This window comes from Miniopterus natalensis, chromosome 19, assembly GCF_054644295.1.
Source record: "Miniopterus natalensis isolate mMinNat1 chromosome 19, mMinNat1.hap1, whole genome shotgun sequence".
Classification (NCBI taxonomy): domain Eukaryota; kingdom Metazoa; phylum Chordata; class Mammalia; order Chiroptera; family Miniopteridae; genus Miniopterus; species Miniopterus natalensis.
This window is the reverse complement of record NC_142099.1, coordinates 33,641,376-33,781,421: the sequence shown is the minus strand read 5'-3', so window position 1 is coordinate 33,781,421 and position 140,046 is coordinate 33,641,376. Positions and strand designations below refer to the sequence as shown.

The 140,046-nt window shown below is 50.1% G+C and overlaps 6 protein-coding genes across 7 annotated transcripts in view; 1 reads left to right on the top strand and 5 right to left on the bottom strand.

Annotated features, from left to right (window-relative positions):
- Positions 1 to 5,191, top strand: part of SLAMF8 (SLAM family member 8) — an 8,367-nt gene extending 3,176 nt beyond the window's left edge. The window contains exons 2-5 of one of the 2 annotated variants that reach the window (XM_016215584.2): positions 1 to 198; positions 2,892 to 3,194; positions 3,272 to 3,388; positions 5,130 to 5,191. The exon at positions 1 to 198 is cut by the window's left edge and continues 129 nt beyond it. In XM_016215584.2, coding sequence (XP_016071070.1) covers positions 1 to 198; positions 2,892 to 3,194; positions 3,272 to 3,388; positions 5,130 to 5,191 — 680 coding nt within the window. Of the gene's footprint in view, positions 199 to 2,891; positions 3,198 to 3,271; positions 3,389 to 5,129 lie in introns of both variants that reach the window. The other variant, XM_087827886.1, reaches the window with a different exon arrangement.
- A 26,481-nt stretch (positions 5,192 to 31,672) lies between these two features.
- On the bottom strand, positions 31,673 to 38,947 carry VSIG8 (V-set and immunoglobulin domain containing 8). Its single transcript, XM_087828204.1, has 7 exons — positions 38,899 to 38,947; positions 35,337 to 35,512; positions 34,549 to 34,750; positions 34,207 to 34,428; positions 33,317 to 33,445; positions 32,837 to 33,032; positions 31,673 to 31,973 (listed from the first exon to the last, which is right to left on the bottom strand). The coding sequence occupies exons 1-7, from the start codon at positions 38,945 to 38,947 to the stop codon at positions 31,673 to 31,675; spliced, it is 1,275 nt and encodes a 424-aa protein (XP_087684330.1).
- Positions 38,948 to 48,793: 9,846 nt separating this feature from the next.
- Positions 48,794 to 68,377, bottom strand: CFAP45 (cilia and flagella associated protein 45). Its single transcript, XM_016215367.2, has 11 exons — positions 68,198 to 68,377; positions 66,136 to 66,272; positions 64,047 to 64,191; positions 63,546 to 63,716; positions 61,966 to 62,144; positions 60,098 to 60,227; positions 56,514 to 56,660; positions 53,798 to 53,911; positions 53,026 to 53,219; positions 49,302 to 49,526; positions 48,794 to 48,977 (listed from the first exon to the last, which is right to left on the bottom strand). The coding sequence occupies exons 1-11, from the start codon at positions 68,351 to 68,353 to the stop codon at positions 48,899 to 48,901; spliced, it is 1,677 nt and encodes a 558-aa protein (XP_016070853.2). The 5' UTR covers positions 68,354 to 68,377; the 3' UTR covers positions 48,794 to 48,898.
- A 20,411-nt stretch (positions 68,378 to 88,788) lies between these two features.
- TAGLN2 (transgelin 2) lies at positions 88,789 to 95,842 on the bottom strand. Its single transcript, XM_016215602.2, has 5 exons — positions 95,824 to 95,842; positions 90,754 to 90,961; positions 90,151 to 90,325; positions 89,740 to 89,842; positions 88,789 to 89,541 (listed from the first exon to the last, which is right to left on the bottom strand). Exons 2-5 carry the CDS (start codon positions 90,931 to 90,933, stop codon positions 89,400 to 89,402), a joined length of 600 nt encoding a protein of 199 aa, XP_016071088.1. The 5' UTR covers positions 90,934 to 90,961; positions 95,824 to 95,842; the 3' UTR covers positions 88,789 to 89,399.
- Positions 95,843 to 97,600: 1,758 nt separating this feature from the next.
- Positions 97,601 to 114,911, bottom strand: IGSF9 (immunoglobulin superfamily member 9). The gene is made up of 21 exons (XM_016214666.2): positions 114,822 to 114,911; positions 112,330 to 112,580; positions 111,942 to 112,127; positions 107,265 to 107,417; positions 106,416 to 106,570; positions 106,097 to 106,214; positions 104,566 to 104,707; positions 104,319 to 104,464; positions 104,084 to 104,226; positions 102,645 to 102,785; positions 102,149 to 102,265; positions 101,790 to 101,940; positions 101,467 to 101,590; positions 101,065 to 101,240; positions 100,575 to 100,825; positions 100,283 to 100,367; positions 100,013 to 100,189; positions 99,789 to 99,831; positions 98,618 to 99,478; positions 98,271 to 98,398; positions 97,601 to 98,062 (listed from the first exon to the last, which is right to left on the bottom strand). The coding sequence occupies exons 2-21, from the start codon at positions 112,385 to 112,387 to the stop codon at positions 97,881 to 97,883; spliced, it is 3,537 nt and encodes a 1,178-aa protein (XP_016070152.2). The 5' UTR covers positions 112,388 to 112,580; positions 114,822 to 114,911; the 3' UTR covers positions 97,601 to 97,880.
- Positions 114,912 to 120,748: 5,837 nt separating this feature from the next.
- Positions 120,749 to 123,210, bottom strand: SLAMF9 (SLAM family member 9). Its single transcript, XM_087827866.1, is given in 5 exon segments — positions 120,749 to 120,954; positions 121,331 to 121,603; positions 122,396 to 122,705; positions 122,707 to 122,741; positions 123,165 to 123,210. Coding segments are annotated over 5 exon segments (870 nt in total).
- Positions 123,211 to 140,046: the final 16,836 nt, after the last annotated feature.

Sequence of the window (140,046 nt, the reverse complement as noted above, 5' to 3'; positions counted from 1 at the left end):
AGGAACTCTTGGCCACGTTTTTCCGGGGCTCCCTGGAGACTCTGTACCACTCCCGCTTCCTGGGCCGAACCCATCTGCACAGCAACCTAAGCCTGGAGCTCGGGCCACTAGAGTCTGGAGACAGTGGCAACTTCTCTGTGTTGCTAGTGGACACCGAAGGTCGGGCCTGGACCCAGATCCTGCAGCTCAAGGTCTACGGTGAGTGTGCCTGACACTGGCTCTCTGCCCCACCTTCCCTCACAAAGTCCTGCAAAGGCATCTTGAGTCCTGGGAGCTGTAGAACTGGTGGTTCCAGAAACCTTGGGCCTCTAACTTCATGGCTGATTCAGAAACCAGCTGTTCTCCTGCAGCCACATCTGAGAAAACTCCCCAGGTTCTCCCAGGTGAACTCCTGTCTGGAGCAGCCCAGTTCTGTCCCCAGTAGTCCTAGTCTGAGCTCCAACTTGGTATTTCCTTGACTCAGTGGCCTTGGACACAATGCTACTCCGACACTCGCCTTCTCGTTAGTAAAGCAGATGCTGTGATATTACCATGTAGATGCTCGTAACAGTGAAACACAATGGTGCTGGGAAAGCATCTAGGACAGAAATTGGCCTATTCTTCATCAGTTCAACAGTATCAGATTATGACATGTCATTATTTTATGTACCACTAAAAAGGAAAACATATTGCCAATTAAACTGCACAATATTTTTATTAAAAATTAAATTATAATTCAACTGTAGTTAAAAGTATAGAATTTTTATTTTATGTTTTTAGTTCTTTCAGATACATTGAGAAATTTTAACTGTGTAATAATATTCCTGGGTTCTTTTAGTCATTCGTGGTTGAAAGACATAGCATCCCAAACCTTAATGGCTTAGAACAGCTATTTTTATTTCTCACAGTTCTGTAGATCAGCCTGGCTCAGCCAGGCAGCCTCCACTCCTCCTGGGTTTGCCAGGGTCATTCATGCACTGGCATTCACACCTCACTGGGGTGTCTGAATTCACTGGGGACAGGAAGGGTCTTTCATTCCAGCAACTTCACCTCCACCTCCATCACAGCCACCTCTGCCGTAACCTCTACCACCATCACCACCTCCACATGTGCCTCCACCCTCACCGCCCCCACCTCCACCACCTTCCTTCATCACCCTACCACTATCAACGCCACCCCTACCTCCACCCTCACATCTCCACCTCCACCTCCACCATCACCCTACCACTATCACTGCCTCTACCTCCCCCTTCCCCCCCCACCATCACCTCCACCTCCACCTCCACCACCTTTACTATACTTCTGCTGGTCAAGAGAAAGATGGCCTTCTAGCTCTCATTTATCTACCTAGTGGCTTGGAAATGATGTGTCAATGACCCTGAAGCACAATTTTAGTAAAACCTCAGAAATCTGGCAGAGAGAAATTTAAGAATGGAGAGTAGAGGAGACAGACACCCCTCCCCACCTCGACGTAGCTAACTGGCTGTCTTGGGGTATGCCACTCAGGGTGCCTATAAGCAATTAGATGCATGCAGCCCTGAACCAGGTGTACAGGTTGGCACACAGAGGGCCGGCTGGATTTCAGCACCCCCCCCTTTATCTGTGACCCCCTCGCCAACGCCCTGTGCGGTGAATAACCTGAGTCACAGGCGGCCCTGGAACTCTCCCTTGTTCTGAGTCTCAGCTGCCGCACATGTGAAATGAGGACACTGAATGTGATAATACATGTGGCACCCACTCCACTAAGCTCTAAAATGCCTTGTTCTCAGCATCTGAATTACACATTTTAAGGAAATTGCTGTTTTATTGCTTCCGAATACATAGCGTGATTGGAACTAATTGCGCAAAGCTGCCAAACAGCCGTCGTTAGGAGCTCTGGGCTGACAATAGATAAAGAAGCATTTGCATTAGCTGATCAGCTACTGGAAATGTCAATGGTGTTTCTACTGTGCTCATCAGGTTGGGAGGCAGCTTGACCTCGTAAATAGTGTAAATATCTCCCCCTGTAATCTTTGTCTATATTATTAGTGTGCCCAGCAAATTTTTTCTTTTTTCATATCACAAATCCCAGCATATTGAGCTGACATTAGTGGGGTTTTACTCTGCTTGACTTTGGAACGCTGTCAGACACTGAGCCCTCTCATTGTCACCAGGATGCTCTGCCACTGGCCCCCACTGCCAGGGAGACTCAGGATTTACTCATCAACTTATATAAGACAGGGGAGACGCGACCTAGGATGCCAGGACACCAATTTGGTCAGTGGCCCAGGTAGCTGAGAACCTAGAGAGTGAAGGTTATGGAGATAACAAGACAGAGCCCCTTCATAGCATTTCGCACCATTGTAATTATTTTCTTAATTATTTATAATCACTTGTCAGTATTTGTTTTCCTCTCCAAACTAAGCTCTCAAAGTCCAGGAATGTGAATGTTGTTTTGCCTGACTTAGTAAATGCTCACCATCTCTCTGACTGATATATCATGAGAAAAGTGCTATGAGAAGGGACAGACAGAAGGCTTGGAAAGCTCAGAGTATACCTGGAGTATGAGGGAAGGCTTCACAACCAGGGCAGCAGGCAGTGTGTCCACGCTGGGCCCGGGAGTTTTCTGGGAGGACAAGAAGAGAAAGGTACATGTGCACAGCCGAGACATTCAGAAGCATGGAAGAACTGGCATGTTTGAGAGAACTGGAAATTACTTAGGGTTGGTGGAGACGACCAGCAGGAGGGATAGCTGGAGAGATTGACATCAACCATTTTATGGAGGATTTTGAATCCCACACTAAGGAATTCAGCTTTTGTCCTGTGGTCAACGGGAAGCCAGACAAGGTTTTGAAGCAACAGTGGACTAGCCAGAGCTCTGGGCCCTGCCCAGCATCCCAGTAACCCATACCTGCTCTACTCTTCTTGCCCAGATGCAGTACCCAGGCCCACGGTACAAGTATTCACCTCTGTATCTGGAGATGCTCGGCCCCCCAAGACCTGCCAGGCATTCCTGTCCTGTTGGATCCCCAACATCAGTGACATAACCTATAGCTGGAGACAGGAGGGGACCATTGACTTTGGTATCAAGCCACATGGCCTCTTCACGGATGGACAGGTGTTGAGGGTTTCACTGGGACCAGGAGATGAGGGCGTGGCCTATTCCTGCATTGTCTCCAACCCTGTCAGCTGGAACTCGACCGTAGTCACCCCCTGGGAGAGCTGCCATCCTGAAGCAGGTATGCCACAGGCCAAGGGTCAGTGTGGGATGGGGAAGCATCAAGTCCACTTCTGACCCTGCCCCCTCCGTGTCCTGCACCAGGAAAGGCCTCCTACAAAGATGTGCTGCTGGTGGTGGTGCCTGTCTCGCTGCTTCTGGTCCTGGCTGGTGTCCTCTCTGCCTGGCACTGGGGCCCCTGCTCAGGTGGGAGTCCTGAGTGTGGAGGTGGGTGGAGGAGCTGAACCTGCTGGAGAGGAGGGCAGAGTCTGGACCTCCTCCTGTTTGTCTTCAGGTTGTCTGCCCCCCTTACCTCTCCCACCCCTTCCCTTGGCCCGCTCCATCTTGTATTCTGGCCTCCACTCAGACTTGAAGTTTCTTTTGTAGCCTTTCAAATGAACTATTCTCTTCCATATATCTTCAGGCTTTTGCACCTTCCATTTTCCCTGTCTGGAACACACTTGCCATGATTTCCCACTCAACTCCTTCATTGGGTTATCTCCCACTCGATCTTCAAGGCGAACCTGCTCCAGGAAGCCTTCCTGACCTTCTTCCCCACCTCCAGGCTGGATTAGGATCCTGCCTTTAATGCCCACCCCACTCAGAGCACTGATGGCAGTTACTGTCCCACTAAATTCTCAGCCCTTAAAGGCAAAGGCTGGGTCACCGCTACGCATCTAGCAATGGTGTCTGTTACATAACTGGTATCGGTAAAGGTTTGTTGAGTGAAAATTTAGTTGAATCCCAACCCCTTGTTGCTTAGGAAATGCTCCCCGAGCAAAGTGCTTCTCTGGCCAGGAGCCGATAGTGCCTCTTTGCCAAGGAGAAAAGAAAAGGGGAACTCAGAGGTCGGCCGGGTCCTGAACTCTACACCCACCAGCCCTGCCTTTGCCCCAGAATGCCCTGTCCCTGAAAGAAACACCTCCACTGGCCTGGGCTTCATGGCCGTGTGCACCCCAGGCTGTATGGGCTTGCTGGCCCCAGGGTGGAGAGAGCGGACCAGCATGGAGGAAGAGGCGTGAGGCCTGAGCCACTCAGCATAGAGCTGGAGTAGAGGACTGGCTCTTGTCTATTCTTTCCCTGGGGATGGGGGCCAAAGCAGCCGAGGTCACACTCCACCCAAGGGCCCTGTCTGTCCCAGGCAGTCCCCAGGATTTGTGGTAAGAATGTAGAGGCCAGGAAAAGAGCAACTTTTTGTTTTAACAGCTCTATTGAAATATAATTCACATACGATACAATTCACCCATTTAAAGTGTATACAGTTCAGTGGCTTTTACTGTATTCACAGAGTTGTGTATCCATCACCACGATCAATTTTAGAACAATTTCATTACCCCAAAAGAACCCCCTAAACCTCTCAGCCATCACTCCCTAACCAATCCCTGCTTCCCTCCAGGCCTAGGCACCCACAAATCTGCTTTCTGTCTGTACACTGTCTGTTCTGGACAGTGCACTAGTGGTCTTTTGTGACTGGCTTCTTCCACTCAGCTTAATGTTGTTAAGGCTCAGAAAAGAGTGCCTTTGGTCACTGAGAAGGGACAGGAAGAACCCAATAGAAAGGTTCCTCACAGGGAGTCCTGAGGCTGTCTCTGGCTCTGCCACGTGGCTTCTGCCCATTTAACTGGGTCCATTCCAGCTCTAACTTTCTATACTTTTTAACAGCTAAATGTATGGCTAAATATTCCAAGGGAGGCTGGACATTAGGAAGAACAACCTGTCTTTGAAGTGTCTACTTTTCCAGAGTCCTGCAAAAGCAGGGGGGAAATGTGTGGTTTTGTTTTGGGGTTTGGGAGTTTTTTTGTGGGTTTTGTTTTGTTTTTTGTTTTGTTTTGTTTTGTTTTGTTTGAGGTGATCTTCTGCCAGGACAATTGGGATTAAGGGGCCTTGGGCCAAGCCAAGGATGCTAAGATTCTAAACATTGGGGAGGTAACCTTCTTTCTTATCTCCTTTCCAGGGAAAAAGAAGAATGTCTGTGCTGATGGAGTCGCTCTAGAGACGGAGAACCCCCTTGTGTAGGGTCCGCCATGAGTGAGGAGATAAACTGATGCTGGATCATGAGGAACCCCATTGCCCAGGCACACGATGGTCTGGGACATAGTTGGTGCCTGGGAACTACCATGGTACTCGTTCCTCCTGTGAAACTCCATCCCACTTTCCTAGAGCAGCCTGGGCAGCTGGCACACTGAGGACACAGAAAACATTGGCATGACTTTCCACACCCTACCCCTTCCCTCTCACCTTGTTGCATGCCTTGGCCTTGGTCTGGGCAAGATGGGCCTAAGAGGATATTCCCTAAAGGACACTGGACATTCTCCAGGACCCATGGGGACAGTGATTGTCCAGGGCATTCGCTTCCTACCACTGTATATGTTGAAGTCCTAACCCAAATGTCTCAAAATATGACTATTTGAGATAAGGTCTTTAAAGATATAATTAAGGTTAAATGAAGTCATTGGAGAGGGAGAAACATCAGAAATGCACAAAGAGAGAGAGAGAAAAGGCCGTGGGAGGACACAGAGAGAATGAAGCCAAAGAGTGAGGCCTCAGTAGAAATGAAACAGCTGACACGTTGTTCGTGGACTTTCAGTCTCCAGAACTGTGAGAAAATAACTGCCTGCTGTTTAAGTCACCCAGTCAGCGGTGCCTTGTTATCAGAGCCCTGACAGGCTAATTAACCAACTTGCACCAAAGGATTGTCTCCAGCCTGGGTTCCAGGCTTTAAAAGACATTAGACCTCTGAACTAACTACAAATCCCTGAATCACACACTTCCATCCCCTGTCCCAGCCCTACCCCAAGCTCCTACACTTTGAGACCCTGATGCTTCCTGATGACCAAGGCATTAGCATAAGAAAAGTTCTAGAAATAAGTGATGGTGGGAGATGAAAGACAAGGGTTTCTCTTTCTGGCTTGAAAGACTTTCAGGTCATCTGAGTTCATGGCCCTCAAAGATAATTTACAGTTATAGACCATCAATGGATGGTTCGTATCTCATGGTTGGGATGGGTGCCGTTTTACAGGTAACACCTTTTCAGTAGATAACCTCACCATCTCTGTTGACCATCATGACTCCTATAGAATCTGGTGATGGGATCTGAGGCTCTCTCCCCACTGCCTAGCACAGTGGCCAGGGGAAAAGATACTAAATTTGCCCCAGCCAACAGGAAGTTTTCGCACAACTTCAAGAAAACTAGCTCAGTTCGAGGTGAGTGTCTCTACTAGGGACTGAGGGAGGAGAGAGCCAGGAAAAGCTAAGCAGAAGAAAAATTATGAAGAGGATGGGCACTGAGGCATCCTGGCATCTGGCACACTAATTTTCAGAGGCAAGTGCAGAAGATCCACCCAAGTTTAAGGAGAGAGGGAAAACACCTCACAATTCAATGGGGAGATGGTCAAGGTCACTTTGAAAGAAGAGCTTGTTTGAACAATAATTGCGACCATCTTTGGAAAATACTATTTGCCACAGAGTGATTCTGTCTAGAAAAGCTCTGGGGTACTGCCACTGGAAAAAAACTTGATGAGCTAAATTTAGGGATTCATAGATGATAAAGCTCATAGTTACTCCTTCCCAGGTGTAATTGGATTTCTTTCCTGGGCCTCACTCAACTCCTGATAATTGAGAGGAAGGAGGAGTTGAATAAGCAGGGGTAGGTTTTGAAGTATTTCCCCAGGGTGGCTTTTATCACTCCACCCAGGCTGTTAGTCCAGGCCAAGGATCTTCCTTCTTTACCTCAATTTCTGGGTAGTCACTTCACCTTGGACAAATGGTCAGTAGAACTGGCCTCCAGATTCATATTACCACTCCATTTGACTAGTCCTGGAGTTTCCCTGCCTGTTGGCTCTGCTCAGAGGTCCCTTGCTGGTCACCTGGCTTCAACTAGTCTTCATGTTTTTCCTGTACCCACTTCCCTCCCATCACCTCCCAAGTCCACCTGAACATGCACATGGCCACCCAACCTGGCAGTTTGTGTGGCCCCCACCTGCCAGCTATAAACATTCCCCATATCTGGTGAGTGAATCATACAAAACTGACCTCAGTTTCTAAAATTATGTGAAAGAGCAAGCCCAAGATCTAGCAAGAGGCCATGGTGGTTATATGAAGGAAACACACACACACCATGCTCCACCTTACTTTCCTTCATCCCCAGAGCCCCATCTCAGATCAGAGCAGTTCTGGATGGGGTAGGGCCTACATTTCTTCCTTCACAAGGTAACTCTTAGTGACCTCGCACAAATGACCTCATTTAGACAGTGACTTTGTAGGGTGGTGCACCAGGACCTTTTTGAACAGACCCACTCTGCTTAAATAAATTGATGTTCCCATCCCCAGTGACTCACTTGTCAACTAGTGGACTAAATAACCCTCCAATAAAAACTCAAAGTGGATGGAACTGGAGAGTATTATGCTAAGTGAAATAAGCCAGACAGAGAAAGACAAGTATCACATGGTCTCACTCATATGTGGAATATAATGAACAAAATAAACTGATGAACAAAATAGATCCAGACATAGAAGCATGGAACAGACTGACAAATCTCAGAGGGAAGGTGGGGGTGGGGGAGTGGGTGGGAAGAGATTAATCAAAGAACCTATGTGCATAACCCATGGACACAAACTATAGTAGGGGGAAGGCCTGGGGGTGGGGTGGATGGAAGGTAGAGGGGATCAATGGGGGTAAAGGGGACATCTGTAATACTTTCAACAATAAAGATAAATTTTTAAAAAAGAAAAAAAGTGCTTCTGTGAGGACAATATTTGTGTTAATAAGCATTGAGATTGATGCTTTAAAAGTCACACGAGAACAAATATTGATTAAGGGTCAAATGTGTGGTTTCCAAATGTGTGATTTCCAGGCACTACGAAGTCAGCAGTGAACAAAGCAATGTCCTTCCTTTACAGAGTTTATATTCTAGATAGTAAATAAGCAAGTAAGCATATGCCAGGTGTTGATAGGCTCTATTAAGAAAGATAAGCAGATAAGGCGGAAGATGGCTACAGTGTGACAAGAAGCAGAGCATCCTTGCTCCCAGCCATGGACTCAGTTTATTGCTAAAGTATTCTTTAACCAGCTAGGAAAAACCAGAAAAATACACCTGAGTGGACATATTTCAAGTAGGGAGCACTAAAGAAATGTCATAGAGTCTGGTAAGAGAGGGGGGCATAGAAAGGGTGAGTCCCCCCAAAGCCTGTGTTGGGCTCTGAGGCTCTAGGGCTAAAAGCTCCCTCCCCTTGGAAGTGTGGACTGGCATCCAAAAGCTGGGATCTCAAACCTGGAGCAGAGGAGAAGGGAAGGAGAGGCCCTCATAGAGGGCAGAGGGACCCAGGGGAGCAGTGTGGCTTCAAGGAGGGGGCCACCCCTTCCTAGTGAAACAAAGTTTCTAATGGCTGAAAGACAGGTGTTTTTCACTCAGGATGCTGACCATAGGAAAGGCTGTCCCACAGTGTGTGGCTCCCGAATAGAAAGAGGCCAGAAGGTTGCACTGAGCAGCCACCTACAGGGACCCTCTGCCTTCCTGTAGGGCATTGTGTAGAACCCCAGAAAGCATTTAATCTGTGTGGTGCTGGGAAGGGGAAGAGAATTCTCCCACTGACAGAGGGATTGGAGCTACGTGTGGGGCGGATGGGGTCTCCAGCCGCCTGAGCTCCTGGTGGGGCAAATCTGGGATTTTTGACCTGCCCTGAGGGGTGCCCAGCTTTACTGAGATCAGAGGGCCAGGGGAACTGTGTGTGGCTGACTTTGTGACCCCTCCCGCTGGGTGCCTTGGCGCAGGACCTTGCAGAGCAGATTCTCTGCTTGTGTGTTACTTTCTGCGTTTCTGAGTTTTTGATTGCTGAACTGGCTCCCACCTTCCTGGCTTGCATTGGGGAGACAGACTAGCAAAAGCCGGGATTTATGTCTGCATTGTGGAGAGTTTGAAATGAGCTCCCCATGCGATCAGTCAACCAGACCTGGGGAGGGGCAGAGCATGCCTACCTCTCCTACAGGCTAAAAGCACCACCCCAATAGGAAAGGGGCTGGTCCAGCTCACTGAAGCCCCAGATATTCCCTGCAGGGCACAGTCCTGAGGGGAAAGGGAGAACAGCTCACAAGAGGACATTACAAGAATAAGACTCTCAGGGACTGTTGTTGGGGAACTGGAGGAAAAGCTTAAAACCCCCGCTGGGGGCTGGGCAGGCAAAGGGTTCACTGGAATGTTTTTAAATCAAGCCCACTGAGCCCAAGCTGCTGAAACTGCCCACACAGAACAGGCAACAAGATTGCTGAAGTCAATCTGAAACTGCAGCCGGCCACTGTATGGGGAACTAGAATCAGAGGACAGGGTAGGGACTGAGGAGCTGGCTTTGAAGCAGAGACTAACTTCCCCACAGTGAGTGCCTGACCGCAAAACCTCTAAGTAAGAGAAGCGGTATCCTGAGCTACACTAGCCACCTTGCACCCTAAAGACTCTTCAGAAGACTCTGGAGCAAGACCAGGCAACCACAAGGTTGCAAAATAGCTGACCAGAGGAGGTGGTCCATGGAGAGCCTCAGATCAACCATCTACCTAAGGACACCAGAGCCAAACCTAGACGGCTCCTCACATTGGCTGATACACAAGCACCTCCCAGGAGAACAGAAATCAGCACACAAAACAGTGAGCCACAGGCAACATAAGCTGCCCAGATGAAACTCACATGATTGACTTTATTTTTTCCCCTTAGGAAAAAGAGAGAAAAGAAGAAAGTTTATTCCTTTTAAATTTTTAAATTTTTTAAATAATTTTTTTTTAATTTGTTTCACTTTGCTTGTTTTTTTTGTTTGTTTTTTGCTTTGCTTTGTTTTATCTTTTGTTCTCTTTATATTCTCTGCTTAATTGCTGGGACATTATCATTATAACCAATAAGTTTACTGCTTTTCTCTATCATTTCCCTCATATCTATTGTTGGATTCCCTCCCTGCCCTTGCTTTATCTCTCTCTCTCTTCTCGTTCCATTGGCATAACTTTTTTCTTTCTTTCTTTTCTTTTTCTCCCTTATGTCTTCCTGTCTTTTTGTTTAATTGTTAGTTTCTCTTTGTCTCTTTATTGTATTTTTATTTTTTCGTTTTCAGCTATTTTCCTATTTCTACACTCTACCCATAATTTTTTGCTTGCCCTTCTTTCAGAATCTTTTTTCTGCCTTTTTATCTCCTAGCAGTTTCTCTATTTTTTACTTTTTATTTTAGTTTTTTTTTGTTTTGTTTGTTACTATTAGCAATAATATCTTTGTCTCTCTCTATTTTTTTTCTCTTTTTTTTTTTGCTTTAACATTTGTGTTCTCCCTTCATTCTCCCAGTTCTACTTTCACTTAGGATGTTTTCATTGTGGTTGTCAAGATATTTTGTAAGATACCCTTTTTTTCCCAGGTAGTTTGGTTGCATATTGTCTGCCTTGCCAACACGCATACAACAGCTCACACAACATGGCTGGGGCAGAGACACAGTTAGCCAACCTGCGAGGAGGGTCCTCCCAAGGACAGGCCAACAACAATCTAGACCCAACCACAACAGGAGAGCCCAAAGAACCCACAAAAGGGACACATTAGAGCAAAGGGCTCAGAAATATAAGGAAAACACATCTCTGGGCTCCACTGGACATATACTACAAAATCCACTCACAAGACTGGGAGACAGCAAATATATCTAATATACAGATACAAATACTAAGAGCCACCAAAATAGGCAGACAAAGAAACAACCCCCAAATTAAAGAAAAGGAAAAATCACCAGAAAAAGACCTTGATGAGATGGAATTAAGCAAGTTATCAGAAATAGAGTTCAGAGTAATGGTTATAAAGATGCTCGAGGAAATTAATGAGAACAAGACACTTAATGGAAAGGTCAAGGAATTTAGTGAAAACACGAAAAAAAAAGCTAAATATTATAAATAAGAATCAGGCAGAAATGAAGAATACTATATCTGATATCATGAATACACTCGAAGAAATTGGAAGCAGGCTCAATGAATCAGAGGATAGAATAAGTGACTTAGAACATAAGGTAGAAAAAACTACTCAATCAGAGCAGCAAAAAGAAAAAACACTTGAAAAGCATGAGGACAGTCTAAGGGACTTTGGGGACAACATGAAGCGAAACAACATTCACATTATAGGAGTGTCAGAGGGGGAGGAAAGAGAGAAAGGGATAGAGAACTTGGTGGAGGAAATAATCACAGAAAAGTTCCCTACACTGGCAAGGGAAAAAGCCACACAAGTTCAGGAAGCACAGAGGGTTCCAAACAAGAGGGACCCAAAGAGACCCACTCCAAGACACATCATAATTTAAATGGCAAATGCTAAGGACAAAGAGAGAATATTAAGGGCTGCAAGAGAGACACAAGCAGTGACCTACAAGGGAACCCCTATAAGGCTGACATCAGATCTCTCAACAGAAGCTCTTCAGGCCAGAAGGGAGTGGCATGAAGTTCTCAAAATAATGACAAGCAAGAACATGCAACCAAGATTGCTGTATCCAGCAAGGCTATCATTTAAAACTGAAGGTGAAATAGAGAGCTTCCCAGACAAAAGAAGGCTAAAGGAGTTCAGTACCATCAAACCAGTATTGCAAGAAATGCTAAAAGGACTGCTCTAAGAAAAAGAAAGAATAGTGAGAGAAAGGTACATCAGCATAAAGGGGGGAAATGGCATTAAATAAGTATATATCAAGAGTAACCTTAGCCTGGGAGGGCGTGGCTCAGCGGTTGAGCGTTGACCTAGGACCCAGGCGATCGTGGTTCGATTCCCGGTCAGGGCACATGCCCGGGTTGCGGGCTCAATCAATGACTTTCTCATCATTGATGTTTCTATCTCTCTCTCCCTCTCCTTTCTTCTCTCTGAAATCAATAAAGATATATTTAAAAAAAAAAAAAAAAAGAGTAACCTTAAATGTAAGTGGAATAAATGCTCCAATCAAAAGACATAGGGTAGCTGAATGGATAAGAAGACAGGACCCAAATATATGCTGTCTACAAGAGACCCACCTGAGAGCAAAAGATTCACACAGGCTAAAAGTGAAGGGATAGAATAAAATAGTCCATGCAAATGGAAAGGAAAAAAGAGCTGGAGTAGCAATACTTATTTCTGACAAAATATACTTCAAAATAAAGACCATAACAAGAGACAAAAATAGTCACCACATAATACTAAATAGATAGATCCAACAGGAGGAAATAACCTTATTAATATATATTCACCCAGTATAGGAGCACCTAAATATATAAAAAATTTCTTGGTGGACTTTAAGAGGAAGATCGACAGCAGCACAATCATAGTGGGGGACTTTAACACCCCATTGTCATCATTGGACCAATCATCAAGACAAAAAATCAACAGAAACACAGACCTTAAATGACACACTAGATCTAAAGGATTTAATTGACATTCACAGAACATTTCATCCCAACGCAGCAAAATACACATTCTTCTCAAGTGCACATGGAACATTCTCAAAAATAGACCACATGTTATGGCACAGGGCAAGTCTCTACAAATTCAAGAAGATTGAAATCATATCAAGCATCTTCTCATATCACAATGCCATGAAACTAGAAATCAATCACTATAAAAAAATCTCAAAAATATTCAAACACATGGAGGCTAAATAGCATGTTATTAAACAATGAATGGGTTACCAATGTGATCAAGGAAGAAATCAAACACTTCCTGGAAAAAAAATGAAAATGAACAGAAAACAACCCAAATCAATGGGACACAGGGAAAGCAGTTCTGAGAGGAAAGTTCATAGCAGTACAGGCATACCTCAAGAAACAAGAAAAAGCTCTAATGAACCATCTAACACAACTAAAAGAACTAGAATGAGAGCAGCAAGAAAAGCCCCGAAGAAGTAGAAGGAAGTAAATAATGAAGATCAGAGCAGAATTTAATGACATAGAGACTAAAAAAACAAAACAAAAGATCAATGGAAGCAAGAGCTGGTTCTTTGAAAAGATAAATAAGACTGATGCACCTTTAGCCAGATTCACCAAGAAACAAAGAGAAAGGACCCAAATAAATAAAATCAGAAATGAAAGAGGTGATAAAACAACTGATCCAACAGAAATACAACCGATCATAAGAAAATACAGAATGAGGAACTATATGCCAACAAACTGGACAACAAAATGAGGAACTATATGTCAACAAACTGGACAACATGGATGAAATGGACAAATTCCTAAAAGCATGCAATCTTTCAAAGCTGAATCAGGAAGAGGCAGAAAACCCAAATAGGCCAAAAACAACTAATGAAATTGAAGCAGTAATAAAAAAAACTCCCAGTAAACAAAAGTCCTGGACCAGATGGATTTACAGGTGAGTTTTACCAAACAGTCAAAGAAGAATTAACAACTATTCTCCTCAAACTATTCCAGAAAATTCAAGAGGAGGGAAAACTTCCAAGTTCTTTTTATGAGGCTAGCATCATCCTAATCCCAAAACCAGATAAAGACACTACAAAGAAAGAAAATTACAGGCCAACATCCCTGATGAAAATAGATGCTAAAATCTTCAACAAAATACTAGCAGACCGGATCCAGCAATACATTAAAAAGTTTGTCTGGCCGGGCATGGCTCAACTGTTGAACGTTGACCTAGGACCCAGGAGATCGGGGTTTGATTCCTGGTCAGGGCACGTGCCTGAGATGCAGGCTCTGTCCCCAGTTGGGGGTGTGCAGGAGGCAGCTGATCAATGACTCTCTCATCATTGATGTTTCTGTCTCTCTCTCGCCCTCTCCTTTCCTCTCTCTGAAATCAATAAAGATATATTTTAAAAATACATAAATAAATAAATAAATAAATAAATAAATAAATCATACACCACAGCAAGTGGGATTTATTCCGGAGATGCCAGGCTGGTATAACATCCACAAACCAATAAATGTGATACATCACATAAACAAAATGAAGGACAAAAATCATATGATCATATCAATAGATGCAGAAAAAGCATTCGACAAAATCCAGCACCCATTTTTGATAAAAACTCTCAGCAAAGTGGGAATAGAGATCATACCTCAACATAGTGAAGGCCTTATATGACAAACTTCCAACCAACATCATACTCAATGGTCAAAAACTAAAACCTTTTTCCTTAAAAACAGGAACAAGACAGGGATGTTTGCTTTCACCACTCTTATTTAACATAGTACCGGAAGTCCTTGCCACAGCCATCAGACAGGAAGAAAACAAAAGGTATCCAAATTGGAAAGGAGGAAGTAAAACTGCCATTATTAGCAGGTGACATGATATTGTACATAGAAAACCCTAAAGACTCCTCCAAAGGACTATGAAATTTGATAAATGAATTCGGCAAGGTAGCTGGATATAAAATTAACACGCGGAAATTGATGGCATTTTAATACACCAACAATGAACTCTCAGAAAGAGAAACTGAAAAAAACATTACCATTTACCATTGTAACTGAAAAAATAAGATACCTAGGAATAAACTTAACCAAGGGTGTAAAAGACTTATACGTGGAAAACTACAGGACACTGAAAAAAGAAATAGAGGAAGGTATAAACAAGTGGAAGAATATACCATGTTCATGGATTGGAAGAATTAATATCATTAAAATGTCCATACTACTCAAAGCAATTTATAGATTCAATGCAATTCCTATTAAAATACCAACAGCAAATTTCACAGAGCTACAACAAGTATTCCAAAAATTTATATGGAACCAAAAAAGACCCCGAATAGTCACAGCCATCTTGAGAAAGAAGAACAGAGTGGGAAGGATCACTTTACTGGACATCAAACTGTACTACAAAGCCATTATAATCAAAACAGCCTGGTATTGGCACAACAACAGACATATAGATCAATGGGAAAGAACAGAGACCCGAGAAATAGACCCACCCCATTATAGTCATTTAGTATTTGACAAAGGAGACAAGAGCATACAATGGAGTCTAGACAGTCTCTTCAACAAATGGTGCTGAGAAAATTGGACAAGTATATGCAAAAAAAAAAAAATGAAACTAGACCACCAACTTACATCATACACCAAAACAAACTCAAAATGGATAAAAGACTTAAATGGAAGTCTCAAAATCATAAAAATCTTGGAAGAAAACATAGGTAGTAAAGTCACAGACATCTCACATAGTGCAATTTTTACTGATACATCTCCAAGGGCAAGAGAAACAAAAGAAAAAATAAACAAATGGGACTACATCAAACTAAGAAGCTTCTGCACAGCAAAAGAAAACAGCCTCAAAACACAAAGGAAACACACAGAATTAGAGAACATATTTGCAAAGGATGAATCTGATAAGGGGCTAATTTCCAAAGTGTACAAAGAATTTATACAACTCAACAAGAGGGAGAAAAACAATCGAATTAAAAAATGGACAAAGAACCTGAATAGACACTTCTCCAAAGAAGACATACAGACGGCCAAGAGACACATGAGAAAATGCTCAAAGTCGTCAATCATCTAAGAGATGCAAATTAAAACTACAATGAGGTGTCACTTCACACCTGGCAGAATGGCTACCATTGACAAATGACATGTGTTGGCGAGGGTGTGGAGAAAGGGGAACCCTAGTACACTGCTGATGGGAATGCAGACTGGTGTAGTCACTGTAGAAAACAGTGTGGAGTTTCCTCAAAAAATTAAAAATGGTGCTGCCTTTTGACCCAGTGATTCCACTCCTAGGAATATATCCTTAGAATCCTGAAACACTAATCAGAAAGAATATATGTACCTTTATGTTCATAGCACCTTTATTTACAACAGCTAAGATCTGGAAACAGCCCAAGTGCCCATCACTAGATGAGTGGATAAAAAAGCTGTGGGACATTTACACCACGGAATACTATGCAGCTCTAAAGAAGAAGGATCTCATACCCTTTGGGACAGTATGGGTGAACCTGGACAATATTATGCTAAGTGAAATAAGCCAGGCAGAGAAAGACAAATGTCACATAATCTCAGTTATATGTGGAAGCTAAAGAATTTAATAAACAGATGAACAGAATAGGTTCCTTGACAGGGAAGCATGGATCAGACTGACAAATCTCAGAGGGAAACACAGGGATGGGTGGGAGGAGGGGGAGAGATTAACTGAAGAGCTTATATGCATATATGCACAGCCCAAGGAAATGGACAATGGTGTGGAGAGGGACTGGGGAGGGGGGTGTAAAGGGTCAATGGGGAGAAAAAGGGACATCTGTAATATTTTGAACAATAAAAAAAATAATTTAAAAAAAAAGAAAGATAAGCACAGTTAAAGACTAGAGAATGATGTGCTGAGGGGAAGGGGTCTGTCTTTGACTAAGGCTACTAGAGAACACCTTCTGATGAGGTGATCTTGGAAGAGAAACCCAATGAAGCAGAGTGAGCCATGCAGTGTCTGGGCAAAGAACATTCCAGAGAGCAGAACATGGAAAGGCCCTGGAATGAGAGTATGGCTGGTGTTTATGAAAACTAGCATGGAGGCCAAGCTGGCTGGGTCAAAACAAGAGAGTGAGTTTGTTTTTGGTTTTTTTGTTTGTTTCTTACTTTTTTGTTTTCTATGCCACATATAAGTGACATCATGTGGCTTTTGGCCTTTTCTGTCTGACTTATTTCACTCAGCATAATACCCTCAAGATCCATCCATGTTGTTGCAAATGGCAATATTTTATCATTTTTATGGCTGAGTAGTATTCCATTGTACATATGCACCACGTCTTCTTTATGCATTTGTCTATCTGTGGACACAGGTTGTTTCCATATCTTGCCTATCGTGAATAATGCTGCAATGAACATAGGAGTGTATATATCTTTTCAAGATAGTGTTCTCACATTCTTGGGATAAATACCAGAAGTGGAATTGCTGGGTCATATGGTACTTATATTCTTAATTTTTTGAGGAACCTCCAAACTGTTTTCATAGTGGCTGCACCAATTTGCAATCTCACCAACAGTGCACAAGGTTTCCCTTTAGCTCACATCCTAGCCAACACTTGGTACTTTTTGTCCTATTGATGACAGCCATTCTAACAGATGTCACCGTAGTATCTCACCGTGGTTTTGATTTGCATTTTCCTAATAATTAGTGATGTTGTTCATCTTTTCACATGCCCATTGACCATCCATATGTCTTCCTTGGGAAAATGTCTATTCAGATTCTCTGCCCATTTTTTAATTGGGTTGTTTGGTATTTTTGTTGTTGTTGAGTTATATAAGTTCTTTATATATTTTAGATATTAACCCCTGAATAGGAATGTTATTTGCAAGTATTTTCTTCCATTCTGTTGGTTGCCTTTTTGTTTAAAACAAAATGTAACAAACAAAACAACAGAAAAACATACCCATAGATACAGATCACAGAGTGGTGGTTACCAGAGGGGAAGGTGGTAGGAAAGGGCAAAATGGGTAAAGGGAAGAAATGGAAACCAGAGTTTTATTGGCGAGCATGCAATAGAGTATACAGATATTGAATTATAATGTTGTACATCTGAAATTTATTTAATGTTATTAACCAATGTCACCTCAATTAAAATAAATTAATTAAATAAAAAAACAAGGAAGTGAGAGTGGAATGGGAGGTGTCAGAGTAATGGCATTGGGCCACAGGACATGGGACCTTGTGGTCTTCAGAATACCACTTCCCTCGGGTGAGGGTGGCCAGCAGAGCCCTTGCCTGTTTGGGTGTCAGATTCCTCCCATGACTCATGGTCAGACCAGGGTCCTCTCCAAATCTGCTTTTTCTTGTTTTTGTTATATTTTCCTTGAGCAAGACCCTCTGTGCCTGTCCTTCTGTGCATAGGACAAATATAAGAGCTGCTGGGGCACAAGTGTTGTGTGACATGATGTCGGAGAGAATGGAGAGGGAGTCTAGCAAGAGAAAAGGGTTAGAGAGACATTATTTTCATCAGTGGAGACAGGAACACCCAATGCCTTGCTTGAAAACAATGGGTACAAACATTAATGACATCTCTGGCAGACCTCCTTCCACCTGTGGTAGAAGAAGCACCTGTTCGGGTCATCAGCACTCGGTTACTTACTGGTCCTTGGAGAAGCGCCACCTCCCTCCAGCTCTGACGCGATGGCTCCCCGCATCTGTTCTGCATGCAGCCTGAGAGCCACAGCGCATCCCCCAATCCCGCACAGTCCCAGTGGGTGCCTCCCCTCGGGCTGTGCCCTGCTCACGTGGGTCCCATCTACCAGGAGGGCCAGACCGGGCACATGGGTGAGTAGAGGGGACACTCCCACTGCACAGCTGGCCTGGTACAGCTCTGGAAGCCACACTTACAGGAGACACTGAAAAACTCCAATGTCCAGATGAGAATGACCAGTGAAAAGTCTAGAAAGCTTATCATATGAGAAATGATTAAAGAAACCGGTCCTGTTTCACCTCGAACAAGCAGCCGAGAAGGCCATACGTTCTCAGATATTTAAAAGGCTCCCACGTAAACCAGGCTGTGTAGCTGAGGCCAGCGGAGCATGACACTGAAAGGCAGATGTTGACTCATATAGGTAACAGGATCTTAAAGCTGGAAGGAGACTTTGTGGTTACTCACTTCAAGTTTTTCATTTCTCAGGTGAAAAACTGAAGCCCAGATAAATTCTTACTCCCTGGAGTTACATAGTCAGTGGCAGAGTCAGAATTAACCTTGGGTTTTCTAAATCAGTCCAGCCCCTTACCAGGGAAGGACTTAATAACAAATGCAGAAATTCAAATACGAAATGAGCTGATTCAATGAATGTGTTCAAGCAGAAATCATCTCAGAACAATATTATATAAACCAGAGACTGTTCACATATTAGGTGGGAAGTTATATTCGATAAAGAATCTGCCCTCGAAGGCCATGTTGAATGCTGGTAATTAATTATGGCCCACTTTCCCACTGGGTCGGCGAGCAGCACAACACTCACGGAACTCCAACAATCAACTAAAGTGGGGAGCCAAGATGCAACCAACTTTCCACTCCCTCCCTAGACAACCCACAATATTCTCCTAACACTGAGAACGAGTTATAAATTAAAGAAAGAATGAATGCCTAGACAGTGGATCAAAAGACTCCAGTAGGAGAAAGGATCTGGCTAGGGTATCAGAAACAATCTGTGCTTCCTACAAAGTAGAGTTATTCTAACTTCCTTTGTTCCTACAAAGTAGAGTTATTCTAACTTCCTTTGTTCTGCCATTTTCCTCAGTGTATCACTCAGGAAATAGATCAGAACTGGAAACAAAGGAGAGCTGGATGGGGAGTAGTAATACCATTGCCAGGAAAGCGCAGCACAGCATAAAATCAGTCAAATGAATACAATCACATGGCCGCTTAAGAAACCGTGTTCTTTAGAGTATTTAAGAACAATGGGAGAACACTTGTATCAGTTAGAGTTCTTTGGATGCAAGCAAAGAAGCCAACTCTGGTTTTAACTAAAGCAAAGGAAGGACTTATTAGAAAGTTGTGGGTAGGTAAGTGTCTCAGTCAGCTTAGGCTGCTGTAAAAGAATACCGTAGTCTAGGAGGCTTATAATCGACAGATATTTACTTCTCTGCATTCTGGAGGCTGGAAGTCCAAGATCAAAGCACCAGAGGGTTCAGTGTCTGGTGAGAGCCCACTTCTTGGTTCATAGACAGCCATCTTCTTGCTGTGTCCTCATGTGGTGGAAAGGGTGAGGGAGGGCACTAATCCCATCCATGAGGGCTCCACCCTCATGACCTAATCACCTCCCAAAGATCTCACCTCCGAATACCATCATAGTGGGGAGCAGGTTCCAGCATATAAACTTTGGGAGCACACAAAATTCAGTCTATAGCACCCGGAGAAGCAACGAAAGTACTGGCCAACCAGGCCTCAAAACGGACAAAGCTAGGAGGCCTCAGGGGTGCAGGTCCCAGGACAACCTCCTCAAGGGCCACCGTGAAATAAATCTGTTCTGTTTTCTGTTCCCATGTTGCTCACTAAAGATTAGAATTTCCAACAAACAGATTAAGCTTGACTGGCCTAGCTGGGGTCAAGGGTCCTCCCTTTAGAGGCACAGGGAGGAGTTTCAGGACATCTTACCACAAGTGGCAGTTGGCTTAACAAAATAAAGTACAAAAAGAGGTTTGAACAGGAATCTGCAGAACAGGAAATGCATGTGAGCATTTCCTGACCACCTACTGGCCACTAGTACCAACTTTCATACAGAGATTTCTAAATAGTGGCATCACCAGCCCTGCCCTCGGAGAGATTACATCCTAGTGGGGAAGCCTGTCAATAAGTGATTCCAATGAGTAAACCACAGTACAGCCCCCAGCCTGCGCTCGGAGCTAGCTCCTGACCTGTGAGACCTCTGTCCCCGAGGAGCACCAATCAGGCCCACAGGGAAGTGGTGGAAGGGACAGAGGCTCTGGTGGGAGTAAACTTCAGTTGGTGGGCACTGAAGAAGGTATGGCACGGCAGTTCCCTGGGGAACATCTTCCCAGAGCAGCATCAAGGGCTTACTTGGTTGACTGTGTTCCCAAAATACCAAGACATCCCAGGCTGGCAGGTTGTCTTTAGATTTCCCTTTAGGTGGCACTAAAGAGGTACAGCAGTCTGCTCACAAGTTGGGGTGGGAGGTCTTGGATAACTGGAGACTCTGAAATGCTCAGTCCCACCCTCTGGCCCAGCCTTTTGGCCTCAGGCCTGCTTCCCCTCACTGGGGCTGCTCAGACCCTCAGGAGTCTTCCAAACTCTTGTTCAGAAATACACTGGGATCCCTTCTGCCCAAACTTGTAACATCCTTCCAGCCCAACACTCCCAGAAAATCCCTAACAATTCACACACACACTGGGGGGTTTGAACTCCTCCTGGGCATGGAGCACGGAGCCCACATCCCCAGGCACGGTGGTGGCACAGCATGAGGGTGTGAGAGGCGAAGATGGCAGCCAGACGCAAGCGGACAGCAGGCCTGGCCACTCCAGGAAGAGGGACAAGGGGTGCAGGGGTGGGGCTGAGCTCCTGGTTCACCTGGTGTCCTGAACACTCAGGAGAAGGTGAGGGTGTGGGGCTGTCCCCCATGTACTCCCGGGGGGGGGGTGTACACCAGAGGCCAGAGGCCAGCTAGAGCCTCAGTGAACTCCAGGCAGCAGTTAATGGAGAGTTTACTCTTCTGGAGGCTATGTCGAGAAAGGATGAGCACACAGGATGTCTGTCAGTCCATCTCCTACCCAGTTGCTCCCAGGAGGCCACAGGCCGCAGTACCAGCCTTCCCCCGAGGCGAGGGGCCCCTGCCCTGGGTCTGCCGTGCAGCGCTGCGCTGGCTCTCCTCCACAGCGAGGAGACCGGGCAAGGCCAGCCAGAGCTCACACCCCCCTTCTAGAGCGCCCTCCAAGAATCCAGAAGCATGGAGTTCCCTGTCCAGATGGGAATCTGGAACTTGTACAAGCCCCTTTCCTGGGTTCATCCTCCCACAGACGGACCAAACTACCTGTATGTGCAGCCCTAGGCCTGAGGGTAGCTAAAGGGCAGCTTTGGAGGTCTGTATGGAGCTCGGGCATGAAGCCTGGAATGTCCACACATGTGGGCACAAGGCCCTTCACAGTGTGGAGTAGATCTGTGGGTGAGAAGAGAAGGGGTCCTGCCTCAGTCCTGGGGCTGGGGGCCAGTTCTTCCTATGCTACCAAGCTCTGGTATGAAATCCAATGAGTCCAAGGCCTCTGAATCTAAATCTGATTTCCAGGTCACTTTGAAGGTATATTTGTCAAATCAGAGGACGTGTTTTCTGTAACAGACTGTTAGTTTGATTTATCAGTACAAATGCTAAGGGCAGGGCTAACTATGGGGACCTCTGCCCCTGGACTTTCTTCTATCATGATTCCCATCCACCTACTGAACCTGAGACGTCCCCTAATCCCTACACCGAAGAGCAAGCTCCTGGGAACAACAGCCCCTGATTTCCTGGAGGAGTGAGCGTCTCCAGTGTTCATCACTCAGCAAATCTCTCCGAAGCAGCTAATGCGTGCCAGAGACACTGGAGATGCAGCTGTGAGCAAGACCAGCACCCAGGAAGCTGGCAGTCTAGTTGGGAGAGACTGACAGTAAACAAATACACACGAATGTTTCATTAAAATTGTGCTAAGCTCTACAGAGGAAAAGAACTGAAAGTTGTGAGCAAAGATGGTGAGGGAGTAAAGTACAGCTGGTGCAGGAACAGCACCCTGGGCCTCTCTGAGAAGGGGCCTGCGGTGCTGAGGATGAGCACACTGAGAAGCCCTTCTGGAAAGATCCTGACATACATGGACATGTAAAGGAAGGTCCATGGCCAGAGGGTAATGAGCCAGGGACACTCTGGGAAGAGAGAACAGAGGCCAGATCCTGCAGAGTCCAATAGGACTTAAAATGGTAAGATTTAAAATTTAATTCTAAATGTTAAAGAAGGGCACTGAAGAGTGTTGAGGAAGATGACATGATCAGACCTGCATTTTTAAATGCCTGCTCTGGGGCTGTGTGGAGAATGGATTGAAGGGGGAGCGAGTGAAAGCAGGAAGATGAAGCGGTTGCAGGACCCTAGCAAGAGGCCACGGTAGCTTGGCGGGGAGGGAAGTGGGTACATTCAAGAAATACTTAGGAGCTAGAATAGACAGGACTCTGGTTATGAGGAGGGTGAGGGGTGACACAGGGCTGTCTGACCTGAGTAACTAGGCAGGCAGGGGTGCTGTTTATCAAACCTAGAAACACAGAAAGAAGAGCAAGTTCTAGGGTGAGGTCGAAAATTAATTGGCCCTTAATTATCAGGGAACAGGGCTTTAAAGGAACAAAACATGTTGAGGCTGAACAATGTATTGGGTTGAAACATGAAAACGGCCCTGTTTATAAATTAAAAATGGTCAAACTAAGTAATTTCATAAGATGCAGTCCAATAATTTAAATGTGAATCGGTTTGAGGAAGAAAAGCATAGTTTCCTCTGCCCCACTCCCCTCTCAGAACAGCCCGTTCGCACCTGTAACCAGGCAGGTTTTTACATTCCAGGTCCAGAATCGCATACCCGATCCTGAGGGCGGAGGGGCTACAGGGTATCTCTGGGGCAGAGGACCTCCCTTGGCACCCTCAGCCCAAACAGCCCGTCCTGGCTGGTTGGCTTCTCCACCAGCTGGCCCGAATCCTGCCTGCCCGGCCTCATAAAGGACTTGAGTTCAGTAATGAGGTGGAGTGCTGGAGCTGCCTCCGTGGCCACGAGGGGCTGTGCTTGGCCCCAGTACCTTCTGAATGCAGCCCACCTCGTGCCCACTCCTGCAGCATTGAGTCCCACAGAGATTGTCTAAGTGGAGCCCTCGATGCTGTCTTGGGAGAACCTTTCCAAGCAAAGGGACAGTGTCATGGTCAGACACAGAAGGGCAGCATATCAGCCACTCCACATGGAGATTGTCCGACATCAAGATGGTCCCGCAGAGGAAAGTCCCAGGAGCTGGGCCATAGAGCCTCTCTCCGGGGCATTCTTTTGTGGTGAGGACATGGAGAGGAGCTGCTCCTGGCTGGCTGGTGAAAGGATTGTGTGATGTGCCTTGCTGGACTGTAAGGCAGGCTCAGGTTTCTGGGATGGGCACCAGGGCCTGTGTGCAGGGGGTCTCCCAGCTGGAGCAGGGCTGAAGCAGACAATACCTCTGGCTTTGCAGCAGCTCTGGGCTAAAAATGTCCCATATTCAGTAAGTTGCCTAAGGAAGGGGAGGGTGGGCAGAGAGCTGGGCAGTGTGCTCAGAGCCTTGGGCTGGGGGTGTTCTTGGGCCAACAGAGGAGGGTGCTGGCAGTCTGCTGTGTCCCATTGCTGGAAGCTGTGGCCATCCAGCCATCACTGACCCCTGTGAACATCCCACCCCCTCACACACAACATCCAGTGAGATTATCCAACCACCCAGTTTGAGGGACACACAAGCATCCCATCACCAAGTCACGCCTGCCTCAGGCACCAGCATAGCCTCCCCGCTGCCATCAGAGAGTGGCCTCCTTCCTGGAGGGCTGAGTCAGCCTGGCCCTTCTGTCCTTTATGCTGAAGAGAAGAGAAGTGTTCCTGCACGGCCTGCTCAGGGAGTCAGGGAAGGTGGGGAGAAAGCTGGAGTGCTAGGGAATGAGGCTTCACTGGGCATTCTTTAGCAGAAGAAACAAGGGCCCTCAGCCTGGAGCATGGAGGTAGGGACACCCCCTTCACGCTCACCCATGGACCGGGGACCATTCCAGCTGACACACACACCTTCACTCCCTTCTCCCCCAGCCCCACCCTCGGGAGACCTCATGATGGGGATGACTCAGCAATTAGCAGCCCCATTCCAGCTCTTGTCTTTCCCCTGAACCTCACAAGCTCAGGCCCTTTGCCCCTTTGTCCAGGCTCTTCCCCTAATTCCCAGCCTAGACTATAGCCTTTTATCCAGCTTGTTCTCCAAGCAAAGTTTCAAAGCCTAGCCCTAGGTACTCCTCCCAGAAACGCTCCCTGTGTGATCACACAGCATCACCACTCCCAGCCTTGCGTGAAGTTGGATCAGCAGTCGTGCGCATCATTGTTTAATTTTTCCAGATGAGGTTAATGGTTTCCTTAGTGAGGCTGGGAGCTCCTGGAAGGGCCAGATTTCGTACTCCAGCCTTACACTGACATGCAGTAAGCATATCGTCAAACAAAGCGGCCAATGCAGAGTCGGGGAGGCATGCACATAGACAATAAGCCACGCTTCTTCAAGATGTGCCCTCCACTGGGGAAGCCAGGAGTCTCAGGTTGGGAGATTCTTTTATCTGGGTACCCTCTTCCAGGCAGCGTAATCAGTAGGCTGGGCTCAGACAACTTTCTGGGCCTCTTAGGAACCTCTTGGAGATAGGCCGCCCCTCACTAACCTCCTACCTCCTCAGGGCCCTGGGGCAGGAGTTAACTCCTCCTGCTACACTTTGTTTCTTCCATCCCCTTTAATTCTTTGAAGCAATATTTACTGAGTGCCTACTCTATACCTGGTGTATTTTGGAGCTTAGTTACACGAATGAGTAAAACCAAGATCGCTGCTCTTGTGGAGCTTGCAGCACAGGGGTGGGGAGATAGTTGAGCAAAGACCTGAAAGAGGTAAGGATCTAGTCACTCGGAAACCTGGGAGAAAGCTATTCTGGGCAAAGGAAGGGGCCACAGCAAATGCCCTACGAGGTTTAAGAAACAGGACCAGTGTGGCTCAAGTGGAAAGAGCCTGGGGAAGAAGGCCAGTAGGTGAGGTCCCTACGGTGACATGTAAGGCCTAGAGGACCAGTGTAAGGACCTGGGGGTGGCTCTGAGTAAAATGGGAAGCCATTTCAGGGTTTTGAACAGAAGAATGATTTGACTATCACTCTGGCTTATCCTTTGAGAATAAAGTGTAGGTGGGCAAGGGAGGAAGCAGAGAGAGCAGCTGAGACACTCTTGCTGTGACCCAGGCAAGAGATGACGGTGGCTGGGAACCAGAAAATAATCCTGGGGGAAGAGAGCAGGGTCGAATTCCAGATCTACTCTGAAGGTGGAACCGACGGAACTTGCTGACAGGCTGGATGTGGTGGAAGACATGGCAAGAGTAAGAAAGGGACTCAGAAGAACAGAGTCGCCAGCAACCAAAGCGGGGGAGACGTGGGTGGAACCATTTTAAGGAGGACCGGGGGCGGTGTTGGGGGCTTGCTAAGGTTGAGACGTCTATTGAACGTACTGAGTGACTGTGGAATGTAGGAGAGAGGCCTGGCCTGGGTGCATAAGTTTGAGTGTTGTTGACATACCGGTTTTAGGTTGATGGAGAGGCTGGGGATCCGGTGGGAGGCTCTCCTCACCCCTGTTCTTCACTTTCTCCAACTGTGCGCTACATTCCTGGAAAGGCTGATGGGTGTCAAAAGGAAAGAATCCAATTTCCCCCACGGAAACAATGTCATAACAATTATAACAATGTTATAATAGCAGATTAGGCTCCTGACCAAGAACCTGTTGCTCAATGTTTTAATGGTGATGACCACAAAGATGGCATTCCCTCAAGTCCTTAGTAAACTGAGTGAGAAGCCTACGTGCTGTGCAGAGAAGAGGTCCCTAAAGAGCCTGTTGTCAAAGGAAAAGGGCTCTGTGACCTGTTGAGCAGAGCCCTGCTGATGTGGCCTTCTCCCTGGGCCATCTTTTCCAGGCCTGACTGACTCTGTCCCCCGGCTGCCGGACCCTCTCAGGGAGGGTAATTTTCACACCACTTTTGAGAAGGGCTTGGAGGCCTATGTGTGCCTTTTTCCATCACGTGTTCCTGAAGTGATCACAAGCTTTGGTAACTGTCAGCAACCTGAGTTTGGGGAGGAGTCTGATTTGAGGGAAAGTCGGCTCAGGGAAATTTTCAGAGCTCTTTAAGAGGATAGCTGTTGAGAAAGAAAGTGTCACAGCCCCACCCTCAGTGGAAGTCCAGTCTCCTGGAGGCAGGAGTCTAACAAGACAGTCCAAGGACAGGGCAAAGATAGCAGAGTGACGGCCACTCCTCCTTATCCCGGAGCAGGGTAGAAACTGGGACAGCGGAAGGGCTGTGGCAAGTCTGCCTTTGTGAAGAACCTGTGCAGGCTGAGAAAGGGGATGACAGCGAGCGAGAGACCTGGACAGTCAGGATCAGAGACAGAGAGTCACAGGCAAGGCAAAAGCCCTGGCAAAGGGGCTGAGGCAGGCGGGGGCCGGGGCTGGAGCCGGGACTGGAGCCGAGTCCCAACATGCGGAGAGCCATGGAGCCAATTCCGAGAGCCACTGGCAGGAAGGAGCCACAAGGCTTAGGGTAGCATCCACTTCCCCCTCAGCTTTGGCAAAGCTGTGTGGAGACCCTTAGGCGGGACTAGACACCTGGGATGTGCTGTCAAGGTCAGTGATCCAGGGGACGGCACCGTGGGCACTGGGCCCAGGGGGCAGCGGCAGGGAGCCTTAGTGCCAGCGGCTGAGAGCAGGTAGATGAGAAAGGGCACAGAAGGCCAAGCCCTGGTTCAGGGAGGTGGCCCGTAGAATTCTGGCAGCTTGTTCCTAGCCAGCCCTGACTCAGGGACCCTGACAAACTTGTGTTTCTGGTGCATCCTGCTCTTACTAATATCACTATTAGTAATGAGGATTACTGTCAATATAACACATGCGTGTGGATTCCAGGACTCTAAGCAAGGCCTGGCTCTCCCTCTTCTCTACTTGCTGCTTCCTGGGCTCCTTGTCTCTTCCCCCAGACAGTGAGCCACCTCCAAGTTCAATCCCAAGGCTTTATTGTTCTTGCTCCATTCCCCTCTCTGTGGACTGTTGCCTCAGTCTCCACCCCAACCTCTGTGTGTTAGACCTTTGCTTCAATGCCTGCCATTTTGTCGGAGGTGAAATTACATTTTGAAGACTGGAGGCTTGGGGATCAAGCATTTCTGGAGTCCCTACTATGTCCCAGAGTCTATAACAAGCACTTCACACAAACAGTGCTATTACTATTCCATTTTTCAGATGAAAAAACCAAGGCTTTGGGAGCTTATGAAATAACTTACAAACTCAGGTCTTTCTGACTCCAAAACCGAGGACTTTTCATATGTAATCATGACTAACTCACAAATATTTATTACAAGTTTCTTCCTTCTTTCCTCTTTTCTCCCCAAGACATCCACATGAGCTCACCATCACCTCAAACTCAACCTCTATAAAATGAGCTTGGCAGTTTTTCCCCATTCTCCTCTGTTCAATTTCCTGCTTTGTCACCAGGTTTTGGTCTCCTCCAGTGCTCACTCAGTGTCCCATCCTTTCCGTCCTTCCAAAATGCATCCAAGACGGTTGCTGAGGGAGTGGCTAGTGTGGCTCAGTGGTTGAGCATCGCCCTATGAACCTGGAGATCACGGTTCGATTCCCAGTCAAGGCACATGCCCAGGTTGTGGGCTTGATCCCCAATAGAGGGCATACAGGAGGCAGCAGATCAATGACTTTCATCACTGATGTTTCTATCTCTCTCTCTTTCTCCCTTCCTCTTTCTGAAATCAAGAAAAACATTTAAAAAAAAAGATTGCCAAGGGCATTGGCCACAGAGGGATGGCAGGTTATTTCGTGCACTGCCCACTGGCAGGCACAATGACCACACCCAAGCTCTTCCAGATTTCCCAAAGCAGCCACTCGCCCCACCTTGCCTGCATGGATCCTACATCTCTCAACATGCTCTCCCTTCAGCGTTTTCTTCCTAATCTACCTACAAGGAACTGAATGGAATCAGCTTTGTTTCCATACACCAGAAAGAAATGAAACAATTACTCCAAGTGGGCTGGCTGGATGCAGTGTAAACTCCAGAGCAAGGGTGTCCCCGGCTCCTCTGGAAGGCACAGAGGACAGGGCTAAAGTGCAGATCCAGTTCCCTGCCTCCACACAGGCCACTGCCTCAAAACTCCTGTTTTCAGTGAGGCAAGAAAAAACCATTCATCATACTCCCCAGGCTGACTGAGCCTAGAGTAACTGAAATGTAGTTGAGCAGCGTGCATGCTAATACTTACTTTAATAGGAGCACATAGAAAGAAATTCACTGTGACTCCAGACCACGCATGGTCTTGAGAACTGGGGGCTTAAGAGAAGGTGACTAGAGGATGACTTCCTAAAACACAGGGAAGGGATCAGAGAAGGAACGGAGTCAAGAAGGACTCAGAATGCCTCTTGAATAGATTTCCCAGGGCTGGATGCTAAGTCAGGTTTCTGGTAGTTACCAAGGACATATAAATTATCTAAATAAGTTTTCAGTGACCAGAGCAACTAGAATTCAGCTCCTACAAGGCTGAAGAGAGACACAAAAGGCAAAACTGGGAAGGAGAATGGAGATGCCTGACTTCATGCTGTCTGTGTCTCCGGAAAAACAGAAAGGTCAGGACTGTACCTGAGATCACCTCTTCTGAGGCAGTGCGTGTGCATTGTCTTCTAGCCTGGTGACACGATTCACCTAAGTTTTGCAAGTCAGTCATTAAATGCAGCCATTATTGAAAATTAAATTATGTAAACTTACAATTAAATAAGTTATATGAAACAAAGGAGATCAGCACTCAAAACTCATTGCTTCCTAATTATTTTACTATAGTTCCCCTTGTCTCCACACTTGAGGTTATTGATGGCTACGGTATCTGCACAGTGGAAACACTCTACTGTGGGGTGTCACTGCTCACCCTCCCAACTTCACGCCAGGAACTCAGGTGGGTAGCCTGAAATCAGCCAGGGTGGGAGAACTTACATCACAGAAACGGTAAAAGCTATAAATCAAAGCTTCCCTGCCTCCTATGCACCCCCACCTGCGCCCCAAGGTCACTGTTAAACATTTACCACTACAAGTGTTTCATTCCAACTCTAATAGGCCTTCATGGAGGAGAAGTGGCAAATGACCAAGGTGTCCCTGAAGCAAAATCCTAGGAGCAGAAAGGCCCCTCCCTGCTCACCCAGCTGTGGTGATTGCCATCCAGCCCAGGATGGAAGAGCTTCCCGGGCTTCCCTGGTGAGTCACCCTAGCAGGAATCTGTCTCCAGAGTCTCTCTAAAATCTCTCTTACTGCTTATTAGTGAGCTTTTCTTGCCAGAGCCTCACTGTTCTCACCCTTTAAGTGAAGGCTAAGTCTGAGCATGATTCCCTGGTTCCTGGAATGGAGAAGGTGATGTCATTGATGTCATTCGACACAACGTGTACATGTGGCCAGCTGGCTGCCTCCTTCCCTCACCACCCTGCAAGAGACTGAGCTGGGGGGTCCTTAGACTGGGAGGGCCCTCCCCAAGTCATCGTAGTCAGTCCTCTGCCTTAGGGCAAAAGTGTGCCAGGCCCATTGCCCTGCCAATGATCTAACTCTCTATCTAACAAGTCATCTCATAGGTGCTAATAATGTGTGCAAATAAATGAAGGGGTGGATGGTTCCTGCATTTCTCCCCTCCCCTCACTGTTTAACACCCTCATGCCTTGTATCCCCATCTATCCCTAAGAACCTCAAGACATTTGTCCCTAGGTCCCTCTGTGCCACCATTGTCTCTCTCTCTTCTTCCACAGGTCTGCCAAGGCTGTGCCAGCAGTGCCACCACCCTTTTGCAAATACCCGAGCCAACCAGAAGGGCCTCCTAGTTGTCTATAACTAAGCAGGGCCTCTAGGCTTCCTCAGTTACGAAACTTGAAACCCAGATATTTTGAGGCCCATTGTACCCATACTTCATGTGGCCCCAGCGTAGGAGCAGGAAGAATTAGGAAGCCCAGTTGTACCTCAAGAGAAAAAGAGGCAAAGAGAGAGGGAAGTGCTTGGGCTCTCAACAGGCGGGTGGCTGGGCGGGGGTAGGAGGAACTGAGTGGCTATGAAGTGCCATGCCCTTCGGAAGACCCTCAAGCCCTGGACCCGACACAGGGGCCGCTGTGGGCCCGCGGGAGCCCCCTGGCATGCAGTACAACCACTGGCCCACTAGAGGCAGTGGAACTGGAAATGCGACGTTTAGGGCTCCCTAAGAGTAGACCTTGGACCAAGGGATAAATGCTCTGCGAGGACCAAAATTGTGTTCAATAGAAGAAACATATCTCTGATGGTGAGAGGCTGAAGGGACTGCACTGGGAGATAGATAGGATGATGCCAGTAAAGGTACTCAAGGAGAGGTTAGCACACCCTTTGGTAGGGATGCTGTAAAAAGAATTCAAAAATCAGAGAAACAGCCTGATGCCTTAGAGTCAAACATGCCTGGATCAAAACCCGAGTTAGTGCCTGCGTGGCCTTCGTCAACATACCTAATCCCTCTGAGCCTCAGTTTCCTCATCTGTGTAATGGGATAACGCACAACCTCGGGACTAAAGTAAGGATTAAATAAGACAAAATGCCAGAAACACCTGGCACTTAGTGGGTGCCCAATAAATGTCAATCCCTTTTCCATTAAGAGGGGGGCTAGGTTAGGCGACCTGGAAGGTCTTTCTACCCCAGAGCCTGACTCTGACACCCCTCCTCCTTGTTGAGAGAGAAGGCTACGTCTGGGGGAGATAAGAAAGTCGGGGTTGGGTAGATGACCGCAGCGGGAGGAAGGATGCTGAGAATGGTCTGGGAACATTCAGAGAGGTCACCCCTGCGAGCCCCTTGTTTCCCCTCTTCTGACCTTCCGGAATAAAAGAGAAAGGGGGGTGCTGGATTTTAAACCAGCCTGAGGGGGTCTCAGTTTCCCCGCCCGTGTGCTGAAGGAGCAGGTTAGCCAGCCCTCCCCGCGCTGCCCGCTGCCCATCCACAGGGGAAAGGGCACGGGAGGGACGCAGGGCGACGGGGAGCAGCGGCCCTCGGAGCGAAGCAGAGCCTCGGCCCACGCGGGCCAGCCCTCCGTGGAACCACAGCCTCTGTCGTACGGTTTATTTATTGTGCGAAAACTGCCGCCTCGGAGCTCAGGTCGCACGCAGCACAGTTCGGTCCGGAGCCCGCGCGCCCGCCCGGGCCCTCTGCTCGCGCGGGGGACCCGGGGCTCGGCCGCAGCCTCTCAGACGCGGCGCCTCCCGCCGTGGGCCCGGGGCTGCAGAGGCTCCAGGCAGCTCGCGTCTGCCCCCCCGCTCATTGCCCAGGGGAGCGCCTTCAGTCCGCAGCCCAGGGGCGCGCTCACACCTGCAGGCCGTCCCGGCCGGGCCGCGGGCCGGGCGCGCAGCCGGGGGCGGGGCCGGGGCCGGGGGCGGGGGCGGGCTCGGCGCAGGCGACCTTGACCTGCACGGGGGCGGGGCCTGCCTCGCAGGGGGCGGCGGCCGCGCGGGGCGCCAGCGCCACGTCCTCGGGGCCGCAGCTGGGCGGCGGCGCGTACTTGCGGCGCAGGGAGCGGCTGAAGGTCTGCGTCGGGTACCCCAGCAGGTGCGTGACGCGGCTGCCGCGCCCACTGGCCTTGCACCCCGGCGCCACGGCGTCCTCTCTGTGGAGACAACAGGCGGGCGGGTGAGCGGGCGGAGGGGCGGCTGTGGCCCCCTCCCGGCTCCGCGCCCCCCGCCCCCGCCCCCTGCCCCAGCCCCTCGCCCCCCTGCCCCAGCCCCTGGTCCCCCTGCCCCAGCCCCTCGCCTCCCCGCTCGGCCTCCACCTCCTCTCCTCTCCTCTCTGCCTAGGCGGGTGACCCCACGGCGGTCCTGGCCGTGCCTCCCTTCTGGACAGGGCTGTCCACACGTGTCCGGACAGCCCAGGGCAGGCAGCCCTGTCCAGGCGGTGCCCAGGCCCCTTCCCCAGAGCCACCGACTTGAGTAGGGTGGGAACCTTGGCGACGCAGAGCCAGCTGCTCTCCTGGCCCTTCTTTCCTTAACTGACCCTGGCCTTGCCCTCTCTCCCTTCTCACCTCCCGCCCCTCAATCTTCATCATCTTTTCCTCCATCCCCAGGACACTTCAATCATTAGCATTACAAGTCTTGTTCTATTTTTATTTCTAGTTTGTTTCTAATATAAATTATTAGCACTAGTCTTGACTCTTCTTAAATAAACACGTCCAGAGTTCTCACCAGCTCAATACAGGGGAAAAGTGGAAAAATACAGGCCCTGCCCTCCAGGAGCTTACAGTCTAGATAAGACAGACAGAGGTGCACAGAGGGAGATGGGGCCAGGAGAGCCGAACTGAAGCCGGGGCGTGAGGAGGGAGGGAGAGAAAAGCCATGCACGAGTGGCAGGCCGACATGCGGCGGTCCCAGCACTCCGTGGCGTTGGCAGGCAAGGTTGGAGTGGCAGGCAGGGGTTAGGAGGAGCAGGGTGCCGGTCTGCGTCGCACAGCCACATGCAGCATGCATCAGGTTTTACCTGATCTCATTAGCCAAGTCTCCGCAGGCCCCTCTGCCGCAGCCGCCGTTGCCATAGCCAAAGGCACCGCCGGAGCCACCAGCCCCGGCTCCACCAGAGCAGCAGCAGATGAGCCCCCAGATGCCCAGCAGCAGGCAGCCCAGCAGGAGCAAAGAGCCCAGCACTGAGCCGACGATCACGCCTACACGCCGGGAGTCTGTGGAGAGAAAGAGAGACTAGTCAGGCTCTCTGCAGCCTGGCAGGTGCCAGGGCAAAGGGTCTGTGGGAAAGAGGGGCTCAGGGCCCTGGGACACTCAGTGAGGAAGATCTGGGTAGATGCAAGTTAACCTCTATGTTTGCATATTTCTCCCAGAGCTTCCAGCCTGCCCTAGGCAGAGACCTGCACAGGATGCAATGGGCAGGCAGAGCCAGCTGAAGCTCCAAAACACAGCCTAGTTTCCTCCAGTCCAGCTACAGGACCCCCACAGCCACTGCACCTACCTGAGGACTTCACCTCCACCACACACACACTGTAGCCCACGTGGTTGGCCACGGTGCACTGATACAGCCCATCCTGCTCACTGGAGATGTCCTGCAACACCAGATCACCGTTGTTCATCAGACCTGAAACTGAAGTTGCCACACAGAGCTATAGTGAGGCGGAGCAGCCTGGTGTCTGAGAGCCTCACCCCAGCCTCAGGCCTGTGGGGTGGGGGGTGGAAGGAGGGACAGTGTGTGCACACACACTCAGGTCTATCTACTCCACACTCCAGGGGATTCACCTTCCCCCTGCTGGTACAGAGAAGCAAAGAAGAAGCCCTCTGCCAGCAACAGGACAGAGACATCATTAATTCACTCTGTGACCTTAGAGAAATATGTCCCTTCTCTGAGCCTTGTACAGTGAAGATAGTGTTAGACCAGAGGAATTCTACGGCTCGCTCCAGCTCTGATCATCTTGATTGGATTTTGAGTGCCAGCCAGCTTCTCTGTGTACCAGCAGCTTTGCACACTTCACCCATTTAATCCTCACAGGCCCCTAGAAGGCAGATGTTAGTATTCCCTTTTCATACATGATGAACCAAGGCACAGAGAGGTTAAGCCAGTTGCCTGAGCCTTGCAGCCAGTCAGTGGTCCAGCCAGGATTCAAGCCCACTGTCTATCTCAGAGGTGCTCTTTCCAAATGAACCACACCGCTTTCGGCTAACCCTCTCCCACCCCTTTGCCTCCTGACCTCTCAATAGCAGCTTCTCAATAGAAACAAGCTCAGAGGAGGCATCTCCCACAGGGGTCCTAGGTTTGACTTGGTGCCACTGATGGCCCGGGAAGCCCCAGCGGGTCTCAAAGTCCTGATCTTCCATTCATCCCCTCTCCCTCTTCCAGGGCCCCCTCACCTTGATTCATGGAGCTGTGGAAGGACTCCTGATAGGACAGCTCAGAGTGGAAACTGTGCTGGGAATGATAGGATCCTGCACGGTAGGGGTGGGTCTGCCCGCTGATCTTGGCCCACTTGTAGGAGAGAGGCGGGGTGCCCCCACTGGCATAGCATTTTAGCACCACATCGTTGCCATGTACCATGTGGCCCTCAGACCAGCACATGGGCACTGCGGGCCGAGCTGCAGGAAAGCAGGCAATTGTGAGCCAGGCTCAGCCACAAGGCAGAGTCAGGCTCAGAGCAGCCAGCCGGCCTTGGTCTGAAGTCTAGGGAAGGGGTGCCCAGAGGAGACTGGCCATACCTTGGACGGTGACAACGACCTTCCGGGTGGCCATGGTGGTCTTCTTCACCCGGCACTCATAAGTGGCTGTGTCTGATACCTGTAGGTTCATGAGGTTGATGGAGGCATCATACTGGCTGGGGTCTGGGGCTGCAAAGCGGACCCTCTGCTGCAAGTTGGGGAGGTTGCCATGATTGACTCTCTTGTCCTGGTAGCTAAGGAACTGTAAAGAAGAGAAGAAGACAGGTGGTGAGACAGGCAGAGCCAAGGAGGGCCATGTGGACTGGCTCCCTTCGGCAAGTCACTCAACTTTTCTGAGACTACTTTTCTCAGCTGAAAGGTGGGTGGGGTCAGATAAGAGCAAGTACTTTGGAAAGCATAGGACAGGCTGAGAACTTTTTTTTTTTATTCTCACTGGAAGATATGTTTATTGATTTTACAAAGAGAGGGAGGGAGGGAGAGAGAGAAACATCAATCTGTTGCCTCCCGAACATGCCCCAACTGGAGATCGAACCCGTAACCTAGGTATGTGCCCTGACCAGGAATTGAACCTGCAACCTTTTGGTGTATGGAATGATGCTCCAACCAACTGAGCCACCTGGCCAGAGCATGAGAACTTCTTGAAGGCAGGTACCACCCCTCTGGAGTGACTACAGAGCTCTCATCCCTGTTGCCTCATTCCACGGGAGGCCTTGGGGAAGTTCAAGGTCTTGGTTTAGAACCTGCCCTCTTCCTCCCCTCAGGGTGTTGGCTGCCCACCAGGAGACCATGGAGTGCAGGGTAAGGGGAACCATGTGCCCAGAACTCACCACATTCTCCCGATGTGAAGGGTCTGAATTGACCTGCATCCACTCGATGTCCAGCCCACTGGGACCATAATCCTCAGGGTCCAGGATGTAGGGGCAGCCTAGTCTTACACTGTCCCCTTCTGCTAGGTATAGGACCTCCTGGCCGTCCCCGTTGATCCGCACAGCAGACAGCAGTGCTAGGGGAAGAGCAGAACAGGTAGGCTGAGGGGAACAGCACCAGAACTTGGGTGGTCGGCTTCAGCCTCCCCTTCCACCATTCCCTGTCAGCAGCAACCCAGGCTCAGCGGGGGTTCCGCGGGGAGGGGCTGCTCTGAGTGTGTCTGTGTGTGCATGAAGCCACATATGCAAGTCTGTACACACTTGTGTATGCATGTTTATATTCTGTGTGTGGGATTGCATCTGAATCCTGCTCGTATGTATACAGCTGTTGGTCATGCTTGTATGTATGCATGATTGTGTATGCATGTATGCGTATGTGTACATGGCTGCTTATGTGTACTGTAAGGATACTCATGCCATGACCAGGTAGGTTGTCTGCTTTTATATTTACATGATGTGCGTGTGTGTGCAGTGTGCACATGGAGCACACAGAGCTGTTAAGTGCCGTGACAGAGGAGCCTGGCTGGTTAAAAGCTGCCTCTTACCTGGAGGCAGGAGGATGGGCACCACTGCCTCTGGGGTCCCTTCCCAGCCCAAGAAGCAGAACGGGGTGTAGTGTGTGTGCGTCTTGTATCTGACGGTGCATGCCTGTGGCTGTGTGCGTGTGTGTGACGGCAGGGGCCTGGTTATGTCAGTGCTCTGAGTGATAGCGCATGCCTGTGCATGACAGCTGTGTTCATATGTGACAGTGGGACTGTGGCCACGTGCATCTGTAGGACAATGTAAGCCTTGCGTGATGACGTGTAACAATTTGGACTTTGTGTCCTGCCCTCACGTGATTGTATGGCTCGGGTACAGCTGCCCCCACATGCTCACTCCAATTGGGTCCCTCCCAGCGCTGCCAGCCTGCTCCATTGAGTCAGCCTGGGTGAGGACCTACCGTCTGGAAATTCAGCACTAAGCTCCTCTCCTTTCCTATTCTGAAGCCCCAGGCAAGCACTAGCCCCAACCAGTTGGACCTAGAGAAGAATAGAAGGGGGGTGCCCAGGACCCCAACTTTGGCAGGCAGGGCAAGTAGGTTCTGCCTCCCAATCTCCTGCACCCCTGGTTTCCTAGGCCCCTTGCTCAGCCTGGACCACCCTCCTGCATTCTTTATTGGTAGGCAGCAAGTCCTTTGGAGTCTCAGCCCCTGGTCTCAGCAACTCATTCAGCTCTGCCCTTCTCTGGCTCTCTCCTGAGACCACCTTCACAGTTAGAGAGCATCTCATACACACAATTACACTCTGTCACAGCCAAAGACATAAACACATAGACACACTCTTATAAGCCTTCCAAATGCAGGTACGTACTTATGCAGTTCCACCTTCCTACACACAAACTATCAGATTCATACAGACACACATCTGCACACCAACACAAGTCCAGAATAATCCAGAAGACATGCCGACTGCACACTGTATAGTGCATGTGTGCTCGTTCAAAACCAAACATACCTGCAGAAACTTACCTGGTTCTAAAGAGCCAGCATGCACTCTTGCAACACCCCAGCAGCTTAGGCATCATTGAACTTGTGCCTCGGAACCCTGGCTGGACCACCAGCCATGCTTTAACCCCACTAGGCTCCAGGGGTACCCAGAGCAGGCAGGCTAGCTACTGGGGCTCTAACGGGACCTGGTGGTGCCTCCTCCAGCCCCAGGCCAGGAGAACATCAGCTCATTTCTGAGATAAGGATCCTGATGGCATCTGCCAGATCCTGGGGCAGCACAAGGCAAGCCAGGGATGAGCCAGAACTCAGCAGAGAACAGAGGCTCCACCCTAAGGAAGGGCTCCTGGAAGCAACCCACAAAGAGAGGACTCTTCCCTGCACCTGGGGCCGCTGACAGGAGGGTAAGTATTCAGGGAAGGGGGCTTGGGAAGGAGGGGCGAGCAGGGAGAGTTCCTTCACCCAGCACTAGGCGGGGTGTCTGCCATTGTCCCAGGCCAGGGAGCCTCACCCTAGCCTTTCAGTCTCCCTAAACGCTTTCTCAAGCTCTTCCTAAGGGCTCCGGCCTTTCTGCACTCCTTTACGCTCCTGGAGAAGTTCTTCCTGGTGTCTCACCCTGATTTCTCTGGCTGTGACATTGAGGGAATATGAGAGCAGACAGGGGTTGGAGAGAGGGAAGAGAGCCAGAGTGGAAGAGAGCCCTGGGCAGGGAGATTCAGAGGAAGGGAGGGAAATCACCATGGGCTCCAAGGAAGAGGGCTGGGGTAACTAATTGTGCCCCCACAAAAGCACCAGGGGTGGCACACCCTCTGGGGATGTCACCTCAATAGGAGTGTCTTTTCTCAACTTGTAAATTCTTTGTGAGTTTTCAAGCTGCTTCCAAAGCTCCTAACCCTCCCTCTGGAGGTGGGAAAGAGAAAGGAAGGGAGGGCAGAAAAGGTGGCCCCCACAAGAGGATATTGATGCATAGGTACATGCAGCACACACACAGGGCACACGCCACACACATGGAGATAGCCCAGGTTCCCATAGCACAGCTGGAGCTTCCTTCATGGGCTCTGCCAGCCCAACGCTCACCAAACAGAGGGCGTTGCAGACATTCTGCCGGAAACTCAATCATTCACACACACTCACACACACTAACACACACACACAGAAACCCACACACTAACACACAAAGGCTGAAAAGCCTTCCCCCTTCATAAGCTCTTTCCCTCACGCTCCCTCACCCCTAACCCAGACCCCAGGGCGGGTCTCAGAGCCATTTCCAGCAATGCTCACACCGGGTGGCCCTTGCTGAGACTTGCCCCAACCTGGGCAGGTAGCCATGACAACCAACCTGAGCCCTGCCCTCAGCGTGTGCCCCAGTGGGGTGAGGGGGCTCTGAGAGTTGCTGTCCCCACCCTCCTCAGGCCTCATCTGGAGGGGACACTACCCTGGAACTTCCACAACCCAAAGGCCTGGAGAGGAGGTCTCAGATCAGGGCTATAACTGGCAGTGCTGGGAGCAGCCACTCATGCCACATTAGCCTGAGGCTCTGCCCTCTGGAGGCAACTCCCGGCCCTGGGCTCTGGCCTGGGTGTGTTTGGGGGGGGGGCGCCTCCTGCTGGATAGCACACACACTGGTGAAAAGGGCTCCTTCCTAGGCTCCTCCTGAGCCCCCACTCAGCTTTGCTGCTCACCTGACCATCCACCGCACTCCCAGTTTGCACAGCCCTGTACTCAGTCTTAGCTGGTGGTGCATGTGTGAGCCCCACAGCGAGGGAGCATCGAAGATCTCTGCCCCAAGCCTTCAGGATAGGCTCTCCTGGGGAGAGGCCCCTTGGCAATATCCAAACCTGGGTGGCAGCAGGGCGACAGTAGGCCGAACCCTGCCAAGGCATCTCAGACAACCGCCAGGCTCCTCTGTGCGCCCCTCACTGCCCTTTTCTGCCCATCCAGCCCTGTGCCGGCATCCCTGCCTGCTGCCCAGCCCCATACCTGGGCTCAGGCACACGAGCAGAAGGTGGAACGCTCCTCGAACTCCCATGTCTCTAGGCTCGGCGTTTCCTCCTCCTGGGCTGGGTGTCCCTGGGCCCGTGGCTGTGGGGCCGGTGGTGGTAGTGCGTGTGTGGGGATGGGTGGAGGAAGGGGGAGATGAGGGCCCAGACACTGCCCCGGGGTGGTAGGAAGGTACAGTGAGTGCCCAGCCCAGGAGCAGCCAGAGTTATTTCTATGGGAGGGAGGGGGCCAGGTCCCCGCCTTGGGGAGGAGTCCCCAAAACCCTAATTATCGGGGTGACAGAGTGGCCTACCTGGGCATTACCCAGCCATCACCCAAGCTCTTCCCTATCCAGAGAGTGGGGCAGGGCTGCCAGTGGGACTTGTAATTAGGCACCTGTTAAACTTCTTCCTCCTGGCCCCATCCTCAGGTGACAATAGTCACCCCGTTTTATGACATCCGTGGAGCTCCCCTCACCACTCAGGTTTGTTACCTCCTTCCCCAGGGGGAATGGAAGAGGAAGGAGAAGCCAGGCTGGGGAGGAAGGATGTCCAGGCCTTGAAGGATTAACACTGACCCCAGGGTATAGGGGTCTGACACACCTTCCAAATCCTGCTCCCTCTTATCCCTGATCCTCTGAAGGATGTCCCCCAGGTCTGTGGGAAGGGGCACCAGGGAAGGGGACACTAGGGCTGGAGGGAAGGGACACAGGAATGCCCAGCCCACCTTCCACCTGAGGCCTCTGGTCCCTCAAAGAAAGTCTGCTCTGCTGAGCTGAATGAGAGAAGGAAGGGTGAGTTTGGGATCAGTGTTCCCCTAGCTGCCCCCTCTGTGCCCCCAACCTATACCTGATGCAAGGTCATCCTTGAATGTAGGGGATCCCTGGGAGCTTGGGGTATTATAGGGATCCAGCCCAAACTCCCACACAAAACTAAAACCAGTTCAGTGAGGCCTGAGGGGAGAAGACCAGTGTGTGTAGAGGGAGAACAGCAAGTGAATGGGTTAGTGAGGAGGTTTCGGGGAGAACAGCACCAAGAGGGCCAGGGAAGGGGTGTGCCTGTGTGTGCCCACTCACTGGGATGTGCCATGTGTCTGTTGAGGAGGGCTAAGCCCCCTGTGAACTTCTTTTAGGGACTGTTTGGTGTCCTTGCTCCTATGCACAGGAAGGGAGACCAAGGACCCTCATAACCTGGACTGCTCATCAGGGTGACTAAGCCAACAAGGTCTGGGCAAGTTAGAGCTGTGGTGGGAGGGCCCTGGTGGGCAGAGGGAGGAAGTGAAGGGGCAACCCTTGCTGGTTGGCTCAGGGGGGTCCAGAACAGGCCTTGGGCCTGTATGGGCTTCGGGAGAGGTGGGTCTGATCATGAAAGGGTGGCCCCATTCAGTAGCCCACCCCCATCTCTGATGGGGCGTAGGAAAGACAGGAGAAGAGTCATGGGGAGAGTTATGAGACTCAGGGATACTTTCAGGGCCCACCCTTCTACCCACACCCCCAACAATAACAGGGTGCTCTGGGACCCACTAATGCATATCCTTTCCTTATTTATTTTGAGGTTTATATGATTGCCCTGCACACTCTGGAAAGCAGGGATCATTACCTCCACTTTAAAAAAGTGGAACAGAGGCCTGGAGAAACAGCTCAGCTCAGGTGATGCTGCTGGGGCCCGACTAAGTGGGGGACACCCAGGCATCCTGATTCTCAATCCACAGTAGTCCAAGAAAAGGTCTTGGTGATCCCATGGGTTACTAGACCCATCCATGGGGACAAAGCATGGAAGGTCAGTAATGGGTAGAGGGGAGAGCAGGTGGGACTGGGAAGAGGTAGACTGAAAACAAAGGAGAAAAGCTGTCATTCCATTACCTTGAAGTTCAGGGTTGGAGTTTAATTGGGTTCTGGATTTCAGCTAATTTGTAATGAAGGTTGGATGAAGTTGAGGTGAAGGTTGGAGTTAGTTGAAATTATGAGTGAGGTTGAGGTCAGATTTGAGGTTGAGATGGTAATTAAGGTTGAGATTAGGGTTAGCATAACAGCCAGAACTGAGGCTAGGGTTGATGGCTGGGATCCATGTTATGATAAGGAATAGGGTTTTTCATTTACAGCTATGCTTGAAATGCAGTTACAACCCAATCAAAGGCTGGATGGAGATTGATTTAGGATTGGGATTACAGCTGGGTTAGAATTGAGTTTAGAATTCAAATTAGAATAAACTGTGGTCAGGGTTAGAACATGGGTTAAAGTTATATTGGCAGGAGAATTCATGGGGATCAAAAATTAGACTTTATGTATGATATAGAAAGACCTTGGCCTCCATCTGCTAAAGCCAAGCTTGGCTAGAATGTTTATCCCTGTGCTCTGAGAAAACACCAATGGCACATGTTGAGTGGGGACTCAAGATTTTGGGGAGATTTGCAAATATGCATGAGCCCATCTGATGGGTATGAAGCATTAATCCAATGACAAATGTAACCTCTGAAGTGCTGCTCCACGACCTCAGCTCACCACCTGTCAAGCTCCCAGAAAGGGATTTGGGGAAGGGATACAGGAAGCTATTTGCAATGAGTGGTGCTTTGGCACCACATTGAATTAGTAGACAGGGTCTATCAGAAGCGGTTTTACTGGGGTGGTGTCCTGGTTTTGGGGTCTAAGAGATGGGAATTGGGGAAGGCTGAGTGCCTAGGTGCTCCTAGAACAGCCACTTTTGAGGGCACCACACAGGGGCCCCTCCAAACCTCAAAAGGCAAGGCACATTGTTGCTCTTCTGACCCACTGAGGGCTAATTGCCACCTCCTTGCAATTTGGGGCCCATAAAAGAAGCTGTCAGCCTTCCTGCTTTGTGCCCTGAGCCCCCTGGGGGAGGGGGGGAAGTGGTGGAGTGAGGGCACTGGGTATCAGTTTAGTTTTCATAGCATAAGGTTAGCCCATGGCCCCCTCCCTCTGGAACCATCCCACAGCCCAAGTTTCTCTCTGAGCATCATCTTCAGCAGAGGAAGAGAGTCCACTCCTGGGAGGACTCCTACCCCATTTCTTCTCTCTCCTTTTCCCCAACCCAGTCTCCACCCCAAACATCCCATTTCCCCACCCACTTCCTTTTCATGTCTGATAAAGGTCTGGGCACAACCTGTAGACAACTGGGGTTCCTTCTGTGCCCCAGGAGAGCTGTTGATTACTAAGAAGCAGAGGAACGCAGGTGGCACCCAAATGGCTCATCCAAGGGTTTAGAGAAACACAGAGGAGGCAGAAGGCCAGGCTGTGACTAGGGCCCAGCACACAAATTTCCGAAAAGGGTCTCTTGCTTTTCTCCAAGAAATTTAGAATTGTCCAGGGGAGAATGGCCCTTCTCTTGTCCATGCCTCACAGTTTGGTTGTATTTGCTTCTATTCTAAGACACAGAAACTCAAAGACAGAGGCTTGGAAAGCAGTGAACAGAGACGGAGGAGAAGGGAAGAGGTAGGTCAAGGACCCAGAGAAGCCCAGAGACTGTTTCTGAGATGAGGCACAGCCTGACCCCAGAACATTTGGGGGAAGGATAGGAGGAGGCCTTGGCCCACCTACTCTTCCTCCAAAGTGCCCTTCACAGCAACTTGGCACAATGCCTGTAGACCCTGCCCCCACCTGCCCAGATTGTCCATCTAACTCCTCCTCTAGGCCCTCTGAGCTCAAGTTCAAGTTCCCAACTCCCCTCCAGCCCCCTGGTCTGCAACTTGACCCATTCTAAAAGACACACACACACACACACACACACACACACACATACACACACAGAGTCAGCAGCCTCCTTTGAACCTCACCTGAGTCCTCATGTAGACCAGGCTCAGCCCTGCAATCCCCAAGGAGTGAGCAGCAGTGTCCTGGAATGGCCGTGCAGAGAAAGCCTCCAAGGAACGGTCTGGAAGCAGGGGTGATGAGCGGTGCAGGATGGACAGCATGCCAAGCCTCAGGGAGGGCAGACAAGGCGCCACGTGGACACAGTCCCAGAGAAGCCAGGAGCCGCTGCAGCGGCTGCCTTTTCCCCCAGCTCTCAGTGAAGGTTTGGGGTCAGAGAACTACCAGGTGGGGCCATGTTTGGGTGAAAAGAGGGGGCTTAGAGGTGGTACAGGTAGTGTGACGGGAGAATGTCAAGTTCATTGGAGGAAGGGTTAGAGTTAGTTACAGAGAGAGAAATAAAAGCCAGGTGTGGGGTTCTGTTTCAGAACCTGGGTTAGGGTTAGGGCTTGAGGTCCAGGTGAGGACTGACAGGCAAGAGTTTTGGACACATATGACCTAGGGACTCCCTAAGCCCCAACTCAGGCTTCCCAGGCCTCAGCAACCCCTGCTGGTCCACCTCAAAAGAAGGGGGATGCCAGGAGGGAACCTGGATATGCCCACATCTCTCCCGAGTGATATCCTGGAGCTCGCCCAGACTCATAAGAGCAAACAGTCTGAAATAAACTGTTTATTGCACTAAAAAAAATAAATAAATAAAAGAGCAAACAGCACTGAAATGAAAGAAGTGGCCATCCACAGGGAACCATAACGAAGGGTGGTTGATTAAATGTTATGACCTGAACTGTCATCAGGGGAATAGTGGAGGAAAGAAGAATTCGCTTGTACAGAGTTTGTGAATTCCTAAAGACAGACCTGAAGAAGAATTAAGAGAACCTAAAGATAGAAGATCTTACCTCAGCGAGATCAACCAGTTACTGCAGAACTTTCATCTACTCGGCAAATGGGCTAGGCCTCCACTGGGCCCCGGTGAGCAGCAACTGATGAAGCAGTGTCTGCTCCTCTAGAGCAGCCAGTCTGCTGGGGGAGACGGACAGGGAAGGGGTGCCAACCCCTCATCCCAACACAGTGAGCTGTGGTGATCACAGCAAGGCCGATGACCTGGTGGAAAGGATGTTTAGACAGAGATCTGAAGGACACGGGGGATGCGCGGGAAGATTAAGAGTGGAGAGGGTGGCTGGAAGAGTACTTTGATCCTTGCGAAATAAACCCGGGCCCTGCCAGAGACCACATAGAAGAACGTCAGGTCAAGAGAGACAGCTGATGGTTATTTTTGAACTGAGGGAAGATCCTTGAGAACTGAACCTCTGGGGACCTTCTACCCAATCCACCGGAGCATCACTGGGATCAGAGCCAGGCCTTCCGTGTGTATGTTTTATGTAGAGTGAGAGGCCTTGCTATGGACTAATCCATATGCCTACTGGGACTCTGATCCTTGAATTTGTAGAAATAAAATTTGCCTTTGATTCTCCAATCTTGGTTCCCAGCTAGATATCTGCAGAGGGGAACTATGGTTCCCCTCAGGCCCGTGCAGCCCCGGGCCTGCCTTGCTTTCCTGGCAGGTAACAGCTAAGCCGGGTGTGTGTCTGCTTTGGAGCCTTCCCCACTAAGCCTGTCCTGACCAGCCCTCCCTCTACTCTCCATGTTTGTTTCCTGTTGCCTGGGCACTGGGAAAGGGGAAGGAGTGTAGGGATCATGGTGCCAAAGGGGGCAGGGCAGGAGAGCAGCATGCCTAGCCCAATGGATAGGGTGGAAGGTTCCAGACTTTCCCCATTTTCCTCCCTCTGACAACCCACCCACCCCCCAAAAATGCTCAGAAGAGCCATGCGTTTCCAGAACTTTGGGCATGGGATCAGGTCAGGCTGTACAGGAGCTGGAGCAGGAGATCATGTAAAAAAAGCCTGAACTTGTTTAGTGTGGTCCCAAAGCATTGGGAAGGCACAGTGAATGCACAGGAAGACATATATTGACTCAATAGAAAGAACTTTCTGAGCATCTGTAAGTTCTCGGCTGATATGAGATGGTCTGGGTTGCTTTATGAGGTAATGAGCACCCTGAATCTCAGGAAGTACAAGCAAGCTCAGGTTCTCCAACCATTATATTAGAGATTACAAAAAAGATTCAAGCATCAGAGGGTCCTTAAGATCCCTTGCAGCCTTGAGATTCTATGATCTGGTGCTGACACCCACTCGCCCAGGGACAAACAGTTTTCTCCCAGGGCCATGCGGAAAAGCTCCTTAGCTCGGAGCAGTTTCTCCTGCTCCCCAATCACTTCCACCTCCTTGATTTCTCTTTCTAGGGGTCTCCTGAAAAGCACACCCAAAATCTCAACCCTATTCCTGTCCCAGCCCCAAAGTCATCAAATGGCATTGCAATAATGGCGACCCCTCTCCCAAGAGGACATGGAGAACACGGGAAGGAATGCAGAGCTCACACTGCAAGAACATCCCAGCTGGGAGGTGGGAGCTAAGACAGAGGGAAGGTCTAAGCTATTTCAAGTCAGTCAAATCAAGATGATCTTAGCCTTTTCTGAGACTCTAGATTTCTATGATGTTGGGAATGAGCTTCTTCCAGGTAACCTTGGCGTGATTTGCCAGTATAGCTCTGAGTATGGAAGGGGGAGAGAATTGGGGGCAGGTCACCTTGGCAACAGCCTAGGATGGGGGCAAGACCCCTGGTCTGGAGTGAGCCCTCTCCTCCCCCATCTCTCCCCCAGGTTCCTGTTCTGCAGAAGGAGCAGTGAGTATGGATGCAAGTGAGGAACTCTGTGGGCTCCACACTCAGACCTTTTGTCTGAGACTCCAGCGTCTCCCCTCCACTGTCACCTAAACAGCTGCCACCCTTCTTCACCCCAAAAACCCTGTCTGGCTTTGAACTCTCTGAGCCCCTTTCATCCTAGCCTAATCAAAGTGTTTTTACTGAGACCAATTAATGCCTGGACCCAAGTCACAGATGTGGATGCTGAGGCTTTCAGAAGTGTTGGAGGACATCCCAGCACCCCACTGAGTCAGGGACAGCCTGGCTTGGCCGCCAGAGAAGACTGCTGAGTCATGACCAACTGGAGCTGCTTCTTTAGCAGGTGTAAATGTTCTGAGACAGGCTCCAAGTCATAGCAGAGCATGGCACAGGCAACAGGCACATGTGGGCTGATGGCGCATGGAGTCCAGCCAGGAACCAGAGGATATATGCTAGGAGGCCTCTGCATGAAGACCTGATTCAGTGCTCCAAGGTGAGCCCAACCATTGGATTTTCCAGGCTACACCATCCCAGCCTGACATTGTAAGGACAGGAAGACTCAGGGCAGAAGAAAGGGAGCTGGGAAGCCAATCAAGTACCCATACAGCAAAATCAGTAGTTTAGGCATTTTTTTTTTCCCTGCAAGCTTCTCACATCCTTACATCAATGAAGGGAATGCACCAAACAGCACTTCCTACTCGTCCCCAGATCTCCCCAGCACCGCTTTCCCCTTTTCAGTTTCCCAGACACCCCTGAGCTGATTCAGTGGCTCAGAGGGGCTTATGGAGCTCAGTTTGTCCTTTGAGAACTAGGAACTAGGGGGAAAAGCTGAAGCCACCCTAGGAGAGAGCACCACCCATCCAAAGCTCCAGCCTCTAGCAACAAGACTGAGGCTAGTTGTTCCTGAGCTGGAAGGCCCACTAAGTCTTCAACAAATTCCAGTTCTCTCTTCTTTGGCTCAAGGTCTCACCCCTCCCCTCTGCAAGTTGGGCTCACACAGTCCCCTGCTGGCTCTGCCAATAGTATCATGCCTGACCCCACCAGCCCCCGGTTAACACCAGAGACCTTTACCCTATAATTACTACCACTGCCATTCGTGAGTGAGAGCAGTGGAGAGTTTATAAACGAGGCCCAGATGTGGCTGGCTAGCCTCAGATGCCAGCTGCTGGCCTGGCTGTCAAGAGTGTCCTACTTTTAGGAACAAGGTTCTGCTGCTAAGTCAGGCTAGTCCAAAACCCAAGGAAGCCTGTGCAGAGCTTCTCAGGAATCCAGAGAGAAATTGAGCCTTTCTTTCACACCATGAGTCAATTCCAAGAATTCCCAGATAGGGGGGTGGGGTGGGGGCAATCCCGAGGGCTGAACTCTCAGGTCTCCCAAACCAGCTTCACCTGCTCAGAGGTGGCTACACTCCTCCATCTGAGGCCAGATCTTATTTATGTAACCTATGGCTGCCCTACCATGATCAAGCCATGCCAAAACAATCTCACTATTAGGCCTTGGGATCTGCCAGGCTCTGCAGATCTGCATTTTCACCAGCAGCACTTCTGGTGAAATCTAGCCTTGCTTTCAACCTCTGAACTTGGCTCATTTTTTTCTACATAGTCTCAGAAGTTAGCAATGGGCACACAATCTATTTTCTCTTTGACTTATACTCCAAGTTCAACCTATGAACCTGGCTCATTTTTTTCTACATGGTCTCAGAGGTTAGCAATGGGCATGCAATCTATTTTCTCCTTGACCTGTACTCCAAGGGAGCCCATTTCTCCTGTCTCTGAGATGGATGACCAAATAGGGATCTGGGCAAACTCCAGGCATTCAAGGGAATTTCTGGTTTTCCTGGCAAGAGAGTTCCCTGAAATAGGTAAAGGCTCACTTCTTGGTCCCTGCAGGTATTAACTCTGCAATAGGTGATGCCCAGAGAAAACGTAGGTAAGCAAGCCAGATGCAGGAAGGGGCCAGAATCCTCACTGGCATTGCCATGTCTTCTCTCCCACCCTAGGCCGGGTACCACACTTTCCAAGGCCCCTAGGGAGGAAAACGACAGCCTCCCTAGATAGGAGGCATGCACTTCAGGGTACTGAGCAGGAAAGGTGAAAAGGCCTCTCCCCCAAGCAGCTGGTGGGGCTGCCCACCTTGCTGGGCAGGGCTACAGTCTGCCCTGGTGACAAAGGTGGAGGGCGCTGGGACGCTGCAGCTGTCCTGGGTAAGAGGAAGCGCAGCAAGCAGCTTGCCCACTCTCCCTGGGCCCTGTGAAGAGAGGACTCTTGCCCGAGGCCCTTGTAACCTGGCGTTGTAAACACAACTGTCTTCTGCCAGCGGCTGTCTTCTGCCTCTTCTCGCGCAGGACCCGTGGAGGGAGACAAGCCTGGGCTCTGGGTTTGAGTAATGAAACACAAGTGCCTGGGGTGGGGCGCCATTGGTGATGGGAGCTGGACATACACAAATGGGGAGTGGCTCATCCCCAGAAGCTAGCACTTCAGCCCAGTGGGAGCCAGATAATCAGGGTCTTCCCCAAAAGGGTTGAGACTATTCTAAAGGTACAAGAAATTTGGTGGCAGCTGCTGGAGGGACACAAATCAAGAGCAGACTGGAACAATGACAAGTTTCTGTGAGGGTGGATCTAGGTCTGTTGTGCTCGCTGAGTGCCTAGAGCATACCTAACACATTGTAGGAACTCAAGAAGTATTTGAATGAGTGACTGGATGGGTAGAGTATTAACACGGATAGCAATGGCTTTGGGGAGCACCACTCATCGGAGTGAGGTGGACTGAGGAGAGCCCAGCCACTTGAGTGAGTGGGGCAGCTGTGTTTGGGTGAGGGGACTAGACCCGCAGGGTGAGGAGTGGGACCTGGGGTGTGCCCTGCTGAGGGACAGGCAGGTGTCTGTGTTGTGGCACTGCCTGGAGTTGAAAAGGCTCTGGCAGGGTAGGGCTGAGACAGATGGGTAAGCCCAGGTTCAGACACCACCCCCTTCACAGATGTGGTCTGAGTCATTGGCGTGAGCCCAGAGGAGCTCAAGTGGCCCGGTGCCTCCTTCCCCATTCCGCCCAGCCCGGCCCTGCCCCGGCCTCTCCCTGAGAGCATCTCTAGCTCCTTGCCTCGCCCCTGAAATGCCTCTGAGTTGGGCCTGGACTGCAGGCAGAGACTAGACTGTGCTGAAGGCTGACGCGATGGCAGCCTCCCAGAGGGTCGCAAAAAGGCCATGAGCCACCAGAACAAAGGGACCACCTGGCTTAGAAGGGGAACCATGGAGAGTATCCTTGCATTCTTGGGCCCTGAGAATCACACCGCCCACACCTGGATCTCCTGTAACCTATTTTGCCCCACGTTCAGTACCCCGTAGTGGCCACATTCCCACACAAGGAAGCCAGGCTGCTCCTTAGAGAAGTAGAATAGATTTAATCTGTAACTCCTAAATGTCTAGGTGAGCGGCAGTCATGGACTCCCAGCGACGGGGCGAACCTTCCCCTGTGGGCGCCCAGAGCAGCTCAGAGGCGCCCCTCAGCTCACAGAGGCGGGTGGCAGGATGTTAGCTTTGCGCTGGGCTTCGATGCAGTACTTCTCGGGAAGGCCGGTGGCTCTGCGGGACACACGCGGGCAGGCGTAAGGGGAGCCGGGACCAGAGAGGAGGCAGCAGCGAGCGGGCGGGCTTTGGGTGGTTATGGAACCTGGGGCCCTGCACCCCCCAGCCCCGCTCCCAGGATGCATCGCCCAAACGTGTTCCTGTCAAAGCCCCAGCACCCTGCCAAGTGGCTCCCGGAGAGCCAGGGAAGCCCAAGCCCAGGATTCTGTGCTGGAGCCCCCCCCCCAGCGCCCCTGTGCCGCCCCTCCCATCCCCGCACCCCGGCTGGCCTTCCAGCCATTCCCTCTGGAGACCGGGAGAGGGGCCTGGGCAGACCCGCACCTCAGCTCTTCAATCTTCTTCTTCTTGATGTCGTCGATGCGCTCGCGTCGCCTCTGGGCCTCCTCTTTGAGGCGCCGGCCCTCCTCGAAGGTGGCGATGCGGTCCTGCACCAGCTTCTGCTGGTTCTCGCGCACCTGGCGCCGGAGCTCGTTGGCGTGCAGCAGGCGCCCCGAGGCCTTCTTCTCCTCCTCCAGCCGCTCCTTTTCAATCTGCTCCCTCTGGGCCCTGCGGGAGGGGCGCGGTGGGCTGGGCTGGGCTGCGCCGGCCCGGCCAGGGAAAGGTGCTGGGGAGCCTCCGGGGGCTGCTCCCCTGGGTGTGCCTCAGAGGCCCCCGCTGCAGCCCTCCTGTGGCTCCGAGACCAGCCTCCACGGCCGCCCCTGCGGGCCCCACGCCCACCCAGGGGGCATGCAGCTGCGCCTCACTGGCAGGCTCAGGAGGGCCCACGCCTGACTAAGGGCTCTGCTGTCACTGCTCTGAGACGCATAATTCTTTTTAACCAGGGGCTCCACCATCTCATTTTATCACTGGGCCCTGCAAATCATGCAGCTGGTCCTGCACCCAGGGTTTCGCTCTCTCTTCCCCTATAACAAAGCACAACTCTTGTCCAGCCTGTTGTAAGGTTCCCCTCCTCCCCTTCTCTCTCTCCCTTCACCCTTGCCTCCCTCCCTTCCTTTCTTCCTTCCCAGGAACAGTAATGAGAGCGTAACAAAACCAACAAAGGGGATACTAAGAAGTTAAAGGAAGTGTAAAATGTCCTGCGGGCTCTCCTTGGTTACTGGAGGAAGGAACTCAGCCTGGCATCTCTCTGTCCTCTCGTTGCTCCAGCTCTCACGAGGAGCGTCTTCCACAAGAGTACCTCATGGACCCTGACATCAGGGGGGCGCTGGCTAACACAGGCCAGGCAGGCTCAGGCATAAGCCATCCTCAGTGATCATTTTCTTTCTCTCTCAGCATAATCAAAAACAAAATGTAGGCCGGCTGGGTGTGGCTCAGCGGTTGAGCATCGACCTAGGATCCAGGAGATCGTGGTTCGATTCCCGGTCAGGGCATATGCCCGGGTTGCGGGCTCGATCCCCAGTCAGGGGCGTGCAGGAGGCAGCAGATCAATAACGACTCTCTCATCATTGATGTTTCTCTCTCTCTCTCTCTTCTCCCTTCCTTTCTCTGAAATCAATAAAGATTTAAAAAAAAAAAAAAAAACAAAAAAACACAAAAAACCAACAACAAAATGTAAAATCATCTTAGGCAGGGATCTCTCACCTGCTCTGCTCCCCTGGGGTCACTCACACCCCAACAAAGGTACCAAAAGCACCCCTTCACTTACTCATTTCCCCCTAGCCATCCAAGATGCTCCATACATGGGGTACCAGCTCGACTCCCAGCAACTCTTTTATGCCACGCAAACATCTTTTAAAATTCTACTCCCACTACAGAACCTTCTCAGTTAACCAGAAGAGAACCACTGACTTTCTTCCCCTCTGTGTTTAGACACCAAAGCCCCCTGTGCAGGCTCTATGGCTGCAGGAGGACTCTCCTCTTGGCCTTGCCATTATTTTTCTATAGAGAGAACCATTTCCTATTGTTTCACATTATATGAAACAGGGTGAAAACGGAGGACCTATATATGTCACTACAGATCCCCTGGAGTGGCTGGCAGTTGAAAATCTGAATAGGGAAGAGTCTGCCATTTCACAGGGTTCGAGCAGTGATCTAGGAACTTGCAAAAAGTACTGATGCCTGGGCCTCACCCCAGACCAGCTAAGTCAGAATTTGTGGAGGTGCAGCCTGGAGCATCAGTACTTTTTGAAAGCTCCCAGGGCATTTCTAGGAACCATTGAGTAGGGTAGGTCAGTTATCTTTGCTTGGTCAACAGGCCAAGAGTTAAAGGCACCCCTCTGTCCAGAAGAGGAAGTCCATATATAGGCCATACAGGAGGCCGTGCTTTGGGAGCAGGAACAGTTGGCAATGACAGAGATGCTCCTAGCACTTGAAGACACCCACTATGGCGGTCACAGGGCCCTGGAGACACTAGGTCTAGATTCTAACCAAAGACAACAGGTAAAATTGAAGTTCTCCAAAAGGCTGGTCTAGCTTTAGTAACTGACTATGTCTGCTTCAGGAAAACAAATAAAGAACAAAGAAACAGATCAGTGACAGAAGCGTAACTTCAGTTTCTTTCCATTAACACTATTAGTGCCCTACCGGTAATGGCAGCACGGATGTCCAAGGGCATAGGGGCTGGGGAGGGCACACATGGGAAAGGCAGACTGGAGCCCAGGGGCAGAACCTGTGGGGCTGCCTTCTTTACCAGGTATCCAGAGACCATGCACAACCCTTTGGGCAGGGAAAGCTACAGCGCCAAAGGACATCACAATCCACAGGGACAGGCTAGGGGCCCACAGTCCAATAAAAGATCAGGAACCTGGCTCTGACAGGGACAGAGATTCCTACGAAGCTGCTCTGCCTCTGGCCAGGGGTCCAAGGGCCTGGTCTGGTATCAACCAACAAGCCGTGCCAAGGACAGGACCCTAGATTATGTAAACCAAGGAAGCTGGGCTACGCGGCTCAGTTTCTACTTATCTGAGCATAATTTCGGTAATTTTGAATGGCAACTGCCCCAACTCAAATTTTGTTTTATTTGCTTCCTTCTGAGAATTTCTGATTGTACAGTCTGAAGATTTTATAGAGCAAAAATAGAGTCATTCCCAGTTAGAGGACAGTTAGAGCCTGGAGGAGACCCCAGGGACCACATCTGGTGATGGCAGATCTGCCTGGCAGAAGCCAGAGCAGCTGGGACTGCTGACCGCTTTGAGGCAGGGATAGCGGGAGATGTGAACACTTAGCTTTCGTTTATGTGTTAGAATTCTCAGAGAAAACAAAAATAAAAAGATAAAGAGCCGGTAAGGAAGGAGATATGGATAATACAGGTGAGGTCCATCTGCAAGAGTCCCTGACATCCTTCCCACAAGAAGGCTCAAGAACAGTGTTTTATCCATCTCTAATATTTCCCATAGCACCCGGGACAGAGCCTTGAATTTATGTGCTTAGTACAGATTTGTCAAATGAATGGCGAAGACCTCCCTTAAAGCCCTGCTCCAGTGACTCACAACCATTGGTTTTGAGGTTTTCTCCATCTCTCTTCAACCTCCCTGAGGCAATTTCATCCCTAACTTGCAGGGGGATGTGCAAGTGGGGGGGCTAGGGGCGCAGCAGAAGGCCCACGATTTACACCTTTACTTACACCTTTAACACTCCAAAGTAAATAATCCCAATAATCCCCAATTCCTTCAACACTTCCAGGTTTCCAATTATCTAATCATAAAATTCTTGCCCAGCCAGGTATGGCTCAGCGGTTGAGCATCGACCTAGGATCCAGGCGATCAGGGTTCGATTCAGGGCACATGCCCGGGTTGCGGGCTCGATCCCCAGTCAGGAGAGTGCAGGAGGCAGCCGGTCAATGGCTCTCTCATCATTGATATTTCTATCCCTCTCTCTCCCTCTCCTTTGCCCTCTCTGAAATCAATAAAGATATGTTAAAAAAAAAAAAAAAATTCTTGGCTCAAGTGTCTGAACTATTTCAACCACCGGTCTGGTTGGAATGACCCCAGCAGCCCAGCCAAGGTGGCTGTGCCTCTGCCTGTGGACAGGCCAGAAAGCTCTCCACCCAACACGGGCACCCCTGCCGCGCGCAAGGAGAGACAGCCAGGGCCCCCACCCCTCCTACCGAAGGATCCTGTTGAATTCATCCCGGTCCCGCTGCACCTGCACGGCCAGGCTGTGCTGCTTGAAAGCCACCTGCTCCAGCCGACTTCTCCGCAGCTTGGCCTCTGTTTCCATCTTCTTCTGAGCGTTTTCCTTCTCTTTTCTGCGCCACTCTCTGTCTGCAACCTCCTGGTTGCGCTTTGCCCGCAAGGCATCCTGGGAAAGGAGAGGGTGGGGACACCAGTGAGGGTGCAAGCCACCTCACACTGACCAGGTGCCTTTGGGAAGACACCCCTTCACAGGCTTCGAGAAGCTCCATGAATGTCTCTAGTAGCAAGGTTCTTCTAGGAGAGAATACATGCAATCCTGTCACAGAACTTCCCAGGTCAGAAGCTACCCTGAGGGGCCATCCTGTCCTTCCATCTCACTCCTCCCAGTTCTTTTCCTATGCCTCAAACACCTCCAGGTAGTCCTGCAACTGCTTCTAATTTTAAAAACTGCTAATAATGGAGATGCTACGGTTTCCTCTGGTGACACATTTCTATGGTTAGTTAAGGTTGAAAGTTCTTGACAAAACAGTCAAAAACTTTCTCTTGACCCTTAAGCTCATAATGCATGCTCAGTCCTTGCTGCCAGAGGCACTGGGAGCAGGCCCACCCTTCTTTCTCAGATGACTGGAGTCTAGATACTGGCATCCTTGCTTCTAGATCTCCACCCCTGAGGCCATTTGACAGGCTGTCCCAGGAAGAGTTACCTGAATGGGAGAGGTAGGGAGAAGCAGACTGAAGGGGTACCTGTTCTGCCTGGTAATCCTGGGCCTTTTCCTGCATGGCCCTCAGGCGTGCGATCTCCATCTCTTTCTCCCTCCTGATTCTCTCCTGCTCAGCCTCAAACTCTGCTTCTCGAGCCTGCCAAAAAGAAAGGCTTTGTAGAACAGCTCCCATTGTCCCAGCCTTGCAGAGAGAAACCAAACCCCTGCACCAGCCTGTCCAGTATCTCCCCTACCACCTCTGACTCCTTCTAGTATGGCGAAATGACTAGCAATGCAAGGACATAAAACCAATTAGAATTTGTAAAATACTGTCTCCTGTATTATCCCAGAGGGTCCTCACAGCTCATGACATAGATATTGTAGATGAAGAAACATGTTCACAGAGATCGAGGGTCCCGCCCAAGATTGCATAGCTAGTCAGCTACCAAACAGGATTTGACCGCAGGTTTCCTGAGCACATCCTTCATGCTCCTTCCAACTTCACATTTTCCAAGTTACAAGGCCACTGGGCCAAATTTCTAGAAGTAACAACTGTGGCTCCCTGCCTGTCTTGTAAAGTTTAGCAGGTAGAGGTTATCTCATTAGTCCCTGGGCAAAAGGCCAACATGCTTTGGGCAGTCCCACAGTGGTTAGCAGATACCTAAGGACTGAACCATTACAATTAGCTCCCTTTGCCACTCCTCTGAAAGAACAGACATATTCTTAAAAGCTTGCCAAATCCAGTTCCCAGCACCCATTCCCGGGCAGTCATAGAGTAATGGCTCAGGTTGGATGGAAATTGTCCTGTAGAGAACATTCCTTAACCCTCAATCTATCTGCCCGGACTTCTGTGCAGCACAGTGAGTTGCCTGCTTGTGAGCTGTGCACACTGGCTGTGTGTCAAGCTGGTCTCTCTGTTCCCCCTTGCTCTAGATGGCAAGGCAGAGAATTCTGGAGTCTTCCACAGCCAATTAGCTCTAAAGAGGCGGCCCTAGCTGCAAGAACAGAGACCACCGAAGTCAGGAAAGGGCTTCTGATATACTTGAATACTTACAGGGTGCTGTGGGTACACCCAAGTGCCTGATCCCTTTGCCAGTCATCATCCTCTCACAGCTCCTCCCACCAATGTTCTCTCCATGTGTGAAGACAAGACACGTGCCTCTCCTGCCCAGAAATCTATGATGATTTCTCATTGTTCCATGCTTCCAGCTCTGCTCAAGGTCCAAGGCATCCCCAGCAACTGCTCTTAGCTCTCTGTCACCTCACCACCGCATTTCTTATCGTAGCCACCACAGATGCTCTGCTGCAGCCAGCAAATCTGTTCACCAACTCCAACGCCACTTCACCTAGTCAGGGAAATAGCCGCTGAGCTCCACACTATTAGTCTAGGTATGTTCAGCCTCATCTACACTGGACACACACTGAAGCACTCAGGACATTTTGAATCAATCAGTGGCTAGGTTCACAAGGTGATTATAATGATTAAACGAGACAACACTGCCCGGCCAGCATGGCCCAGCAGTTGAGCATCGACCTAGGATCCAGGAGATCATGGTTTGATTCCCGGCCAGGGCACATGCCCAGGTGGTGGGCTTAATCTCCAGTCGGGGGGAGCAGGAGGCAGCCAATCAATGACTCTCTCATCATTGATGTTTCTGTCTCTTTCTCTCTCCCATCCTCTCACTGAACTTAATAAGGATATATTTTAAAAAAGAGAGAGACCACACTTGTGAAGACTTATGAAGCACTTGGCACAGACCTGTGCCCAGACTAAGCACTCAACAAACGGTAGCTGTGTCATCACTATTATGCGTGAACCATCTACGCCCCTAATCTTGCATGCTCAATCTGTCCCCTGTATATCCCTGCATCCAATGAGAAAGCCAAAGCCAACAAGTAAGCTTTGTTAAGCTTCGTTTTCTGTGGTTTGGTGTATGCAGGTATATCACATATGCCTTTTGGAATTATACCCACACCCTCCCCATGTCCATCATTAAAACACTACTATAGAGAAGAATGATGTGCCCTCTGTCGTCATGGAACCTCAAAACTAGAGGAGAGATGGGACCAACACATGTAGAACTGAATAACTTTCCTGACACCTGGAGTCCTTCCTTTTCACATAAATTCATCTTCACTCCATCTAAATGGTGCTTAAAAGTTTCTTTTGCCCACCATTCCTCACAGACCCAGTCATTCCATTACCCCATTTTGCCCCAGAATGAGCCTGCACATTACCAACTTTCATTCCTCAGTAACTATTGCAGGCACTGCCTTCTGTCGCATGGTGCATTTGTTCTTACGGGTTCCACAGTGGGGCGTGGGGAAGACAGTTTTCTGAATCTAGCACCCAATATAGGAATTTTCACAGGAAATTTATGGGAAGCTGACTCATGATTACTGGGGATATAATTATGCAGGTCATGAGGAATCCACAGAAAACTTTAATTTCACCAATAGCTTTAATATTCTTTCCTGCCTGCAACTGACCCTCGTCCCAACTTCTAATCAAAGGTGTTAACAAGGATAATAACACCCTAATTTGGGTGTTTTTTCCAGGCTATGCTCTGTTAATGAACAAGTTGAGTGGCCAAGATGAAGAGAAAAAGAAGCCAAGCCCTTGAACTAAGGACTTAACTTTCAGAACAAAGACCAGGGGCTGCCTTACGTTGGAGTCCCCTCGGTTCTCAGGCCGCCTCTCCCTGTGACAGACGTCCCATCCCTGGCCAGAAGTCCTAAGCATCAGAGCCAGGTCCTACCATCTTCTTCCTGGTGAACTCCATCACCAGCTGGTCTGCCAGCTTCTCCTGAGCCTGCAGCTCTGCTTTCTGCCTCTGGTTCTCGTCGTTGATGCGCTTAATCTCAGCTTGCATCTTCAGTTTTTGCTGGTGCCTTTGTTCCATGTCCTGCCAGCAAAAGGAAGAGAGCCTCAGAGTAGAAGGGGACACGACCAAAAGATACTGGCATGTAAGGATAGAGAGGTACATGTAGACGCAGGGAAACAAATGCTTCGGAGCTGTTCTTTGTTAACACTGTCCTTTCAGGGGTTGTCAATGGCCCCTTCCAGACACATGGACTCTTTACAGTCTCCTTCCAACTTACTTGGTGGCAGCCCCTGACACTGCTGATCTATTTCTACTCTCAGGAAGCAAAGGATTTTAAAATTCTAATCAGTGTCTCCCACATGTCCTGCTAAACCCCATCCCTGTGGCTTTGTTCATGGTGTGTTTCTCTTGTCTTCAGTTTCCTTCTCCTGTTTAAACCTAAACTTCTGGTCATCATCAACTTATTTAAATAATAAGTATTGCCCTAATTGGGCACTTTCTATTCATTGGGCATATATCCTATTTCTGACACCTAAACACAACCAAAACCTCTGAAAGTTAGGCCTTGTTATCTCTCTCGTGCAGATGAAGAAACTGAAGCCCAGAGTTTAAGTGATTTGCCCAGGGCCAAATAGCTAAAAACTGCAGAGCCAGAATTTTGAAACCTGAGCTGTCTAAATTAAAGTTTCAATCTTCTCTGGAAATCTTACTTGACTGCCCCTAGTTTCATATTCTCTCTTCATTGCTGAATCTCCACACACCTCCTGGGATTCAATAACATGCTACCTTGTGGGTCCCATGCATTTCCTGTGTGTTCATTCTGTCACAGCTAGAGAACAGGAAATGTGTCCCACATTTCCTCTCTTTGTCATCAACATGTAGTCCAATTGAAAGAAAAACAGAAAATACTCAATAAACTATTGCTAAATGAGGCAAGGGAGTAGGGACCAACGTGAGTGGCATGTGATAAAGAAAAAAAAATCTGACACACAGAAACACAATGAGATAGAGATCAGAGAACCAATGTGACACTGAATGACAAGATCCCCTCTGAGGAAGGAGCCTCTGCCTTTCCCAGCGCTGAGCCTTTGGAAGCTCCTGATGATCAGACCACTTCTGAGCCGAACACATTTTCAGGCCCCAATGCAGAGGGACTCCTAGCTTCAAACTCTTCTACCCATCAGCTCGCCCTGCCTCCCACACTATCTCCAGCTCACTCCATTTCTTCAAAGACTAAACCCCTCTCTGGTCTTCCAGCACCTCCACAGCCCAGCTTCTACCCTGACTCATCCAAGGCAATTTTCCCTGCTCTCCCCCAGCCTGGCTCCCTGCCCAGTTCAGGGCCCCTTCTTCCAGGAAGCCTTCTGAACTGACTAGCACAGCGCTGTCTGCCTCTAGGCGGGTTCGTGTGGCGCCCGAGTCCTGGCTACCAGCGTTCCCTCACTCTCCCCGCACCACCTCCTTGCACCCTCCACTTTTCCCCTGTTGCTGCTCCAACTCTTGCACTCCTTTTGCCCCTTCTTCCTTTCCTTTCTACATTCTTCCCCCAGTTTTAGGTCTGTCATTGGTACCCCAGACATTACTTAATCTCATTGGCCCTCAAAGCTAAAACAGCCACCAACCTCCGGTCTCTGACATATAATCACGTATTTATTGACTTACTTCTCTGCCTATTTATTTACTTCTTTAATTTATTGTCTTTGTTGGTTCATTTCATTTCTAAGATACCAAAGAGCCTTCCCTGTTTCTCATCTCTGAAGGCATTCCAAGGCAACCCCCGATGAACCCCCCCACTCTCCTCCATCTTGCTGGCAGCTTTCTATATTAAAATTGCTTAACAGTACCTCTTGCAGACTCAGTGAGTGCTTATTAGAAAGGCAGCAAATGACAGCGACACAGCATCAATGTAATGGTGTTGATTCAATGACACCTGGAACTTTCTCAGCGAGCCCACCACTCCCACTCACCACAACCTAGTTGGACTTTCCAGCCTTCGTGTCTCACCCCTTTCCCTACGTGCTTACCCCATGCCTCTCCTTCCTGGACCTGTTTCTCTCTCCTGAGCCAGGAACGTGACCAGGCCTCTCTGTCTTCTTGGCCCTGTGGATCCCCTTCTCAAGTAGTTCGCAAGGCTACAGGGCCCATCATCTTCCCTAACCATCCGGTGATCTTCCTCCCACAAAGCAGGTGCTCTGAGAAACCTTCGTAATTATAAGGCCATCCGTAAGACTCTCCAGGGCCCCGTCACTCACCACCAGCAAACACACCATCAAATGACAACTCAATCATCCATGAACATGGGAGAGGGGGAAAGAGATGAAAGCATACATGTCCCACAAGTTAAATGGAACCATGAGGAAACAATCAGACAAATCAGAATGTGGGACATTCTTCAAGTCAACTAGCCTGGATGCCTCAAAATATCAGTGTTATAAAAATAAATGAAAGAATAAAGAAAGGAAGGAAGGAACTCTTCTAGATAAAGACAAACTAAAGGGACTTAAGTGAGTGATCCTGGTTTGGAAAAAGAAAACAACTGAAATACATTTTTGGAACAATTGGGGAAAATTGAATGTGAATTAAATATTAAATGATATAGAATCATTGGATTTGAATTTTTGTCAGGGGATGTGAAAATGGTATTGTTGACATGTACGACAATGCTTTGTTCCTCAGAGATGCAGACAGAAGCATTTAGTAGCTAAGTGTCAAGATATCTGCAACTTACTTTTAAATAGTTTAACAACAAACTATATGCATCTAAAAGAAGAGACAAGCAGCTAAGGCATATTAGCAAACATTAAATGGGTGAAGTATTGATGGGTGCAATACAATTCTTTCAATTTGTCTGTGTGTATAAAAAGTTTCCAAAGTGAAAAAACTGAGGGGAAAAATAATAAATGCTCCAATGCTTGCCATGCCCCTGCTGTGCTTTTGTGTATTGCAATAGACCAATACGGCAAATGGAAGAGAATTTTTTAAGTCTACTTAGTTTGGGCAGGTATGTCATCATTTCTTATGCAGTAAATATGCCTATTAATTTTATTTAGGCTAACAGGAAAAAAAGGTTTGGCTCCTCGACACAATTAATGACACTGGGATGCTGTGTACTTTGAATGAGGTAACAGCAGGGAGCCTGGGACTAATGCTACTATTCATCTACAAAGTGTATAATATCCCTAGATAATTGAGGGAAGACAATAATACATCCCTCTGTTTATCTGTATAAGGCAGACAGCCATATATTTACTTTATGTGTCCACTTGCATGGACATGTCAGTCTTAGACCCCAGGTCCCAGTGAGGCAGGGACAGCCTCTATCCAAATCACTGCTCATCCCCAGCATGGCGTCATGGCCAAATAAATGTTCAATATGGCAATAAAAAGTTGATGATGATGATGTTGTGAAATGAGCATGAGCCTGACAAAAAAAATAGTCCCTGTCTTGGAACCCCCAGACCTTGGAGGGCTTTGCTGCTGGTGCCAGGGGACGTGGCCCCTCCGTCCAGCCCTGTTACCCGCAGGTCCTCCTCCTGGAGCTGCTCCATGTACTCCAGCATCTGCTCCTTCTCCTGCTCCCGCTGCTCCGCAAACAGCGACCGCTCCTCCTGGTTCCTTTCTATCTGCTGCACAATGTGCCGTCTTCCTCTGGAGGAACAGAGCCGCGGTGTCTTAGAAATCAAGGGTTTGTGTCTCTATGTTCCAAACTTCACCCAAATGACTCCCAGAATGCGAAGCATGTCAGGAACCATCTGAGAAGCGCCCTGACCATCACTGTGCTTCCTGAGCCCAGACCAAAGTCCTTCCCCGGAGCGTCTCGAGGGGTCAGTCCTCTCTCTTCCAAGCTCCTGGCTCTGGGGCTCATACATTTTGATATTCCCTTTCTATACATGTCTTAAGAGCGCAACCCACACCATAATGCACCTGCTCCCTGTCAGTGTATAGAGTTTCTGAGATCCCACCACCACCCAAGCCCCCCCAGAGTGCTCACGGAGAGCTGGCTTTGCATGCAGGCTTCACAGAGCTTCAAGAGTGCAAAAGCCCATGACTCTCTCCCTCCATTGCCTCTGCTCTCACCTGTGTGCCTCGTCGCCCCGCCCTACCTCCCAGGCCTAGTTTGCTAACTCTATTTCTTATATCCTATCTCTCATTTTGAGATTGTCAGATGCTAGCGAACAGGGCTGAGTCTGAGGGACCAGATTCTACAAGGTGTTGCCATGGCTCCCTGTGTGTTGGAAGCACCCAGACCTCATGACATATGAGTAAAGGCTGGAAGAATGAGAGACGGCACCACTTAGAATAAGAATCTAGGAGAAAGAGCAAAAAAGTCACTTTCACATAGAGCACTTGAACGGCTTCCTGACGCCAGATGAAATCAGCAGGAGCAATGAGTTAGAGTTGCATGAAAGCAGGTTTAAACTCAGCACAAGGACCAGCTCAAATCATCAGAGCTGCATAATGAGGCAGAGAGATTTCCTTGATTGGAGCTATTTATGCAGAAGATGAAGAGCCACTTGGCCATTACAGAAACTTTTATTGGAAGCCTACTATAGTCTACCGGGTACCTACTAGAAGTCCCGAGATGAATGGTGTAGGAGAGCAGAATACAGACGGGGAAAGAGAACTGCCATTCAGGGTGCTACAAGTACTCTTTATGGAGGTGGTTTTTGTATTACATGGTTGTTGCACTACACCTAGGACACTATGATTCTATAATTTACCTGTTCTGGGTCTTATTCTTTTCTGTAAAATGAAGAGATCTGAATTCATTCATTCAAACATATATGAAGTGCCTCTTACAGGCCAAACACTCTGCTAGGCCCAGGAGGCACAGAAACGAATGCGACAGGGACCCTGCCCTCCATGACCACGCAGTCTAGGGAGGGTCAGAGAGCCACAGGGCAAGAGGTGGCGTGCTGGGGTCAGCACAGTGTGATGGGGCATGGAGGACAGGGCCACCGAGCCTGCCCGGGGAAGGGAGGGAGGTTTCTCGGGGAGGTGGCGGCAAAGCAGCATACTAAGGGGAGAGACAGTCAGTGTTTTCCAGGGGAAAGGAAAGAGGAGGGTATTCAAAGCAGTGGGAACAGCGAAAGTCATGAACTTGTGATAAGACCCGGCATGTTGGGAGATGAGGGGAAACACAGAGTGGATGGCAGGAAACGGTGACAAATGAGGCTGAACCGGGGCCAGGTGGTGAAGCACCTGTTAGGATCTTGGAAATAAGCTTTAGGAAGCTCTGTGGTTCTGTAAGTCACGTTGTGAAAGTTTTGAGATAATGCTAGATGATGATAATGGCCATTTCTCATCTCTTCCCTGTGTGAAAGGCTACATGGATCGAAAGATACAGGAAATGACAGAAAGAAAGATGCCAAAGCCACCGCTTTACCGGATTCTTTCCTCCCTCCTCCTCCTGTCCAGGTCCTCCTGCCTCTGAATGGATTTCTGCCGTTCCACCTCCATCATCTGATCCAACCGCTTCTCCTCGGCATCCAGTTCTTTTTGGATCAGCTGCTTCTCCAGGATCTGGGCATCCCGGATGGCATGGCACTTGGCATTAAGGATAATCTGGGGAGCAGAAGTGGAATTGCGGGACTAGGTCTGGAGGTAAGGTTAGGGAGGGATGCACCATGGGTGTGTGGGAGTTGGAGGGGAGAGAAATAGGAGCAGAATACAATCACGTGTGCTGGAAATGCACATGGCTGCCCACAAGCCCAGGAAAGCACGAGCATTCTTACATTTGACCTTCCCCTTAATATTATTCAAACATAACACTTACTGGGCTCCTGCTAAGTGCTTCTTTCAGGGAACTGACTCTTAATGTTGGGAGCCATGGGACACTTTGGGACTACGATGAAAGCTATTGGCCCCCTCCTCCATAAAACTCACTTACATATAGGACACACAAAATCTCCATGAAACTTCAGAGGTTCATGGGTCCCCTTAGGACCTATGGACCCCAGTTAAGACCCCTGTTCTGCCCTAGCCAGTTTGGCTCAGTGGTTAGAGTGTTGGCCCATGGACTGAAGAGTCCCATGTTCAATTCCTGCCTAAGGGCATGTACCTCAGTTGCAGTGTCAGTCCCCAGTCAGGGGCGTGTAGGAGGCAATCAATCAATATGTATCTCTCACATCGATGTTTCTCTCCCTCTCTCTCTCTCTCTCTCTCTCTCTCTTTCCTTTCCACTCTCTCTGAAAAGCAATGGAAAAAATATCCTTGGGTGAGGATTTGAAAAACAAAACAAAAACAACCTATTCTACTCCTCAGAGAAACTAAACACTCATGCAGAGTCAAAGCCACAACATTTTTAAGCTGGAAGCGTCCAACATGACACAGAAAGGAATGAAAACCCAGGACCATCCATAAGAACCATAAAGTAAAAGCTTTCGAAAATAAAAGAAGGTATAAGTAGAGAAGATTTACCTGAGAGACAGAAATTGTAGATGAAGGGGTTGGGGAGTAAGCCTTTCTCATTTGGTTGGGAAGTGAACCACATGCCAGTGAGGAATTCAAATGAGCCTCTGGTCTTCATGCTCTCAGCTAAAGCACTTCCAAAAGAGCTCAATGGCCTGGGCCACCCTCTGGCCAGAACTGAACTAGCCAGATAAAAATAACAGTAAAATCCTCCCATTCATTTATCAATACACTTTTTGCAAAGCCTTTCCCACATATTAGTTCATCTAATCCTGCCAATAATTCTGCCAAGTAGTTTTACCACCTTCGCCTCACAAATGAAGAAAGCAAGGTTCAGATAGGGCAAGTGACATGCTGAAGGTCACGCAACCAGCGCAAGGCAAAGTGAGTGCTCCCTCCGATCACAGCAACCACACTGCAGAGGCTGCTCTCCCTCACCTCTCCCCTCAGCCCCCCAGCCAGCCCCTCGCCTTTCCCCCTCTTTGCCCCCCCCCAGCTGAACCCAATGCTGTCCAATGTGTGAATAAGAGGAGGGGGGATGCACGGAGCCCCGACCTTGCTCATGTCCTTGAGCTCCTCCTCCTGCTCCATCCGCAGCTTGTTGGCTCTCTGCAGAAGGTTCTGGGCCCTCTCCTTGGCCACTTCCTCTAGGTCACTGAGCTTCTTGTTGTTCCTCCAAGCCATTTCCTTCTGCTTCATGACCTTCTTGCGTGTGGTCACCGCATCCTACAGAGGACCAGTGCATCAGAGTGGGCCTGTTCCCTGAGCTGTGTCCTGGGCGTTACTCTGGTGACCACAAGTGACCCAGTATTATCTTTGCTCTACCCCATCCTGCTATCAGAACCCAGAAGATTCTCAGCCTGGTTTCATCTTCACCCCTCCCTTTTCCCCCCAGTTGCTCCCACAACTGGTCTTTATTCTACAGCATGTCTCCATCTACACCTTGTTCCAGGACCCCCTAACTAGAGCCCCCAGTCTCACGGGAATCTGGCCTCTCCCCAGCTCATCTCCCTTCCGCCACCCATCTGTGCAGACCAGGGCTCGAGGGTTAGCTACCAGGATGGCTTCCTTCTCCTTCTTGAAGGCCTGTTCCCTGGCCTCCAGGTCTTCTCTGGTCAGCACTTGGGATGCCCATTTAATCCGCTCAAACTCTTCGGGGCTGATGATAAGGGATTTCCCGGAGGGATCCTTTGTGGGAATGCTGACACAAGGAATGAACAAAGTTAGGGAGGAGGAGAAAGGGAAGGCTCTCGGCACTGTGCGGCAGGCTTCTCTGCTCTCTTCCTCCCTCACCATTGCCATCCCTCTGGCACAAGCGTGGCCAGTGGGAGGGGAGGCTGCCTGCTGCACTGTGGGTCCACTGGGGAAGACATCCCAGGAGAGGGTGAAGTAGCATCACAGGCTATCGGGACATTTTAAGAACTTTTTCTAAAAGGCCCAGCATATATGTTGCCATCTCTGTGTAGCCATTCATGACCCTCCCCCCAATATACACATATGCAGATCCCCCACCTCCCCACCAGACCTGAGGGACCCCCTCCTGCTCTGAGCCCACCAAGCTCTGCCCTCGCTGCCCACGTTCCGGCCACTGGGCAGGGCCTGCTTCCCTGCTGGATCACCAGCTCCTTCAGGGACGCGGTCTCGGTCTTACCCACACTGGCAGCCTAGCCTCTAGCCCAGTGTGGGGAGCAGAGTGAGAACTCCAAACAAAGCTGCTGAATCGAACTTTAAAAATAGATTATTCCTCAGGATGACATAAAAAGGGCAAGGGGACGCCAGACAGTTTGAAATGAATACTAGTGAGAAACCTAAACAGCCTGCCCATTCAGCCCAGAGAGAAGCTTTGAACCCTAAATATTAATTAAAATGTCTGATCAACAGCAGTTGGAGACATGTCTATAGACCTCTCCTTTCTAGCCACCCAACCATTCAACAAACCAATAGGTAATTATAATGATTACAAACAAATGACATATATTAAAGATGGAGGCGGGGGAAGCAGGGGGTGGGAACAAAGCTGCTTCTGGGTGAGGCCATTTAACAGGCACATGGCAATGAGATGCAGACGTCGGAGGCAGGAAGTGAAACCTCATCTAATAAAACTAATGCGGGGGGGGGGGGGGGGGGTCCAGGAGGTGGAGCGAATGAGTGAGTGGATTTGGGGCTTAGCCAAGATCTCCTGGGTCGCTGAGTGGCGTGGCCCACAACAGCCTGGAATCCAAAATGACCAGCCTGGAGTCTGAATAATCTGAATGAGACAGCATCTCTGGGGCTTTCAGCAGCCCCGACAAGAAACCAGCCACTCCATCTCCAGTGTCTCTTCAGAACTCGACCCCTCCAGAAAGGAACCATTTCTTGGGTCCCAGGTGTAGCCAGGGGGCTGCCGACCACGTCTGGCCATTTGATGCCAGGACTGACCAGACAGCACTCCTGGATCGGTGTCCCAGCTGTGGCTCCTCAGCTCATGAAACAGGCAGCATTTTCTAGAAATCCCAGCTTTTAGTGGGTGGGGCCGGGGTAGAAAGGATGGTTTCAGAGAATGAAACGCTACCACAAGGGCTCAACCACCGGGCAACAGTGTCGGCTCATTTCACGTTGCTGAGTGAGGCCTAAACCCCACAGCAGGGGCCAAGCCAGGGGGCGGCTCCGGCTGGGAAGCTGCGCTGACCTAATCCCAAAAGAACCCAAGAGCCTGTGGGAATTTCCTCTTTTGGCCTCTGAGCCTGGGGAGATGCCAAGGGCCTAATTAGGCATCTGGTCAGTTTCCCTTCGCTTGGATTCCTGATGCAGCCAAAAGGAAGTGATTCATCTGGACCATTAACTTTACCAAGTGCACTAATGGGAGCTCAGGGAGGACCCGAGAAGCGCCTCCCCTCTACCAGTCCCTTAGGGTCCACAGCTGGCAGAAGAGAGGGCAGAGCAAAGCTGGGAATCAAGGGTAATGGAAGTAATAGACCCAGAGGGGGCGCGGGGACAGAGGCCAGGATGAGCAAGAAAGAAAGAGAGCCATGAAACAGATGGGGGAAATGAATACGAAAGAAGTGGAGACGTGACTGACAGTGAAACCAGGTGGGTTTCCCCGCACAAGTCCCCAGCAGAATGCAAGCTGGGACAGGCGGGCAGGGCATGGGCCCTGCATACTCACATGAGTTCTCGAACTATGTCCCGGGTGATGAGCTGGATGGTCTCCGGCTTGTGGTCCAAGCCCAAAGCAGTGAAAGTTTTCCGAATGGCATGTTTGTCTCGGAGCAGCACGATGGGGCTGTCGCTCCGGGCCAGGGGCTATGGGTTCAGCAAGGACAACTTAGAAGCTAGTCGCCTCACTTCCTGCCGGTCAGTCCTACTTCAAGTGTAGACTTGCCCTCTCCTAGGGCTTCCAAGGGCAGGGGAGGCTGGCCAGGGCCCAGGCTGCAGGGCCCCCGTAGAATAGCCAGGGCACTGAGAAAGTAGTGCGGTGCTCTGCCCTCGAACATGGCCAGATGTATTCTGTACTGACCAGCTCTCCTGAGAACAAGGCCTCTCTATAACTTGTGCAGATCCTCCTGGGTGGGTAGGAAGTGGGGGCTGCTAGTGTGTGTCCATAACCAACCAAAACCCATCAGAATAAAAATTGTAGGCTCTAGATTCTCCTCTCTCCATGATTTATAAAAGGAGTAATACTCTCCCTTCAACCACACTGTGGGCTTGAAGAAATACAGTTTGTTACAGACTCATACGATTCATGATATTCACATTTTTTAATCCCTTCTAATGATTAATTTACTTTGATCCCCAAACAAAGCTATCTGGGGGGTGTTAGAAATGGCTAAATGGCCTGGTGGGGACCTGACATTAAATCTGATGTGGTGAGAAAGTCAGAGTTAGAATTCAGCAAGAATACAAATTAGATATGTATGATTTTTTTTTTCCTGACCATGAAGGAGTTAATAAGAAAATGAAATCACTTATTTAAAGAAATTTTTGAACACCGGAGAAATTTTCATTTATCGTTAATGCAGTAACTGTGGTCCTGAGTGAAGGCAGGGGCATGGCCTCAATGGAGGTCCTTCCTGCCCTGAGAACCTCACTTTGCACAGAGGCCCCAGACTGCTGCTGCCGCCTGGTGCCCAGTTCAGCTTCCAAGTGGCATAAGTCAGTCATGCCACAGGCCCCTTCTGCCCCCTACTGCTGGTTGAGAGACTTCTTGGCTCTCACCCAGCGATAAAGCTAAAGGAATCGTGTCAGGCAGGCATTTTTCTGACCGTCCCTTTTGCTAGCCAGCAGGACTACTCAGAGAACTCAGCCATTTCCAAATCTATCTTTGCTTTGCCTGGAAGAGTCCCCATGGGCCCAAAACTAAAAAAAATGTAAGTAAAATTGCATCCCTTGGATTCTTTCCCTTGTCAATAGGGAAACTCCTACAGAATAGGGGTTATCTAAATGCAGAAAGATGCCTGGCTTGAACCCTCTGAAAAATCCTTTCACAGTGAGGCTAGTGAGGAGCAGGGATAGATGTCACCTCTCCTCTCCCAACCCTCCCTCTGCCAGGAGTCACACCAGTATTCAGGCCACCACTGACACCTTCTATCTCTTTTTTCTCTCTTAATCTCTTGCTGCCCTTCTCTCCATGTCTCATTCTCTTTCTAGACTTGCCTCTCTTTTTTATCACCTACTGAACTCCATGTGTACCAAGATGACTGCAAGTAACATTCCAGCTCTCCTTAGACGAAAGGAGTTGTCACCCTCTTAGGACGACATTTGCAAATAAAGACCTGCTTGTTTCCCAGAGCTAAGAAATTGTTTTAGTTGAGCATCTGGGAAAGGAGGATGACTGTGTTCTATTCTGATGCTGCTCTTGGATAGGAGTGGAAATATGTTGCTCTGTGTCTTCAAGCTTAGTCCAATGGCCCTAAAATGTTTTCCTCAAGGAGTGTTCACCGAACAACTATCCAGCTTTCTGCAGATGAGCCTTCCCTTCAATGTTACAACAGAGTTTCAATGCTGTACAGGCATGAGGACTGAATGGGTGGAGGAAGCCAGGTGTCCTATTTATTTGGGCCCCCTAGATGTCAGAGCTCCACTGCTGGCTCTCAGAACTCCCCTCTGTCTTCATCTGAGAGTTACCAGGGAGAGGGGTGACATGCCCAGTGCTAGCTTTGTCCTGAGTAGCCTTAGTCTAGTCACTGCCTCCAGATGGCAGCTGCCTGGAGGGGCTGGGTTAGGCTTACCTTGTTACCTCTGAAGAGGCTCTCATCTACCTCGGAGCTAATAGCTTTGGTCCGATAGCGAGTCCTATTCCTTGACCTGTTGGAAGTAGTAGAAGAGGAGCTCGGGCCGCCAGGTGTGCTTAATGACTGCAGGGAGAGGCAAAAAGTTTGAGCCATTACTGAGCACCATCTGGACCCTTGGCAAGGTGAGCCCTTTGTCAGCCCATGCCCGGGTAGGTAGGGGTACATATGGAAAAGCCACTGGGGGAAAGCACCTGGGTAGACCCTGAAATGTAGAAGTACCCCAAAGAAGGAGAGGGTTCTCTGAGTAGAGGCCAAGCACACCAGCTCAATGAGAAGGAACATTTCTGTATTCCCTGAGCTGAAGAAGGCCAAGTCATCATGCCATATGGAAGAAAGAAGGAAGGAAACGAAGAAGGCAGGAGGATGACCTCATCGTTGTCCCAGTCCCAATTTCCCATAAGGACACTCTCTTGTGAGGCCACTTCAACTTGTCTCCCTAGAAACGTACAATGTCCTCTTCATTTCAATATTCTCAGCATGAGCTCCAAGCCCCCCACAATACTAACTGAGCTCCTTCAAATCTCCCCAATCTCACAAGGTTATAGCGGGGACCAGAAGACATTAAGGAAAGAAAAGCACTTTGCCCGCTGCCGGGCACCTGGCTGCTGCATAATGAACTTCAGGAGACGAGTGAGGACTGATTGCCAGCTACACTCAGACAAACCCATCACAACCTCCACCATGCGCTTTCATTCCCAGGACCCTCAGTGTGCATTAATCAGTTTACCCACCCAGCGTCTTCCTATGTTTGGAAAGTTCCCATCAATGAGTTGTGGGAGACACGGCTCATCTCTGACTAGCAAAGCTGAAGACACCAGATAGTGGCCCTCCAAGCATGGGCAAAGCCAATCTGAGCACCCAAGCCAGGCAAGGGCTAGGGAACTAGTGATGAAGGAAGGAGGACACCAAAAATCTTTCTGGCAAAGGCCGCAGTAGCAGCCATACCCAGTATCCGTGGCGATGCTCAGAAGGACACCAGCAGCAGCACCCCACAGCCAAAGCTGCCAGCATTGGGGTGCAACGCAGCACCAACAGTCCTTGCTGGATTGTGATTTTGGCCTCTGTTCTAGCTGCAACTTCTCCCTTTGTTCCCATTTTCCAAGCCTAATTTCCCAGCCTTGGTGTAAAATCCATCAGCTTTCCAAAATCCTTAAATGAGAGTTTTGGTTCTGCTGCTTATAACCAGGAACCCTGACTAATATAACCTCATTCCCAGAGTTCATCCAGCTTCAGCTCAAGCCCCAGAAAAGAAGTCTGTCTCCAGAAGGTGGCTTCTGTGAAGACTGAGGGACGACCCTAGGCTTAATCCAAAGCTGATTTGACTCTCACTTTGCAGGAGCCTACATCTCCCACAGTTCTCTAGGCTGGGATGTCTCCCAAGAAGGGGCTACACACACTGGGTCTCCCAATCCTGGGAATCAGCAGCTGTCGAGGGGACAAGGTGGACAGGAACTAGACTATGCATTCCAGGTCACTAAACACGGCACAGTGTGTTTTTTGTGTGATTTTTAAAATATATCTTTATTGATTTCAGAGAGAGAGAGGGAGAGGGAGAGAGAGAGGGAGAGAGAAACATCAATGATGAGGGAGTCATCATTGATCCGCTGCCTCCTGCACACCCCCAACTGGGGATCGAGCCCACAACCCAGACATGTGCCCTGACTGGGAACTGAATCACGATCTCCTGGATCCTAGGTAGATCAACCACTGAGCCACACCTGACCAGGCTGCACAGTGTGTTTTGAAAGCTCTCTCTCATCTGCCATGACCGAGACACCCCAGCACCAATTCCACCTGTATCAGGCTTTCACACTATTTGGGCAATTACTCTCCAGCTGGCTCTGTTCCATACAGGAGCACTGTTGTATGTCCTGTCCCTCACTGCCTGGCACAGCTGACAACAGGCCTACACAGGGAACCTCCCTTGGAAGACTCAGTCCGCTCCAATAGAGCAGAGCAGAAAAGCTCAGATTTATTAAAAGGCAAATATTGCGGTCCCAAGGAGGCGTAATAAAAGACTCAATGTGAGTAGAGAGCAACTGCTCCCCTTTCCACTGAAAGCAGAGTAAGAGGAAATGAACAGAAACTGCAATAGGAGGGATTGAAGCTAAGCAATGGGAATAACTGGGAAAGGTAGAAGGAATTGTGAGAGTTCTGTATATAATTCAGGGAAAAGATGTGGTCCTGACACATAGTAGGAGCATTTGATGGAGAATTAACAAATGAAACCAAGCAAGATGACCTCTCAAGGGCCACAGACCAGATTGAGATGAAGCCTCTCTGGAACCCGCCCGACTCCGGGTCCCACCACCACTCCACATTCTGATCGTTACGTATGGCCTGCGCTGAGGAAAATAATGCGTGTGAAAAGGCTAGAAGGCAGATGGAAAGTATTATTATTATTTTGTGTTTGTTTTCCTGTTTCTTTTCAAGAGCTCCTACAGGTATCCCCTTGGGCTCAGGTGTCCACCAGGCTGCAGGTTCCTCGGGGCTGACCCTCCATTGCCTCTTTCCTACACCCTTGGTACCCAGGTCAAGAGGAAGTCACACAAGAGATACTTGACTGCCTGAGCCTAGATGTCAAAACAGAAGAAGGAAAACAGACGACCGCAGAAAAGTGGCCACTGAGCAGAGCAGAGGGAAGCACTGAGCTCTAGGGTTGAGAAAACCTCACTGGGGAAATGCTGACTTTGAAAGCCACAAGCTGTACATTAGGGTTAGAGTAACCAGTTTTGCCAAGAGTAACAAAAAGGATTAGAGAGGTCGCTGTGTAGAAATGCTAGAAAAAAATGAAGAACCAAGCAGAAATGGAAAGTTAGATCCCTCTGGGCCAGAGGCAGTAGCCAAAAGGTCCTTTCAGGTGGTGAAGGGCTGGTTTTATTTCTTGCATGACCAAATAAACATCCCCAAGAAGCTGAGCAGTGCCTGTCTAGGCCTTGCGGGAGGCAGCTCTTGAAGAAAAGGAAGAGAGACTGGTAAAAACTGGTAGTAATAGCTGAGGAGGCAAGAGGGATTGGGCAAGATGAGGACTGAGGACAGATAAAGATGCCAGACCTGCTTTAAATTTCTCATCTTGGTGACTTAGCTGACTCCCTTTCTCTTCAAAAATCATCCCACCCCAGAAGCACAAAAATCTGGCCATTGCTTGGAACTCTGGGAGACTCTGATGCAGCAAGATTAGTTGGCCAATCGCATGATGATTTTGACTTAGTCATTAGTATAGGATGATCTACACAACTAATTGTTTTAAGGAAAGCAGATTATGTGTGTAATCCCATTAAAATGTTTCTATGAGGGTATGCGCCCAGAATGTGTTACTGAAAGAATGTTCACAAAAGTGTTTCATTTCAGGTGAGCATTATCATCTTAAGATGTTTCTTGTATTGCATAATTTTCTGCAATGAGTAGGTAACTCTTTATGATCAGGAAAATAACTATTTTTATTTGAAAATAGAAACACAGTAATGGGCCTAATCCCCAACTGTGAACACAGGTGAGTCTAGCCCTTTTAAAACTGCAGCATTTTTTTGTCCCAGGATGTCCCAGCAAGACAGAGCTGGGAAGGTGCTGAAACAGGTCAGTGCGGAGTTTCCCCAACAGAACTGTAGCACCTGTCAACTGAACAAAGACGAAGGCATGTTCTTTCCTAGAAGTCCTCTCGATGCAGGAGCTAGTTCCTCCTTTGCATATAGGTTCACTGTAGGCTAGCAAATTCAGGCTCCAAGCTCTTGGCCTTATTCTACTTATTTTTTCTGTAGGTTTTGGTTCCTAAGAAGGTGGGGATGCCCAGGCAGCAGGTACCTTGCCTTTTACTAAGTGATCCACTCAGTTCATCTCTTTCCTCAAATGGAACCAGACTGGCCATCTGTGCTATGCCATCTGAAGATGACATCCTACTCACTACGGAGATCCATTCCTCTTACAGGATACTGTTATTCCTTGTTTTTGTAAAAGTCCTGGAGGTCTGCCTAATAGTGAGCCTCCCCCCAGCACCACCTCTCCCCACCCTCCAAAAGCTCTCAAAACTAGTGAGTACCACCATACATACACACACACACTTACACACATACACACACGCACACACACACCCCTGGTCTACCAGAAGAGCAGAGTCACTAACTTGACCTGGTGCTTCTCAAAGGTGCCTTTACGCCAAGTCTTGTCCCAGGGATTTCAGAAGGGCTCAATCTGCAGCAGGCCAAACCTCTGCCCTGAGTGGCCCTCGGGTGGGGAATCCCTGATATGAGTGTACAGAAGCCCACAAGTCTAGCCCAGGTGCAATTCACTGATTAACTTGGGCTTGGAAATATAAATTCTTAAAACAGGAGAAAAAAAGAACTAATATTTACTGTATGCCCTCATATGCCAGGCATGATGCTAGGCTCTCACAGACAGACATGCACCACTGTGCCCGTAAGGCTCGGAGGAAAGCTGAGAGTAATAGGCATAATAAATGCCTAAGTGACAGGGACCCTTTGCAACACTGCAGGGAGTCCTCAGAAGTCAGGAACCTTTGCTAGAGACTTATTTTATAATTCACGAAGCTCTTCTGAAATCTCTACGTGAGGACCCTGCATTTGAACCAAAGTCCCAGAAAGGCAGTGTCGCCTCTGGGCATGAAATATGTCCACCAGTACACCCAAGGAGCCACCTTTCTCACGTGGTGTGCCCCCCAGAAATTCTCACACACTCCTCAATGGTGCCCAGACATCCCCTGCATAGGTCCTCCGGGCCTGCTGCCCCTCTCAACCCTCATGGCCCTGGCAGCCCGTCCCACTCCAGGGAACCCCCGGCTGTCCAGACCAGTCCCAAGCCCTCTCCAGGATCTTTCAAACCTGCTACCTTCCTCATTCATTCATTCATTCATTCATTCATTCATTCATTCATTTGCAAATGTTTGTCGAGTGTGTTCTGAATGACCCGAGCCCCAGTAACAGAAGGGAACACGGAGACTGCCAGGTGCCTTGTGCGTTTCCCTCTGCTAGTTGGCAGCGGAGCAGGTACGCATAACCTGTTAGCCGCCTCCTCAGCAGGGGTCCCCGCCCCAGCACCTCTCAGTCCCCAGCCGCAGGGGGAAGAAGACTGAAAACCGCTTTCCCCCCACCTCCCGGGCCCAGCCGCGCTCTCCCAGCGGTGCCCCGCTGCCGGGCCTCCCATACCCGGGCCATGGCCCGTCTTCTGCCCCCCGCCCCCCCCCCGCTCCGGCTCGGAAACCCAGCCCCGTTCCGGACACGTGACGCGCGCCCCGCGGTGCCCCGCACCGCCCGGGACCTCACCATCTCGGCGGCGCCTCCGCCGCCTCCGCCGCCAGCACGGCTGGGTGTTGACGCGTTGCCATCGCAACAAAGGGCCGCGTCCCCGGCCCAGGCCCCGCCCCTGCGCTCGGCCCCCGCCGGCCCAGGCGACGTGCGGGCGGGTGGCCGCGGAAACCTGAACCCCGCGTCCAACCGGCCCGGCCCGCCCGCCTGGCGCGCGCCCTGCCCCGCGCTTTGCCTTTGGCCGAATTCTCGGGTCAGGACCCGAACCCTCAAGGGAGTAGCTTGAGCCTCCGGGTCTAACTGCCAGCAGCCCCTCCGAGAGGAGGCCCAGGGTCGCGGCTTTCCCCAGACCCCCCGCTAAGGTTACCATGGTTACCGTGCCCCAGTGAGGTGCCAAGCCAAACCCTGATGAGAGTCTAGCCTGCAAGAAGCACCGAGGGTCAGAAGAAACAAGCTGCGCAGCAGGAGAATCAGGGTAGACCAAAGAAAGAACTTCCAGCCATGAGGATAGGTGTGTAGTTCCAAGAGCAGCTCCTTAAAACTGGGTCTCAGGCCTGCAGCTCAGAACCATCTAGGCGAGCTTATTAACAGACTATCTGAACTGAACTCTCTGGAACAGGCTTTAGGGAGTCTGCCTTTTACATTTCCCACTTTGTATATACTGTTCTGGAGGGGTTTGTAGGAGTTTTATGATTTTGCCAATTTGGATGAGCCCCTATGCCTCCCAACCTGCAGGGACAAAACTGAACTGACCCCCACAGCCTGCTGGCCACAACCCTCACCAAAGCTTTCCTACCTGACCCAGGACATTTTCCCCCCAGCGGACTGGCTGAGCTCTTAGGCCAAAAAGGAGTGGTGACTGGGGTTCTGTGAGCTGCTTTCTCGCTCCCAAACCTCTCTCCAAACCCCTCACAGCTGACCTTTCTGAAGCTTACTTCAACTTGACTTTTCCAAGCGGATCCCTGCATCCTGTGTCATTGGCTGCGGAGCCAGGGGCACTGAGGACGGTTCACAAGCCCCAGGGGACTGAGGGAGGGAGCTGGGGTCACCTCCAGCTGATTTTAAAAGGACTTACTCCAACAGGCTTTACATCCCTTCCCTAGATTTCTCAGCCTATCTCCTTTGGGATCCTCAAAAGGACAAGATTAGGGAGGGGAGGGGGCGGAGAGTACAAAATGTTGGAGGTGGGACCAGACGCAGGAGGATGCAAAAGTAGCTACTACCCCGGGCAGGCCAGAGAGGGGGGCACAACCCGCAGGGCTTGGGAGTGAGGGAAGGGCTTTTCTCTTCCTGGCTGCCTTCCTTTCCCAGCCTTGGCATCATAACCCCCTCTTCTCTGCAGCCCAGAGAGGCAGGAAGAAGTAACCAGCCCACTGTGGGCAGGGTGCTTCTCCTGAGTTTCCCACCCAGTCTTCCCAGCCACATCTCTATGGGGTAGTTATCATCCCCAAGGCCAAAAAAGTAAACTGAGGCCAAGAGACATAGCCGTCCCCTGGTTGAAAAGGGGCTACATGCTCAACCTGAAAAGCTCAGGGCAGGCCTGCATGGTGGCCTTGCAAACTCAGAGACAAAATAATCACAAAGAATGGTCTGAAATTAAAACTTTTAAAACATAAGCAGTTTATGGCTGGTAGCCATGTCCTGAGGCAGTATTTTTCCCTAACAAAGGTTAATTTTCACCTTAACTGTCGGTTGTCTTTTGCATCTGAGCTAACATACCTGATTAGCACTCGCCTTGCAAAACAGTAATTTCCCCTTCATCCGGACCCTCAATGCACCAGGGCAGAGCCCAGGAATCTTCTCATTGTTATTGATATCTTGTTGATTATTAACTATCCTGCACCCACCTATGTAAAAGAAGTATGTGTCTATCAGTTTACTTTTTATCCAGTCCCAGAGGTTTCCCCGCTTTGCTTCCCCCCCAATCTATCACCAATGGATTTCATGTAACCCACTTGTCTCCTTATGATTGTAATCTATAAAGCAAGGTGCAAAACTGCCATTCCCTGGAGCATTATCTCAATCCATTGAGATTTTGGCTTCCCAACAAGTGTCCACAGTTTGGCTTAAATAAACTCACAAAAATTCTTCACAGGTTTGAATTAGTTCTTACATGAGCAGTCCAAACTAAAAAGCTGGTGTTTTTGTCTCAGCCCGGGCTTCCTCTCTGAAGGAGAGATGTTAAGCAGGAAGGAGGGGCTGACAAAGTGCAGTGTAAGGAAATCACCTACAGGGATTTTGTTTGAATTTACCTCAAAGCTATCAATGCTTAAGCTTCAGGCCTCTCATTTACATGAATCCCTTGCAAAGCTAATATTAGGCCTCTTAGCAATGTGTCTACTTGGTTATGTATTTTTGTAAATTTACAACGGTAAGTGGGGGAATACATTTATTTTGGATTTAGTGAAACATGTTCGTGTGGTTCTCCATCGCTCACATGAAGTTACACTAATGCCCACTGTCCTGGGGTAGGAATGGCTGCCTGGAACACTCCCGCGGCTGCTCCACGTCACCTTGTTAACCTAAGAAACATTCAGACCTGTGAAGAATTTTTGTGAGTTTATTTGAGCCAAACTGTCGACACATACAAGGAAGCAAAATCTCAAGAGATTTGAGATTTTCCGGAAATCATCCTGGTAAAGGGGGAAATTACTTTGTTTTGCAAAGACAAGTGTTAAGTAAGTGTATTATCTCAGATGCAAAAGACAACCAACAGTTAAGGTGAAAATTAACCTTTGTTAGGAAAAAATACTGCCTTGGGGCATGACTACCCACCATAAACTCCTTATGTTTAAAAAGTTTTCATTTCAGACCATCCTTTGTAGTTATTTTAGGTCTCTGAGTTTGCAAGACAGCCACACAGGCCTGCCCTGAGCTTTTCAGGTTTAGTATGTGGCCCCTTTTCCTCCACAGCCTGATGTCGGGACAGAAAAGTGGTGATAGTATTCGCCGCGTGAACAGGTGCTATGGTACTCAACACCAAAAGTATATGCAGAGTGAAGGAAAAACAAGGTTTAAAACAAGCAAAGGCAAAAATCCAGTTTGTAAAAAAATTCTAACCCTCTACTGTGTCAAATTGGAAGTGGGAATTCTGTTCTAATCAATGTCTGGTCAAAACTGAAGTTCTCTCTGGCCAGGAAGAGAACCAGTAATGCAGCATATGTAATTATAAACATATTACACATCTCAGCAGAGAAAAGGCTGCCCCCAGAGGACCTAAACTTGCTGACTAGTTCTGTTTTTCCAAAAGTGATATGTTTTCTTTTTGGATCCCTCTCATAGGTAGAGTATTTTAAACACATGTGCCTACTTGAATTTTTCCATTTAAAAACTATCCCAGCCTTCTGTATTAGTTTTATACTGCTGCTGTAACAAATCACCACAAATTTAGTAGCTTGAAACAATACAAATTTATTATCTTACGGTTCCAGAGTTGGGCACAGGTCTCGCTGGGGTAAAACTGAGGTGTCAGCATGTTTGCATTCCTTCCAGAGGCTCTAGAGTCAATCTTTTTTACAGGTCTGAAGGCCACCTATGTTCCTTGACCCATGGGCCCCTTCCTCCATCTCTAAAGCCAGCAGCATCACATCTCTCTGAGTACTCTTCAGTGGTCCCATCTCCCTCTACTGGGAAAGGTTCTCATGTGATAAGGTTGGGCCCACCTGGATAATACAAGATAATCTCCCCATCTCAGGATCCTCAATTTAATCATATCTGCAAAGTCCCTTTTGTCATATATGGTAAATATTCACAAGTTCTGGGAATTAAGAGGTGGCCGTTTAGAGAACGGAAGGTGCATTATTCTGTCTACATCACCTCGCTAGGTAACAATGATAGTTTAAGAATCTATAATACTTTCAAAGGCTTGGAAGAGAAACACAAACATAAACAAAATGAAAAAAATGTATTTGAAAAGTTGATACAACTTGAATATGCCATTCTAAACTGTACTTTGGAAAGTGTCCTTGAAGAGTTAGGTGATACAAGTGAAATCTAACAGATTTGGACATATATCAAGAGTATATTTTCTTGTCCTGGCTGGTTTGGCTCAGTGGTTAGAGCGTCAGCCTGCGGACTGAAGGGTCCCAGGTTCAATTCTGGCCAAGGGCACGTACCTCAGCTGCAGGCTACCAACCAATCTCTCCCCCACCCCCACCCTCTCTGAAAAGCAATGGAAGAAATAACTTAGAGTGAGGATTAAGAAAAAAAATTAAAATAAAGTAAAAAAAAGAGTATATTTGCTTTTTTTTGGTCAACTTTAAATGTATGTATAAAGAACCATCAACAAAATAAAAAGGCAATTTATTGAATGGGGGAAATATTTGCAAATCATTTATCTGATAAGGGGTTAAAATCTAAAATATATAAAGAACTCATACAACTCAATAGCAAAATAACAATCTGATTTTAAAAGGGCAGAGGAATTGAATAGGCATTTTCCCAAAGATGATATTCCAATGAAAAGATGCACAGCAGCACCAATCATCAGGGAAATGCAAATCTAAACCACTTCATACCAGTTAGAATGTCTATTATCAAAAAGACAAAAGATATCAAGAGTTGGTCAGGATGTGAAGAAAAGGGACCCTGTGCACTGTTGGTGGGATTGTAAACTGGCAAAGCCACACTGAGCTTGGAGGCGCTTCAAAAAAATTAATAATAGAAGTACTATATGAATCCACCAGTGTCAGGGGTCGGGCGGACGCGGGGTGGAGATCAATGGGGGGAAAGGGGGACATCTGTAGTGCTTTCAACCATAAAGATAAATTTTAAAAAATAAAATAGCCCAGCCGGGCGTGGCTCAGCTGTTGAGCATCGACCTGTGATCCAGGAGATCACCGATTGATTCCCGGTCAGGGCACATGCCTGGGTTGTGGACTCGATCCCCAGTCAGGGGCGTGCAGGTCAATGACTCTGTCATCATTGATGTTTCTCTCTCTCTCTCCCTCTCCCTTCCTCCCTCTGAAATCAATAAAGACATATTAAAAAAACAAAGCTGTGCCTCTTGGGGGCTGTTTTAAAAAATAAAGTAAAATATAAAATAAAATAAATCCACCAATTTCACTTCTGGGTATACATCCACAGAAAACAAAAATACTAACTCAAAAAGATACCTGCACTCCCAAGTTTATTGCAGCATTATTTATAGTAGCTAAGATATGGAAACAACCTCAGTGTCCATCAATGGAAAAATGGATTTTAAAAACTGTAATATAAATACACTGAAATATTCAGCCATAAAAAGAAGGAAATCTTGTCATTTGTGACAACATCCATTGACCTTGAGGGCATTATACTAAGTGAAATAAGTCAGATAGATAAAGAAAAATACTGTACGATCTCACATATATGTGGAATCTAAAAAATAAACACCCGGCCAGTGTGGCTCAGCAGTTGAGCATGGTCCTATGATCCAGGAGATCGAGGTTCGATTCCCGGTCAGGGCACAGGCCCGGGTTGCGGGCTCGATCCCCAGCGAGGGGCGTGCAGGAGGCAGCCCATCAATGACTCTCATCATTGATGTTTCTCTCTCCCTCTCCCTCTCCCTCCCTCTCTCTGAAATCAATAAAGATATATTCAAATAAACAAACAAACAAAATGAACACAGATACAGAGAACAAACTGGTGATTGCGGGGGAGTGGGCTAAATGGTGGAAGTTGTCAAGAAGTACAAACTTCCACTTACAAGTCCTGAGGATGTGATGCACAGCATGGTGACTGTAGTTAACAATACTGTAATGTATATCTGAAAACTGCGGAGAGGAGATCTTAAAAGTTCTTCTCAGGAGAAAAAAAATTGTAACTATGTATGGTAATAAATGTTAACTAGGCTTATCGTGGTAATTACTTTGAGATATATATAAAAATATCAAATAATTATGTTGTACACCTGAAGCTAATGTTATATGTTAATTATAATCTCAATTTTAAAAATAATGGATTTAGCCCTGGCCGGTGTGGCTCAGTCGGTTGGGCGTCGGCCAGTCCACCGAAAGGTTGCCAGCTCAGTTCCGGTCGGGCACACAGCCAGGCTGCAGGTCCCATCCCGGTCAGGCGTGGGAGGGAGGCAGCTGATAGATGTTTCTCTCTCCCCCTCTCCTTCCCTCTCTCTCAAGCCAATTTTTAAAAACCATGGACTTATGAAACAAGTGGTAAAAATGAGCCATGAAATCAGTAGAAATTATTTTGAAATTGATAAGTAAATTGTAAAATTTTCAAATTATATCAAAAAAGGTAAGAGGAATAAACAAATTTTAAATATAATAAACACTTGGCTTATTTGATAATCCAATTAACAAGGAGAAGAAAATAATATGAGCACACTGGGAAAATATTAAGTTTCTTGATTTGACATAAAAAATTGACATTGATGAATATTGCATAAAACTCATATCAATACACTAAAGTAAGAACATCTGCTTAACGAGTGCCACCAATTTCGAGAACATTTCAGACTAATTCCTAAACAATGTCTTGAAATCCTACAACTCATCTAAGAACAAAATCTAGCACAGATGTTCCCAATTTGACACCATTAAAACTGATACGATTTTATCAACAAGCTATAAAATGAAAAGGAACATTCAGATGTATCATAATAATAAAGATGTTGATCAATCTATGCCAGAGGAAAGACTGAATTATCGTTCTGTTCTTTTTATATAAAGTAATGCTTTAAAGTCATTGTCATTTGGAGAGACAAAGAACAGGGAGCCCCAGAAGGTAAGGGTGAGCCAGCTGAGAGCTGTTGCAGGCAGCAGACTCACACACGTCTACATTACTCTTCTAGATATTATGTTTACAGCGTTTGGCAGATTTTTAAAAATTTATAATTTGTTGTGATTTATTATTTTAAATAAATGTTTACTCCTGTAATCAATGTTGTATCAATAATTTTGTATTGTTTTCCTCAACTGGGGCTTCCAAAATTGGATAAATAAGTAAAAAGGCAGCCTTTCCCTTCTCAGCAAATCTTGGCTCAAAACTGCAGCCATATCCAGCGGATATGGGGGGTGCCCACCCCTCCCCTCGGCACCCTCTTCCACGTTCTCCCCTGAGCCCTTCCTTTCCTTCCTCTCATTGCTACTCGCTGGCATCTTTGGGGTCTTCCTTCTATGCCATCCCCAAGCTCTCATTTCCCTCTCGTCGGCTCTGTTTCACTGCCCCACAGGTGAGAACATGGGGAAGGTTTAAGAAGCTGAAGGCGCCCGAGGAATAACACACAGGCACATTCTCAGCCCAATCCTAACCCCTCCCCTAGCTGCATGACCCTCCCTACCAGTTGCCACTCCCAGAGAAGTCTCTGGAACCCTGGTTGCTGGCCAGCGGCCAGGGGCCAGGGGCCAGGGGCCAGGAGCTCAGAGCCAGGAGAGCAGCTGGAAGCAGAGCCCAGCAGCCCTGGGCTGGGCTGGGTCCCACGGCTCCTCCTCACCCCACTGGGCCTTGGAGCCGTCCTGGGGCCGGTCAGGCAGGCCCTACCCCACTCCGCTGGCCTCCTGAGGGCTCCACACGCTGGCGGAGGCGGGAGGGATAGGAATTTTCACTCCGTGATGGATAAGCACATTTAAATGGGAGGAGCCCAGGAGATAAGACCCAGAGGAGCCATTTGGTTAAAATGAAAAGTCTGGACTCTCTCACTTGAGCCTGTAAGAGCAGTGAGAAGAAAGACTGATTCCTGACTCTCCTCTCTCCCTCCCTCCCTCCCTCTCTCCTTTAAATGCATTTAGGAACCTGCCCTTCTGAACACAGGGATCAGAGATGCTAAGGGTGAGTGTGGGGTGACAGTAGGAGGGCCACGTGTATAGAACGAGCAGAAGAGATGGGGCTGCCACTTGCTGTGGAAGAGTTTGTGTTAAATGTATGTGGGTCTTTGTTCCTGATGGTCTATTTTGCTCATGTTTTTTCTGAACTCCGTGCTACACACATCCTGGGAATTCTTCAGAACAGGAGCCCCACCTTCCTCTGGACCTGCCTCCTTTGCCCTGTGCAGCTTCTGCTCCTATTTTAGGGGTTACCAACTGCCCGTGAAGGGAATTCTGGGATGCCCACTCAGTTCTCAGGAAAGCACCATTTCTTCTAAGCTGTTAATAACCAATAATTCTATCTAGGACAGCCTAGGAGCTCCCCCATGAGTGGCGCTGCCTAGGGCGGCACAGTAAGGAAGGAAAGCAGAGACTGATTTGGGAGCCAGACTAGCAGGGTTTGAACCCTGGCTCAGCCACTTATAGCAGAGACCTTGAGCAACCTTCCCACTGATGTGGGCCCTGTTTCCTTATCTGGGAGGTGGGGTAATAGCCCAAAGGAGAGGCTCTGTGAAGAGAAGACCAGGCTCAAAAATCAATTTACACAGTGCCTGGTGGTTTTCTTCCCTTTTCCTTCCTCTGGAGCAGAGGATATTGGGGGTAGGTGGGTGTGGGGAAATGTCTTTGTCCTCAGTGTAGTATAAACACAACAGGACTCAGACTGCAAATCCTCAGTTGCAAGGGCGCCTGAAAGGTTATTTTTCTGCTCCCTTCTTCCTGGAACACTTGAACTCTCAAACACTAGCTTCAAGTCTTTCTAAAACAACGGAAGGCTTAAAACATAAATAAATATTTAAATGCATAAATTATTTTACTCAAAGTATGTGCTGCCTTCCTTCTTTCTTCAAAACTCTCTCTCATTCTTAAAAACTGTAGGGCCTCCCAGCTATAGCCCAAGGGACCAGGCACAGGGCAGAACCAGGGAGAGAGTTCGAGAACAGGAAGAAATTCAGGACCAAGGAGAAAGACTGTGGGCACCAGGGACAGAGCAGGGGGGCGGTGAAGCTGGGGAAGGGATATGGTTAGGGTGGGAGCAGAACTGGGGACAGCTGGGGGGGTACCTGTGACTGGCCCCGGGATCCAGAGTGAGGAGGGAGGGAAAGAGGAGAGGGCACAGGCCAGAAGGGCTATATCTCTTCCTGAGGGTGGTGCCACCCAATGAAAGAGGAGCTGAATCTCCAGAGAAGTGAGGGAGGGAGCCCCATTGTTGGTCATGTACACCCCCACCCTTCCACTCCTCCCCCCCCTCCCCCAACCTGGCCACTTTCCCACTGGGCAGGTATCACCCAGGCCAAGAAAAAAGACACTGAGGAATCTGTAGCCTCCCCCGACCCCCTTCAAAATGTCATCTCCACCCTCCAGCCCACCCCAGGTCCTTGGCACCAGATTTCCCGCCTACATGTGAGACCAGCATGGGCGCAGGACTGGGTGTCAGATACTGAGATAAGGCCAAGGAGGGGAAAACCGCCCAAGCAGGAAGTTACACAGCCTGGTTCCCCTGGCAACCCAGCCACAGTCGCCAAACAGTGCAGGGGAGGGGGAGGGACAACTCCCATTCGAGGCCTCAGGCCAGGGCCTTCAGTTTTCCTGTTAGAGAAACTTCTCTCCAGGCTCCTAAGACAGGGAGTGCCTAAGAATTCCGGAGGGGGGGGGGGTTAAAATGCAAATTTAAGGCACCACCCCCAGGCCTCCACGGGAGATTCTCAGCCTAGAACTAACTTAATCTGCATTTCTAACCAGCGCCCAGGTGACTCCGTGCAGTCTGAGGCCACCACTTAGAGAGCAGAACACTTTTCACAAAGTTGGGACTCCCTGTGGCAGGTTGGGGGAAGATACAGGATAGAGCCTGGGGCATCCCAAACACCTGTGCCCACAGAGTCTACAGCCAGCCCCAGCCCCAGGGGTGCTTGACTTTGGGTCCTTTCAACTTCCAGTGAGTAACCAGGAGTCCAGGCACCTGGATTCTAGTAAATGCAGAACCAGTTTAAAACCACAGACCGATGGAGCTCCTTCTGGGCCAGGAACTATTCTGAAACCCTGAGCCATATGAAGACACACATGGTATGCTTTCTTCTCTCAAGAACCCTGGGTCCTGGCATACCAGTCTCTAGGTTTCAGTTTCTCCCTTCTCTCCAAAGAGTATAAAAGTACAAAATCCTCCCCAAGAGGGGATGAGTCTCCCTGGAATTATTACCTATGGAAGTGCCCTGAAAGTAAAACTCTCAGATACTGTCCTGGTGGCTTTTATTGCTGGAGGTAAAAGTTGGGTTGTCAGGGGGCTCCAAAAGGTCAGGGAGCCTTGAGGACAGAAACCCTAAATTGCGGGATCCAGGGGCTGGGCCTCGGGCTCTCTCCATTAGTTCCTTTCTGAAGCTGCCAGATCTTCATTGGGCTTAAAGGGGCGGCTCCTGCAAAACTGAACTTCCTGCACCTCTTCCAGGCCTGACCTCTCCCTTCCTCACTGTGGCCCTGGCCTCCACCCACAGAAAAATTGCAGTTCATGTTGGCTGCAGACCAAACCCTTCCCCAGGGTCAGCCACCTCACAGGGGAGCCCTATGATAGGAAGAGCAAATTAGCTTGGGCTTATTTTGTCATAGGTTTAAATCCCATGTCAGGCCACTAGCTGGGTTCTACAGTTACTTTTGCTCACTTAGCCTCAGTTTCCTCATCTGTAAAATGGGAGAGAATAATACGGTTGGGTGAAAGTAGGTGTGCAGTTATGAGTACTGAAAACAGAGTTTATTCTTGTATTATTATTTATTAATTATTGTATTATTTTCCATACCAACAACTATAAACCTACTCTTGCCCCACGTTAGCCCCTCTGAAATTTGTGGTGAACTCAAGCCCCTTCTCCTGGATTTCCCATCCCAGCAACAGACAACACAATTTGCTTAGTCGCTGAAGCCAGTAGCCTGTCTTTCTGGACCTCTCTCCCATCTTAATGCTCCACAATCAACCGAGAGCACTAAACAATTTTGAAATCCATCCCTGCTGGCCCTCCCCTTAACCCAGGCCACTCTCACTTCAGCCTGGACTCCTCCTCAAGCCTGTGTGCCTCAGTATCTTCCCCAACCCTAGACTGTTCTCTACTCCTCAGTCTAAGGAAATTTTCTAAAGAGAGCACAACTCTCATCTCGTCATTCCCCTGCATAAAATCCTCCAGTGGCTCCCTGTGCCTGTAATGAAATGTCCAAAATTATTCATTTGACTTTGAAGCTCCTTGGATGATCTGGCCCTGTCTCCCCTTTTCAATGGCATTTCTCAGCACCTCACCCCGCACACCTGTAGACACATACATTCTACAGTCCAGTGCTGTACAGTCCCACTTCCAGCCCGTGCACATACCGCACATCTGCCTGGAACGCTCCTCACAACCACTGGCCTCTTCTTCATGCTTCCAAATGTCCTTAAATCCTCAGTTCAGACATCATCTTCCAGAAATTTTCACCAACATCCCTCGTGTTAAGCCCCTTCCTGTGAGTTCTCAGTACCCAGACTCTCATCACACCACATCACATTATATCACAACTGGCTCTTTGCTTTTCTAGCTCCTCCCAGGAGGGCAGAGACTATATATATATATATATATATATATATATATTTTTTTTTTTTTTTTTAAATATGTCTTTATTGATTTCAGAGAGAAGGAGAGGGAAAGAGAAACATCAACGATGGGAGTCATTGATCAGCTGCCTCCTGCACGCCCCTTACTGGGGATTGAGCCCACAACCTGGGCATGTGCCCTGATGGGGGAATCAAACCATGATCTCCTGAATCATACGTAGGATGATTCTCAACTGCTGAGCCACACCGGCCGGGCTCTATCTGTCTTGTTTGCTGCTATATCCCCCAACACCCAGAAGATGCTTTGCCCTGAATGGGTGCTCAAGAAATATTTTTTGAAATAATGAAAGAAAAACTATAGGTTAAGCTCTAGCACACTGACTAGCAGAAAAGTGGTAATAAATACCATCAGCAGCATGGTTCATTCCCATACTTGGCCACATCTTTCCCATGGAAACACAATTCAAAATTCTGGTCCTGCCAACAGTGGGTGAAATGGTATGACAACCCTGGGGATGTTTGTCCGACCCTCCCATTTCCCCTCCCCAGTGATGTTGATCTGTCCCTGTCCAATCCCTGGTCCCCACCCTGACTCAGGCCTCTGCCCTCCCCCACAGCAGGCAGGAAAGGAATATCCTCTCAACCCCTCCTGAAACTTCATCTCTGACCATAGAGCCAGTGACTGCTCCTTTTTCTGGAGGAGTTCCCCTAACCTGCAGCCTCACTGCCCTGGGCAGAGCAGGGGAGAGGATCCCTGAGATAGGCAGCCTCAACTTGCCATGACATCACCACCAGCCTCCACTCTGGAAACGACCCAGGACAGGGAGGTTGGTGGCTGATCCTTTGGGAAGAGCCCTATTTGCATTCCTCCAGAGATGCATATCACTATCTTTCTCAGTAACCATAGCTGCTGTGTTTCATCCCTGCAGGACTGTGCACTATTTGAGCAAAGGGATCATATATTAATCTTCATATCTCCCAGGCCTGACAGAGTAAAACCCCAACAACTCTTGAATGGACGAATACATGAATTAAGAAATGGGTGTATATGAGCTTTCCCAGGCAGAATTTTCCATTTCCCACCTTTAGAAGATGGGATTTGTCCTATTGTTGAAGACCTTCCTCCTGACCCTTCAGAGATTCTGGAGGCTAGTAGCCTTCAGAGTCAGGATAATTTTTCCATCTAACCTAAATTTCTCTAGATACAACTTCAGTGCATTTTCTTTTCATCTACCGCCATAGCCATTGGGACTAAACCGTATTTCTTTGTGAGGAGACAATTACTAATTTATCCTTTAGCCCTCTCTTCAACAAATATGATCTGGGGCACTTTATTGTTCCCTCCCTGGGGCCCTATGGTCCGGCCCTTTCCCTGTTCCACTGCTCCTTGGGCTGTTTGCCAAGCTCTCAAAGGCCTCTCTGGGCTGTAGAGGTAGGAATGGGACATACTGTTCTCCAGGGAGCCATGTGCCACCAGATTCTTACACCCACCACACAGTACTCATACCTCTCTGAACCCATAGTCCCCAAGCCTCGGTAAACACATGCTCACAGGCAGCCTCCATACAGACTCATGCCCCCCACCTGAGCCTAGTCCTATGAATTCTCACACACCTGGACACACTCACGTGCACAGGGATAAACCGCACAGGCCTGCAGCCAGCCAAGCAAGGCGGAGCCCAAAGCCGGCCCTCGGCCTCCCCTCCAACTCTCTTTCCCATTGGCCACGAAGAGCCGAGCCTCCTTCCTCTCCACCTCCAGCGATTTCTACTTCAAGGCTGAAGGCAAGGAGTAAATGAACCAGAGTTGGCTCCTCTCTCTTCCTCCTGCCCCCCTCCCGTTTCCCCCCAAGTCCTCGATGCACCTTCCATCTGCCCAGAGCAACACCCCACTCTCCATCCCCTCCCCAGCCTCCACTCCTCCGGCTGCAGGGGGCACTGCCTTCTCAGGGTTTTTCCTTTTGGAAACAAACACTGGGGAAGCATTGGAAACTGACAGGCAGGGCCAGTGATGGGAGGGTTGCTGAGATCCTGGGCTGGTAGGGCCAGGGGTCGCCAGCCCAGGGGACTCAGCCACATGGGAGCAGTGTGATACTCATTCATTTATTCAACACCTTTTTTCACCGTCATCCCCCTGCAGCCCCTCTTCTTGCTGAGCCTGGAACAGCACAGATTTAGCCAGACTCCTAGCCAGGTTGACCTGGGCTCAAATCCCTGTCCCTCCACTTACTCTTTAAGTGTCCTTGGGCAAATTTCTTGCCCCAAGACCCAGTGTGCTCATCTGGAAACAAAATGGAGGAATACAGTAATATCTACCTCATAGGCTCTTTTAAAAATATATATATATATCTTTATTGATTTCAGAGAGAGGGAGAGACATCAATGATGAGAGCAAGCCACTGATCTGCTGCCTCCTGCACACCCCCTACTGGGGATTGAGCCCGCAACCCGGGCATGTGCCCTGACCGGAATCGAGCCCCGATCTCCTGGATCCTAGGTTGATGCCAACTGCTGAGCCACGCCTGGCTGGGCTCACGGGCTCTTTAGCATGCTGTCTCATGAACTCCCGAGGCAGGTGGCCAGTAATTTACAGCTATAGTTAAATTAGGGAAGGTGCAAATGGTTTGTTTTCAGTATAAATACCAGCAAATTCAATGTTTTCTCTGTAATGACATCACTGTCCTTCAGTGGCATTCCACAAAACCTTCCAGATTGGGAGATAAAGGGGGTGGAAGGATGGTTAATCCCCTGGGAATCTGCACATCGGCAGCAGCCTACCTTATCTTTGCCATAGCCCAAGGACTGCAGCCAGCAAGCCAATACCATCTCTTGCTGATGTGGTGTCCCATCAGGCTGAGACACTGGGCTGACCTCTCCTGTACAGCCCTAGCAGGGGCTTGCCACACAGTAGGTGCTTCTTGGCAAAGGGAGCCACAGTGGGGCAGGGGAATGGTGGGAGAAAGAATACAAGCTCACTGGTTATCAAATCTGCATAATCCGTCACAGGCACAATGTCGAGGCTTTCGCCTCCCTAAGGAAACAGATGCCTGGAAGTAGAAAGCGGGGGTGAGACAATGGAGGCCAGGCCCCTGGGCTGGCTGACTGGAGTGGGACCTGATATGGGAAGCTGACCCAGGGTCTCTCAAGTTCTCCTCTGACACAGGGTCTGACGGAAGGGCCATGGAGTAAAGGTGAGAAACCAGAGGTTAGAAACTAAGGGTAGAACATTCATGCCTGGGTGAGGGCTAGGAGCTTGGAACCACCTGACTCCAAAACCTGATTATCTTGGTCCAAGGCTAGAAGGGAAGTTTGCTGCTAGTCTCTCCCCAGCAAGCAGCTCACACATTCATGGGATCAATCAACAAGCCTTCCTCCTTCCAGCCACCACAACCCACTCCCTGCTCATTCCCGAGCTTGCCAGTTCTTCACCATGGAAACCCCTGCCTGGGGCTCCAAGCTAGTCTGGCCATCTTGCCCCAAGCCTGTATGAGGGGCCTCCCCACTGAGACTTGCCAGTACCCAGGGCTGTACCAACAGCCAGCCCCACTCCCCTGCAGTGACTGAGACGCAGTTCTGGAGGGTGGAAGAAGCCCAGCTAGGAGCACCTGGCAGAACTGCCCAATTCCTTGGGTGAGTGAAGGCCCCACTCCCTGTGGACATTGCCCACATATCTTGCATTATGGCTCCTAGCCCAAGAGGAGTTGAGAGGGCCTGTCCCTTCTCAACCCCAACCTACCCTCACCTAAACCAAAGGAGAAAGATGAAGGAAATCAAAGATGGGGGTGAGGATTGCAACCTTTCATCTCAAAACGCCCCCGCCCCATATTCTTCAGTCACTGCACTCCCTCCATATTCCCTCTCCAACAGTGGGCTCAGTGGCCCCAGACACAGCCAGAGTCCATCCAAAAAAAGGGAGATTCTTTATTTAAATCAGCAAACTCAGATTCTTCAAGCCCCAGCCCATAATGGGCAGCCCTCCCTCCCCTCATCCCACCCCTTAGCCACAGCGAGGGGAATGGAAAATGAGAAGCCAAGAGGGCCTCTGCCAGGGCAGGCTGCCTATGTGTGGTGAGCCCAGTCCAGCTGTGGCAGGGGTGGCAGCTGCCACAGACCCCTCCCTATAAATTCCCTGCAGCCACAGCTGTGGGGGAGGCATATTTGTGGAAGGCCCGAAGGCAGCGTCGCTGACCCCCAGCCATGGAATGGGTTGAAGGCACAGAGATCAGGGGAGAGGAGGTCTGGAGGAGGAAAAGGCCCTAAATTTTGGTCCCAGGGAAAAAGAGGCCAGTTGGTCCAGTTTTTGTGGATTTGGAGAAGGGAATGTATTAGTAAGCACAGGGGGAGAGGCTGCCATTGGGCACCCCCAGAGGAGACACACCAGGCCAGGCCCTCACCCTGGCAGAGGAAAGTGTGAGAACTCTAGGGGGCTCTTGGGGAATGTCACTGCTAAAATATATATATATATATATATATTAACCATCCAAGGAAGGGCAGGAGCAGGGCTGGGGTGGATCAGAGGATCTGGCGCGGCATCCCGTAGCCGGTCATGCCTGCCTGGGACGCCCCGCGGTTGGTGCCCATCTGTAACCCAATCACGTTCTTGCCCTCTTGCAGCTGGTTGTCTGAGAAGTTCCGAGGGTTCTCCTTGGACTTCCTAAGTGGAGAGGGAGTGTTGGTTAGGAGGAGGCTGAGGCTGCCCCAGTAATGTTTTCCCTGGACAGAACACAGGCTTTGCCAGCTCTGTCCTTGAGCTCTCTGAAGCCACCTCTTCCTCTCTCAAATGGGACAGTCCCGTGTCAGGGGATCAGTTGTTTTCTAGGGACAGGACCTGGACAGCCCCAGCAATACTCACTTAGGAAACCAGTTGGGATCCCCAGAGAAAAGCCCATCATCCCGGGCCACTGCCAGTCCACCCAGGTTCATCAGCGTCCGCTGCACACAGGCCATGTTTTTTCCTGGGAAGGAGAAGGGGGGTGTTGGCCTCAGCAGAGCTGGGGTCCTGGAGGCCAGGGTTCCACCTCTATCACTAAGTCAGCAGGCCCAGATCCAAATTCTTTTCCTCTTTATCCCCATACCCTTTTCCATACCAGCCCCCGGCACGGTCAACTCCGTAAAACACAAGCACACGCGAGCGCACACATGCCTATGTCGCATACACCCCGCTCTGTCCTCAGAGTGCCAGAAACCTGGCCCTTCTCCCTGGTCACAGTGGCCCAGCCCAGTCTCTGGTCTTCTGGAGGACAGCACTGAGGCCCAGGCCCACCTTCCCAGAGGTCCACGGTCTGGAAGATGTCGGTGGTGTTGATGCCGTAGCGCTCGGCTGCTTGCAGGAACTGAGAGATCTGCTCCATCTGCTTGAAGGCCATGGTAGAGGCCTGGATCTTCTTCACTGGGGCCTGCCCCTCAGGGTACAGTCCGTTAATGAGCTCACACAGCACCTGGGTGAGCATGAAGTGTGCAGAGATGAGGCCATGACTACTGAAGATCAGAATGCGCCACCCCCACGCCAGAGACACAGAACCACAGAGGTTTCTCTCCTACCTGAACACACCTGGAGTAAGCCTCAGGCTCTTCCAGGCCAGCCCGTGCCTCTGAGGCCAGAGTGAAAACCTCACTATTTTAATATCACTGACTAGAGAATACCCCCAGCAGTTCTTCCTTGGGGCATCCGTGTGTCACTTGGGGCCTCCCACAGCAGAGAGGCCCATTCACCCTCCCCTTCTCTCAAGGGGAGGGAAGAAAGCATGAGTCCTCAGGAAGAAGTTGGGTTAGGTAAGCTCCCAGTTCTTTAGGTGAAACAATCCCCAGTACCCCAGACCCAGCCCTGCTCTCCCAGCACATCCAGCCATAGGGGACCAGCTCTCACCGTGCCATCCTTGAGCCAGTTCTGGAAGTTCTCACGCCCAGGCTGGGGCCGGCCCACATCCTTGCGGCACTGGGTGGTAATCCACTGGATCAGAATCTGCTCCAGGTCTGCATCATACTGTTTCTCAATCTTCTGCTGCACCTCCCGGCTCAGGCCATAGGCAGGTCCTCTGTTGGCCATTCTGAAAGGTGGTGGTAGCTGTGGGGAGCTAGGAAGGAGACACACCCAAGTCTTTGGTCAGTACTCTGCAGGCTGTGGGGTAGGGGGGCTCTGCCTGCAAGGATACACATCATATCCCCATGGTGGGCCCCAGAGGTGAGAATAGCTGCCAAATGAGGGAACTCTCATCTTGACCCCTGAACATGGGCTAGAATAACACTGCTCAGAACTCTGGCCACACAGGTCACTTCTGGGTTCCCCCGCCCCTATGACAAGCAGTCCGTTTATTATTAAGGCTTCCCACTAGATTTCATTTGAATGGTTCCATTACTAAAATGAAATATAAAGCCCACTTTATAGAATATGGGGTAACTAAGGCCAAGACTGAGGGGTTAGGCCCTCATTTGGGGTGGTAAGTTTGTCATTCTAACTCCAACCCTGCTTTTTTTTCAGTCCTGGGAAGAAGGATTTGGGGAAAGGAGAAAGAATATAGAGTGGCTTGGGAAGCCCATGCCAGGACTGGCTGGATGCACCCTCAATCAGTCACTGTGCTTTAACTGAGCACCCACTACTTGTGCTAGGAATTGTAGAAGAGATAGAAGTCATTTATCCTAAAGTTGCCCACAGTACCATCAGAAAGACAAAGTGAACACATAGAAGAGGGTTGTGCAGGACAAAATACCGAACTGCTCAGTCGGAACATATATTGTAGGAATTCAGTTACTAAGTATGGGCAGAAGCAGCTTGTAGGGATTCCTGGAAGAGGTAGGTCTAAGTACACCCTTCACAGATTTCAGCAGGGGAAAGGAACTTCCCATGAGGAACCAGGCAATAAAAACAAATTCTACTTTCCTTTCTGGATGCTGTGGTAGGCAGAATAATGGTCCCCCCAAAGATGTCTATGTCCTAACTGCCACAACCTGTGAATGTTGCCTTATATGGTAAAAAGGGGATTTTGCAGATGTGATTGAATTAAGAATCTTGAGATAGGGAGAGTACCCTGGATCATCCAGGTGGGCCCAGTATACTCACAACAAGGGTCCTCATCAGCAAGTGAGTCAGAGTGGGGAAAGTGAGAAGGAAGCAGAAGTAGGAATGTTGCGGGGCCATGAGCCAAACAATGCAGGTGATCTCTAGAAGGTGGAAAAGGTAAGGAAATGGATTCCCCCTAAACCCCCCATGAGGAATGCAGCCCTGCCCACACCTTGATTTTAGCCAGTGAGACCTTTGTTGGGGTCTTTAGAACTGTAAGATATTAAATGCATGTTGCTTTAAGTTACTAAGTTTGTAGTAATTTGTTACATCAGGAATAGGGAACTAGGAGCCCTGGATGGTATTTCTAGGGAACAATGGGAGGGACTTAGTTTGAGGTTAGGAAGAACCGGGTGGTTTCCAGATCGATGGCCTGAGTTGGCAGCACCTCACTGTGTGTCCCCACCCACCACCTCACTGCCCAGATCCCACACTCAGGGGCCTGTAGGCAATGCTACCGATGCCAGGACCCCATCCCCTCCCTGGGTGGGCAACTTGTTGCTTGAAATAGAGCTGTCTGGTTGCTCATAAAAGGGGATCCCCTAGGACAGGCACCTGTGCTCAAAGAGAAAAAAGGAGCCACTCCCTCTCCCTACATCTGGCTCCATGCCAGGTCAGATTTAAGGGATGAAGTCATTCTGGCTCCCTCTCCCCCACACCCCAGGTTAAACAATCCTGCCACCCCCTCAATGGGCCTTAAGGCATGGCCTCAATACGTCATCAGGCCACAGGGGCAGCAGCTGTGGTCCTCTCACACCTCTCGGCCCGTGATCCTGCCTCAGGCCTGTCGCCCCCTTCCCCGCATCTAACATGGCTGCTCCTTTCCTCTCCAGCTTATCCAGCTGCACGTTTCCGGCAGAGTCCTCCCCATAAATCAGTTATTTTTAAACCTCATTAAGAGCAACCCGTCCCACCTCACTTCCCCCAGCCTGAAAGCCAGGCCAGATAAATGGTGGCCTGGGCCTTGACCTCACACGACCAGCCACACACACACTCACACACACAACAGAGCTGGGAGAGGGCAGGAGGACCAGTGACTGAGGCTTGTAGAGAAGAGACAAGATTTCCCCCAGGCCAGCCCCAACTGCTCAGTCACCACTCAGTCTAAGACCTGTGACCCTGTCACACAGGGGCATGGCTGACCGCTTAGGAGGAAGGGGCTGGGGCTGGGGGCTACTGCCTTTTCCCAGGAAGCCACCCTTTCCCAGCACAACGTCTAGACCTCTTCGGGGGGCAGCTTCACTATGGTCACTTGGGCCTCAAGGTGTGTGTCCATGAGCCCAAGTAGCCTCAAGCCCAGGGATCACAGTGGCCCAGAGAGAAAAAGGGCAGAAGAATGATTAACCCAGATGCCAGGATTAGGAGGAGAGAGCAGGCCCGAAGCCTGGCTCTTCCAGTGTCCCCCACGGGCAGGACGGACACAGCCCTCCAGACCCACTTCTGGAGACAGGGTGGACTCTGAGGGCCCCTCCCCCACTCTGGAGCCAGGCTCCACTGTGGGGCCACTGCCCTAGAGCCCTGAGGTGCCAGAGTCATAGGGCAGAGCTCTGGGGAGGGGCAGACCCAGCTGGACCCAGCCTGTGGCAGCTGGTTCCCCTCCCCACCCCCACACCAGCAGGCGAGGGCTGATGGGCTGTGGCTGCTGGAGCAGGAGTGGCCCACCCTAGTGACACCCACAGGACCTACTGCTGCCCTCCCTCAAAGGAGGGGAAGACAGCCAGTTGCCTGCTGGGCTGGGGAGAAGCCGTGTGGGAGATGCCCAGAGCAGAGGATCCAATGTGAAGACAACAGCTGAAAGACTTGGGGGGTGGGTTGTCTGTGAGTAACCTAAACTGGAGATCCGCCTACGTCTGTGGGAACAGCCCTGCACCCCCACGCAGAAGGGTACAATAGTTGGGAAAGGAGCAGAGGCCACAAAAGGCACTCGGGCCCTCGGCCCTGCCCAGACCCCGGGCTGGAAGCTTACCTCACCTCCCAGACCAATGCCAAGGAAAAGGCGGATGCGCGGTGGGGGTGGGAGGATTTGAAGGTTCCCGGCTGGAGGTTTAAATGGAAAGACAAAGGGACTCTCCATTCATTGTGCATGTAACACGGGGAAACTTCCCAGCTCAGAACTGGGATAAAGACTGTTCTAAAAGGGCTAAATGGGAGTACCTGTCCCCAGAGCAAAGTGCCACATGGAACAAGCAGAAGCAAACCTACGATTGGGGCAGTCCTCTCGCCAAGAGTCAGTGAGCAGGAGAGAAAACAAGCTCCACAAACAGGAAGCCACAAGGCCTGCAGGAGGAGGGGGGAGGAGGGGAGGTTGTCATGGCTACTGTGTACCAAACAGACAGGGGGCAGGGTGGGGGCACCCGACTGAAACATGCACTCAGCACGGAGGAGCCCTGAGCAGGCTCCAAGCACCGGGCAGAGGTGGGTCCTCGGGAAAGGGGCCGCCCCGGCAGGTCTCAGGAACCGCCAGGTGCGAGGCGCTCTGCAAGGGCGCAGCTGGGGGGGACAGGGCACACTGGAGGAGATGGGAAGCTCTGAGTGTGGAGGCAGAAGTATCCTCAAGGAAATGGTTCTGGAGAAGAAGTGCCCTGGGAACAGAGGGTGTATTCTGAGCTAAAGCCCCACACCTGGAAATCCTGTTGGGAGAAGGGATGGGGTGAAGACAGGATTAGAGACCAATGGGGGGGGGGGGTAGAATAGGCACTGGGAATGGGAGAGGGGGTTGCAGTCAGGCAAAGACTACCTGTTGGTTCTGGAATGGTAAGGCCCTGCGGGCCCCACCCTACCTTAGGCTCCTCTGCAGATTTAGGTCATGCCCGTGCCCTAGGAGAACCTGGGAGGGGGTTGAGCCGGGGAGATGTCCCTCCGTCTGGTGCCCTGGAGGCAGAGAGCTAACCAGGGAGAGCCCACCCGAGTGTCCTGCAGGGGACCTGCAGCAGCTCACCCTCACCTCCACCCGCTGCCTCCTGCTCCCTGATACCAAGTTCCCCCAGAACTTCCCCGGTGCGGGCTCCAGGGGGCCGGCAGCGCGGGAAGGCCGCGGGCAACTTCCGGCCCCGCAGGTCCAGCCCCCTCCTGGCCACACCCAGGGCAGTGAAGTCGGCGGGGTGAGTCACGCCGCCCGCCGCTGGGGTGACGCAGTGGTCTGGGCAGCCCGCCGGCCTGCCCGCAGCCGCCACCGGCTTTCTCAGCAGCGGGAGGCATGGGGTGCGGGCCTCGGCTCACGTAGGAGCGGGAGAGCCTGGAAAGCACCCCCCCCCCCCCGCACACACACTGGCAGGGCACCCGGGGCGGGCGGGCGCGGCCAGGGCTGCAGCCCCCAGACGCCTGCGCTAGGGGGACTCTCCTGGAGTAGCCTGGGGCTTCAATTCCCGCCTGAACCCTGGAAAGAGAGGCCACCGTGGGACCCGAGAGCAAGCCCATGACCCCGAGTCCCCAGGAAACGAGTTGGCAGAATTAGTAGGAGAAAGGAGGCCTCGGGGCGCGCAGAGCCCAGGCGCCCGCACGTGCTCCGGGAACCAGGAAGCGCGGGGTCGCGCAGAGCTGGCGGGGGACCCGGGGGACGCGCCGTCTCGGGGCCAACTCACCGATCCCGGGCGCCCTCCTTCTCACCCGAGGGGGCCCTGGCTGGAGCCGCGCGTGGGGTGCAGCCCCCGAGTCCCTGCTCCCGGCAGGATCCCCGTCGGTGCACCCGCAACAGCGCCTGACCTCATCGCCCAGCAATGCCGGCCGGGGCTGGGGGCAGAACCTGACAGCGCGGGGCCAGGCGGTCATCGGCCCTCGCCTCCCAGCCTTTGGTCCCTACCCTCAGTGGGGCTGTTCGCCAGCAGGGCTTCTCGCTTTCTAGAGACACCCCCACCCCCACCTCCCCCCAAACCTGCTCACCGTCGGGCGGGCTGAGCGCGCACACGCAGGCGGGGATGCAGGGCGAGTGGAGCGCTAGGGTAGGGCTGGGGGTTTTCAGCGGCTCCCGCCTGGGACGGGGCGGACCGGGGGCGGGGCGAGGGCTGGGAGGGCTTAAAGAGGCCGTAGCGCGAGTTTTGGACCGTGGTTAGAAGAGAGGGGCTGTGGATGAGACCTGGGTTAAAGGGTCTGGGGAGTCCGGGCCTCCAAGGGCAGCGGCAGTGGTCTGCACCCAGGACCACCCCTACCCCCCAACCCTAGAGCCAGTGGACTTGTGCCCCAGTGGGAAATTTCCTGCCTAGTTAGCTCAAGACTGTGGGCGAGTTTATGTGGGAAGAATCCTCTTGGTTTAAAAAGGGCTGTTAGGTAAACGGAGGCACAGGACACCCCCACCCCTCAACTAACTAGGGTGTGAAAGGATTGGGGCTTGCAGGCCAGGACAGCACCCGCACCTCCTTCAAGCCTAGGCAGGAAAACTCAGTGAGGTCATTCCTTGCCTGGTGCCCAAGAAGTGTGATCAATCAGTGCTGGGACCCAGGGTTCAGACCTGACTGCTTTCCCCTCCCTCTCCTCCTCAATCCTGTAGGGCTGAAAAGAGGAGCCCCCCCCCCCCAGGCGGCTGTCAGTTCTTCTGAGAGTGGAGAGTAGTTTGGGGGCTAAAGTAGTGCTCCCCCTTTCAGGCTTCAGCTGAGAAGTCCCCCTGGGGTGGAGAACCCACTTTTATCTGTCAGTGAGCTCTTCACGTATGGTAGGAGCCTGCTTTGCCTGGTTTTCAAGGACATCAGCCAGTGTCCTCCTACCTTTCTTTCCATTCTCTCTTCCCCAGTCCTACCCAGCCCTACATTCCGGTCATTCCCTGGAAGGCCAACATTTTTACTCCTGTGCCTTCACACAGGCTGTTCCTCTGCCTGGGGTGCTTTTCCTCCCTTGACTAATTCTCACCTGCTCTACCCTTCACTCCCTGTTGACTTTGGGCAGATTCGTAAAGCACTGGCACCCTCAGTTCCCTAGTCTGACAGTACTGCCCACCTCAGTTGTAGAGAATTAACTGATACATTTAAGGATCTCTAATAGCACATCCGGAGTGCTCAGCTGCTAGCTATCTTTGTTCCCTCTCTGAAAACTCTTGAGGATCCCCACATGGAGCATGTGTTTCAGCACATCCTGTAAGCATTTGCTGTGCGTATTCCTTCCTTTGTGCTACCACAGTAACCAGCACATTGCTTTATCACAGAACTTGTTACATCATACCGCAACTATTTCTATTTCGTTACTTGTCTGCCTCACTGACTAGAAAGATCTCCCCAAGGGCAGAGGCATGACTGAGTGAACTTTGTCTTTTCTCAGCATCTAGCTTGATGGCTGGTCTTCAGCAGCTGACTTGAGTAGGCACTCAATAAATGCTTTCTGAATGGATGTTGAATGCACCTCCATTCATTTAGGAAGTGCTCTCTCTTTTTTTTTTAAATCCTCACTCGAGGATATTTTTTCCGTTGCTTTTCAGAGAGAGTGGAGGAGGGGGAGAAACATCGATGTGAGAGAGACACACCAACTGGTTGCCTCAGCACGTGCCCAGACTGGGCCGGGAATCAAGCCTGCAACCAAGGTACATGCCCTTGGTGGGAACTGAACCCTGGACCCTTCAGTCCACTGGCCACCGCTCTAGCCACTGAGCCACACCAGCTAGGGCGAGTGCGCTCCTTTTAATGGTTTGAGATTTCCCCTCCTCCCTCTCAGATTCAAAGCCAGACAACATAGAAACATTTTCCAGACTTTCTTTATTCACCTGTATAAAACCTCACCCACACCACTACCACCACACACACACACACACACACACACTCCAGCAGACATAGGATCCCTGTTCTAGTCCCCAGGCTCTAGGGGCTCAGCACATACATCGCACACCATGCCCGCCCAAGCCCACCATCGGGGTCTGTGCCTGGCCTCAAAGGGGCAGTTTCCCAGGCGGAGCTAGGTCTTGTCGGGGCCTCTTTTGCAGGGTCCAGGTGCCTTCACCCTGCCTCACAGTAGGGCATTCAGAGTAGAGTGGCCTGTTCAGGATGGGGGACTGGCTGTCGGTAGGCCGGTAGCCAGGCCCTAGCGGCATCTCGGCGGCGGCGGAAGGCCAGGAATTCCTCCCGAAGAGCAGCACAGCGGGCCTCTGGGCCAGGAGCATGGGCAGTGTTCAGGAGGCAGCCCGCCTCTGGAGGCTTCGCACCTGCAGGAGGGCAGAACCATGAGAGGGAAGCCTTGAGGTTCATTGGCGCCATGAAGCTCCCCAGGGCCTGCAGGTCAGATGAACTCAGGGAGCAAGAGGAGAGAGCCTGGGGCGCAGAGCGCACCCAGGAACAGACTGGGGCCTAAGGCTGTGGGGGAACATGGAAGGGCAAGGCCAGGGTGCCTGCCTTTCTGGAGGGCTCACCCACCTGGCTCTGGCTCGGCTTCAGGTCCGGGTCGAGGGCCAGCTAAGCCCAGGTACAGAGTCTCCAGCAATTCCATGTCCCCAGGGAATTCTGAGTCCCACTCATAATTCTCATCCACAGATGTGTTCCTCCTATAAAAGGGACAAATGTGTGGGGTGGGTGGAGGAGTAGAGGGTGGCCAGAGAAGCCTGAACCTGGGCTTCCAGAGTTCAGTTTCCCCTGAGGATCCCTGGACCTCAGGCCAAAGTGGGAGTGGAGCAGAGAAGGAATCAGGAGAGGGGTGGGCAGAAAGCCTGAGATGATAGGGCAGGACTAGGGCCAGGACAGGGATGGGCAGGGACTACCCTTACCTCTTGCTGACCGTCACCACGTGCTCCCTGCGGGGCCACCTCTCAGGGCCACTGGCCCAGCTGCTGGTATCTCCTGGAGCGGGGCTGAGGTAGCTGCCTCCTGCTGAGGGGGCTGTGGAGGGGGGCCGCAAGAAAGAGGCACTGCCCCGCCCGCTGCTCTGGCTGGTGAGGCTGCCCCGAGGGGCAGCAGGGAGAAGGCTCGACAGCAGCCGTTCCCTCAGTGTCCAGTCAGCCAGCGCTGTGTAGGGGGCTTCTGGGGCAGCCCCAGCCCTGACCGCAGCCCCAGGAAGCGCTGCCCTGAGGGACCCAGGAGGGGAGTCCAGGGGCTGAAGGAGAGATGAGGAGGGGCAGGGCTGGATGTCCCTGTAATCTGGGGGTGGAGCAGAACCAGGCTCCTCAAAAGGGAGCCAATCCCCATCCACATTCATCTCTCGGAAGAAGGGCAGGCTCAGGTACTGGAGCAGGGGTCCTGCACCTGGCAGGGGACTGGGTGGGGCTGCGGGAGAAGGCCCCACAGGGCTGATGTCTGTAATGCAGAGAGGCTGGGGCACCCCTCTGGGGCTGCTGCTGCTGCAGTCATAGGACCTGGCCTGATGCTGGGCCAGGGTCTGAGGGTCTGCCTGCTCAGGGCCTGACCTTTCTTGGGGGGTCCCCACGTTGGGTCCCAACACAAAGCGCCCATCTGGTCCCCGGCAAATGGGCTCCAGGGGCAAGGGCCCCTGGCTAGGTGGAGGATCTGGAGGGGAGCTGGGGGTTCTAGCAGGCTCCTCGCAAAGCAGACTCTGGCGCAGGCTAGGGGCTGGGGAAGCCTGGAGCTTCAGCTTGGCCACACTGTCAGGACTGCCCGAGCCTGGAGCAGAGCTGGGGAAGGACAGGAGATGAGGGTCTGTGGTAAGGGCCAGTCCCCCTCCCAAGAACCATCGTTGGGCATTGAGAGGCTTGGTACACAACAGAGCAGAGCTAGGAAAGCAAGTGAGCAAGGACCCACATGGAGAGGTGCAGGGAGGCACAAACAACTGTACCACCCCCAGGCTGGGGCTCTGCATGCCCATCCTCACCTCCCTCTCATCTGTTCTGCCTCTCACAACTCCTACCCCAAGGCACAGAAAAGGAAGCAGAGAATAGGGGCACACTGTGGGAAGGCAGAAGGAAACCCAGAGAAAGGACTTACAGTGGAGCTGACAACCGGGGCGGAGAGAAGATAAGAGGTGGATCTGTAAGGGCAGGAGAACCAGAGGTGTCACAGGCAAACCAGGCTCTCCAGGGCCCCAGGCACAGACCCTCACCCAGCAGCAGGAGCCCAGCCCCATCTGGCCAGGAATAGGCAAGGCTGGGTGCAGGATGGAGGGAGGGTGGACTTTCCCCCAAGGAGGCGCTGCTGGGGGCTGGTCCTACCTTGGCGGAGGCGCTTGCGGTGGCGGCGGGCAGCCCTGCGTCGGCTGGTTAGGCAAGCAGCCAGGATGCTCACAAGGATGGCCACCCCTAGGAAGCAGAGCCCGCCCAGCACGCCAGCCAGTATGGGCTGTGGCAGGAGGCCTGGCAGCTGGGTGCGCGATGGGTAGACCTCCAGGCCTGCACAAGGAGCCACAAGGGAGGGCCAGTGTCCAGATTTAGTGGGCTCAGAGCCCCCAGGCCCCAGCCTTGGCCCTCCCTCCAGGTTCTCACCAGAAGTAGAGATGTTGGCCGAGTTGCTGGGATTGCTGACATAGCCACTGGCCAAGGCCACAAGGCGAAACTCATAGAGAACATCCTGGGGGTGGAGAGTCCAAGAAGGATGTCAGAGCCCGGCCTCACCACCCACCCCAGCCCCATTTGAAAAGACACAGCAGTTAGGAGGTTAGGGTGAAGTAGGAAGTCGGGAAGATGGTCAGATCTGGGTAAGAAGATCAGGTTTGGGGAAGAGAGCTGGGGCCGGAAAACCACAGGAGAACCCCTGTGTCCACCTTCACACACTAACCTTAATGAGGCCAGGCACCAGCAACTGCACTTCTGTGCCTGCCACGGCCCTGTCCAGCACCTCCCAGCTCTGGGAGCCTTGCCGACCCTCGAGGATATAGCCATCCAGTCTCTGAGGGACCGTTTCTGGGGGATCCCAATGTAGTAGCACCCCCCGGGGTGTCCTCACTGCCACCAGACCTCGGGGAGGGGACAAGGGAGGCACCATCTCTGTCACGGGAAGTGTGGGGGCAGCTGGTGTGGTGGGAAGCCCTGAATGGGACAGATAGGCATGGCAGAAATAGAATTTCCAGTGCCCTTCCCACTTCCCCTGGCCTTCCACAACCCCCCTCCCAGAGCCCCTAAAGACAAGCCTGGATCATCCGCCCCAAGTTCCTCTGGACCCCAAGCTGCCCGGCCCCTCTGCCTCCTCCCAGACCCTCCCATATCCGGCTTTTCCTGCCGGCCCTTCCCCATCCTTGTGTGCTGCTCTGGAGTGAGAGGTCTCTCACCTTCAGGGGCAGACAGGACGATCTCGCTGAAGGGCCCACTCCCCAGCTTGTTCTGAGCTAGGATACTGAACTGGTACTGAGTGTGAGGCTTCAGCCCTGGCACAAGGATGTGAGCAGCCCCCACGGGCACTGCCAGGGACACCCAATTGTGGTGGGTTCGGTCAGAAAGCTTGGCCCTAGAGGACATGAGGAAACGGGCACTTCACCAACTAGGAAGATCAGGAAGCTTGGAGTCCAGACAGCTGAGCTGTCCCCTCCCCTCCACTATCCGGGGTCACCTTAGATTCTCTGTAAATCAAGCAGCAGAGTAGGGACAGGACTGGGACAGAGTGGTGGAAGAAAGGGCAGAGAGCCAGAGAGAGTCAGGGTGGGGAAGAGAGGAGTGGCATGCAGGTCACTCACAATGGGGTGTACCACACACTGAATCTCTGCAGATAGCCACCATCAAAGCCAGGCTCCCAGGAGACATTGGCACCCTTGGGCAAAGGCACCACGGCCACATTGGTGACAGCGTGGGGGCTGGTGCCTGGGTAGGGGAAATGGAGGGATTATGGTCAGGGCCCTGAGGGAATGTGAAGAACCAAGAAGAGCCCAGAGCCTCTACCCTCCACTCATCATCCCAGGGGTCCCCCACCCGCCATCCCCATCTGAGCCTCCAAGACTGATTCCCCGCCTCCTGTCCCACATGGTTTCTTGCAGCCCCAGCCAGCTATACGGCCACTAACCCAGCACATAGACATTCGTGGAGGTGGCTACTTGGGCTACGGCATTGCTGGCGGTGCACTCCCAGCGCCCATGGGCCTCCTTGGTCAATGGTCGCAGGATGAGGCTACTGTTGCTGTCCACCGGGGCCTCGCCCTGCAGCCCCCGGCCCACCTACAGAACCACTGGTCAGCCCTGAGGACACATGCAGCCACCCCTCACCAAGGGCGCCACTTCTCTCTCCAGGCAGCTCCAGCATCCTTCCCACCCTGCCCGAGAACCCTTCCCTTCCCACATGCTCCTTCCCACAAAATGACCAAGGCCTTGGAGAGGAAGGGATGTACTGGGCAGAGTACAGGCAAAGCAGGCTCAGGAGCCTTACCTTGGCCCAAGACACAGTAGGAGGAGGGTCTCCTCGGGCAGAGCAGGGGATGAGTAGCTCCCGCCCTACTTCTTGGAAATATTCTTCTTTGGGCCGTTCTAGAAAAGCTGGGGGGGCCTGCAAGCCAGAGGCATTGGGAAGGGCCTCTCTCACACTGCTATCCCCTTTCTGGGGCTCCCAGTCTCACATCTCAGTTTCATCTCTCACTATCTCCCTAGCTCTGTGTCTCTGTTCCCTGGTGGAGGCCTCTCTGGAGGTGTACGGGTCAAGGTCAGTGACTGGGGGTGGAAAGAGTATCTGACTGTGGATGTGCTGTGTGACTGATGTCCCATCTCCGTAGCACCATCTCTGCAAAAAAAACTCTGGGATGGCATGTGACAGCTGCTGCTGTGACCATCACAAGAAACAGTCTTGGAAGCCCCCCCCCACCCCTCTACCAGCCAGGTGTCCACACAGGGTGCATCTTCCGCCACCTGACCCACCGCTGCTGGCTCACCTTGAGCAGCACGCGGGTCACTGGGGAGGGCCCTGCAGTGCCAAGGCTGTTGTAGGGGGTGCAGGAGTATTCTCCCAGGGCATCCTCATTCCCCAGGGCAATGACCAGTGAGCCTTCCGTGCCCTGGGACCAGCCGGGGAACTGGAGGGAAAAGGAGACGACAATGAGAAAAAGAGAAGCCACACCAGGAGGAGATGGCACAAGTGGCCCACAGCTATGCAGAGGACACCGCGACTCAGCCTCGAGGCCCGACCTCTCTGCATCCCAGGCCTCTATCTCCCTCTCCCAGAGAGGGGCCACTCCTAGCGGCCGTGAAGGCCAGGACTGCACAAGGCCAGGGAATCCAGTGTGAATGGCACCCCCTGCAGCTGAGCTGTGTGGGGGCTCCCTGCCTGCTGGGACCTCATCTATTTGTCCTCCCAGCGCCCCACGACGAAATTCAGCATCTTCCATCCCAAATCAGATCCTTTCCCTGGCTTCCCTATTTCTGTGTTACAGGCCCCACTGTCCTCGCTAACATCGAAGTCCTCACTCTCCCTCACACGCCCGTCTACATACTCACCAGGTCAGTCCTCCTAGGAAGGCCTCTTGTCTAGATGTGAGGCCCGTCCACCCTCAAGTCCTCCTCTCTAACTCAGGCTACATAACCTCTCAGCTGGACCACTTTAACAGCCCCTGAGCCCCTCTCCCTTGCCCACTTCCCCCATTCCATCCAACACCCCAGCTCCTGCTCACAGCAACGATGCTACCACACCATTGCTCAAGCAGCTCCACTGCCTCCAGCTGCCTTTAGACTTTTTTTTTAACATTCAACAAAAAATTTATTGAGTACTATTACTGCAGAAGCCCTGGGGGCACTAGGATTAAAAGATGCAATACTATCCCACAAGGAATTCATAGTCTTTGCAGACAAACAGAAGATCCCAATCTCCTTGGAATGAGGTAATATTAACTCGGCATCCAGAGTTCTTCCCTTTGGCACCAGCCTATCTTTCCAGCTTTCTCTGCACCATTCATATCCATGCAGGTTGATCCATCCCACCATGCTGGACGATTGACTATGTCATAGATGCATTATATCGTATTTTGCCTCTGGGCCCTGGTTTCTGCATGGAATGTCTGTCTACTCTTCAAGGCCCGTCACAAAAGCCCCAGATCACAGCTGATCTATCCTAACAGGAAAGCACTTCCTCCATCCCTGGCCTTCCGGCAGTGTCTCTGTCGCTCTCCCTCCAGCTCCTAGGCTGTGCCCTCTTCAAACATGGAAGTCTCTTTGCTCCTGCTCCGCATGCAGCACCCTGCACAGCACCTGACAGAAGTGTATGCTTAGCCAGTGGATTAAATTAAACTGAACTAACTAGACCCCAGCTACCCTGACTAGGAAAAAACCAATCTACCTGAGACTTTCCTTCCCCTGCCCCAAGCCTGTAAGCCTGTACCTTGTCCAGCTGCAGGGCCTTCCCATCCTTGGTCCAGCTGACAAAGAGCAGCGGGGGATTGGCACGAACTGGGCACCGGATCACCCCTCGCATGCCTATGGGCAGGGGTGTCTCAGGAGGCATCGCTGTCACCTGGGCTGGGTCTGGTGGGAAACGGTGGCAAATTGTGCAGGAGGACCTTGGCCTGGCCCAAGGAAGGGGAGCAGGCTTTGAGGGGAGCTGGGGTCAGGCTTACAAAGCACAGCGAGGTAGGCAGAGGCTGAGGGCGGGTGCAGGAGGCCGTTGCTGGGCACACAGGTGTAGCGGCCAGCATCCTCAGGCTGCACAGCCTGCAGCCACAGGCTCCCATCCACCAGGATCCGCACTCGTGACTGCAGGCGGCTGCAATATGGCATGTGTGGGGAGGGTCCAGGCCTTGCTCAGCCAGGAGGCTCCTCAAAGACTGCCCACCAGTCCCCCATCCCCATCCTTCAGAGCCCCACCTAATGTGGAAGACATTGACGCTGTCCTGGAACCAGCTATAGGTGAGGTTAGCAGGGTACGCCTCAGCCTGGCAGGTCAAGGAAATATCCTGGGAGGCATTTACTGTGCTGTTCTTGGGGGGTACCGCGATGACTGGGGGTCCTGTGGGGGAGCACAAGGGGAGGGAGAGGCCTCAGCCCACAATCTTCCCAGAAACCTGAGTTTACTTCCATTGTTCTTCCTGGACCTGCCCTCTAGAACCCTCACTTGCCCAGTTTCTCCTGCCTAGAAACTCGTGTGTGTGTGTGTGTGTGTGTGGGGGGGGGGTATCAGGTTTAACTCTCCGCTCATTTACCCTCTATACCCCTTGTCTGCCACACCTTAAATCATCTCTATGTCTCCTCCCCTAGTGCAGGTACCTAGTTCCTTACCCCCAGATGCTGCAGTGACCCCTGAACCCAGGCTCCCCACCTCTCCCACTCCGATGGCCATCCATGCACCCAAAGGCCATTTATTCTTTGGCCACAGAACACTTCTGCTCAAGAGCCCACAACAGCTGCTGTCTCCCACCACATGAAGCTCAAGCTTCTTGACTTAGCCCTCCCGATCCAATCCTTCCCTGCCTGGCCAACCATTTTTTCATATGCCAACCCCTACGAACAACTCTGTCAGGTCAGTGTGGGCAGTTTGCTACGCCCTACACCAGGCTGATGCCTGTCCCCAGGTCTGCTTTTTGAACCCCCATCCAGGAATGCTCTTCCTGAGAGCCTGGCCAAGCCACAGAACCACTGCACTAACTTCTGCCGCCGTTGCTCTCTCCCCTCTCTGTGCTCCTAGAAACAGGCAGGCAGGTGACTGCACTGTACACTACATCATCTCATTTAACCTCAGGAGCGCCTCTGTGGTAGGAATTACTGCCTCCACTTCATGAAATGAAGGCTCTGAGGCAGAGACACTGTGAGGTGACTTGCTCAAGGTCAGCAGGGAAAGGAAGGTTCACATTCAGGCCTTCCTAACACCAAACACTTCACCATTGACCATTCCCAACACTGCCTTTCCCAGAGAACCGCACAGACCACACTTCCTAATTGGCCTTGCTTCCCCACATCAATCAGAGGCTCTATGAAGGCAGAGTCCAGGCCTCCACTTCTCAGCTTTCGTTCTAAAGGGAAGGTCTTGGCCAGGAATTACTATGTGCGGATCACTAATTAAATTCTTGTCCCAGTCCTAGAATTTGTGGTAGTAGATATGAACCTCTTTATATAGGTGGGAAAACCGGGAGTCAAGAAGGTCACATGACTCATGCTCTGTCCACTAGACTGCATCACTTTGCACTAAGTGTCTATTTGTCTGTTTACCGATCCTTTTAAAATTTAAGATGCTGATTTTAGAGGAACAGCCTATGTTGGGAGCTCCCTCACTCTCCACAGGCCCCTGTACTCAGGCTCAAGTCTCCTCCAAACTCCAGACTCAGGCATATGAGCACCTCCTGCCACAAGTCAGGCCTCACACACAGGTGCCCCAGTTCCCGACCCTCCCCCCAGAGAGCACCTAGCACAAGCAGCTGGGTGGCGTGGGTGGTGCTGCCCTCGGTATTGGAGGCCTGGCAGGTGTAGATCCCAGAGCTGCCTCGCTCCACCCGCCGGATCCACAGCGTCCCGTTCTGCACCTAGGGTAGGAGTTGAGGGGGAAGGCCCCCTCCAGCCGGCCTCAGACCCTGCATTTCCAGGGTTGGCCAGCAGAGGGAGGCAGCACCCCAGGATCAGGAAACCAAAGGGAAGCCCCTCCGGCCTCCGCCAGCTCTATCCCGCTCCCGGGCCTCCACCTGCCCCTCACACTCTGGCCCACCCTGTCCAGCATCAGGGTTCACCTGCATCTGGCCCTGGCCCTGGCCAAGGTCCTGTCCTCGGAGCTTCCAAGTCACATGAGGCTGGGGGCTGCCCTGGGCCACACAACGCAATGTCAAGGGCTCCAGTTCCTGAACTTCCAGCACCTGGGGCGGTGTCTCCAGGAATTGCGGGGGTGCTGCAAAGAAAGAGGCATCAGGGGCTGCTAGAGGAGCTATCAGTTGGAGGGCAGGAAGACAGATCAGGGCTGTAGCCCTCAGCCCACCCAACATCATAGGAACCCCCAGCCCAGAGTCACCCAGTCTGCTGCTGAATGAGGATTGCACCAGCCCATCCAGAGTGCTCAGAGCCAGGGGAGAGCTAGGTGCCCCCTGGAAGAGCACTGTTCTGGGAGTCAGGAGGCCAGGGTTCTAGACTCTGCTCTGCCCCTAATCAGTAGCATGACCCAGTCTCCCTGCATCCCAACTCCTCATCTATAAAATGGGAATAATTATGACCTCCTTCCTTCTCAGGGTTGAGAAAGAATTCATGTGGTATTGGGTTAAAAGCTATTTTGAAAAAAACAAAAAAAGATGCTGTATATATGTGATCTCTGTTTCACTCAGGGTCCAAGAGCCCCCACCCCCTTACCCATTACTCTCTCCTGGAGAGGGAGGCAGGAGCAGGGGAGAGGAAGAGAAATTTCCTAACAGAGAGCCTAGAAGACAGACTGGATTTCGATTTGAAGGGCAGGAGTGGGGACGGGAGGGGCAGAATGCAAACAGTGAGAGAGCAAATAAGGGTGTCAGCAAGGGTGGGACAGTGAAACTGCCATACTGTCCCCCCCCCCACCACCAACCAGAGGTCCCATCATCCTGCTCCCAGCTTCATACAATTGACTGTGAGGTGCACCCAGGAGCCGTTAGCAGAATCGTCTTCAGGGCTGTGCTGGTCCAGGAAGAGCACGCGGCATTCGTACCAGCCCTGGTCTTCCACCCGGAGCCCCTCGATCTGGAGAGATGCCCCCTTCTGCAGTCGGACTCGCCCTGGAGGAGGAGCCCTGAATCAGGGTGCTGCAGGGACCCCAAGGGAGGCCCAAACCCCTGGTCACACTGGTCATTCTTGGAGGTCAAAAACAGGCCCAGTCTCTCCCAGTTACCCTGATAGAGCAGGGTCTAGAGAGGCAGAGGGGTCACTGAAGGCAGATCCCTCAGCCAGCCCCTCAATCACTCCTGCATCTCAGCTGTGGGGACCTAGTCCAGACAAAGAGAAGCCCAGAACTAAAGAGGTAGACAGCTTCCAGGACTGTTGGGGGAGCAGGTTGAAGGGCCAACACTGAGTATCCTTGGATTCTTTCAGGATCTGCCCATCCTTAGGCTTTCTGTAGGGCGAGGAGATATGGGTCCAATGAGTACTCCTCCTGCCAGATGACTCTGTACCCAGAAGCTCAGCAGTGTGTGGGGCCTGAGCAGAGACCCAGACCTACCCCCTCAAAGTTCCTAATCCCTCACGGCTATTATTAGCGGCTTAAGCGCCTTTGGGTGGCCAGAGTCCAGCCCGGCTAGGCAGCAAGGTCAGCAGCCTCCTCACACCCTGGGCCACCCAGGCCCTAGCTGACTGCAGAGCTCCACAAAGCCACACAGCCCGGCACAGGCAGACACTGCATTCCTAACCTCAGTCAGCATCTGCACCACACCACCAGGCTAAGCTAAGGGTGCCCCCAAACCCCTCAGCAGTTCCCCTCACGGCCCTGCATCCCAGACAGCTTCATGGATCCCTGGCAGTACAATCTGGAAAGAATGGCTGTACACCCTCTGGGCAAGTTACTAATCTCTCTCAACTTTAGTGTCTTCATCTATAAAATGAGAGAGAACTTGGGGTGGGGTGGGGTGGGGTGGAGGGGAGAGATCACGTAGGGAAGGCAGGCAGCATGGTGCCTGGCATCAGTGGGTGCTCAAATAAAGATTGGTGAGCAAATAAATGAGCTCAAGATTTGAAATCAGCAGCCTGCATTCAATCCTGGCCCTGGCCCATACCGGAGAACATATCATCTCCTTTTCTCACCCTGTACCAGTGAACAGCACCACCAGGCACCAGGTCACCCTACCAGAAACCTGGCAGCACCTATTTCTCTCTCCATCACCTCTCCCTCCACCTGTTCAGTGGATCTTTCAAACTCTACCTAAATATCTGTTCTTTCTCTACCACCTTCACCTTAGTTTAGTCCTGGGCATCTTCCACCAGCATTACTCCAACAGCTTGCTGAAAGGCCTCCCTCCTCCAGCTACCCCTCTACATTCCACAGCTGCCCACTCGCCTTGGCCTTCCATATGGTTAAAAGACACAAGTCCCTCAGCATTGTGCCTACTGCAACCAACCAGACTGTGCCCCAAACTGGCCCTTTAACACTAGAAGCTCTAACGCTGTTTGTGCACTCGCCCCATCCAACCTGCTTCCATTCTACCTCCAGGTATCTTTCTGAACTACAACCTAAGCCTATGGCGCCCCTGCTGCCATCTGGAAGAAGAGCATGACCAAGTGGAGGCCAGCTTTATGGGCAGGGACTTTTTCTTCCAAGAATGAAGTCCAGGGGTGTGGATTCTCTAGGAAGGGTGGAACTGCTTAAAGGGCTAGGTGTTTAAATCCCCACCTAGCAGATAAGCCTAGGACTGGCAGGTAAATATTTAACATAATCACACCTTTCCACCCACCAGTGGAATTCCTCAGAAGCCCTAATCCATCTGGCCATGGAACCCCACAGACCAGACTGCAACCTCCTCTGACTGCCACGTGATAGTGACCTTTCACTGTGAGGATCTTCAAGCTCCACGAAGAAGGCAGAAGAGGGAAGGGAAACTGAATGCTGAATACAGGCCGTGCAATATTAGGCGCCGTTACTGTATTTAATACTCCCCAAAGTTTCACCATAGAGGAAGGAATCATGTCAAGCTTCTTTCCAAAATCACAGGACCAGTAAGCGACAAAGCCAGGCCTTCTTTTGCAGGTGGTCATACTTGCCACTTGCACACGGGCGTCAGGATCATGAAAAGCTCCAGGTGCCCAGCGCTGAGGACTCAGCGTGTTCTCACCCTGGGGTGCTGGTAGCCAGTGGGTAAGTTACAGATGTGTGCTCACCAGAACATCCAGTGAAGCGTACTGCATGTCTAACTTTCCTGTGAGATGTGGACTGCTAGACCCATTACGGAAGGACAGGAAGATGACCAGGGCGGGCATCCTGAGTCCGCCTGAATCCTCGGCCCACCTCCTGGAGCCCCCCCCCCCCCCAGGGCCCGAGCCTGAAGGACTGGAGACCTCCCTGCGTGCAAGGATATATAAAGGAAACAGGAGCCGCACCCTCGCTCTGCAAGCTCCCGGGAGGCAGGGAACCCACACTCAGGCTCACGTACACACGGTTCCAAAAAGCGGTGCTAACTGCGCCCAGGCATTCCAAGAAACTACGAAGCAAGAGGAGTAGGAAGGCGCCCAAGAAGCGGTGACTGTGCAGAGGGTTTGGGAGTACGAAGGCAGTAAGGGGCGAGCACCAGAGGCACAGGCTGAAGCGGAGTGAGGTAACTGACTCACATCACACGGGACAGAGAGGCTCATGTCCCTCTGCTGTCCGGTGCACCTTGAAGCAACTAAGAAATATAGCACCAAAGTCAACAACCAAAAGCAGGTCCGGTGGAGTAGAAGGACTGGCCCAAGCCCCACCCCAGGAAAGGTGAAGTAGACTAAGGCCACCTCTGTCCTGATGCCGGCCGCGGTTGGCACCACACAGGCACTCTCTACGCCGCACCTCACACGGTGGCCAGCTTAGTCCCAGCATTTAGTCTTCGCTGGCTTTCTACTACTTTCATACTAGGCTAAACATCCAGTCTCCTCAGCTAGATTGATTCTAGAATCTTCAGTGGTTGGGAGCTTTCCTAGTCCCTAAAGCTCCAGTCATTTTCCTGGTTCCTCCCACAGTCCAGGCACCAGCCCCACACACAGTCCCAGGCCATGGCCCATCGCATGCCCAGAGGGTTTATGACAGGACAGCATAGTCTTTAGCAACCACTACCTTCCATTGCCTAGCAACAGCAGTTTGGAGTCCCCTACACAAAGGATGAGAGGCCCCTTCCGCACCCGGAGGCAGTGAAGAGTTAATGGACACGGGCCTTCCCCCCACCCCCACCCCACCCAGGGACCTGACTCTGCAGACTAGCCCAGGCCCAACCAGGAGCACCAGACTGGGGGCGGGGTGGACACAAAGGGTAGGGGTAGGAAGACAGCCCCAGGGGTTACTGCTCACAGCCCTGACAGAAAAGAAATCCCAGAGGTAGCAAAGTTGCTAGCCAGGCCTCAAAACAGGGCAGGGGGCAGAGGGAAAGGGAAGAGTTGCTCATCTGCCTGGTGGAGTCTCAGGAAAAGCCCTTCTCCCTCCTCTCCGCCCCTGCCTTAGTCAGGCCTCTCCTGCATCAGCCCAGCCTCAGCCAGGCAGCCCACACCCCTCAGCCCTCAGGCAGAGGCAGGGAGGGAGGGCTGGTAGGCACTGCCGCTTTCTCTCCACTTGTCCTAACCAAAGCCAGCTTTCATCAATTCTCAGGGGGCTTGTGTAGACACATATGCTCCCACTAGGCTGTTTGCCAACAACTGCCCCCAGTTTGAAAATAAATTCTTCCCTTGGGCAGCACCTGCCTGAGCCTCCTCCCCTTTGAGAGCTCAGCCAATCCTAGGGCTTCTCCAGGATTCAAACTAAAAAGGGGAAAGGGAAAGCCCCCCTCCTGCCATCAGTGACCTCCCCAGGCGGCCTTTCTTGGACTTCCCTTCCTTAGTTCACCAAGGACCCAACCTTAGGCCGTCCCACACACTGCCCTCTGAGACCTTTCAGATTAAGAGGAAGCTGAGCCTTTTGAGGGAGCCAGCTGGGGCCCAGGGAGGCCTACACACTCTTTTAAAGTCCATGCAGGAGCCACTTGGAGCAACCCAGCCCAGCCCTTCCATTCGCTGATCTTTGGGAATCTGGTCCTCCCCAGCTCACCTCTGTGCACATGCTCTTCTGTACTCAGACTCAGGCTGAGCTCCCACTGGAAAAGCTGACAGGTTGCAGACCTACCCACCCTGCTGCCCCCCATCAGTCCAGGCCCTACAGGCCTAGAACCCCTAAACTAGCATAAAGACAGTGGAGGAGGGAGAGGGCAGGGGACTGAGCCAATAGCAGAGCCAGGGCCACATGGGGAGACCAGGGAAGAATAGGATGGAGTCTGGGGAGCTTCATGATGAGATCTAGAAAAGCAATTAGAGAATTAAGTTGGATACTTGAAACAGGGCTGCAGGATCTCCCTTAGAACAGATCACGTGGAATTCTAAATAGCATGTGTGTGTGTGTGTGTGTGTGTGTGTGTGTGTCTGTGTCTGTGTGTCTGTGCATGCATGTGTGTAAATGCAGCTTACGAGCACAGTCATGATTATTAAGCAGAATTGAAGCAGTGGAGCTGGAGGTAAGTCAGGGCAGAGACAGAGCAGTTAAGGAGACCCCCCACTCAGCCCTCCTTTGTTGGTGATCCCTCTGACCTGAGGCTAAGTCTTACCCACGTAATCAGGGTCCACTCGGGGAGAGTAGAGGCCAAACTGGATGAAGATGGGAAGCAGGAACCCAAAGCGCAGCCACTCAATGACGTGCAGGGGGGGCTGGCCAGCTGCGGGCAAGTCACAGCCCAGTACGGCACTCTCCCCAGCCCGGCCCACCACCGATACCACCTCAGGCTTCCCTTGACCTGCATGGTGGGTGGCATGAGAGACAGGAGGGGCCCAGGTCAGAGCTCAGAGAGGAAGTCCCATTGGCATCTCAGGGGGCTCCCTAGGACTCTGAGTAGTTGAGGGAACCCTCAACTTCTCCAGAACCCTCACATGCTCACAGAAGGCCCCTGGGGAACGCCCCCACCCCAAACCAACAGGGAGTTCTTGAGTCCAGCTCACCGTCAGCCCCCTGGCTGATGACCAGGCTGAGGACGGCCAGACTGAGGCACCGAACCATAGCCCAGCTGCCCGCTCACCCGGCCCCGCCCTATCCACAGGGGCCCAGGTGGAAGGGCCTGGGATGTCCACAGCCCAGCAAACCCGGTCAATCCTTCTGATCAGGTAACAGGTTTCGGCTCCCACTCTTCTGGACAGTTAGGGCTTGGCTCATGAAACACTCGATGAAGCTGTTCTCTGGAGCACTGCCAGATCTAAACGCCAAATGCAAGGTGATATGCAGAGCTGGCCAATATTGGAAGCTAGGAGAAGCCCCATAGTCAGAGAAAAGCCAGGAGAGCAAAGGAAAAGAAAGGAGCTAAAGTAGGTAAGCAGGAGGAAGGGTGGGGGGCAGGGCTGTCTTGGGCCAGGCAAATCCAAGTGGACTCTGCTCTGGGCCTCCACCCCACTCTTGGCTTCACAGTTTCCCACTGGCTATAAAACATCCCCAGGTCTCTCAGGAGATCGGAGATCTTGACACCGACCCCCTGGTGACTAAGAGCAACAGGAAAATAATGGGGCACTGGCAGAGGGAGACCAGGCAGGTCAGGATATGCTAGAAGCACATCTTAGAAAACGCAGAGGAATTCTTGGGAACCTCAGGTTACTAAGGTTCTTGAAAAACGGAAGCAGGAGGGAACTGGGGGTTCCTATGCACTCAGAAAAATGTTTTCAGGTAAGTATAGAAAATGAAGAACCCTTACAGTCCAGGCTCCTCTTCCTTCGCTTTTCTTAGTCCTGATTCTAATAAAAAGGTGGCAGATAGGAGGGAGAACTAGTATTGTCTCCATCCCCCTAGCGACAAAGAAGGACCTTGAAACTCAGAAAACCTCACTCAGGGGCACAGAGCCAGTCAGGGACAAAGCATGGATTAGAACCCCCAGAAAGTAATCCCCAGGGGACCTCCACACAATTCCTTGGCCCATTTCCCCGGCCTCTGTGAACCCTGGGAGGTGGGACCAGTACCTCTTTCTCTACTCAGCCTCCCAACACTGCTTTAGCAGTAAATGAGCCAGGCACTTGGGAAAGTGGGGACTGCCTCTCCCAACAGCTGGTGGGGGGTGGGGGGGAGGCAGGCAGCACCCTCCAGGTCTGGGCAGGTCCCTAGGCTGGCAGCTGGTGCCACTTCCTCTTCATGATGCTGCCAGGCAGCCTCCCTCCACCAGACACCTTGACCCAAGTGCCTCACCCCAATTCCTGCCACCCACTCCCTTCCAATATCCTCAGCGCCCAGAGTTTGCAGGCGCTCCCTTCCCCAACCCTAGGGGCACGATCCATGAAAAGGCAAAAAAGCCATGAGTCCAGAGGGTGAGGCCTGGGGATGGAGTAGTGGCTGAGGGTGGGGGCCGGGCTGTCTTGTGCCAGGCAAATCCAAGTGGACTCTGCTCTGGGCCTCCACCCCACTCTTGGCTTCACAGTTTCCCACTGGCTATAAAACATCCCCAGGTCTCTCAGCCTGACTCCTGCCTCTATTTAATGGCGCTGCATGTCCTGACAGCTCAAGAGAAAACATTCCCCTTGCTCCCCACTCCCTCTAGCCAGCTCTCCCAGACTTCCCCAACAAATTTTTCCCAAGTGTATAAGAACCCCCAGTTACCTCCTGGCTCAGGTTTCTCCAGAATTCCTCTGCTTTTCCTAAAATCGTTCCAACTCCTCCGCCCTCCAGCATTCCTCACCGGTTTGGTCTTCCCCACCCAGCACTCCTTCATTCGCCCAGTATTCCCATTCCAGTCACCCACCCCGCCCCCCTTCCCGCAAATGCCCATTTTTCGAACCTGATCTCCAACTGCATCAGGCCCTCTACACTTTCACCAACTCCCTCCGTCTCCCCCAGAGTCCCACCCACCTGTGCACCGGGGCTTCTCCCATCGACTCCTCCCTGGAATTTCCCTCCCTAGAATTCTCCTGCCTCCACCCGCAATACACGTCTTTAAATGTTTTTATTGATTTTTTTTTAAGAGACAGAGAAGGGGAGAGAAAAGAAAGACGGAAAGAGAGAGAGAGGGAGGCAGAGAGAAACATCCATTTGTTGTTCCACTTATGTGTGCATCACTGGTTGATTCTTGCATGTGCCCGGGCCGGGGGTCCAACCGCAACCTCGGTCTATCGGGACCACGCTCTCTCCACCTGAGTACCCGGCCAGGACCGCAATATACTTCTGATGGCCCACCCCAAATTGTCCCCGCCTTCCCCGGACCCCTGGAACTCCTGGCTCTTGGAACCCACCAAGAACCAGCCCCCTACACGCGCGCACACGCACGCGCGCGCGCATTACCTCCAGAACTCCCCGGGCCCCGGGGAACCCCCACCCACCAAGAATCCCACTTCGCTTCCCAGAACTCCCCCAGCTCGGCGCCCCAGAGAACCCCACCTCTCTCCCCCTGCGCCCCGACTCCCGCCCCTCCCTGTGCTCCGCGGCACTCCGGTCCGTCCCCTCCGCCCGCCCACGCCCTCACCTGCTCCGCGCGGCTCCGCTCCACTCCACCCGCGACACAATAGGGGGCGGGCCCGCCTCCCGCTCGGAGCCCCGAGCCTCCCGTCGCCCGGGAGACCGCCAATCCCGGCCCGCGGCGGCCAATGGAGGCAGCGGAGGGTGCGGAGGGGGCGCGACCCCCGGGCGGCCTGGGACTTGTAGTTTCCCGGGAGCAGGACCCCGCGGCACGTAGGCAGGTCGCCCCCTGGCGGAGAGGCGGGAGGGCGGCGGGGCGGCCCCCCGGGGCCTGGCGGGACGGCCGCGGGCGGCGGGGTGCACGCCCTCCTCCCCGGGGCGCCCCCCTCGCCCTCCCTCCGCTAACCCGCCTACGGAGCCGCCGAAGCGGCCGCGGGGCTCGAAACCTGAGCCCGGGGCTGGAGCGCCCGGCGGGAGCAGACTCCCCGCCCTCCTCCCTCGGGATCCACCGCGCTCCCGGGCTCCTCTGATCCCCCCCATCCTCCCCTCCGCCCACTGCTCCTCTGGCCCGACTGGAAATACCTGTCCGCCTCTGGCGGGCTCCCAGACCCTGCCCCGCGCTCCCCGCGCTGCGCGCGGGGGAGGCTGCGCCCCAGCCCAGGCTGCCAAGTCCACTCCACCCCCAAACCCCGCACCAACCACCCAGAGAAGCAGGCCCCGAAGAGAGAAAACAGAGACATCCTGACGCGGAGGCTGAAGGACGAAGAATGAAAAAAACGATCATTGCTGAAGCCCTGCAGGTGCCAGACTCTGGGCTCCGTGCTTTGTAACTGTCACGTACCCTGCACAGAAACCCGTGAAGTCGGCTGGGTTCCGGTGACTGAGAAAGCCAAGACTCGGTGAACAAGGTGAAGTAACGTGCCCAAAACTTCCCATCCAGGACATGGCAGGGCCAGAGCCGGATCCAGACCCTACCCGGACTCCATCAACCCCCGGGACACTCCAGCCTCAGGCACGAAGATACCTTGCACGTCTGTCCCGCTGAGCCTTCCGCTTGCTCAGCTTGGCGCTGCCTTACAGATGGATGCAGCCCTCGTGCCTCCCCCACCAGGCTTAAGCAGTAGTGTCTTCCTTTCCTGGAAACAACACTGATCCACCCCACTCTGAACTCCTGGTGCACTTAGTGCTCCAGGCATCTGATTCATGGAGTCGTGGCCTCAAGGTCAGGAGAGACCCTACGGGATGAGTCTAACCACTGTTCTTACCAGTGTCCCTGCCCCATCCTCCAGGTGATCAGCCAGCCCCTTCTGACCACATCCTGGGCCAGGAAGCTCACCACCCACCACCATTCCTTCTGTAGGGACTCTCACTGCTGGAAAGTTCTCCAGGTGTAAACGTCTGGATGCCTGAGATGGAAATGTGAAGGGAGAACTCGAGGATGAGAGGAAGCAGGAGTAACGTGGTCTCTGCCACCACCCCTCCAGCAAATTCTCCCAAAGTGGCAGCTTTCAGGATTACTGAACATGTAACAGATTGAGCTAACAGTGATAACAGCAGTGATAAGACTATTGAAAACGTGTTAGTGGACACACCAGAAAGCAAGGCAGGCAGAGTGTCTAGGAAAGATGGGTTGCAGTTTCTCTTGGCCCCTCACAACCAGCAGAAAAGAGCTCCCTCCCCCACAATGTAATGGGCTACGCCTCTGGTCCAAAGGTTTCGCTTCTGCTGTCTCCAGTGTTTTCTTGAGGATAAGCTAATCTCACTTGAACATTAAAATAACTTTTTTGTAAACTTGGGATTTAAATGATTTTCAATTTTTAAAAGTTTATGAGATGGTCATTTTTTCTGGAAGCTTATTTTATGTTCTATTATTGTTATTTTGCTGTGATTCAGGTGTATTTTGCTTGCTTTTTGGTAAGAAAAGGAACCTAGCCCTATAACTTGTTCCCTCACTATGTCAGAAATAAAAGGAGGTGGGACTAGTCCCTGAGGCTCAGAACTGAAGATTTTCCTCAGGTTATCCTCAACCCATAATCAAGATTCTCTGGGAAAGTTTAGCCAACTAGAATTCTGCTTAACCAAAGTCATGCAGCCCCCATATTTTCAGCTTGTTGACAGATCAGTAAAGCTTGTCAGTTCCAGGGACTTTGTTGGTGACATGCCCATAAACAGAGGTCCTGTGGCTGATGAAAAAAGAAGTATGGTTTCTCCCAGACTGTCGTGTAACTGTTGGTGTGCCTGCCTTCTGCCCAGATGAGACTCTGGCTCCCTGAGCATGTGGAGCCTCTTTTACATCCTTGAATTTCCCCCATAGCCCTCAGTTTCTCAGAGGGGCCCAGCCCACCTCTCCAGACTCATTTGTCACCTACCCCTTTATCACACACAGGGCATGGCCTTGCAGTCCCTAGAATTCACTGCGCTCTTTCAGTGTCTTCTCCCTTATCTGCTGTCTGGCTACAAAGTCCTTTCTTCCGTCCTTGAACTCCCTGCTAATCACCAGTCAAATTCTGTTTATCTCTTCCCTTCAGGACATCCCATGCCTGACTCTTCCCACCATGCCCTCACCTTCACCTGCAGCCCTGTCACACTTCACTGTGATTATATCTTTACATACCCCAAAAGCTCCTTGAGGGCAGACTGTCCAGGGCCTGACACTTAGTAGGTGCTTAAATGTTTGCTTTCACCTGTTTCAAAGAGTGAGTAAACTTTGCAAGCTGCAAAGTGCTCCCAGATCATTGTCATCCTGGCTTTTTGCAGAGAAAGAGGCCTAGGCCTCTCTGAGCTTATATTCTACTTTGTTGAGGGTCTCAGCCTTCCTCTTCCAGGCACCCTTTTCTTTCTCTGCTCTGAGACTGCGTAGAAGAGGGGACTTTGCCAAATTCTGAGGAGAGCCCTGGGCCAGCTGCACAGGGACCATTCACTCCTTTGTTTACTCTTTATGACTGAGATACATGAGGAACCGAGCTGCCCTGTGTATGCAGGATAGGTTCCAGTTGGTTTTCTTCCAGTCCTCAGAAAGGTAATAAGGAGCTGAAGAAAATGGGGGCTATAGGCTTGGCCCTAGAACTCAGGCCTTTTTGAAAGTGAGACTGCTTAGGCCAGGGGAGAAGTGCAATAAATCAGCCTCAGGCCAGGACTGCCTGAGAACCAGGGCTCAGGCGCTCAGAGTCTAGAGTGGTTCTGTTGCCTGACATAGGAGCTCTTTGGGGACTGGTTTCCCACCCTCACCACCTCCTTCCCAAGCCCCAAGGTGCTCCCTCTCCTGCACATAAACCCAGGCAGGAAGCCCCTGCTTACCTCCTAGCCTTGTTTCCTTTCCTGCCCAGGAGGCCAGGCTCTTAGCTTTTGCCCATGCCCTATCCTGCTCGGAGCCCTCCTCCTGGGTATCCTAGTGCCTGACCCACATGTCCTGTTTTCCCAAAAGCAGTGTCCTTGGTCTCCACCATTCCCCAGTGCATTACAAGCCCCTTCACAGCCTAGCATCCCTTGCCTTGGAAGACACTTTGGAGGTCAGCACCTTTTTCCTCACTGAGAGAGGGGAAGGTGAGGTCCAGAGACACATCAGGTATGGTTTCTGCCACATGGCCTTCTCCCATCTCATCAGACTCCTCTTCTGAAACTCCCCAGTGGCACCAGCAGCCCCTGCTCTGTGGGAGCCCAGGCACTCTCTTAGCCATATCTCTGTAAGGGCTCCAATCAGCTGTATCAGTGCTGCCTCTCCTTCAAAGTGTGTGTTCCATGTGGAAAGGGACTGTAACCCAAAGGATGTAACCCAATCAAAGTGTCGTAAGCTAGAGGTGAGTGGCAGAGCAGAGCCCAGATCTCCTGAGATCTCACCCAGTGCTCTCCCTACCGAATTTTACATCACCCTCTCCAATTCACTCATTACCTACACATGTCCTGTCACTTGGATGACTTACAAGTCTCTCACCAGTTCCCCCACCCCATGGCAGAGTCACAAGATGTGATTTTGGGAGGGTGACCAAGGCTTGACCAGTGGCGGATCAGGCCTGGCTTAGGAATTCAGGATAGTCATTGGGCTCAGGAAAGAAGAACATAAATTTAAGGGCCTTTGCTGGAGAAGAGTGGTATGTAAGAGGTAGGCATTGACCCAGGACAGGACTCCAGAGAGGTGTGAGACATGGAAACCTATAAAGGACAGACAAGACAGTAATACCAGCCACAAAGGTCAAGTAAGGGTCCAGGCCTCAGCTATTGATCCACCCAAGTTACCCCTAGGGGGTAGGCACCAGAGGCCCAGGGCAGTTGTCATCAGAGAGATGACTGAAAGGTTCCAGGCTCGCTCTGACCCAGAGAAGAACAGCATTGGGGGGATTCGAGTCTCCCTGATACCACAGCCTCTAGACTGGGGTGGGTGCATAGGAGTCATTAAGTGAACTTGTCAGCCAGGGTGAAAGTAGGTCTGTAAGAGCAGATCTCAGCAGGAACACTACTCATACAGGGTTCTCAGTGCCTGCAATGTGCCCATTGAAGAGTCACTGATTAGTGAGGTTAGAAGAAATCTCTCACTTTTCTCATTTAAAATGTAAATGTTCTGCCCAGCCGATATGGCTCAGTAGTTGAGCATTGACCTAGGATCCAGGAAATTGCGGTGCAATTCCCGGTCTGGGCACATGCCCAGGTTGCAGGCTCGGTCCCCAGTGGGGGGGCATGCAGGAGTCAGCAGATCAATGACTCTCATCATTGATGTTTCTATCTATCTCTCTCCCTCTCCCTTTCTCTCTCTGAAATCAATAAAGATACATTAAAAAAATAATAATAAAAGTAAATGTTCTGTATGTTAATGGGGAAGGTAATAATATAATACACCAACACCACATTGTTGAAGACTGTGGAGGAAAAGGGGCCACATGCTAAACCTGACAAGCTCAGGGCAGGCCTGCGTGGCAGTGTTGCAAACTCAGAGACCTAAAATTACCACAAAGCCTGGTCTGAAATTAAAACTTTTTATCTAAAAGCAGTCTATGGTGGGTAGTCACGCCCTAAAGCAGTATTTTTTCTTCACAAAGGTTGTCTTTTGCCTCTGAGATAACATACTTTGCAAAACAAAGTAATTTCCCCCTTCTCCAGGCCCTCAGTGCACCAGGGCAGAGGCCGGGAATCCTCCCATTGCTATTGCTGTCTTGTTACGGCTGCCTGTTAACTGTCCTGCGCCCACCTATGTAAAAGAAGTGTGCGTCTATCGTTTTACTTTTTATCCAGTCCCAGAGGTTTCCCCCTCTGCTTTCCCCCTCCTCCCTAATCTATCACCAATGGATTTCATGTAACCCACTCATGTCTCCCCCTTTGATTGTAATGCATAAAACACGGTGCAAAACTGCCATTCTTCGGAGCATTATCTCAACCCATTGAGGTTTTGGCTTGCCAGCAATTGTCAACAGTTTGGCTCAAACTCACAAAAATTCTTCACAGGTTTGAATGATTTCTTACGTTAACAAGACTCACTTCTACCCCCAGAGGCAGGCACTAGAAGACATGTGGGCTCGAGTAGGGAGCACCTGGAATGGAAGGAGAACAGATGAAGGCTTGCCAAAGTCACCCAGTGAGGGGCCAAACACAGCTCCTCCAGGATGGCAGTCATCTAATTCAACTTTACTGCCAGACAATCTTCCCTGGGAGAGTAAGGCCCTTTGTATTTATTTCATCCTCACCTGAGGATATTTTTACCATGCTTTTCGGAGAGTGGAAGGGAGAGAGAAGCATCGATGTGAGAGAGACACGACTGGTTGCCTCCTGCATGTGCCCCAACTGAGGCTGCAACCGAGGTACGTGTCCTTGGCCAGAATTGAACCCGGGACCCCTCAGTCCGCAGGCCAATGCTCTAACCCCTGAGCCAAACTGGCTAGGGCGAGAGTAAGACCCTTTGTACATCCACCCTCAGCCCCTGGGGCAAGGAGAGTCTGCAGAGGAGAGTTAGGATTCCCTGGGAGCTGGGAAGAAATGGTGGTCAGGACAGGGGTCCCCAAGGGGCTATCAGGCCAGGCAAGGGCCAGGCCGTTCTTTCTTTCTCAGTCTTATTCTGTTTCTCCTGAGTTTTTTCATCCTTGGTGTCTTGAACGTTCTCTGGCCTCGAACAAGCCACAGCCCCATGGCCAGAGTTACCAGGAGCAGGAGGAGAAGTAATGCCTTGGCCAGGAGGCAGAAGGAAACTGAGGTCTTCTCTGAAGGGTAACCAAGATCTGGAACAGAAGAAGGAAGGGGGGGGCTTACCAGATGGAGAGGTGAGGGGCAGACACCTCCTCAAATCCCACAGAGGGGTCTCAAGTTCACAGTCAGTTGGTGTTCCTTTGCAAATGTCTATGAAAATACCTATTCTATTCACAGAAGCTCAGGAACTGAGATCTTGGGAGCAATCTCAAGCTGAGCGAGAGAATGGAAGAGACCTTTGGAAGTTGGGAGTTCTAGGAAAAGGGGGGTCCCCTATCCAATCCAGGGATCAAGTCTCTATGGGAGGGGATAGGTTCTAGATTCCATGTATTCTCCTGGGAAGAACTGAGGGAGAGACGGTGGCCTTGAGGCCCTACAGTAGCTCAGGGCTGACTGAGGTCCTGGTACCTGCACAGAACTTCCCAGCAGGGAAGAGACTGGAACTAATGTTGCTGATGGGGTTGCTAGCCCTGCAGGTGTAGGAAAGGGCATTGTCCCCGGGCCTCCAGGAGGTGCTGAGTACAGAGCCTTCATGTGCGGTGTCAACGCCGTCCTCCCAGGATATCCAGCTGTAGGTCACGTCCAGGCCTGCCTTCTCTACAGAGCATGTCAGGGACATATTACAGGGACCTTCCCCGGAGACCTCAAAGTTCACGGTGATAGAAGGCTCCGACAGCCGTCCTAAATGAAAGAGGAACACAAAAGCCCTCTAATCAGGGCTGGGGTCTATTTTCCTAAGTTTCTCGACACTGGGATATGAATGCTGTCCTTGAGAGCCCCTGCACCCAAACAACAGATAAACCCAAACTAACAAAACTCAGCCACCATATAACCCAGGGTCCCCCAGGCAGCTGCTGAGCAGACGGAGCTGCCTGTGGCATCTTCTACCTCCCCTTTATACCTTGCCCCTTTCTCCTACTTTGGCACCCACCTTCCTCCAAACCCCACTCTACCTCCCCGACCCCAGAACATACTGTCACCCTCTCAGGAACATGTGTAGTTTAATCAGTGTCTCAACAAGATTCCAGGTAGAGTATCAGTCAGTGTCACAGGCACTAGGAAGAAACTTGCATCCAAGTAAAGAGGAGTCACTGGTTAGTAGCCTTCAAATCAGTCAAGAGGATTAAAAAAGGCTCAAGAATGGAGGTGGCATTCACGCCCCCCCCCCCCCCCCCGGGGACAGTCTCACTGGGAGAGAAGGTCTCCTAGAGATCTACTCACAAAGCCCCTGACCTCTCTACTTTGGGCACCTCACAGGAACAGCATCCATGCCCCAGTGCTTCATTGCTCCAGGTCGCTCTACCTGTGGCAGCAAGGCAGCCCAGATGCTGGGGTCAGATACACTAGGGACAGTCTGCCTTCCAGTCCCAGCCCCTCAAGTCATAACCCCAAGTCATGAGACCCCTCCTCCTTTGCATGGGAAACTCAGGAAAGCCAGAGAAAGCAGATTTGCAGTTCCCAAATTAAACTCACGGTAGATACGTAGATTGTAATGCTGCACGGTGGAGATGTGGGACGTCCTCAGGTTGACCTGAGCTTGGTAAGGCCCCGAGTCCTCCCAGCTCAGATTGCTGATGTGCAGAGAGTAGCTGGGATTCAGGAAGCTCACTCGACCCTGGTAGCGAGGGTTGATCACCGTGGTGGTCGCTGCATGTCCCTCCTTCCCTGGCACCACAACAGCAAGCTTTACGTTGGAGGACCAGATGATGTTCTCAACCTCTTCATCAGATGGTATTTCCAGGGGAAGACTGATGGACTCCTGAAGGACTGCGACCACTTCCTCAGGATCCACACCATCTCCAGAATCTCCGTTGGCTGCAGAAAAAGGAAGAAAGAGGGTGCAAATAGACCAGCTAGTGTGTCTGGACTGCTGAGACTGGTGGCAGGGCTGTGATTTCATTCTCAGTTGAGCAACTGCTGTGCCCTGCACTCAATCTTGTCCTCCAGCTTCCTCTTCTGGCTTTAGCTTTCTGCTAAACCTTATTTGAGCACCTACCAGGGGTTGGCTTCCATCTGTGCCCTCACCCTCCAAATTTTACCTTCTCTGTTTGCAGTGATGGGGCTACTTTCCCTTCCGTATCTCCAGGTTTCCTCATCTCTTGGTCCTGCCCTGAAGAAATACCCGATTCCTCTTTACTACAGAAGAGCTGAAGCATTCAGCCCAAAGGCTAGCCCAAGGCTCAACAGATCAAAACAGAGGGTGGAGGGCACACTGTTGCCCCGGAGCTGCAGGCTCTCTCACCTCCCTGGAGCAGCAAGAGCAGGAGCAGCCAGGGAAGGGCCTCCATGTCAGCAGCCCTGCCCCAGAGGTGTGACTTGGTCAGTGCCCAAGGCTGTGAAGAAAACAAGCTGACAAGAGGTTACTAAAGACAGTGACTGACTGACAGCCCTGAGGAGAGGAAAACAATTCTCACCCTATATCCAGCCCTCTGACTTCCTCCTTTTTCACAAAGCTCTTCCCCCTCCATCGTAGGAAGACTTCCCTCTCTGAGCCTCACTGTCAAGATGGTTTACCCACTGACGTTTCTTGTCCATCGACTCAACTCAGATCCCACTTCGCAAGTGAAGCCTTCTTAGACTCCCCACCCTCTGTGTTTCCAGACCCACCAGACATACCACCTCTCCCAAACTCTTAGAAAGCTTTCTCTCCAGCCTTGGCAGCTGTGGTCATTTGATTTTATAAACGTCTTTATCTCCCTAGACAGATCCATCTTTTGGAACATCTCTGTATGTCCCACTCATTCTGGCTCCCACGCTAGACACAAGTAGCTCAACTGATATTTTTGGAATGGATGAACGAATGAAGTCTTTCTATTTCAAGCTAGTTACATTCCCAATTGAGAGACTTATTCAGAGGAAGAAAAGCTTTACCCTCTTAAAAAAAGCAATTTGTACCAGATGGCTGATTGAGATTGTTAATATTATGGAAAGACTTTAAATCATTTTGTGAGGATATAGTGTGGATCAAATCTGACTGAGCCTGGCCAGGCGTGGCTCAGTGGTTGAGCATTGACCTAAGATCCGGGAGATTGAGGTTCGATTCCCGGTCAGGGCACATGCCCAGGTTGCGGGTTCCATCACCAGTAGGGGTCGTGCAGGAGGCAGCTGATTAGTGACGGATCTCTCATCATTGATGTTTCTATCTCTCCCTCTCCCTTCCTCTCTCTGAAATCAATAAAGAAATATTTTTAAAAAAATCTGACTGAGGTTGAGTGCAAGAAATAAAAAATATTTCTGATGGTCAGCGCTGTCCAGGAGTTTTGGCTTCTGGCATTCTAGCTAAGATCGCTCGACTGGATATGCTGCAATGTTTCCGGCACTAGATGCTGTATAGGTGTAGATGTGAACAAAACCAGCTTCATCTTTCTATCTTAGAGTTGTCACGCTGTAATGTTTGACCAACCTTACTGTCCTTAGCAAGCATGTCAAAGGTATCCAGTTGATGATGATCTGTATCCCTTAAAACATAGCCATAAATATTTTTGTTTGTCACAGCCAGAGTGGCATGAGAACCAAGAAAGTATCAAACATGACGGTGTCAATTATAAGCAATCATCTATAACAAGACCACCAGGAGGTTTGGCCCCTGGCACTACTGCATTCTTGGTCTTATCAATCATTTGTACCTGAGGTACACTATTTAAAAAGTACTGTAGCCCGGCCGTGCGTGGCTCAGCGGTTGAGCGTCGACCTAGGATCCAGGCCCTCGGGATTAGATTCCCTGTCAGGGCACATGCCCAAGTTGTGGGCTCGGTCCCCAGCGGGGGGGCATGCAGGAGGCAGCTGATTAATGACTCTCTTATCATTGATGCTTCTATCTCTCTCTCCGTCTCTCATCCTCTCTCTGAAATCAATAAAGATATATTTAAAAATACATAAAAATAAAAATAAAAAGTACTGTAACAGGAGTCTGGAGAATAATTTACACAACTGCTGAGTTATTTGTCTGTTCCAACCCTATATTCCAGTGAGTAAATTACCCTAGAATAAATCCTATTATATCCTAGGGAGTTGCTCGCACCATCTTTCCATCTGAAGATTCCTTCTCATTACCATGGCCATTACACTTTTGCCCCACCATTGGGCAGAGAAGTACTCAGACTAGATACTCTTTAAGTTTCTTCTAATAACCGATTCTGTGAGTCTGTGCTATGATGAGGAAGAAAGAGTGGTGTCTCGAGACCAAGAACACAGTGGAGACATCTGCTCCTGTGCCAACATTTCATACCTTTAGGTTAGCAAACTCAGCACTCAAGTATTTATTGAGCAGCTTGCATGACTCAGATACTGTCCTAAGTGGTGGGGGGTTAGCAGTGACCATGAATTTTAGATCATGACTTCATGGAGAGCATAGGCTAACAACTGACAACAGACAAGCAACTGCAAGTTTGATGAGTCCTACCAAAGGAAAAACTGGGGGGAGCCTACAACAAGGGGATTTGGCAAAGTTCAAGCCAGGAGAGTGGGGAAAAGCTTTCAGGGAGAAATGATATGTAAGCTGACACCTTAACAATGAGTAGGCTCTCCTAAGTGAAGAAGACAATAAAGTACAGCGGAACCTCGTTTTCAAGTGTAATTTGTTCTGGAAGACCGTTCGAGTTCTGAAACATTCAAAAACCGAGGCGTGGTTTCCCATAGAAAGTAATACGAAATGGATTAATCCGTCCCAGACCTTTAAAATCAACCCCTAAAACAGCAATTTAACATGAATTTTACTATCTAATGATACCGCAGGTCCATAAAATGATACACGATGAAAGCAATAAGCACAATATACTGTACTGTAAAAGCAATAATAAATAAACACAATGTAAAAACAATATAGATGATAAAAATGAAAACGTAATTCTTTCTTACCTGCAATGATGATAGTCATGGTTTGGATGGGGGGGGGGTCCTCATCCAGAATCACAGTAGGTGACTGTTGCTCAGGTGTTCTGTGGCCCTCTTCCAGAATCACAGTAGGTGACTGTTGCTCAGGTGTTCTGTGGCCCTCTTCCAGAATCACAGTAGGTGACTGTTGTTCAGGTGTTCTGTGGCCCTCTTCCAGAATCACAGTAGGTGACTGTTGCTCAGGTGTTCTGTGGCCCTCTTCCAGAATCACAGTAGGTGACTGTTGTTCAGGTGTTCTGTGGCCCTCTTCCAGAATCACAGTAGGTGACTGTTGCTCAGGTGTTCTGTGGCCCTCTTCCAGAATCACAGTAGGTGACTGTTGTTCAGGTGCTCTGTGGCCCTCTTCCAGAATCACTGTAAGTCACTCCTCTCCTGCCATTCCTTTCCTTGATTTTTTTACACCATTGACACCTGGTTCAGACTCACTGGATCTTTTCCTCACTAAAAATTTTTCAATTGACATTTGCTTTTCCCAATGTTTTAAAATTTGTCTAAAGTGAGACATAGCATTACCATTGAAAGTGTTAGCGGCATGACTTACAGCAGCTTTATCAGGGTGATATTTTCCAATAAAATTTGCACTTCAACCCAGTTTGCACACATTTCTTTGATCAGTGCAATAGAAACACTTTCTCTTCCCCCCTCCTCTTCCGAAGACAGTTCCTCAATTGCCACCTGCTGCTGCTCCGTCAGAACGCTTGGAAGGTCTTCCATGGTGCTTTCAGTCTCGTGGTCCCCACTGACCCCTCCACATCATCGCTACTCGCTTCCAAGCCCATGAACTGCCCCAGAGACACAGTATCCTCAACAACGGGAGCATCCTCTTCAACACCCTCAGTTACACGTTCAGGGACAGCTTCTGGCCACAATTTCTTCCATGCTGGCTTCATTGTTCTGTGAGACACAGCCCTCCATGCTTTGTCTATGAGATGTAAGCAATGTAGGCTATTGAAATGATTCTTCCAGAACTCTCTGAGGGTTAGCTCTGTGTCCGTGGTCACCTCAAAGCACCTTTGGAACAGTGCTTTGGTGTAAAGCTTCTTAAAATTAGATATGACCTGCTGGTCCATGGGCTGGATGAGTAGAGTTGTGTTGGGGGGGCAAAAACTTTACATTGATAAAACAACTCTTCCATCAACTCGTCCTCCCAGCCTGGAGGGTGAGCTGGAGCATTATCCATAACAAGCAGGCACTTCATTGGAAGATTTTTGTCTTGGAGGTGTTTTGTTTTATTGTTTTGTTTTGTTTAGTTTTTAAATTGGTGATCTTTTTTTTTTTTTTTTAATATATCTTTATTGATTTCAGAGAGAGAGAAACATCAATGATGAGAGAGTCATTGATCGGCTGTAGCCCATAACCTGGGCATGTGCCCTGACCGGGAATCGAACCCCAATCTCCTGGATCCTAGGTCAATGCTCAACCGCTGAGCCACACCCGGCTGGGCTAGAGGTGTTTTTTTACACTTGGCCCCAACACTTCATGAGCCCACTCAATAAAAAATCGCCTGGTTACCCAAGCTTTGCTGTTTGCCTTCCACATCACATGCAGTTTGCTTTTCATGACTTTTTTTTTCTTAAATACCCTGGGATTCTCCGAATGGTAGACTAGCAAAGGCTTCAACTTAAAATCCCCACTTGCATTCCCACAAAGTAAAAGGGTCAGCCTGTCTTTCATGGGCTTGTGTCCTGGCCGTGATTCCTCCTCCTCTGTTATGTAGGTCCTCTTTGGCATTTTCTTCCAAAAGAGGCCTGGCTCATCACAGTTGAAAACTTGTTGGGGAAGGAAACCTTCTGCCTCTACATAATCTTTAAATTCCAAAACAAATGGGTCGGCGTCTTCTTTGTTGGCACTGGCAGCTTCACCATGTCTCGCCATACTGTTCATGCCACTTCTCCTCTTAAACGTTTCAAACCACCCTCTACTTGCCTTGAAAATACCACTCTCAGCACTTGTTCCAACGGTGTTTTTGATGAGTTCAGCATGCAAATGTAAAGCTTTTTCACAAATCATGTTCTCAGAAACGCTGTCACTGGCCAACTGTTTTTCATTTATCCATATGAAAAGCAATTTTCCCACTTCTTCAATTGTCAGTGTTCTTTGTCTAGTATTTTAACACCTCTTGCAACATTGGCTCCTTTAATGGCTTTTTTATTTTTTAAGATGGTACAAATTGTAGATTTGGCCATACCAAACTGCGTTGCCAGATCACATACACGGACAACACTTTCATGTTTGGAAATAATTTCTTGCACCTCTATTGTTCTGTTAATGATTCTCTTGACTTTGCAGCTTTTATCCATTTCTCACAGCAAGGGGTGATTGGCAGAGGGCTCCTGAGATGACATGAACACTGATTGATTATATACAGTCACAAAAACAAATTGGTTGCAAGAGTGCTCCTGAGATGAGACGGGCACAGATTGATTGCACTCAGTCACCAAATAAGCCCAAGTATCACCTCCTCATTGTGCGGGTGCTCAGGACTCAAGAGCCAACAGCTAGGCCTCAAGGTCTTGCACTCAGCGGAAGCCACATGGCATGTTCAACTTCTGAAGCATGTTCAAAAAATGAAGCATTTCCTTCCAGGTTTACGGCGTTCCTAAACCAAAATGTTCATCAACTGAGACCAAGGAACCACTGTAGATACGAGCTGTTAAAGTGTAATTTGTGAGTATCACACCTCGGGAACTGGGAGTTCTTGAAAAGGTAAATCAAGTCTCAGTATGAGTATGAAAATTTTTATGTAATCTTTTTGTTTTTAAAAAAAATAAAATTAAAACAAGGGGGATAAAAACCAAGGTCATGTGCATAATGTTCAGAGTTTCAATGGTGAGTATATCAATCAGATTCTCTGAGAAGCAGATGCTGGAGTTAGGAATGAAAGAGGTTTAATGTGTGTATGCATGGGGACGGGGAGCAATGCTTGTGAAAGATAAAAGGGGAAGGAAGCAGAACTGAGCTAGGAGAGCCTGGGACCAAGACGCAGAGCAGCCTCTGCTAACTCAGCAGGGAGCTCTGAGTGAAGAGCCTGCACCCTCACTGTGTGCAGCCAAGGTGGCAGCTGTCAAGAAGGAGAGCAGATCTTGGCACTGCAGCTGGGACTTGTCAGTTAACTGCACCTCTTGCAGCTGAACACAGATTCTCTCTTGAAAGGAGGTCCTAAAAGGAGGTCCAGGGGTACGTTGCCTTCATGGCTGCTACAGTGAATTTTCTGGTCATCTGAAAGGTAACTGTGTTCAGGATTAACCCTGTCTATAGACACCACATGAGGCTTCTTGAGCCAAGGAAGGTAATTTCATTCTCCCTACCCCCATCCTCACTGAGCCCCCCCAGTCCAATGTGGAGAACGCACTTCTCAAGGCATGGTTTTCACGTGCAGGAGGCAGCCGATCAATGACGACTCTCTCATCATTGATGTTTCAGTCTCTCTCTCTCTCCCTCTCCCTTCCTTTCTCTGAAATCAATAAAGATATATTTTAAAAAACAAACAAACAAAAAGCCTGTGGCCTTGGTTTTAGGTCTCAGTTCAGAAATGAGAACTTCCTACCCCATGTCTACAAAATTTAAAGCTTGAGCTAGAACCAAACTCCCCTTGCCTTAGCTTGGGTCTGTTTCCTGATGGAGCCTACAGTAGGGGTGGGTGGGTGGGTGGGTAAGGGATGGGAAAGCTCTCTGCTCACTTTCAGCTGTCCCTCCTCTCAGCCCACCTCCCCCAACTCATGTCCCCTCCTCCAGGAGGGTGGACAGGCAGGGGAGGTGATGAATTGTTCTTGCCTGGCTGAATGGCTTTGGCTCTGCAGTTCTGGCAGGTGATTAAGATGGAATCTTTTCTCACTAAGGGCAGTTTTATAGGTTCTTAAGAGTTTCCACAGTTTCCACTGGTTCCCTCTCTCCTACCTTTGACCCAGGGTAGATGCATATCTATCCACCCTCAAAGGGTGGTCCTTTGAAACAGCTTCCTCAGGCCCTGCACACTTGGCCGTACATCTCAGCTCCTTCCCCCACCCCTCCTTCTGTCCTCATTGTATGACACCCAGGCCAACCGTGCAGGCTGTGTCTCATGGGTGGCCTCAGTTGCCCACCATAAACATTTCTCACCCTGACAGATTCCAAGATCTACAACACAGCACTACACTTCTGGTTGCCTCACAGGAGTCAGATCTCGATCCACGAGGGTTTTAGCTCTCTCAGGTAAGACTTGGGCTCCTGTCTCCTCACACCCTCACCTGCAAGGCACACATTTCAAATCTCTCCATATCTTCTCCTTGAAGTCCCCTCATCTGGCTCCTGATCAGAGATAAAACATTGCCTATCCTTTGGGGTGGAAGTAGGGATTCAAAATAAAGCAACATTTACAGCAGGTTGTTAAGTAATGATGTTTTGTTCAACATCATTTTGTTATAACGTTGATGAGAGTAAGAACTTAAGTCTTGCTTATATCAATTAGCATATAGTAAAATTGGTTTTGTTATATGTTTAAGTCATTTCACTTAAAGTCGAAAAACCTATCAATAACATTAAGCGAGTATTTACCGTACTTCCAAAGAAATCTCTAATCTCCCTTTTTCAACACTCCATCCATAAATGGGGGGGTTCCAAGAATGGTGACACTGGTTCTTCTTCATTCCCATTGTGAATTCCACAAGGGGAGGTTTCCCTCACTCTTCCTTTGACCTCCTGATACAACCAATGGACACTGCAGTGAAACCACAGCAGGAAGAGTCCCAGCTCACATCTGGCTTGGAGCACACACTTAGGGTTACTTCACTACAGCCTGACCCAGCTGACCTCTGCCCTGGTCTGGCAGACACTTTCATGATTGTGTCAGTCTACCCCAAATTATTCATCTCTGTTTTTCCTCTTTAGGACTTTCTCTGAAGCAGTGCATCCAGGGAGTAGGGGGAGAGTTACAGACCCCAGAGGCAACCCAGCCAGAGGAGTGCTGAGTTGGTGGGCAGATGTCCAAGCCTCTTGCCCTTCTGCGGGACAGTTCTGAGGCTTGTTCTCCATGGTTCTTAACCCTAGTTTCCCATGACAGTAACCAGCCATTAACACACCCTTTCCTGGCTTTTCTCCTTTCTTTGTCTCATGCTCTTTCAGGTTACCTGGATCATCTCCCAGAAAGACTTCCTCCACTCAAGTTCTTGTCAAAGGCTCTCTTTGGGAGAAATGTAGACTAAGAGACTATAATACGGGATAAAGTAGTTGAGCAGCAAATTTAGATCCCCTCTCTCTTCTGCCTCAGTCTTTAGGAGCAAATAGTCAATAATAAATAAGCCTTTCACTTCAATTTTCCTGATATAACAGCCTTGGGAAACAGGGGCCAGTGAAGAACTAGTCCTGTTCTGATGGAGTGGATAAGATAATAATAAAGGTCAAACCTTTTATCAAACTTCTCCTCAGTTTCTCTTTGGACCTGGAAAGATGTGGAACCACACAGCAACTCAATGGTCTTAGAGGAACCATTAGCAGTAAGTTCCAAATAAGTCACCTTCTATTCTATCAGAGGGTCTGCTATGCACTTGACACATGATTTGCCTTTTTTTGTTTTTTGGTTTTTTAAGTGTGAGGGTTAAAAGAGTGATTATTCAGCTGAACCATGAAGGTGGCTGGAGAGAACTGAAACAGTCTGCAAATCATTGAAGTGTGCCCAAAAGAGCCATTATGAAATGGAGGAGAGAAGAGTGTCCCTTGCAGCAGACCAGCCTGTGCAGGGTGCCCTAAGGTGGGACAGAGCAGAGCACCTGAGGCACAGACAGAATCCCCACCAGCTGGGGCCAAGAGAACGAGGTGAAGAGAAGCTGAAAGAAGTTTACTTTTGTCATTAACTGTCAAAGAAATGCAAATTAAAACCACAATGAGATATCACCTCACACCTGTCAGAATGACTATCATCAATAAATCCACAAACAAGTGTTGGCGAGGGTGTGGAGAAAAGGGAACCACCATGCATGGTTGGTGGGAACGCAGATTGGTGCAGCCTCTATGGAAAAGAGTATGAAGATTCCTCAAGAAATTAAAAATGGAACTGCTTTATGACCCAGTGATTCAACTTCTGAGAATATATCTGAAGAAACCCAAAACACTAATTTGAAACAATATATGCACCTCTGTGTTCACTGCAGCATTATTTACAGTACCCAAGATATGGAAGCAGCCCAAGTGCCCATCAATAGACAAGTGGATAAAAAGCTGTGGCACTTTTACACAATGGAATATTAGCCATAAAAAAGAATGAAATCTTACTATTTTCAACAGCATGGATGAACCTACAGGGTATATGCTCAGTGAAATTAGTCAGAGAAAGACAAATACCATATGATTTCACTTACATGTAGAATCTAAAGAGTGAAATAAACAAAACGGAAACAGACTCATAGATACATAGAACAAACTCATGGTTGCCAGAGGGGAGGGAGGTTGGGGGACTGGGTAAAAGAGGTGAAGAGATTGAGAAGTAAAAATTGGTAGTTACAAAACAGTCACTGGGATGTAAAGTACAGCACAGGGAATATAGTCAATAATACTGCGGTAGCTATGTACAGTACCAGGCAGGTACTGGAAATACGGGGGGAACACTTTGTAAAATATATGATTGTCCAACTGTTAGAGGACAGCCCCCTGAATCAGAGGGGGAGGGCTGTCCCCTCCTTGACTCTTATCAGTCTCATAAGAAAGATTTCAGACAAGTGACAGACAGAAGCATTGTAGTAAAGCAAGCAAATTTATTAAGGAAACAAGGAAAGCAAATTTATTAAAAATACACTTGGCATATAGTACAAGTGGGCATCCAGCTAGTCTGAGCACCCCACCTGGTGGAGTGTTAGGGGTTTTATACTTTTCTGTCTATTGGTTTCAAGGTTCCTCTGCTGGTTATCTTGGGCAACAGACTAGATTGCAAGGTCCCCCTTTTACTTTGTTGTGGCTCTTCCCAGAATTTATGAGAACACCTGGCTATTTTATCTTGGCAAGTCCCAAGACTGCTGACTTCTTTGTTCAGTGAGATAACCCCCCCTTCTTCTCTCCCCTCCCCTCTTTCCTGTATTCTCTGGTTAGGGAGGAAAGGTATTAACCATTTGCTTTCAAGTGTTCTTGGTTGAGGAAGATAAAGCCTGGCGATTCACAAGCTGGCTGCAAGCTGCCCAAACTGTTTGGCCTTTTTTGGGGGGGTGGGGGGGTGGACCCTTGATTTATTATGACTGAGGCACTTATAAGAAAAGAAGACACACTCAGACAGGGACACTCGGAGAAGAAGGCCATGTGGCACTGGAAGCAGAGACGAAGCTGCAAGCCGAAAACACCAGGACTGCCAGCAACAAGAAGATGGGCGAGAGGCATGGCGTGATTCCTCCCTCGGAGCCTCCAGAAGGAACAGCTCTGACAGCACCTTGACTTCAGACCTTTAGCCTCCAAGGAATCGGCTGCACATGGCCACGGGGAGGCTGGCAGGTGCTGCGTGGTCCCCAGAGGAAGAGCAGGTCCATCAGCCGCGTGCCTGGAGGGGACCAGCTGCTCCCACAGCCTCGTGCTGAAGTTGTGCAGGGGGATGTCCCCTCCATGCTGCCCACATCAGCCACCAGCCCACGACCCCAGTCCTGCCACCACCGAGCCAGGCCAGTGTTTGGCCTTTTTAATTTTCTTGCCTCAGTTTCCCCTTCCACTTGCCCATGAATTTTCCTAGCTTCTTCTTATCTTACCACATAACCACTATGCTGTGCACCTGAAACCAGTACAAAATAATACTGAAAGTAAACTGAAATTGAAAAATCAAAAATAAAATAATTTACTTTTTAAATAATAATAATAAAAGAAGTTTACCTTTGATGAGCAGGAGAAATAAAGGATGAAGGTGAAGGGAGAACACAAGATAGAGGGAAATCTTTATTGCTATTGATTTTTTTTTAAGATGGAAGAGATTTGGACACATTTAAACGCTGAGGGTTAAAGCCAGTAGGAAGCAGGTTGAAGATGCAGGAAAGAAAGGGGATGATGGTTGGAACAAGGCATGAGATTCAGAGCCCAGGAGGAAAAACTGGCCTTAGATTGCAAGATGGCCCTTCATTATAATAAGAAAAGATGGTCAGAGATGCAGGCAGATTTGTATGCGGCAAGAACTTAAGGGACTTCCTTATTGATGGTTTTCATTTTCTCTCTAAAGTAGAGGCAAAGTTATCTGCTGAACCTGAAAGTTTAAGTGTGTGTGTCAAAAGTAGGTATTTCAGGAGAATGGACAAAGTTTGAAACAGATGAGGTGACTCTGTGTGTCCAGGTTTTTTGGGACAATCCCAGTTTAAGCCTGTTGTCCTGGCCTAATTATTAATAGTGTTTCTTTTCACTCTTAGCAAGTGTTCTGGTTTATAGGATAAGTTATGTGGTTACCCTAGAACAGTAGAAAAGCTTATTAAAGGACTCATGGTAAGACAGTTGAGCCTTAAGAATTCATGGCCATCCTTAGCTTTTCAGGTCAACAAATTGCTCTGAAGATCTGGAGGAGTCAGTGGGATGGACAGGAGATAAGAGAATACATCTGGAACAAAACTGTTTGGGTTCTTTTATCAGCAAAATGGGATACTCAAAATACCTGTTTTATAGGGTGGTTATAAAAATAAAATTATGCCTGAAAGCACTTAGCACAGAGCCTGGCACATGGTAAGGGCTTAAGGAATTTGTTGTTTATATGACTGAAGGTTGGTTAAGCATCAGGACCATGGGCTTTTGCTTTATGAAGACCTGGGTCCCCTTTGTAGCTGGAGAATGTCTGGCTATTGAGGAGAACATGCAGGAAGTCTCTACCATAAGACACATGAATAGGTTTACTCAAGAATGTCCCCTGGCAGCACCCATCAGCCCCTAGACTTAGGAGACAACAGGCACTGCTGCTGGGACATTCAACCCAACTTGGCGTTTTGTGGTTTTTTGGTTTTGTTTTTTTAGTATTTTTAAATTAAATTTTATTTTTTATCACAGTTTACATTTGATATTATTTTGCATCAGTTTCAGGTGTACAGCAGAGTAGTTAGACAATCATATACTTTATAACGTGGCCCCTGCTATCAAGTCCAGTCACCTGCCTCTTCACCGGCTCAGCCCAGCATGGACACAGAGGCTCAGCACACTGCCTAAGGGCCGGTTCCTTGTCTCTCCAGCACCACAGATCCCAGAGTGGTTCCTGCTCACACACACACCCTCTTCCCTCAACTGCTCTCCCTTAACTCTGACTTGTCTGCTCTTCTTTCCTAAAATCAACTTGCTGGGCTGCATGTCCTTTGCTTGCCTCATGCTATTGTCCTCAAAATGCAGGCTTTGTGCTATCTGCATCATGATCACACGGAGCCCTGGTTACAATGCTAATTCCCTGGCCCCACTCCAGACCCGGGGAATCAGGAGAGGGGTATCAGAGGCCCAGGCCTGCAAATCCACCTGCTGTGAAGGTCCTAGGGGATTTCACTGTACACTAATGGTTGAGAATGCCACACTGCCTGCTCCTCCGTTTTGCTGAAGCAGAGAGGAAGTTCCCCAGCCGGCTATGCCTTTGTCTCCAAGCACAAAAGGTTTCTTTCCCATGAGTAGAGCTGTGAAACGGCTGCCTTCTTGAGCTGGGCTTCCTAGAACCGGAGAGGGGATGCAGGGGCTTTGAGTCTGTCCTCCTGGGAGTCCACCTGGGAGTTCAAAGAGCTGTCACCAGGACTGGGAGGCAGTGGGGCGGAGGGGGGCAGGTGTGAGACTAGGAGCTTCAGCCTGAGATGTCAGCTTTTATTCCTTGATAGATGTAAATGCTGAAAACAGAGTGCTGTTGCTCAAAGAAAAAAAAAAAGTTCATAATCTACTGATCTTGTCCAACCCCTTATTTTACAAGTTAAAAATACAAGGAAGAAAACCCAGAGGTCCAGGTGGTATAAGGACTTCTCCAAGGCCAGAGTTTAATGGCAAAGCTGAGGCCCAAACCAGTGTGTCCTGGTGTCTTGCTGGCAGGACTACTTGATTAAACTCATTTGGGATGTAACAGAATATATCTGACGATGTCTCAACACATTGAAAGCTCTCAGTAAATGTAATTGTTGTTGGTGTCATGACTAGTTTGATTTGCATTCATTTGTTAGTATTCACTTGTATTTGAGACTGGAGGTCCTCAAAGAGCCTGAAGGGAACAGAGGGAACGGCCTGAGGAAAGTCAGCTGGCTGGCCAGATGGGTCTGCACAGGGTGATATTTTTCTTAGCAAATTCAGCACCGATCGAGCTTCAGCTCTCCACAGTATAGGCTCAAAACTCCAGTCTTCAGTGTCCCATAGTTGATAGGAATCTGGGGTGCAGGCTGACTTAATCAGAGCTGTCATCAACTCACATATAAAATTAGCTATTCATCCTAAAAATATTTATGCAGCTCCAATTAAGTGTCAGGCACTATTCTAGATGTGCTGCCGCAGCGAGCAGGAAAACACAGTTTCCATTATAGTTAAAATGGGGAGCAGGGAAGAGAAGAGTACAAACCAAGTGAACAAATATATAACAGCAGGTCATCGAGCCCTGTGAGGGAAACAAAGCAGGACAAAGGAATCAGGAGGGATGGCAGAGGAAGCCCACTTCCCGAGGGCACCCAGATCCAATTCGCCAGTGGCAGCTGCATTGTCCTGATGTCTCATCCTGGCACACAGTCAATATTTGGAGTTATCAGCAGAAGGCTGCTGGGGGATCATGGTGTTAGACGAAAGGAGGTAATTGATGATGCAACCGTTTGGTTCAAATGTACTGTGCTTATGTAAAGTGCTTACATTAGCAGAAGCTGGATGAAGGTTATACAGAAATTCTGAAAAAATAATGACAGAAAACTTCCTTGACCTGGTGAAGAAGAAAGTCACACAAGTCCAGGAAACACAGACAGTTCCAATCAAGATGAACCCAAAAAGACCCACACCAAGACACATCATAATTAAAATGGCAAATGTTAAAGACAGAGAGAGAATCTTAAAGGCTGCAAGAGAGAAAAAGAAAGTTACCGACAAGGGAGCTCCCATTAGACTGTCAGCTGATTTCTCAAAAGAAACACTGCAGGCCAGAAGGGAATGGCATGAGGTATACAAAGTAATGAAAAGCAAGGGTCTGAACCCAAGACTACTCTATCCAGCAAGGCTGGCATTCAAAATTGAAGGTGAAATCAAGACCTTCGCAGATAAAAAAACGGCTAAAGGAGTTTATTACTGCCAAACCAGCACTGCAAGAAATGCTCCAGGGGCTGTTGTAAGAAGAAGAAATAGAGAGAGAGGGAGGAACACAGGCATAAAGAATAACAATGGCAACAAATAAGTTCCTATCAATAATAACCTTACATTTAAATGGCTTACATGCTCCAATCAAAAGACATAGGGTAGCTGAATGGATAAGAAAGCATGACCCATATATATGCTGTCTACAAGAGACCCACTTCAGAACAAAAGACTCACAGAGGATGAAAGTGAAGGGATGAAAAAAATTTTTTCAATGCAAATGGAAGTGAAAAAAAACTGGAGTAGCAATACTCATATATAACAAAATAGACTTCAAAATGAAGACCATAACATGAGACAATGAAGGCAACTTCATAATTCTAAAGGACTCAATACAGCAAGAGGATATAACCCTGGTAAACACATATGCACCCAATATAGGAGCACCAAATATAAAAAACAACAACTTCTGGAGTACTTAAAAGGAGAGATCGACAACAACACCATCATAATAGGGGACTTTAACACCCCACTGACATCACTGGATAGATCTTCTAGACAAAAAAATCAACAAGGAAACAGGGACTCTAAACAACACACTACATCAAATGGATTTAATTTATATTTACAGAACATTTTACCCCAAAGCTGCAGAATATACATTCTTCTCAAGTACAAATGGGACATTCTCAAAAATAGACCATATGTTAGGACACAAACTAAGTCTCTATGAATTCAAGAGGATTGAAATCATATAAAGCATCTTCTCAGACCACAATGGCATGAAACTAGGGATTGACTACAATAAAACACCCAACACATTCAAACACATGGAGGGTAATAGTATGTTATTAAACGATGAATGGGTTACCAATCAAATCAAGGAGGAAATAAAAAACTTCCTGAAAACAAATGAAAATGAACACACAACAACCCCAAATCTATGGGACACAGTGCAAGCAGTCCTGAGAGGGAATTTCATAGCACTACAGGCCTACCTCAAAAAGCAAGAAAAATTTCTAATAAACTGCCTAACCCTACAACTTAGAGAATTAAAAAGAGAACAACAGAAAATCCCAGAGTAAGTACAGGAAGGAAATAATAAAGATCAGAGCCGAAATAATGACATAGAGAATAACAGCAACAATAGATCAATGAAACCAAGAGCTGGTCCTTTGAAAAGATAAGCAAGATTGATAAACCTTTACCGAGACTCATCAAGAAACAAGGAGAGAGGACCCAAATAAATAAAATCAAATACTGACAACACAGAAGTACAACAGATTGTAAGCAAATACTATGAACAACTGTATGCCAACAAGCTGGACAACATGGATGAAATGAATGAATTCCTGGAAAAATACAACTTTCCAAAACTGAATCAGGAAGAATAAAAAAACCTGAATAGGCAGATAACAACTGATGAAATTGAAACAGCAATAAAAAACTCCCAGCAAACAAAAGCCCTGGCCTGGAAGACTTCACAGGGGAGTTCTACCACACATTCAAAAAAGAACTAACACATATCCTCTTCAAATTCTTCGCAAAAAATCCAAGAGGAACCCTGGCCAGTTTGGCTCAGTGGTTAGAGTGTCAGCCTGGGTACCAAAGGATCTCAGATTTGATTTTCAGTCAAGGGCACCATTAAAAAGAAAAAAGGTCCAAGAGGAAGTAATCTCTTTTTATGAGGACAGTATTATACTAGTTCCAAAACCAGATAAAGATACTACAAAGAAAGAGAATTACAGGCAAATATCCCTGATGAACACAGATGCTAACATCCTCAACAAAGTATTAGCAAATTAGATCCAGCAATATATTTAAAAAATTATACACCATGATCAAGTGGGATTTATTACAGGGATGCAAGGCTGGTACTATATTCACAAATCAATAAATGTGATATATTACATAAACAATTTGAAAAACAAAAATCACATGATCATATCAATAGCTGCAGAAAAAACATTTGACAAAATCAAGGGAGGTGGAAGGGGCCAGCAGGGGGATAAAAGGGGACATCTGCAATACTTTCAACAATAAAGATTAAACCTATTTAAAATAAATTGCCTTTGGGTCTCAAAGTTAGGTATTAGAGCCAGGAGTATGTACACCCATTTTTTTATAAAAACTCTTGGCAAAGTGGGAATGGAAAGATCATACCTAAACATAATAAAGGCCATATATGATAAACTTATAGCTAACATCATACTCAATGGGCAAAAACTAAAACCATTTCCACTAAGAACTGGAATAAGACAGGGGTGTCCACTTTCACCACTCTTATTCAACATAGTACTGGAAGTCTTAGCCACAGGTATCAGACAAGAAGAAAACAAAAATTAAATTCAAATTGGAAAGGAAGAAATAGAACTGTCATTATTCACAGAAGACATGATAGTGTATGTACATGGAGAACCCTAAAGACTCCACCAAAAGACTACTAGATTTAATAGATGAATTCAGCAAAGTAGCAGGATACAAAATTAACACCCCAAAATCAATGACATTTTTACACACTAATAATGAACTCTCAGAAAGAGAAACTAAAAAAACAATTCCATTTACCATGGCAAAAAAAAAATTAAGATACTTAGGAATAAACCTAACCAAGGAGGTAAAAGACATGTACTCAAAAAACTACAGGACGTTGAAAAAAGAGACAGAGGAAGATGTAAACAAGTGGGGGAATATATCATGTTCATGGATTGGAAGAATCAACATGTCCAATTAAAATGTCCATACTACCCAAAGCAATCTAATTCCAACTGCCTAATTTCTTATGCCACTGCTCCCCTCATTTTCCCCAAGAAAACTAATGCACATGCATAAAGGGTTAACTGGCTGGGAACAGAACTTACTGCATTCCTGCATCATCTCAAAGTGAAAGCAGGTGACTCAGTGATCGGAGTCACAGCACCAGAAAGATGTTACCAAAAAGCCACCTGAGTTGGAGGGGACTCTTCCCTCCTCAGCTCTTGTCATGCTCATGAGAAAGAATTCAGACAAGCGACATAAAACAATGTTGA

What these genes read in the sequence shown, in the direction of transcription:
- IGSF9 (XM_016214666.2), bottom strand. Translation starts at nt 112,387, where the DNA reads ATGGTTCGGTGCCTCAGTCTGGCCGTCCTCAGCCTGGTCATCAGCCAG. An exon ending in TGACCCGCGTGCTGCTCAAG is followed by an intron (nt 102,266 to 102,644) that starts GTGAGCCAGCAG and finishes TCTGGCTTGCAG; the next exon opens with GCCCCCCCAGCTTTTCTAGA. An exon ending in TGGTGCCTGGCCTCATTAAG is followed by an intron (nt 100,368 to 100,574) that starts GTTAGTGTGTGA and finishes CTCCACCCCCAG; the next exon opens with GATGTTCTCTATGAGTTTCG.
- TAGLN2 (XM_016215602.2), bottom strand. Translation starts at nt 90,933, where the DNA reads ATGGCCAACAGAGGACCTGCCTATGGCCTGAGCCGGGAGGTGCAGCAG. An exon ending in ACTGGCTCAAGGATGGCACG is followed by an intron (nt 90,326 to 90,753) that starts GTGAGAGCTGGT and finishes ATGCTCACCCAG; the next exon opens with GTGCTGTGTGAGCTCATTAA. An exon ending in GACCGTGGACCTCTGGGAAG is followed by an intron (nt 89,843 to 90,150) that starts GTGGGCCTGGGC and finishes TCTCCTTCCCAG; the next exon opens with GAAAAAACATGGCCTGTGTG.
- CFAP45 (XM_016215367.2), bottom strand. Translation starts at nt 68,353, where the DNA reads ATGGCTCAAACTTTTTGCCTCTCCCTGCAGTCATTAAGCACACCTGGC. An exon ending in AGGAGAAGGAAGCCATCCTG is followed by an intron (nt 63,717 to 64,046) that starts GTAGCTAACCCT and finishes GGTCCTCTGTAG; the next exon opens with GATGCGGTGACCACACGCAA. An exon ending in TCCAGGAGGAGGACCTGCGG is followed by an intron (nt 56,661 to 60,097) that starts GTAACAGGGCTG and finishes TTTTGCTGGCAG; the next exon opens with GACATGGAACAAAGGCACCA.
- VSIG8 (XM_087828204.1), bottom strand. Translation starts at nt 38,947, where the DNA reads ATGGGAGTTCGAGGAGCGTTCCACCTTCTGCTCGTGTGCCTGAGCCCA. An exon ending in CCACAGCTCCATGAATCAAG is followed by an intron (nt 33,446 to 34,206) that starts GTGAGGGGGCCC and finishes TGGCAACTTCAG; the next exon opens with TTTCAGGTCTGATGAACAAC. An exon ending in GACTTGGCTAATGAGATCAG is followed by an intron (nt 31,974 to 32,836) that starts GTAAAACCTGAT and finishes TTGTCTCCACAG; the next exon opens with AGAGGACGCCGTGGCGCCGG.